Consider the following 144,179-nt stretch of genomic DNA (forward strand, 5'->3'; position numbering starts at 1 on the left):
TGATTCAGCCACTACTGCAGCAAAAGAGATCAGCAGGACTGCCAGGGAACTGGTATTGTTTAAAAGGAAGCATCCATATCCCTCTTAGTTAAGGTTCCCTTTAAAGAAAAAAAAAACAGTGCAAAGAGGCAAAGAGTAATAACATTGTAATAGTTGATGCAGTCGGTAAAAAACAAGCAATCCAGCCCCCCCCCCGCCCCCCCATAAAAAAAAAAAAATAGTTTGAGATGACATCTTTTTTGTGTTTCCTCACATTTACCAACTGTTCATTTCTAATGAGGTGAAGGAAACAAGAGCCACTTGTGTGTGCAGGTAATCAACTTTCATCAGCTAACAGCCAACTGATATTCAGCATGCAGATGTTAATCAACAAGACCACAATTTCTGGGCCATCTGAACATCACAGTTGCAATCAGAGATGGGTGAAGATGTAGTGGTAGGTGGGTTCCTGTATCAAATTCACTCTATCACCATCTTGAAAACGCAAATGCAAAACGAATACGATTTTTCTACGTTCTACTGCAATTTCTGGGAAAGGTGCTCCTAGGAGCACTTGTGATCTTCGAGCCCAGAACACGGCAGTGGTTAGAAGGGGAAAGGGCATGCATGTAAATAAGGCACCTGGAAATTTCAGCACAGGGCAAAGCCAAAAAATGGCTCACCCTGCTCCTGCAAAAATCTGCGTTAATTACTAATCCCCCTCCAGGCCGCCGTGAACTCGGGGGGAAAATGCAATTCGGCTTCCAGCTATTGCTGGCGGCCCAATTATGCTGTTTTTATAGTCATTTGGGCGCCGTCTTTTGACAGCGCCCAAGTTACTGTCTGAGCACCGCTATAGGCGTAATTCACATTACGGCCTATGGCAGCACATGGTGCGCCCGAATTTCCAGTGCCGTTTTTGCCTGTCTCGGAGGAGAGGTTACTTAACCTAAAAAGGTAATAGGAGGGGAAAACATTTTATGGGGGAAATGTATGCAAGGAAGCCATTAGTAATGCCCCCACATTTTATCTCGTATCCACTTTAAGAAACAATACTGTGCAAAATACATTCACCCAAAATATATCATCGGGCTTCAGTTTATAAGACACATGAGGCCCGATCCAATTCCCTTTTTGTCCTACATTTTCTCCCAGGTGATACTTCACATCTTATCATCAAAATGCCTTGTAAGCCGCCAGAAAGCAAGAAAATACTGAGCTGAGAGAAGTTAGGGTATCTTAAACGGAAGATGAAAGTTTTCTCCTAGGACATACTGTACATGTCAAACTCCGGCCCGTGGGCCAAATCTGGCCCTCAGAGCCATTCAATTTGGCCCTCAAGTGGTTTCCCCACTTTACATTATGTTTGGCCCACTAAATCACCAGGGAACCTATATTTTAGGTGAAGCCCTAGAATAGCAGTGGAGTCATATGGGGAGATAGGGGGAATGCACTAAACACTAAGGAACTGTATACAGGAGGGTGGGGGCCTCTAGACACCAGGGAACTGTACAGGGGCTTGGAGGGGGGCCATTAGACACCTAGGAACTTTATAATGGAGGATGGTGGCCAGTAGACATTGAGGTTGGCCCTCGACTTGGTCCCAGTGTACAATTTCAGCCCACTTTGTATTTGAGTTTGACACCCCTGTCCTAGGAGAAAACTTGGGAGAAAAGGTGAATTGGATCGGGCCCATGATAGAAAAAATAGCTATGACTTATTCTTTAAAGAACTTTGTGTACTATATTTTACATTGTTGAATAGGTCCAGTCGCGTTAAATATTCTTCAATATATCACACTAACTAAAAGGTTAAAATACAAAAAAGTACCATTTCCTGATGATGAATGTTGGATATGAGAAATGTTTAAGGTGATACTGAAATGTGATGGTAATGACTTTGCATAATGTTCCTTTGGGTTAAAGGTCTTTAAAGTGATTCAGTATTTCATCCGAGTCCATTCCGGTAAATGGGAGGAGTAAGTGGTCTTCACAGGTAGTCTCTGGTCATTTATGCTTGGCTAATGTCTATTCACTGAGAAAGCCAAGCATGGTGCGGAGTCCTTCACCTGGATTCAGAGGAGGTATTGCTGCCAGTACATTGGGTAACGTATTAGGGTGTCCCATAATTTGCAGAGACCGTGTTGGCATTTCTTTACCTTCTCAGGCCTTCTTTCATCTCGCCGTCTTCGTCTATTTCTGTTGTTCTGTAAGATGGATTATTCATTGTAACCATTATACTCAAACAGCCACAAATACATACATGAAAATAGACACCCATGTCCAGTCCTACTGAGTACACATTTTGCTCACGTTGCATTTGGGTGCAGGGAGAAGCTGAAAGACGGGTCTCCTGACACCAGGTAATCTCGAGAAATAAAACAAATATATTCCTCTACTGATTACCTAATTTTATCCATTGGGCACGTAGTTGGAGGTCCGGCTATTGCCGGCACCTGAATGAGGCTCCCTGCACACTGCAAATCTGTTTTGCGATTCCAATTCCGTTTCCGATTTCGGTTTGCAATTCTGATTTTCCCTGAATGCAATCAACAGAAAAACTGAGTCAAAAACGCAGCATGCAAAAAAAAATAAAAATCAGATTGTATTACAAATAAAAAAAAAATAAAAAAAAAAATCGGAATCGCATGTAGTGTGCAAGTAGCCTTAAGTGTATGGACATTTTCCAAGGTCTGATGCACATCTGCTCCCCTACTGCTACTACTTGTACCTATTAAATCTCGCACAGAGAATAATAAGGCACGAGTACCACTTTACAGACTCCAAAATGTTTGTTTTGGGCCTACTTCAACCTCCAAAGTTTGAATGCATATGATCGTAAACTTGCAATCTATATATATATATATATATATATATATATATATATATATATATATATATATATATATATATATATATATATATATACATATATATACACATATATATATATATATATATATATATATATATATATATATATATATATATATATATATATATATATATATATATATATATATATATATATATATATAAAATCGGATGTATCTGTGTGTGTGTGTGTGTGTGTATGTGTGTATGTGCCGCGATCACTCAATGGCAAAAACGGCTTGACCGATTTGAACGAAACTTACCTACTACCTGGGATGATAGGTTCTGGGGGTCTCGCGTCCCCCCTACACACGTGGGCGGAGCCACACACAGCAAATCAGATTTCACCTATTCAAGTCAATGGAAAAAATGGAAAAGGCTGCCATTCTCGCAGTATTCAAGCCAGAGTCCCCCACACTTGGCACAGTTGGTCACTTGGTGACCAGGGTTACAAATCCAGGAAAAGTGGGCGGAGCATAAAATAGCCAATCAAATTTCAGCCATTCATTTTAAGTATGAAAATGTAAACTGCAGCCATTCTTAGACTGTTAATCGCAGGGTTCTCAAACTTGCCACAGTTGGTCACTGGGTGAATGCGATGAAGATTCAAGAAAGGGTGGAGCCTACAACAGCCAATCAAAATTCACCTATTGATTTTCAAGGGGAATATTTAAACTGCTGCTATTCTTACACTTTTAATGGCAGAGGCTTCAAACTTGCTACAGTCGGTCATTGGGTGACTGGGGTTCAAATTCACTGAAGGGGCGGGGCCACAAACAGCCAATCAGATTTCCTTGCTGGATAAACTGCTTCCATTCACACATTTTTTGATGCCAGGAACCTGAAAGCTCACAAACTTGGTCATTGAGTGACTGTGTGTCCAGGTTACAAAAAGTGGGTGGAGCCAAAAAACATTTACTGGGAAAATATAAACTGCAGCCATTCTTACACCGTTAATGGCAGGGTTCTCAAACTTTGCACAGTTGGTCACTGGGTGAATGAGATTACGATTTTGGAAGGTGGGTGGAGCCTACAAAAGCCAATAAAAATTCACCAATTTTCAAAGGGAATATTTTATCTGCTACCATTCTCTTATACTGTTAATAGCAGATGCCTCAAACCTGGTACAGTTGGTCACTGGGTGACTGGGGTTCAAAATCAGAAAGGGGGCGGAGCCACAAACAGCCAGATTTGTTTATTTTTCAATGGGAATATACAAAGTATTGATACCAAGGACCCCAAAGCTGATAAACTTGATCATTGAGTGACTGTATGTCAAGGTTAGAAAAAGTGGGCGGTGCCAACAACTAAATTTTTAACATGGCAGGGTTCCCAAACTTGACACAACTGGCCACTGGGATGAATATTCAGAAATGTACGTGGAGCCTACAACAGCCAATCAAAATTTACCTATTGATTTTCAAGGGGAATATTCACATTGCTACCATTCTTACACAGTTAGTGGCAGAGGCCTCAAACCTGATACAGTCAGTCATTGGGTGACTGGGGTCCAAATTCACTAAAGGGGTGGAGCCACAAACAGCCAAACAGATTTGTTAGATTGATTTCAGCCATTATGTTATTGGCAGGGTTCTCAAACTGGGTGGGTGGGTGACACAGTTGGTCACTGGATGACTGGGACTAATATTCAGGAAAGTGGGTGGAGCCTACAGTAGCCAATAAAAATTCACCTTTTGATTTTCAAGGGGAATATTTACATTGCTGCCATTCTTACACTCTTAATGGCAGAGGCCTAAAATCTGCTACAGTCAGTCACTGGGAGACTGGGGTTTAAATTCTGAAGGGAGTGGGCCAAAAACAGCCAATCAGATTTAATTTCAATGGAAAAATGCAGCTTATTGATGCCAAGGACCCCAAAGCTCCTAAAATTGGTCATTGAGTGGCTGTATGTCAAGATTACAAATAGTGGGCGGAGCCAAAAACAACTAACTTTTTTCATGGGAAAATGTAAACTGCAGCTTTTCTTACACTGTTAATGGCAGGGTTCGCAAACTTTGCACAGTTGGTCACTGGGTGACTAGGATTAACCACTTCGGGACCACAGTCTTTTCGCCCCTTAAGGACCAGAGCCTTTTTCTCCATTCAGACCACTGCAGCTTTCACGGTTTATTGCTCGGTCATACAACCTACCACCTAAATGAATTTTACCTCCTTTTCTTGTCACTAATACAGCTTTCTTTTGATGCTATTTGATTGCTGCTGCGAGTTTTACTTTTTATTATATTCATCAAAAAAGACATGAATTTTGTCAAAAAAATGACTTTTTTAACTTTCTGTGCTGACATTTTTCAAATAAAGTAAAATTTCCTATACATTTGAGCGCGAAAGTTATTCTGCTACATGTCTTTGATAAAAAAAAAAACATTCAGTGTATATTTATTGGATTGGGTAAAAGTTATAGCGTTTACAAACTATGGTGCCAAAAGTGAATTTTCCCATTTTCAAGCATCTCTGACTTTTCTGCGCACCTGTCATGTTTCATGAGGGGCTAAAATTCCAGGATAGTACAAATACCCCCCAAATGACCCCATTTTGGAAAGAAGACATCCCAAAGTATTCAGTGAGAGGCATGGTGAGTTCATAGAAGATTTTATTTTTTGTCACAAGTTAGCGGAAAATGACAGTTTGTGACAAAAAAAAAAAAAAAAAAAAAGTTTCCATTTCTTCTAACTTGCGACAAAAAAAAATGAAATCTGCCACGGACTCACTATGCTCCTCTCTGAATACCTTGAAGTGTCTACTTTCCAGAATGGGGTCATTTGTGGGGTGTGTTTACTGTCCTGGCATTTGGGGGGTGCCTAATTGTAAGCACCCCTGTAAAGCCTAAAGATGCTCATTGGACTTTGGGCCCCTTAGCGCAGTTAGGCCGCAAAAAAGTGCCACACATGTGGTATTGCCGTACTCAGGAAAAGTAGTATAATGTGTTTTGGGGTGTATTTTTACACATACACATGCTGGGTGGGAGAAATATCTCCGTAAATGACAATTTTTTTATTTTTTTTACACACAATTGTCTATTTATAGAGATATTTCTCCCACTCAGCATGGGTATGTGGAAAAATACACCCCAAAACACATTATACTACTTCTCCTGAGTACGGCGATACCACATGTGTGGCACTTTTTTGCACCCTAACTGCGCTAAGGGGCCCAAAGTCCAATGAGTACCTTTAGGATTTCACAGGTCATTTTGAGAAATTTCGTTTCAAGACTACTCCTCACGGTTTAGGGCCCCTAAAATGCCAGGACAGTATAGGAACCCCACAAATTACCCCATTTTAGAAAGAAGACACCCCAAGGTATTCCGTTAGATGTATGGTGAGTTCATAGAAGATTTTTTTTTTTTGTCACAAGTTAGCGGAAATTGATTTTAATTGTTTTTTTTCACAAAGTGTCATTTTCCGCTAACTTGTGACAAAAAATAAAATCTTCTATGAACTCGCCATTCTCCTAACGGAATACCTTGGGGTGTCTTCTTTCTAAAATGGAGTCATTTGTGGGGTTCCTATACTGCCCTGGCATTTTAGGGGCCCTAAACCGTGAGGAGTAGTCTTGAAACCAAATGTGGCAAAATGACCTGTGAAATCCTAAAGGTACTCATTGGACTTTGGGCCCCTTAGCGCACTTAGGGTGCAAAAAAGTGCCACACATGTGGTACCGCCGTACTCAGGAGAAGTAGTATAATGTGTTTTGGGGTGTATTTTTACACATACCCATGCTGGGTGGGAGAAATATCTCTGTAAATGACAATTATTTGATTTTTTTTACACACAATTGTCCATTTACAGAGAGATTTCTCCCACCCAGCATGGGTATGTATAAAAATACACCCCAAAACACATTATACTACTTCTTCTGAGTACGGCGATACCACATGTGTGACACTTTTTTGCAACCTAGGTGCGCTAAGGGGCCTAACGTCCTATTCACAGGTCATTTTGAGGCATTTGGATTCTAGACTACTCCTCACGGTTTAGGGCCCCTAAAATGCCAGGGCAGTATAGGAACCCCACAAGTGACCCCATTTTAGAAAGAAGACACCCCAAGGTATTCTGTTAGGAGTATGGTGAGTTCATAGAAGATTTTTTTTTTGTCACAAGTTAGCGGAAAATGACACTTTGTGAAAAAAAAAACAATACATATCAATTTCCGCTAACTTGTGACAAAAAATAAAATCTTCTATGAACTCATCATACACCTAAAAGAATACCTTGGGGTGTCTTCTTTCTAAAATGGGGTCACTTGTGGGGTTCCTATACTGCCCTGGCATTTTAGGGGCCCTAAACCGTGAGGAGTAGTCTTGAACCCAAATGTCTCAAAATGACCTGTGAAATCCTAAAGGTACTCATTGGACTTTGGGCCCCTTAGCACAGTTAGGCTGCAAAAAAGTGTCACACATGTGGTATCGCCGTACTCAGAAGAAGTAGTATAATGTGTTTTGTGGTGTATTTTTACATATAACCATGCTGGGTGGGAGAAATATCTCTGTAAATGACACATTTTTTTATTTGTTTTACACACAATTGTCCATTTACAGAGAGATTTCTCCCACCCAGCATGGGTATGTGTAAAAATACACCACAAAACACATTATACTACTTCTCCTGAGTATGGCGATACCACATGTGTGACACTTTTTTGCAGCCTAGGTGCGCTAAGGGGCCCAACGTCCTATTCACAGGTCATTTTGAGGCATTTGTTTTCTAGACTACTCCTCACGGTTTAGGGCCCCTAAAATGCCAGGGCAGTATAGGAACCCCACAAGTGACCCCATTTTAGAAAGAAGACACCCCAAGGTATTCCGTTAGGGGTATGGTGAGTTCATAGAAGATTTTATTTTTTCTCACAAGTTAGTGAAAAATGACACTTTGTGAAAAAAACAATAACAATCCAATTTCCGCTAACTTTTGACAAAAAATAAAATATTCTATGAACTCATCATACACCTAACAGAATACCTTGGGGTGTCTTCTTTCTAAAATGGGGTCACTTGTGGGGTTCCTATACTGCCCTGGCATTTTACGGGCCCAAAACTGTGAGTAGTCTGGAAACCAAATTTCTCAAAATGACTGTTCAGGGGTATAAGCATCTGCAAATTTTGATGACAGGTGGTCTATGAGGGGGCAAATTTTGTGGAATCGGTCATAAGCAGGGTGGCCTCTTAGATGACAGGATGTATTGGGCCTGATCTGATGGATAGGAGTGCTAGGGGGGTGACAGGAGGTGATTGATGGGTGTCTCAGGGGGCGGTTAGAGGGGAAAATAGATGCAATCAATGCACTGGGGAGGTGATCGGAAGGGGGTCTGAGGGGGATCTGAGGGTTTGGCCGAGTGATCAGGAGCCCACACGGGGCAAATTAGGGCCTGATCTGATGGGTAGGTGTGCTAGGGGGTGACAGGAGGTGATTGATGGGTGTCTCAAGGTGTGATTAGAGGGGGGAAATAGATGCAAGCAATGCACTGGCGAGGTGATCAGGGCTGGGGTCTGAGGGCGTTCTGAGGTGTGGGCGGGTGATTGGGTGCCCGCAAGGGGCAGATTAGGGTCTAATCTGATGGGTAACAGTGACAGGTGGTGATGGGGGTGATTGATGGGTAATTAGTGGGTGTTTAGAGGAGAGAATAGATGTAAACAATGGATTTGGGAGGTGATCTGATGTCGGATCTGCGGGCGATCTATTGGTGTGGGTGGGTGATCAGATTGCCCGCAAGGGGCAGGTTAGGGGCTGATTGATGGGTGGCAGTGACAGGGGGTGATTGATGGGTGGCAGTGACAGGGGGTGATTGATGGGTGATTGACAGGTAATCAGTGGGTTATTACAGGGGAGAACAGATGTAAATATTGCACGGGCGAATTGATAAGGGGGGGGGGTCTGAGGGCAATCTGAGCGTGTGGGCAGGTGATTGGGTGCCCGCAAGGGGCAGATTAGGGTCTAATCTGATGGGTAACAGTGACAGGTGGTGATAGGGGGTGATTGATGGGTAATTAGTGGGTGTTTAGAGGAGAGAATAGATGTAAACAATGGATTTGGGAGGTGTTCTGATGTCGGATCTGCGGGCGATCTATTGGTGTGGGTGGGTGATCAGATTGCCCGCAAGGGGCAGGTTAGGGGCTGATTGATGGGTGGCAGTGACAGGGGGTGATTGATGGGTGGCAGTGACAGGGGGTGATTGATGGGTGATTGACAGGTAATCAGTGGGTTATTACAGGGGAGAACAGATGTAAATATTGCACGGGCGAATTGATAAGGGGGGGGGGTCTGAGGGCAATCTGAGCGTGTGGGCAGGTGATTGGGTGCCCGCAAGGGGCAGATTAGGGTCTAATCTGATGGGTAACAGTGACAGGTGGTGATGGGGGTTATTGATGGGTAATTAGTGGGTGTTTAGAGGAGAGAATAGATGTAAACAATGGATTTGGGAGGTGATCTGATGTCGGATCTGCGGGCGATCTATTGGTGTGGGGGGGTGATCAGATTGCCCGCAAGGGGCAGATCAGGGGCTGATTGATGGGTGGCAGTGACAGGGGGTGATTGACGGGTGATTGACAGGTGATTGACAGGTGATTGACAGGTGATTGACAGGTGATCAGGGGGGATAGATGCATACAGTACACGGGGGGGGGGGTCTGGGGGGGGGGTCTGGGGAGAATCTGAGGGGTGGGGGGGTGATCAGGAGGGAGTAGGGGGCAGATTAGGGACTTAAAAAAAAAATAGCGTTGACAGATAGTGACAGGGAGTGATTGATGGGTGATTAGGGGGGTGACTGGGTGCAAACAGTGGTCTGGGGGGTGGGCAGGGGGGGGTCTGAGGGGTGCTGTGGGCGATCAGGGGGCAGGGGGGGGGAAATCAGTGTGCTTGGGTGCAGACTAGGGTGGCTGCAGCCTGCCCTGGTGGTCCCTCGGACACTGGGACCACCAGGGCAGGAGGCAGCCAGTATAATAGGCTTTGTATACATTACAAAGCCTATTATACAATGTGTCAGCGGCGATCCGGATGCCAGTAACCCGCCGGCGCTTCCGAACGGCCGGCGGGTTACGGCGAACGGGGGGCGGAGCCAGTCCCCGGCGGCTGATCGCGTCACGAATGACGCGATCGCCGCATAGCCACTCCCGCAGCCGCCCCCGCCGATGGGCGTATTGCGGTCGTTTGGGACCGGTCTTTGCCGCCGCCCATCGGCTGGGGGCGGTCGTTAAGTGGTTAATATTCTGAAAAGTAGGTGGAGCCTACAAGAGCCTATCAAAATTCACCTATTGATTTTCAAGGGGAATATTGAAACTGCTGTCATTCTTACACTGTTAATGGCGGAGGCCTCAAACCTTCTACAGTGGGTCATTATGTGACTGGGGTTCAAATTCAGTAAAGTGGTGGAGCCACAAACAGCCAGATTTCTTTGCTCGATAAACTGCTTCCAGTCACACAATTTTGATGCCAGGAACCCGAAAGCTCACAAACTTGGTCATTGATGACTGTGTCAAGGTTACAAAAAGTAGGTGGAATTAAAAACAGATTTTTCAGGGAAATTGTAAACTGCAGCCTTTCTTCACTGTTAATGGCAGGGTTCTCAAACTTTGCACAGCTGGTTAATTGGTGACTGGGATTAATATGCAGAAAAGTGGGTGGAGCCTGAAAATGCCAATCAAAAATCACATGTCGCTTTTCAAGGAGAATATTACAATTACTGCCATTCTTGCACTGTTAATGGCACAAGCCTCAAACCTGGTAAAGTTGTTAATTGGGTCACTGGGGTTCAAATTCAGAAAAGGGAACAGAGCCACACACAGTGATTCAGATTTGTTTCATTTCATGGGAAAATACAAATTATTGATGCCAAGGACCCGAAAGCTCACAAACTTGGTCACTGAATGACTGTGTGTCCAGGTTACAAACAGTGGGGTGGAGCAAAAAACAAATTTCACTGGGAAAATGTAAACTGCAGCGATCCTTACACTGTTTATGGCAGGGTTCCCAAACTTTGCCCAGATTAATATTCAGGGAAGTGGGTGGAGCCTATAATAGCCAATCAAAATTCACCTGTTGATTTTCAAGTGGAATATTTAAATTGCTGCCATTTTTACACTGTTAATAGCAGAGGCCTCAAACCTGCTACAGTTGGTCATTGGGTGACTGGGGTTCAAATGCTGGAGAGGGGGTGAAGCCAATCTGATTTGTTTAATTTCCATTGGAATATACAAATTATTGATGCCAAGGACCCAGCTCATAAACTTGGTAATTGAGCGTTTGTGTGTTAGGGTTAGAAAGTGGGCGGAGCCAACACCAGTCAAATACATTCCCGGGCAACGCCGGGTCATCAGTGGAAGGAGACAAATACAAATTTCACTGGGAAAATGTAAACTGCAGCCACTACACTGCTTACACTGTTAATGGCAGGGTTCTTAAACTTTGCACAGTTGGTCACTGGGTGACTGGGATTAATATTCAGAAAAGTAAGTGGAGCCTACAAAAGTGAATCAAACTTCACCTATTGCTTTTCAAGGGGAATATTTAATTGCTGACATTCTTGCACTGTTAATGGCACAGGCCTCAAACCTGGTACAGTTGGTTATTGGGTGACTGGGGTTCAAATTCAGAAAAGGGGGTGGAGCCACAAACAGCCAATCAGATTTTTTTCATTTCAATGCAAATTATTGATACCAAAGACCGCAAAGCTCACAAACTTAGTCATTGAGTAATTGTGTGCTAGGGTTAGAAAAAGTATGCAGAGCCAACACCAGCCAAATACATACCCGGGCAACCAACTAGTCATTAATAATACACACAGTTTTGCATTGCACAACGTGTACTTCTTGAAATATTTTTTTTGTAATATATTCCCACTTCCACTTCTTGTAATTTTTGCATTTACACCTAATTTTTCCATGATAAAATGCCTGTAAAATGAAACAATTCTTAGAAAAAAAAATAACCAAAGAAAGCTAACATTAACCTGAAAAAACAACAACAATAAATGTATTACTTTGGTGACATAAGTAATAAAAAGTTATTGCTTTATCAATCGTGACAAAGCCAACATTGTCAGGAATCTTAAAAGGTTGCCATAGATCAGGCGACTTGGGGGTCGATCCACCATCCGATTCTATTATTATAATCAGAATTGGATGAAAATTGGGGCAGCCAAGTGCATGCCCGATTGACAATGCGACCAATTTCTGGGCCGAAATTGGGCGCATTAATGGGTCGGACATGCTGCAAGTTGTAGGGCCGACTTACTCCGGGCGGTTATCTTGAGCAATAATCGGGACGAGCGAAAAATGCAATGAAACCCCCACTAATGTGTAATGTGCCCCCCAGTGCCCAATACATTACCTGTCCGTGGCCGCCATTTATCCTCCGCCGTCCTCTGCTGGCTCCAGGTGCATTTCTTCATCCATACACGTGCGCCACGTGGTTGCCAGAGTAATGTGACTTCACACACACACCCCCACGTACCCAAACAACCACGTGGGGCGCGTGTATGGATGAAGGAATGTGCCAGCAGAGGACAGCGGAGGATAAATGGCCCGGTAATGTATTGGGCACATTACACATTAGGGGGACGGCGCCGGGTCAGCGGATGCTGCATCACAAGGCTGATTATGGATCGACTTCAGCATGAAATTGACCGGTAATCGGCCTGCGGTGAATCTGCCCATCATCGCTAGATGTATGGCTACCATTAGGGGTAAAAACCTAGGAATGCAAACTTGTTGAAGGACAATATTAATACCAGTTACCCAACATTCCTGCTGCTCTTTGGCTGCAGTAGTATCTGGATCACACACCAGAAACAAGAATGCTGATAATCTTGTCAGATCTGACAATAATGTCAGTAACACATGATCTGCTGCATGCTTGTTCAGGGTCTATGGCTAAAAGTATTAGAAGCAGAGGATCAGCAGGTTAGCCAAAGAACTGGTGCTGTTTTAAAGGAAATATATATGGCAGCCTCCATATCCCTTTTATTACAATTGTCCTTTAAAGAGAACCTGTACTGAGTAAAATTATTTAAAATAAACACATGAGGTAACTTCAAATGAACATTACATAGTTACCTTGCCATCAGTTCCTCTCAGGAACTCACCATTTTCTTCTGACAATGATCCCTTCCAGTTCTGACAACATTTTGTCAGAACTGAAATATATCAGTTGCTGTCAGTTACATATCAGTTGCTGTCAGTTACAGCTGAGAGGAGAACTGATGTGTCCATGTTTCTCTATAGCTCAAGTGGGCGTTGTTACAGTTTTACTGTGTGCTGACCAAGAAGCTGTTATGGGGTAATAGCCATTTTCAAAATGGAGGACGGAGAATTCCATTGATCACAGTGGACAAACAGGACGCAGGAGAGGAAAAATAGATTGAGGAGTAGACTACACAGGAGGTAAGTATGACTTGTGTATATTTATTTTGACTTTTAATTTTCAGTTCAGGTTTTCAGAGGCGCCAACAGGATAAAAAAACACTAAAAGAACTTAAAAACCCATCTTGGTAATAGAGGAGGTAGTGGTGGGCTTACCTCCAAGCAGAACACAACGACTGTGGATTTTCAGTCAAAACAATTTTATTGGATACTTCAAATAAAGTGCAACGCGTTTCGCAGGGTACACAGGGTTTCACAGAGGCGCTCAGCGTTGATGATACTGGCAGGTGCTGTTTACTCCTATCTGTTATTGCCTGTTGAAGCGGGTCTGTACCCTGCGAAACGCGTTGCACTTTATTTGGAGTATCCAATAAAATTGTTTTGACTGAAAATCCACAGTCGTATGCTCTGCTTGGAGGAGGTAAGCCCACCACTACCTCTTCTATTACCAAGATGGGTTTTTAAGTTCTTTTAGTGTTTTTTATCCTGTTGGCGCCTCTGTTATCCTATTATCTACATCAAGTCCACCCTTGGTGGAGGGTGGTACCCTTCCTTCTACTACAGAGAGCGACTTTTTAATCCTGAGTGGGGTCAGGACAATCTCCCCACCTGCTTTGACAGTGGTTGCCCAATTAGTAACCCTGGTTTGTGAGTATTAAATTAATATTATTACTCTTCCAATTATGCATTACCAGTACATACTACACTATATTGGGCTCCTGGTGTTCTCTCTTTTTCTCACATAGGGCCTGATGCTTAACCAGTTCGGCCTGTCTGGACGAGCTTCCTCGTCCAGATAGGCACTGCTGCTCCCGCCGCATGGTGCGCGCGATCGGGCTCGCACCCGCCGCCCGCCGCTAGCCCCCCGATCAGTGAATGGGAATATAATTCCCATTCACCGATCTAACTTCCCCGCAGAAATACCGACGCTTTCTATCCAGAGAGCGCAGTATTTCTGCCCCCAGGAAACTTCTCCTCTGCTTTTAAGTTCCTGGATGCAAGATCATTCGCATCCAGGACTTTTTTCACTGTGGCCATCTTGTGGCCAAATAGTAAACTGCACCCACATACATTTTAAATTAAACAATTATGTTATTTTACATTTAAATAAGCAGTTTCCCTCCCACACCAAAAATTACCCACATACATTTTTTATTAAAATTAAAAAAAAAAAAAAAAACAGTAAAAAACAAAAGTTGAAGAGAAATCGAGAGCCCAATATGGTGTAGTATGTCAAAATTGATTGGATAAATGAAACAGTGAGATGGTAATACTCACAAACACGGGTTACCACCTAGGTAACCACTCATTAGGCAGGTGAGGAGATTAGACCTGTCCTCACTCAGGATTAAGAAGTCGCTCTCTGTAGATAGGAAGAAAGGGGGTAGATCACCCCTCCACCTGGGGTGGACTCAAATATATTCGTAGGTGAACAGAGGCGCCAGAAGGATAAAAGTACATAAATTTTTTAAAAAATTGCTGGGAGGAAGTGGTGGACTCGCCTCCGTTAAAGCAGACACCAAGGACTGTAAATGTATAGATATACACATTTATTGAAAATACCCCAAAGATGCAACGCGTTTCGCGGGCACAGCCCACTTCTTCAGGCAATAAGCAGGGTATAAACAACAGCAATTTAGTTATAGCAAGCAGAGCACATTTTCAATAAATGTGTATATCTATACATTTACAGTCCTTGGTGTCTGCTTTAACGGAGGCGAGTCCACCACTTCCTCCCAGCAATTTTTTTAAAAATTTTATGTACTTTTATCCTTCTGGCGCCTCTGTTCACCTAACAGTAAAAAACAAAAACAACATAAATAGTTACCCAAGGGTCTAAACTTTTTAAACATGCATGTCAAGAGAGTATGTTATTATATTATTTAAAAGTATAAGCTTATAAATAGTGATGGACACAAATTGAAAAAATGCACCTTTATTTCTAAATGAAATATCGGCACCATAAATTGTGACAGGGACATCGTTTGAACGGTGTAATAACCGGGACAGATGGGCAAATAAAATACATGGGTTTTAATTACGGTAGCGTATATTAATTTCAAACTAGAATGGCCAAAAACTGAGAAATAATGCATTTTTTTCATTTCTTTCTTAATCTTCCTGTTAAAATGGATTTAGAAAAAAATAATTCTTAGCAAAATGTACCACCCAAAGAAAGCATAATTAGTGGTGGAAAAACAAGATATAGATCAATTAATTGTGATAAGTAGCAATAAAGTTATAGGCGAATGAATGGGAGGTAAACGTTGCTCGGATGCATGAGATTTTCGCCACTGCGGTGCTGAACCGGTTAAAAGGCTGTTTAAATGTTATTGTACTAACCCCAAGAGATCAATGCCCATTACCCTTTTAGCACCATGCATGTTACTGGGATAACACGCATCCTGCTATGGTAACACGTATTACCACAGTATTGTTTAAATTGCCATGCACTGCCTGCACACAACAATTTTACCAGCCTCTCTTGCATCAGGCCCATATACTTCATCGGTCCTGTCAACTTTCATCTGACTAGTTGTGTTTATTGATCAAAAATGTAATCAGACACGCTGGAAAACCTCTATGCGAGCGGGTGGGGTGGGGGAGGACCTATGGCTACTCTCCACTGCGTGCTACAGTGCTAGCGGTTCAATGCCAGATAGCTGTGCCATGTGGCTAGGGAATTGATGATCCAATTGATTTCTGGTCAGGGAGGTAACCATCAGCTTGCGGAAATACACAGACGCGTATTCTAAAAATACGCTTCCGTGCATGCGTGGCACGACACCAACTTCTTAAAAAAAGACTGTGTCGCCATAGACTAACATGACTTATTTGCTGACGCAGATCGCAGCAGGAGCTGCGCGGTAACGTAGGTAGGCCCTAGCGTTAATTCAGGCACTTCCGGCGCCACGTACCACAACGTGGGAAGTATGAGCTTCCCCATAGACTTTCATCAGGCTGCGGTAGCAGTGCGGCAATTTGCCGCAACTCACCACGCTAGTGTGCAGGGGCGTAGCAATAGGCCCTGCAGCGCCTGCGCCCGCGGGGGGGGCCCGCCCCCCCCCCCCCTGGGGCCCGCTCGGGGCCGTTTTTTGGGGGCTGGAGGGGTGGCAGCATGAGGGGAAAGCCTTGCCCACAGTCGGCGGGGAGAGGGGAAGTTCCCCCCTCTCCCTCACCTCGGGGCTCTCCCCTCTGCGCCCCCCTCCAGCTAGTGAATGTGTGTGGGCAGCGGGCAGCAGCGGCGGCGGGATACATACCTTCTTCCTTGCGTTCCATCGCCGCCTTCTCGCTCTAGCGGCTGACCTCACTTCCGGAAGCGGAAGTGACGTCAGCCGCTAGAGCGAGAAGGCGGCGATGGAACGCAAGGAAGAAGGTATGTATCCCGCCGCCGCTGACGTCACTGCAGGGGGATTTTCAGGTGTCTGCTGCCCACATTACGATTTTCAGGTGTCTGCTGCCCACATTACGATTTTCTGGTCACTGCTGCCCACATTATGATTTTCAGGTGTCTGCTGCCCACATTACGATTTTCAGGTGTCTGCTGCCCACATTACGATTTTCAGGTGTCTGCTGCCCACATTACGATTTTCAGGTGTCTGCTGCCCACATTACGATTTTCAGGTGTCTGCTGCCCACATTACGATTTTCAGGTGTCTGCTGCCCACATTACGATTTTCAGGTGTCTGCTGCCCATATTACGATTTTCTGGTGTCTGCTGCCCACATTACGATTTTCAGGTGTCTGCTGCCCACATTACGATTTTCAGGTGTCTGCTGCCCACATTGCGATTTTCTGGTGTCTGCTGCCCACATTACGATTTTCAGGTGTCTGCTGCCCACATTACGATTTTCAGGTGTCTGCTGCCCACATTGCGATTTTCAGGTGTCTGTTGCCCACATTACGATTTTCAGGTGCCTGCTGCCCACATTACGATTTTCTGGTGTATGCTGCCCACATTACGATTTTCTGGTGTATGCTGCCCACATTAGGATTTTCTGGTGACTGCTGCCCACATTAGGATTTTCTGGTGACTGTTGCCCACATTAGGATTTTCTGGTGACTGCTGCCCACATTGCGATTTTCTGGTGACTGCTGCCCACATAAGGATTTTCTGGTGACTGCTGCCCACATTAGGATTTTCTGGTGTCTGCTGCCCACATTAGGATTTTCTGGTGTCTGCTGCCCACATTAGGATTTTCTGGTAAATGCTGCCCACATTAGGATTTTCTGGTGACTGCTGCCCACATTGCGATTTTCTGGTGAACTCTGCCCACATTACGATTTTCTGTCCCACATTACGATATTCTGGTGAACGCTGCCCACATTACAATTGTCTGGTGAATGCTGTCCACGTTACAATTTTCTGGTGACTGGTGCCCACATTACGATTTTCTGGTGAACTCTGCCCACATTATGATTTTCTGGTGAACTCTGCCCACATTATGATTTTCTGGTGAACGCTGCCCACATTACGATTGTCTGGTGAATGCTGTCCACGTTACAATTTTCTGGTGACTGGTGCCCACATTACGATTTTCTGGTGAACTCTGCCCACATTACGATTTTCTAAAGGCCCACATTACGATTTTCTGGTGAACTCTGCCCACATTACGATTTTATGGCCCACATTACGATTGTCTGGTAAAATGCTGCCCACTTTACAATTAATTTACAGTGAAACGCTGCCCCATTACGATTATTTGGCATCTATGGGGGGGGGGCCCATCCAAATATTCGCAGGGGGGCCCAGTGATTTCTAGTTACGCCCCTGCTAGTGTGAAAGGGCCCTGAATCAATAATAAACGTATGAGATAATGATTTGTACGTGTAGTACAGGTAAGACATAGAACATTAGCAGCAAAGAAAAGAGTGTTATATTGTCTTCCAGTACAGGAAGAGTTAAAAAAAACTTCAGTTATCGATCTAAAAGAGCTTCTCTGAGCTATTAGACCCTCTAGGTCGAATACAATCCTGTTTTCTGAAGCACTTAAAGAACCATTCTAGAAGAAAAAGGAGCGCTCTATCGTGCATTACCCAAGGATATGTTTAATCGCAAATAAAAGATATACTCACAAGATGTGAATGATCAAATCGCTTATCAGCGGTACAGTCCACCGCTTCACTCTCAGACAGATAGGCAACAATGGACGAAGGCGCAGAGCGCCGAAACGCGTAATGACGCCATACGCATGCTAACCCACAGCCACGCCCACTCCCACAGCGAGATGGTTTCCCCGAGCTCCTGAGAACGCGCTGCTGGCCACAGCGCGTTGTTACCTATCTGTCTGAGAGTGAAGCGGTGGACTGTACCGCTGATAAGAGATTTGATCATTCACATCTTGTGAGTATATCTTTTATTTGCGATTAAACATATCCTTGGGTAATGCACGATAGAGCGCTCCTTTTGCTTCTAGAATAGTTCACCCTTGTCCATTGCATTTGGAGCGGCACAGTGCACAGAGACCAAGGAGCAAAAGGACTTTTTGGAAAGTACTGATATCTTCAGGACAGGAGCGCAAGGTTTTCGATTCACTTAAAGAAACATGAAACAGTGAGAGACAGCTTGAGATAAGGTTTAAAGGGTAATTATTTCTGCTTTGTTTTATAGATTAAAAGACAGAGAGAGTGGGGATTCTAAACGGCAGATATGACCAAATGATGCAATGTTTAAAAAAAAAAAAAAAAAAAAAAAAAAAAAGCTTCATAACTGAAAAAAATATGAGACTCTTTGCTAGTAAAAATGTTCTATACATTATCCATACTACACATACAATTCAATAAGTGTTTTTTCGCTTCAGGTTCCTTTTAAGTTGAAGCACTATAACTCACCGGACACTACTACAATTAGTACTTTTTTTAAATCAGATGAATTTTCTATATGAAAGATGTGTGAACCTTTGTATATGCCACAGTCCTGCTGAGCTGTCTTATGTCTATCAGTGGTGCTACTTCAGCAATAGACATCTTTTTAAATTATTATTTTACCTTTCTTGTGAGATTCCCACACAGATTACTATTGCTGACATTCACCAGTACTGTTAGCTTCTCTTTTAGATCATCCTTATCCGGTCTCTTCAAGTTTCTTAAGTGCAGAGAGAGTAGACAATCAAGATAAACCAAGTTCTGTAAATGTGGAAGGAGGGAGGAGATTAGTATGTATGACTGAAGATTTACTACAGTGCTTAGCCTGTAACAGAAACTTATAGAGCTTAAAGTACCTAAGATGGGGCCACAGGAATGAAATATACATACCTTCCCCCTTCAGCCTGATCGCTCTCACGCCGTCCTCTTCTGACTGCCCGTTTTCCCGCAGAAAACCTGTCAGTAAGGGTCAGTTGGTGCATGCGCAGTCCGGCCAGACACGCTCACCTGTCTCTCTCCCATTGCCAGGAGCGTTCTGCATGCATTTTCAAGCCTCAAACGAGTTTTTAGAAACGCAGCAGTGGGTTAAGGCCCTCAGAGTGCTGGTTCACATTGCAAGAGCTTTTCTAAGGGCCTGAGCCTACTGCTGCATTTGTAAAAACGCATGCATTTTTCAAGCATTTTTGAAATGCGTTGTCAGGCATTTGAATGTGTTTTAATACGTTAAAACACGTCAAACGGGTTTCAAAAACGCTTGAAAAATGCATGCGTTTTTTGAAAACACAGCAGTGGACTCAGAACCTAAGGCTAAGGTCACACTTGCAGAAAACTATCAGTTTTTGTGCTATTGGCAGAGTTTTTTTGCATTTTTTCCAGCGTTTGCGTTTTTACGTGTGCGTTTTCCATGTGTTTCCGTTTGCGTTTTTTCATTAATATTCATATTCAACAAGTAAAAATAAATAATTTTCAAATTAGTTTTTACCTTATTCGGGCAAAAACGCATAAAAAAATGTATGCAAAAAGCATGCTTTTTTTCACCTTAGAAAAGCATTGCATGCATTCTGCAAACAGTATGCAGAAAGAATAAACTTGTTGAGTATTTTAAAAACGCATCTAAAAATGCATTAGAAAACGCATAAAAAATACCAATGCGTTTTTTTATGCAGCCCATAAACATTATCAGTGGCGTAACAATAGGAGATGCAACCCCTGCACCCACGGGGAGGGCAGGAGGGGTCACAGCATGAGGGCAGAGCATGGCCACCTACATCGGCAGAGAGGGGGGCCACTCCCCCCCTTCCTCACCTCGGGCTCTCCTCTCAGCGTTCCCCCTCCAGCATTAATAGGTGGCAGCAGTGGTGGCAGGAGCAAAGGCATACCTCTATGTGTTCCACCGCTGCAGGTTCCGCTCTCTAAACTTCTGACACTACTTCCTGTTTATCAGGAAGTAGCATGTGCATACCTCCCAACTTTTTGAGATGAGAAAAAGGGACACTTAAGCCATGCCCCTGTCACACCCACTGATCACGCCCCACCACGCCCCTAGTCACGCATACCATAAAGATTTCATGAGAAAAATATGTTTTATAATTCAAACCACACAGGTCCTTTCTATCCTGGTTCATTTTCCTTCATAGTAACATTTTAAAATGAGTAAATATATCAATTTAAAGGATGGGAATAAAGTTTAGAGTCAAACACATTTTTTAGTATAGAACATAGAAAGAGAGACAAAGTCCTGAAAGAGGGACAAATGAGGGGGAAAGAGGGACAGTTGGGAGCTATGCCTTCCTCCCATGAATGCTACTGAGGGGAAAGGGAATACTACAAATAAATAATAATACTGGTTACATAAAAGACAGCCGAGTTCTCTCTCTTTCTGTGCCTGCAGCAGCACAGGAGGGAAGAGTTACATTCCCAGGTCTATCACTGTCTGTCCCAGTCACACTCACAGCCTCCACTGTATGGGAGTCAGGCTGCAGTGATCTGTGTGACTCAGAGATGTGACCTCCTCTATGTATCTGCAGCAGCACAGGAGAGTTACATTCCCAGGTCTATCACTGTCCCAGTCACACTCACAGTGCTGTACAGGACAGGCTGCTGTGATCTGTGTGACTGAGAGCTGTTATCTGCCCACCATTGATAACCATCAGTGCAAGGAGCCATGCTGATCTCTGCTCCCAGATGCAGGCTGAATCTCCTCTGTGCCTGAACGAGCTTGTGGGGGGCGGGGCGGGCAGGGCTGCCTCTGTGTTTCTATTGGCTGGAGGGAGGAAAAAGCTGTAAGAGCTACGAACAGAGGGGAGGGAAGGAGGAGAGGTCTGGGAGTTTTGTCTATGTTACGCAGGACATAACTGCTTGTAATTAGCACATTTAGACAGACCCCTGTCTTAAAAAGACAGGCTCCATAGACACCTGGTATGTGTCATCATATGAAAGGTTTGTAAAAACGGGACTTGTTAATGAGTGGGCGGGACCCGGGACAAGGGGGCGGGAACCGGGTAAGTCCCGCCCAAATCGGGACTGTTGGACGGTATGAGCATGTGGCACTTAGAGATTGGACCTCCGCAGTGGAACACATAGAGGTATGCCTGTGTTCCTGCCCACTGCTGTTGCCACCTATTTAATGTTGAAGGGGGAGCGCTGAGGGGAGAGCCCGAGGTGAGGAAGGGGGGGGGAATGGCCCCTCCCCCCCGGCCGATGTAGCTCTCCCCTCATGTTGCGACCCCTCCTGGCCCCCAAAACAAACCTGGGCCCGGGGGGGGGGGGCATCCAAATTGTCGCAGTGGCCCCCGTGATTTCTAGTAACGCCCCTAAACATTATGTGTGTTTCAAACAAGTGTGACCCTAGCCTAAGCACTTTGTGATTTTAAAAGCTCTTGCTAATGCAATGTTATGGGGGATTTTTAAAAAAGCCAGTGTGAACACACACAGGATAAAATTAGCAGGAGCTTTTAAAATCACAATGATGAATGATGTATCACACCTGATGAAGGGCTCCGCCCGAAACATGTAGTGTACTGTCTGCTTCAAATTAGCAGGAGCTTTTAAAATCACAATGATGAATGATGAATCACACCTGATGAAGGGCTCCGCCCGAAACATGTAGTGTACTGTCTGCTTCAATACAGCTTGTGGCTGCATACAGCTCCTGAGTGCCGTGTCTTCATTTCGTTGTAGTAAAATCACAATGGACTTGATTCACTAAGACAAATAGCACGCCTTATCAACGTTAACATGCCTTATCAGAGTAGCACAGCAAATTTATGCCTGCTAAGTGGCAATGACGAGAGCTCAACTCGTCCTGCCCTGAGCCCTTGTGGGTTTGTAGCTCTCTGTATGCTACTCTGATAAGGCATGTTAACTTTGATAAGGCGTGCCAACTTTGATAAGGCATGCCATTTGTCTTATGCTGGGTACACGCGGTAAGATTTTCCGTGCGATTTTGCGACCCGATCGTTTACTCCGCCTGATTTCGCACTCGATTCTGTGCTCCATTCTCTTATCTTCATTCGTTTTTCTTATCTTTTTCCATTCACTGCTATGATAAATTGAGTGCGAAAACGATCGGGAGCAATATCGGACATGACGGATTTTATCAATGGGATCCATCTATCGCATGGAAAATCGTAACGTGTGTATTAGGCATCAGTGAATAAAGCCCAATGTGTGCGTTCACACTGGAGTGATGTGATTTTGTAAATATCCCCTGTCACAGAGGCGCTGCACCTAACTGCACAACTTCTGAGCTGCTCCTGTTTGTATTTTTGCCTGAGGAAGCAGGCTTGAGACCCGTGAAACCCGTTGCACTTGTTCTGGAGTACGAATTAAAACTTGTCTTAACCATACATAGTGCATGTCTTGTTTTTTGGGGAGGTAAGTCCACCCTTGCCCCCCAAATTTTATTGGTTTTATATTTGATGCATTTTTATTCTGTTGGCGCCTCTGTTTCTTCTGGAAGTCTGAATAATGCTTGTTTTAGGAGTGAGATTCAGGCACTACTAATGACAGACAGTATGATAAAATAAAAAAGCAAGGCAAAGTTCAAAGCTGGGGAAGAAGATAAGCTAACAGTTTTGTTAAACATTTTGTAGCAAAACAACAACTACTGATGACTAGTGATGGGCCGAACCTCCGATTTTAGGTTCGCGCACTTCCGCGGAAGGTTCGGTTCGTGGAAAAGTTCGCGAACCGCAATAGACCTCACTGGGGAGGCGAACTTTGAAAAATAGAAAAAAATTATGCTGGCCCAAAAAGTGATGGAAAAGATGTTTCAAGGGGTCTAACACCTGGAGGGGGGCATGACGGAGTGGGATACACGCCAAAAGTCCCGGGGAAAAAATCTGGATGTGACGCAAAGCAGCGTTTTAAGGGCAGAAATCACATTGAATGCTAAATTGCAGGCCTAACGTGCTTTCAAACATCTTGCATGTGTATACATCAATCAGGTAGTGTAATTAGAGTACTGCTTCACACTGACGCACCAAACTAACTGTGTAACGCACCGCAAGTTACCAGCTGTTTGTGTAGTGACGGCCATGCTGGACTACTGCGCAACATGGCGAGATTGCTCTTCCTCACTCAGTGATGTCAGGTAATGTGTGACTGCCTTCTCAACTTTCCATGGCATTGTTAAAAAGCTTACGTTTTGTTTTTAAAATTACATTTTCTACTTGTAGCGGTACTTGTTCAGTACCGCTACAATGAGAATCCTATGGAGGCGTGCAAGTCTGGCATCGTGACCCCGGGTAATGGCCGGGGAATGAGGGATGGAATCCGGTGTGGAGCCTGAGCAACGGCTACCACTACACATCCAAGGAGGGCAGCAGTCAGGCATGCACGCCCGCCCCGAGGTAGTGACCAAAAATAACAATACAGGAGGACTATCGAGGGCTTGCTGTATTTGAAATGAATGTACTTTAAATCCTTTAACGAGAACCAGTTATGGCGGGCAAAGATGACACCACATTCCTTTCACGAGAATCATATGGAGGCGGGCAAGTCTGACATTGTCACCACGGGTAATGGGCGGGGAATGAAGGTTGGATTCCGGCCCGAAGTGGGAGCCTGCTGAGACCCATGCTGTAGCTGCCCTGACTGTGCTTTGCAGACCAGGCATCTGTGATCAGATGGACCCTTGACCCAGCGGAAGACAAACCAAGTCGAAAACATTTGCCAAGAATGTTTTACGGAGGGCAAGTTTTGTGCCTTTTTTTTCAATTGTTTGAAACTGTAGATTGTTGTATTTTTAAATTGTTTGAAAATGTAGATGGTTGTATTTTTCAATTGTTTAAAACTGTATCCATTCAAGTGCAAGTTATGCACTGACTGCCAGGTATAATGTGCAGTCACAGATGCAGTGAAAGGTATGCAGTGACTGCAAACAGCCGTTTGTGTAGTGACGGGCTTGCTGGACTGGTGCGCACCATGACAAGAGTGCAGGTGATGGTGGCTTTTAAGCCCATATGGTCGCCCAGCTGATGTAGCTGAATGACAGAACAGTGACTGTCCAGCTGATCAAATTTGGTCTGACCACAATGAAACAACTACCTTATTATCTTTGGTGTGCCACCCCCACCCGAGACACTCATATAGCCGGCGGTCATTGCTTCATTGTGATACGCAAGCCCCTTCACCGCGGCAAGGTAATGATCACGAAGGGGGATGGGCACATGTACATGCCTTTTGTTTTTTTCTGCAGCCGCCTGCAGTTCAGCCAAAAAAATTAGACAGGCATGTGCACGCCCCAGAAAAATTAGTATAGCGGCCGCTGCTAGCAGCGGCCTTAAAAATTCTGGAATCCGCCTAGAGTCCTGGACCCTGGTGGTGGTGGCGGAGAAGGCAGTCAAGCGGCCTGCAGGCAGAGATGCTGTGTGTGGGGACTGACTTAGTCTTCGGTCGTGCAATAGCCCTCAGGGATCCATGCCTCGTTCATTGTGATAAAGGTCAGGTACTGAACACTGTCATGACTTAGGCGACTTCTCTTCTCAGTGACAATGCCTCCAGCTGCACTGAAGGTCCTTTCTGACAGGACGCTTGCGGCAGGGCAAGAGAGAAGTTGTATGGCAAATTGGGACAGCTCTGGCCACAGGTCAAGCATGCGCAACCAGTAGTGCAAGGGTTCACCATCGCTGCTTGCAGTCGCAGGGTGTACATCCACACTTAAGGCCAGGTAGTCGGCTACCTGCTGGTCCAGGCGTTGGTGGAGGGTGGATCCCGAAGGGCTACTGCGAGGCGTTGGACTAAAGAATGTCCTCATGTCCGACATCACCCCGAGATCGCTGGAGCGTCCTGTCCTTGCCTGCGTGGACTGGTGAGGAGGAGGAGGAATACTGCCAGTGGTACCTTTATTGCGTTGTACTGTCACATCACCCTTAAATGCATTGTAAAGCATCATTGACAGCTTGTTCTGCAAGTGCTGCATCCTTTCCGCCTTGTGTTGAGTTGCTAACAGGTCTGCCACTTTGTGCCTGTACCGAGGGTCTAGTAGCGTGGCCACCCAGTAAAGGTCATTCGCCTTGAGTTTTTTGATACGGGGGTCCCTCAACAGGCTGGGCAACATGAAAGAGGCCATCTGCACAAAGTCGGATCCAGACGTACTCTCCATCTCCTCTTGCTCTTCCACAGTGACGTCACGCAACTCCTCTTCCTCCCCCCAGCCACGAACAATACCACGGGAACGTGGAGCAGCAGAAGCCCCCTGTGACGGCTGCTGCGGTTGTTCTTCTGCCGCTGCCGCCTCTTCCTCCTCCACAGAAACACCTTCCTCATAATCATCAGAGTCTGACGCCTCTCCTTCCCCACATGACTCCTCTTCTTCCTCCTCCTCCCCCCTCTGTGGTGCCGCAGGTGTTGAGGAAACCTGTGGTTCGGCTGAAAATTGGTCCCACGACTCCTCCTGCCGTAGCTGTTCCTGTTCCCGCTCCTCCACAGCTTCATCCACCACTCTACGCATGGCACGCTCCAGGAAGTAAGCGTAGGGGATCAAGTCGCTGATGGTGCCTTCAGCGCAACTCACCAGGTTGGTCACCTCCTCAAACGGCCGCATGGTCCTGCATGCATTTCGCATCAGTGTCCAGCTGTTGGGCCACAACATCCCCATCTTCCCAGATTGTGTCATTCTACTGTAGTTGTACAGGTACTGGGTGACGGCTTTCTCCTGGTCTAGCAGGCGAGAGAACATGAGCAGGGTGGAATTCCAGCGAGTCGGGCTATCGCATATCAAGCGTCTCACCGGCAAGTTGTTTTTCCGCTGAATGTCTGCAAAGCGTGCCATGGCCGTATAAGACCGCCTGAAATGCCCACATAACTTCCTGGTCTGCTTCAGGACGTCCTCTAAGCCTGGGTACTTTGAGACAAATCTTTGCACGACCAGATTCAGCACATGTGCCATGCAGGGTACATGTGTCAGCTTTCCCAAATTCAAAGCGGAAAGGAGATTGCTGCCGTTGTCACACACCACATTGTCAATCTCCAGCTGGTGCGGGGTCAGCCATTGCTCCACCTGTTTGTTAAGAGCAGCCAGGAGAGCTGCTCCAGTGTGACTCTCCGCTTTGAGGCAAGACATGTCTAAAATTGCGTGACACCGTCGTACCTGGCATGCAGCGTAGGCTCTGGGGAGATGGGGCTGTGTAGCTGGAGAGGAAGAGGAGATGGCAGCACCGCTAGAGTTCAACTGACACTCAGCTGAGGAGGAGGAGGTTGACAGCGAAGAGGATGTAGCTGGAGGTGAAGGAGAGGAGGTGGCAGGAGGCCTGCCTGAAAGCCGTGGAGGTGTGACAAGTCGGTCCGCTGAACAGCCACGTACTCCCTGCTTGCTGCCATCGGTCACCAGGTTGACCCAATAGGCTGTGTACGTAATGTAGCGGCCCTGCCCGTGCTTGGCAGACCAGGCATCCGTGGTCAGGTGGACCCTTGACCCAACACTGTTCGCAATAGATGACACCACTTGCCTCTGAACTGCACGGTACAGTTTGGGTATGGCCTTTCATGAAAAATAAGTGCGGCCTGGTATCTTCCACTGCAGTGTCCCAATGGCCACAAATTTACGGAAAGCCTCTGACTCCACCAGCTTGTATGGTAATAACTGGCGAGCTAATAGTTCCGCCACACCAGCTGTCAGACACCGGGCAAGAGGGTGACTGGCCGAAATTGGCTTCTTCCGCTCAAAGACTTCCTTCACGGACACCTGGCTACTGCTGTGGGCAGAGGAGCAGGAACCGCTCAAGGGCAGAGGCGGTGTGAAGGAGGGTGGCTGTGAAGGTTCAAGGGAGAAAGCGGATGAAGACGATGCACCTGAAGGAGGAAGAGGAGAAGGAGGGTGGCTTGTCTTTTGAGGGGTGCTGTTTTTCCTCAGGTGTTCTTCCCATAGCTGTTTGTGCCTTCTCTTCAGGTGCCTTCATAAGGCACTTGTCCCTACATGAGAGTTAGCCTTTCCACGGCTCAATTTTTGCTGGCAGAGACAACAGATGGCTTTGCTCCGATCTGAGACACACACGTTAAAAAAATTTCCAAACCGCTGAGCCCCCCTGGGGTGATGGCGCTACGGTGGCATCAGCAGCTGACGTTGAAGGGCATGTTGGCTGGCTGGCCATAGCTGGCGATACATGGCGCCGGACACTGCCCCCAGCTGTTTCTGAGGACGAGCTCCCTCTGCTTCTATCATGGAGTCGTCTCCTCCTACTCCTCTCTGGCTCCCCCTCTGAACTGTCCCCCTGGTCATCTCCTCTATTGGGAACATACGTGGCATCCGTATAATCGTCATCATAATCCTCCTGCCCAGCTTCGCTTTCCTCAGACAACTCCACAACTGCACCAACTTCAGGTGGTTCATCATGCCCCTCCTCACACATTACGTCCATACTATCGCCACCTAACTCAGACGTATGAGGTGGTGTACTTGCGCCTTCTTCTTGTTGTTGCAGTAGTGGCTGTGAATCAGTGATTTTACCACCACCACCACCAAATAACTCCTGCGAAGTGTCAAATGCAGCGGATGTGGTGCTTGTACTAGCGCTGGTAGCACTGGCTGCGGGAGATGAGGTCTTCTGAGTTAAATACTCAAGCACGTCCTCACAATTTTGGGAAGTGATGGCACGTGCCTTTTTCTGAGCACTGTACTTTGGTCCAGGTCCGCACGAAATCACAGCAACACCACCTCGCACAGACCTGCCAGTGCCAGGTGGCCTTCCTCTGGGTCTTCCTCTACCTCTTCCTCTATCTGGTTTGTCCATTTTGTCCATCTCGGGGGGAAGCTAGGTATATGCAGTGAGGTGAGTTCACTAAACACAAAAGGTAGCTATGTGCAGTGAGGTGAGTTCACTCAACCCAAAGGTAGTTATATATGCAGTGAGGTGAGTTTACTGAACACAAAAGGTAGCTATGTGCAGTGAGGTGAGTTCACTCTACAGAAAAGGTAGATATGCAGTGACGCAAGTTCACTCAACACAAAAGGTAGTTATGTGCAGCGAGGTGGGTTCACTCAACACAAACGTAGGTGTATGCAGTGATGAGGTGGGTTAACTAAACACAACAGGTACTAGTAGTAGGTAAATGCAGTACTGGGTAGGTAGTACAATGTGCAGCTCCCTGTCACACACACAGGTGTCACTGAATGTGCTGCTGAATGCTGGTGGGCTGCTGGCAGTGGGACACACTGTCTAAGCAACACAAGTGTCTCACACACACACACAAGTAGTCACTGAATGTGCTGCTGCTGCTGGCAGTGGGCTACACAGTATGAATTAGCAATGCTGTCTAAAAAACACAAGTGTCAGTTTCAAACACAGCAAAAAAAATTGATCACACGAGCAGGATGAGCTCTGAAAAGAGCTTTTCTGGGGCGCTATTATAGCAATAAGATTCAACTAAGCAAGCGCAAGCTGGCCAGTAACGGTCCAATTTCTAGCGAAAAATCGTTAGAGCGATCAGAAATTCTGATCGGCCGAAAAATCGTTCACTACACCATCAACTAACCAATCATTGCTTCCTATCTATCACGACCACCAAGAAAATCCAAATTTTTGTTCGATGAAAATTCATTCGGGCGACATTTTTTTCACTCGTTCATAATCGATTGTGTTTACCAATGGAGATTATTTGCAACCAATCCGATCAGAAATTCTGATCGCTCGAACGATTTTTCGCTAGAAATTGGACAGTTAGTGGCCAGCTTAAGAAGGCAAGAGCCTGACTAATCTGTCTCTAGGAGAACAAGTCTGCAGCAGCTGTCCCTATTCTGTCTCTAGCAGGCACACGAGTGAGGCTTATGGCCGCCTGATCCTGCCTTATATAAGGGGGTGGTGGGGCTCCAGGGCTTAGTATAGCCGGATTGGCTACAATGCGCCTGCTGACTGTGATGCAGAGGGTCAAAGTTGACCCTCATAGAGCATTATGGGGCAAATCGAACTTCCGGGAAAGTTCGCCTTCGCCGGCGAAGGCGAACCACCCGATGTTCGCCTGGAACCGTTCGCCGGCGAACCGTTCGGCCCATCTCTACCGATGACAGAAAGATCAGCTGGGGGCCAGGTAACTGGTATTGTTTAAAAGGAAATAAATATGGCAGCCACCATATCCTGCCACCAAGAAAACAAACAGATTTATTTACAGAAGGAGTGGTGTAGTGTAGCCTGACTTTGCTCAAATTAAACAGCCAATGAAATGCAGAGAAATTACTAAACCGTGCCTTCTATATATATATAAAATCGGATGTATGTATGTATGTATGTATGTATGTGTGTATGTGTGTATATGTGACGCGATCACTCGAAAACGGCTTGATCGTTTTGAACGAAACTTGGTACACAGATCCCTTACTACCTGGGATGATATGTTCTGGGGGTCTCGCGGCCCCCCTGCACACGTGGGCAGAGCTACAAACAGCAAATCAGATTTCACCCATTTCAAGTCAATGGAAAAAATGTAAAAGGCTGCCATTCTCACAGTAATCAAGCCAGAGTCCCCACACTTGGCACAGTTGGTCACTTGGTGACTGAGGTTACAAATCCAGGAGAAGTGGGCGCAGCATAAAACAGCCAATCAAATTTTAGCCATTAATTTTACATGGGAAAATGTAAACTGCAGCCATTCTTAGACTGTTAATTGCAGGGTTCTCAAACTTGCCACAGTTGGTCACTGGGTGAATGCGATTAAGATTCAAGAAAGTGGGTGGAGCCTACAACAGCCAATCAAAATTCACCTATTGATTTTCAAGGGGAATATTTAAACTGCTGCTATTCTTACACTTTTAATGGCAGAGGCTTCAAACTTGCTACAGTCGGTCATTGGGTGACTGGGGTCCAAATTCACTAAAGGGGCGGGGCCACAAACAGCCAATCAGATTTCCTTGGTGGATAAACTGCTTCTATTCACACATTTTTGATGCCAGGAACCTGAAAGCTCACAAACTTGGTCATTGGCCTCAATTCACTAAGCTTATCTCCTGTCTTTAATAACTCTTCTAGAGTTGTTACCATGGTGATAAGGCATGTAGTGTTCAGGAAACATTTTACCTCAGGCAAACCTAAAGTTAACTCTTCTATCTTTAAGTTAACTCTTTAATCTTTAAAATAACTCCAGAGTTAAAAGACAGGCTGTTCATTAACTGCGTGTGAAAATAACTACAGAGGAGGTAAATTAACTACAGAGGAGGTAACGTAAGGAATGAAGAGATAAGATAACTCTCTTACTGTGTGGAGGTAAGTTTTCTCTTGCCTTATTATCTCCAGCATGATCTTCGTGAATTGAGGCCATTGAGTGACTGTGTCAAGGTTACAAAAAGTGGGCGGAGCCAAATACACATTTCCCTGGGAAAATATAAACTGCAGCCAGAGCCGGGACAAGGTCCTCCAGCACCCAAGGCTGAGACACCAAAGTGCGCCCCTCCATCCCTGCCACCCCAGCAGTCACACACTGATTGCTATTAGACTAAGAGGCGCCATAGGGCCCACAACCTCCCCAACACCTTAATATCTAGTTATCTGGCTTGCAGTCACTGCCATGTATCCCCTTTTCTTATTTATTTCTGCTTCAAACACAATTAGGAATGACAGCTGAATGAATTCTGCGCCCCCTCCTACACTGCACCCTGAGGCTGGAGCCTCTCCAGCCTATGCCTCGGCCCGGCCCTGACTGCAGCCATTCTTACATCGTTAATGGCAGGGCTCTCAAACTTTGCACAGTTGATCACTGGGTGAATGAGATTAAGATTTTGGAAGGTGGGTGGAGCCTACAACAGCCAATCAAAATTCACCTTTTGATTTTCAAAGGGAATATTTAAGCTGCTACCATTCTCTTATACGGTTAATAGCAGATGCCTCAAACCTGGTACAATTGGTCACTGGGTGACTGGGGTTCAAATTCAGAAAGGGGGCGGAGCCTCAAACAGCCAGATTTGTTTATTTTTCAATGGGAATATACAAAGTATTGATACCAAGGACCCCAAAGCTGATAAACTTGATAATTGAGTGACTGTATGTCAAGGTTAGAAAAAGTGGGTGGTGCCAACAACTAAATTTTTAACATGGCAGGGTTCCCAGACTTGACACAATTGGCCACTGGGTGACTGGGATGAATATTCAGAAATGTACGTGGAGCCTACAACAGCCAATCAAAATGTACCTATTGATTTTCAAGGGGAATATTCACATTGCTACCATTCTTACACTGTTAATGGCAGAGGTCTCAAACCTGATACAGTCAGTCATTGGGTGACTGGGGCCAAAATTCACTAAAGGGGTGGAGCCACAAACAGCCAATCAGATTTGTTAGATTGATTTCAGCCAGTCTGTTATTGGCAGGGTTCTCAAACTGGGTGGGTGGGTGACACAGTTGGTCACTGGATGACTGGGACTAATATTCAGGAAAGTGGGTGGAGCATACAGTAGCCAATCAAAATTCACCTATTGATTTTCAAGGGGCATATTGAAACTGCAGTCATTCTTACACTGTTAATGGCAGAGGCCTCAAACCTGGTACAGTTGGTTGTTAAGTGACAGGGGTTCAAATTCAGTAAAGCGGTGGAACCACAAACATCCAGATTTCTTTGCTGGATAAACTGCTTCCAGTCACACAATTTTGATGCCAGGAACCCAAAAGCTCACAAAAACTTGGTCATTGAGTGACTGTGTGTCAAAGTAAAAAAAAAGTGGGTGGAGTTAAAAACAGATTTTTCTGGGAAATTGTAAACTGCAGCCTTTCTTCACTGTTAATGGCAGGGTTTTCAAACTTGGCACAGCTGGTTACTGGGTGACTGGGATTAATATTCAGAAAAGTGTCTGGAGCTTAAAAATGCCAATCCAAAATTACATGTCGCTTTTCAAGGAGAATATTAAAATTGCTGCCATTCTTGCACTGTTAATGGCACAAGCCTCAAACCTGGTACAGTTGGTAATTGGGTCACTGGGGTTCAAATTCAGAAAAGTGGACAGAGCCACAAACCGTGAATCAGATTTGTTTCATTTCATGGGAAAATACAAATTATTGATGCCAAGGACCCGAAAGCTCACAAACCTGGTCATTGAGTGTTTGTGCGTTTGGGTTAGAAAGTGTGCGGAGCCAACACCAGCCAAATACATACCCGGGCAACGCCGGGCAATCAGCTAGTTGTCTATAAATGACTGGATATTTGAAATGAGAGTGTACTAAAAGTTTATTTCATTTGTACTCTAGGAAGTCTCCTCCAGAATATTTACATGATACAATTATAAACGGCACACATGCCAAGCCACCGAATGACAGATGGCCAGGAGAACTGCATGTACGCAACCTTAGAATGTACAAGAGAACTGGGACCATGAGAACTGCACGTACATGAGCTCAGAATGTACAGGAGCACTGCAGCCATGAGAACTGCATGTACACAAGCTCAGAATGTACAGGAGCACTGCAGCCATGAGAACTGCATGTACACGAGCTCAGAATGTACAGGAGCACTGCAGCCATGAGAACTGCATGTACACGAGCTCAGAATGTACAGGAGCACTGCAGCCATGAGAACTGCATGTACACGAGCTCAGAATGTACAGGAGCACTGCAGCCATGAGAACTGCATGTACACAAGCTCAGAATGTACAGGAGCACTGCAGCCATGAGAACTGCATGTACACAAGCTCAGAATGTACAGGAGCACTGCAGCCATGAGAACTGCATGTACACGAGCTCAGAATGTACAGGAGAACTGCAGCCATGAGAACTGCATGTACACGAGCTCAGAATGTACAGGAGAACTGCAGCTATAAGAACTGCATGTACGCAAGCTCAGAATGTACAGGAGAACTGCAGCCATGAGAACTGCATGTACACGAGCTCAGAATGTACAGGAGAACTGCACCCATGAGTGAGAACTGCAAGTACACGACCTTAGAATGTACAGGAGAACTGCATGTACACGTGCTCAGAATGTACAGGAGAACTGCAGCCATGAGAACTGCATCACACGAGCTCAGAATGTACAAGAGAACTGCAGCCATGAGAACTGCATGTACACAACCTTAGAATGTACAGGAGAACTGCAGCCATGAGAACTGCATGTACATGAGCTCAGAATGTACAGGAGAACTGCAGCCATGAGAACTGCATATACACAACCTTAGAATGTACAGGAGAACTGCAGCCATGAGAACTGCATGTACATGAGCTCAGAATGTACAGGAGAACTGCAGCCATGAAAACTGCATGTACACGACCTTAAAATGTACAGAAGAACTGCAGCCATGAGAACTGCATGTACACGACACGACCTTAGAAAGTACAGGAGAACTGCAGCCATGGGAACTGCATGTACACAACCTTAGAATGTACAGGAGAACTGCAGCCTTGAGAACTGCATGTACACAACCTTAGAATGTACAGGAGAACTGCAGCCATGAGAACTGCATGTACACAACCTTAGAATGTACGGGAGAACTGCAGCCATGAGAACTGCACGTACATGAGCTCATAATGTACAGGAGAACTGCAGCCATGAGAACTGCATGTACATGACCTTAAAATATACAGAAGAACTGCAGCCATGAGAACTGCATGTACACGACCTTAGAATGTACAGAAAAACTGCAGCCATGAGAACTGCATGTACACGACCTTAAAATGTACAGGAGAACTGCAAGTACACAAGCTCAGAATGTACAGGAGCACTGCAGCCATGAGAACTGCATGTACACGAGCTCAGAATGTACAGGAGCACTGCAGCCATGAGAGCTGTATGTACACGACCTTAGAATGTACAGGAGAACTGCAGCCATGAGAACTGCATGTACACAACCTTAGAATGTACAGGAGAACTGCAGCCATGAAAACTGCATGTACACGACCTTAAAATGTACAGAAGAACTGCAGCCATGAGAACTGCATGTACACGACACGACCTTAGAAAGTACAGGAGAACTGCAGCCATGAGAACTGCATGTACACGACCTTAGAATGTACAGGAGAACTGCAGCCATGAGAACTGCATGTACACGAGCTCAGAATGTACAGGAGAACTGCAGCCATGAGAACTGCATGTACATGAGCTCAGAATGTATAGGAGAACTGCAGCCATGAGAACTGCATGTACACGAGCTCAGAATGTACAGGAGAACTGCAGCCATGAGAACTGCATGTACATGAGCTCAGAATGTACAGAACTGCAGCCATGGGAACTGCATGTACACAACCTTAGAATGTACAGGAGAACTGCAGCCATGAGAACTGCATGTACACAACCTTAGAATGTACAGGAGAACTGCAACCATGAGAACTGCATGTACACAACCTTAGAATGTACGGGAGAACTGCAGCCATGAGAACTGCACGTACATGAGCTCATAATGTACAGGAGAACTGCAGCCATGAGAACTGCATGTACATGACCTTAAAATATACAGAAGAACTGCAGCCATGAGAACTGCATGTACACGACCTTAGAATGTACAGAAAAACTGCAGCCATGAGAACTGCATGTACACGACCTTAAAATGTACAGGAGAACTGCAAGTACACAAGCTCAGAATGTACAGGAGCACTGCAGTCATGAGAACTGCATGTACACGAGCTCAGAATGTACAGGAGCACTGCAGCCATGAGAACTGTATGTACACGACCTTAGAATGTACAGGAGAACTGCAGCCATGAGAACTGCATGTACACAACCTTAGAATGTACAGGAGAACTGCAGCCATGAGAATTGCATGTACACGAGCGCAGAATGTACAGGAGCACTGCATGTACATGAGCTCAGGATGTACAGGAGAACTGCAGCCATGAGAGCTGCATGTACACGACCTTAGAATGTACAGAAGAACTGCAACCATGAGAACTGCATGTACACAACCTTAGAATGTACAGAAGAACTGCAGCCATGAGAACTGCATGTACACAACCTTAAAATGTACAGGAGAACTGCAAGTACACAAGCTCAGAATGCACAGGAGCACTGCAGCCATGAGAACTGCATGTACACGAGCTCAGAATGCACAAGAGAACTGCAGCCATGAGAACTGCATGTACACGGCCTTAGAATGTACAGGAGAACTGCAGCCATGAGAACTGCATGTACATGAGCTCTGAATGTACAGGAGAACTGCAGCCATGAGAACGGCATGTACACAACCTTAGAATGTACAGGAGAACTGCAGGCATGAGAACTGCATGTACACAACCTTAGAATGTACAGGAGAACTGCAGCCATGAGAACTGCATGTACACGAGCTCAGAATGTACAGGAGCACTGCAGCCATGAGAACTGCATGTACATGAGCTCAGGATGTACAGGAGAACTGCAGCCATGAGAACTGCATGTACACGACCTTAGAATGTACAGGAGAACTGCAGCCATGAGAACTGCAAGTACACAAGCTCAGAATGTACAGGAGCACTGCAGCCATGAAAACTGCATGTACACGAGCTCAGAATGTACAGGAGAACTGCAGCCATGAGAACTGCATGTACACAACCTTAGAATGTACAGGAGAACTGCAGCCATGAGAACTGCATGTACAAGAGCTCAGAATGTACAGGAGCACTGCAGCTATGAGAACTGCATGTACACGAGCTCAGAATGTACAGGAGAACTGCAGCCATGAGAACTGCATGTACACAAGCTTAGAATGTACAGGAGAACTGCAGCCATGAAAACTGCATGTACACAACCTTAGAATGTACAGGAGAACTGCAGCCATGAGAACTGCATGTACATGAGCTCAGAATGTACAGGAGAACTGCAGCCATGAGAACTGCATGTACACAACCTTAGAATGTACAGGAGAACTGCAGCCATGAGAACTGCATGTACATGAGCTCAGAATGTACAGGAGAACTGCAGCCATGAGAACTGCATGTACAGGAGAACTGCAGCCATGAGAACGGCATGTACACGACCTTAGAATGTACATGAGAACTGCATGTTAACGAGCTCAGAATGTACAGGAGAACTGGAACCATGAGAACTGCATGTGCACGACCTTATAATGTACAGGAGAACTGGTATCATGAGAACTGTGTGTACACGACCATATAAGTCAGCCGAAGGAAATCTGAAGACGGACAACAGAAAGTGAAGTACAATCCTGTAAATTATCCATCTGCATATATTCAGAAGGGGATATTCAACCCAACCCAATGGTGTTTGTGGCACACACAAAAATATATATCTACGCAACAAATTCAGAACTGAATGCTAAGGCTAGGTTCATAAAGGGTTGTTAAAGAGGAACTCCAGTGAAAATAATGGAATAACAAAAGTGCTTCATTTTTACAAAAATTATGTATACATGATTTAGTCAGTGTTTGCCCATTGTAAAATCTTTCCTCTCCGTGATTTACATTGTAACATTTATCACACGGTGACATTTTTACTGCTGGCAGGTGATGTCAGTGGAAGGAGATACTGCTTGCTTTTTTTTGGCAGTTGGAAACAGATGTTATTTCCCGCACTGCAACAAGTCTCCCACAGTGTGATGTCAGAACCATGGCCCTCACATCACACTGCGGGAGGGGTTTCACCACAGAATCAGCCATACAGAGCCCCCTGATGATCCGTTTGAGAAAAGGAATAGATTTCCCATGGGAAAGGGGGTATCAGCTACTGATTGGGATGAAGTTCAATTCTTGGTTACGGTTTCTCTTTAATGAGTGTTTTGTTTTCTGGATATCCCAAGTAATCCCAAATGATAGAAAAGTACTTCTGAAACCACTGTAGGAGAGGAGAGGAGAGGAAGGGGGGTAACGTTGGGTAATATGGTGTTGAGAGTGAAACTTAGGTAGCAGGCCCAATTCATTTTTTTTTTGCGGGGGGGAGGCATGGTTTGTAATCACAATACTGTAAGGAAGGAGTTCCATGGCTGCTAGAGACAAAGTGTACTCTTTAAATATAGATGGTGGATATCAAATCCACAATAATTACCTTGAGTTGGCAGGAGACTTCTTTATTTTTAGAATCATTGTAGCAGTTTTCTCTAGAAAGATGTCGCCTAGTTTTATTTTCCTGCTAGTGAAACAAATGAAACAGGTTATTCTTGGTATATTAACAATACATATAAGAAGAGGAAAATTACTAGACTTAATTTTTGTGTAATCTAAATTTTATTTGGTTCCAGCGGGGACACACGTATGCGAAAACCAAGATTTAAGAGACCCTCCCTGGAACGGTGAGATCCTTGCTGTCTATAAAGGGCCGATAGTGTATTTATGTAGCCTAGAGACTTGTGAGACCCTTCTGGAGGGATACACTTAAAGGGACTCCGAGCACCTCTCATGGGTATGCCTTTAAGCCAGACGACTTCCAATAAAGTCGCGCTATGACCCCTCTGGAGGGGCCTCTTGCAATGGCCATGCGTGTCACTTCCTCTTCCTGCTTCATTCAGTGATGCACTTGTCTACCAGAGAAGACAGGGGTGACCCGGAAGTTATAACATAGCCAAGATGGCAGCTGTAATTTTTTAAATTGAAATCGAATGAAAACTATTTGGTGTACAACGGCAATTCAGGCATCAAATGAAAGAGGTAAGCACAAGCTACAGAAAGGTATGCATCTTTAAGTATTTTGCAGTACTGGTCAGAGTCTCTAGGCATACCCATTAGAGGTGCTCGGAGTCCCTATAAAAAACACTCCTGGTAAAAAGGGTGTAAGGGTGATACCAATGGTAGAATATCTGCAAATTTACAGATATTCTACTATTACCGATCCCAGATAGTAGTATGTTGGTAATGCACCAATATTGTACTATCATTCACTCCACCGCCCACCACCCAGGGTGACTTGTGTTTGGCCCAGGCTGCCTGTCAGGGTGTGCTGCAAGTCACGGCAGAGAATGTAAGAACAAGCAGCTTCTGGAACTCGGGTGCTGCTATTGCCTATAATCACATAGCGGCTTATAGGGGCGCCCAAGTTCATTGGCGTGTCTCCGGTTTTTATGATATAGTAAACTTCTGATGTAGTACTTTACCATGTCCCTTGGAGTTTACTATAAAGAGATTATACTATATAACATAATGGAAAGACAAGCTGAATGCTGTTAGCAGCTGGGAGATGGAAATAGTGTGAAAGCACAATTTCTGCATATATAAATTAGTGTGATGATTTCCTAGAAAGATATGGACATTATAAAGTATCTCACAAATTAACCTCCCTGGCGGTAAGACTCCTTCTGATTTTAGGGTCTAAAAGCGGTACAATTTTTTTAATGCGCTTTTAGACTTTAAAATCATGAAACAGTGATACCAGCAGAAAGTCCGCAGCAGCCCCAGCAATCACTCACCTCCCTGGGCTCCAGCGCTGCAGGTTTCCCTCTGTGGCAATGCAGCCCTAAAGTGAAATTGCCGGCTGTCATGACGACAGATGACGATCTCACCACAGGGAAGCAGAGCCTCGGAGGTGCGGAAGAAGAATGGCGGCCAACGTCAGGATCCCCCGGGAGGTGAGTTTAAATGCCTGCTGCGCGCATTGCTCTGCATAGAGCCTCCGGTGGCTACCCAGAGTGCAGGTCGGGGTTTTTGCTCTGAGCTGCGGTTTTCTACCCCGACCGTAGCTCGGGGTTACCGCCACGGAGGTTAAATACACCTGTTACATTTTTGTAAATAATTTATTCATTGGATAACACTGAAGATATGATAGTTTCATACAATGTAAAATAGTCATTGTACAGCCAAGGTAGCAGCTTTAATTTTCTGTCCCATCAAAATAAGTCAAAAAACAACCATGAATGGCTAAACCCCTAGCAATAAAAGTGAAAACGCCACTAAGTGAAGAATGTCAAAATTGTGCCCAAAGTCGTCAGTATTTTGAGCGCCATCATGATCTACCTTAACTTTCTTGGGCATGGCGTTCACTATAACTTCACTCCTACATGATGAAGCTGGAGAATATTAGAGACCTTGTGCTCCTCCACCTTCTATTTGAGTACGCCCCACAGATGCTTGATAGAGTTTAGGTCTAGGAACAACCTTGGCCAGTCGCGCAACCTTTACCCTCAGGTTCTTTTGGTTCTTTAGCAAGGCAATGGTCATCTTGGATGTGTGTTTAGGGTTGTTATCAAGTTGCAATTATGTCCTGTGGCCTACTTTCCAAAGAGAGAGACTCATGCTCTGCTTCAGTATGTCACAGCACATGTTGGCATTCATGGCTCAACAAGCTGTAGCTCTTCAGTGCCAGCAGCACTCCTGCAGCCACAAACCATGACACTCCAAACACCATTATTGACTGTAGGAAAGACACACTTGTCTTTGTAAGCCTTACCTGGTTGATGCCACACATGCTTGACACCATCTGAACCAAAAAATATCCTGGTCTTATCAGACCATATGACATTATTCCAGTAAATAATGTCCTTAGACTGCTTGATTTTCTTGTGCATCATCTTTAGGAGAGGTTTCCTTCTGGGTTGACAGCCATGAAGACCAATTTGATGCAGTGTAAGGCATTTGGTCTGGGCACTGATAGGCTTACCCTCCACCCATTCAACTTCTGCAGTAATGCTGCCAGCACTCAAATGTCAATTTCCAAAAGACAACCTTTGGATATGATGCAGACACATTCACTCAACTACTTTGGCTGACTATGCCAAGGCCTGTTCTGAGTGGAGCCTGTCCTGTTAAACTGATGTATGGGCTTAGCCACCATGCTGTAGCTCCGTTTCAGGAAGTTAGCAATCTTCTTATTGCATAGGCCATAATTGGCCTAGGCCAATTATGTTTTTGAGAACCTCGAAGAGTTCTCTGCCATGAGGTGCCATGTTTAACTTCCAGTGACCAGTATGAGAGTGTGTGAGAATAATAACACCAAATTTAACATACCTGCTCCCCATTCACACCTGAGACCTTGTAACACAGGGGTGCCCATTAGGTAGATCACAATCTACTGGCGATGGCCTTCATGGTAGATCCTGACCCCACTACATTTTCCATTCTGTATATATGTTACGGCCAAAACCAGAAATCGGCCAATACTAGAACTGGCCGGCCGTTTCTAGAACTGGCCGATGTGACGTCGGCCAAAGTCCAAAATGCTGGGAATTTCTGACATTGGCCGGCCAGTTCTGAACCGGCCAAAGTCAGTCGGCCAAAGTCCAAAACGCAAAAATCCCAGAACATCCCGGGTCCTGTCCAGCACCATGAATTATACTCGGAACTTCTTTCTATTTGTTAGTTACAGCTGATACAAATCCTGCAATAAATCTGCAGTGTGTCTACATCCTGCTTTCTTGGGAGCAGACATATTGTTAACATCCTGTGCTTTTAAATTAGATGCTCTGCTGTGGCAGTCAGGTGACACAGGGGAGAGGGGAGATGCATGGCTGGGGAGTGCTTTGCTGGGCGCTATGCGTGGCTGGAGGGGGGGGGGGTGAGGCTTTGCTGAGGGGAGGGGGGCCTTTGCTGGGCGCTTTGCATGGCGGGGGAAATTTGCTGGGCGCTTTGCATGGCTGGGGGGAGGGATTTGCTGGGAGCTTTGCATGGCTGGGGGGGGGGGGGGGATTTGCTGGGTTTTTGCATGGCTGGGGTTTCATATGCTGGGCCCTTTGCATGGCCAGGGGGGCTTTGCTGGGCACTGTGCATTGCTGGGGTAGTTTTGCATGGCTGTGGGGGGTGGGGGCTTTTCTGGCTGCTTTGCATGGCTGGGGGGAGGGATTTGCTGGGCGCTTTGCATGGCTGGGGGGGGGGGGGATTTGCTGGGTTTTTGCATGGCTGGGGTTTGATATGCTGGGCTCTTTGCATGGCCAGGGGGGCTTTGCTGGGCACTGTATTGCTGGGGTAGTTTTGCATGGCTGTGGGGGGTGGGGGCTCTTCTGGCTGCTTTGCATGGCTGGGGGGAGGAATTTACTGGGCGCTTTGCATGACTAGGGGGGGGGGGGGGGTTGCTGGCCGTTTTGCATGGCTGGGGGGGGGGATATGCTGGGCACTGTGTATTGCTGGGGTAGTTTTGCATGACTGTGGGGGCTTTTCTGGCTGTTTTGCAAGTCTTTGCCGTGCGCTTTGCATGACTGGAGAGGCAGCCTGTGCTATTTCCAGACCCCAGATCAGGGCGTCCAGAGCGGCGGAGAGAAGTAGAGCAGCACGCAAACTACCCGCCCTGACCCATACACTTCACATGCGGCAGTGAGCAATGACGTCACTTCAGCATGGAAGTGTATGTGTCTAGCGGGTCGCGTGTGCACTGCTCTCTGCTCTGCCTCTCTTTGCCTCTCTGGTCCGGGTCGTCCTGATGTGAGGTTTGACTAGAGGCAGCAGAGCAGGAGAGGTGAGCGGCACTTTAGGACTTGGCCGGCCACACTTAGCCAGAACGCGTTCTGGCCGGCCAAAGTCCGGAGGAAAAGTTTATTTCTTACATTGGCCGCATCAGCCACTTCTAGATTTGACCGGCCAGAACCCAAAGTGGCCAGACTTCGGGTTCTGGCCGTAACATATACAAGTGTGCTCCTAAAATTGTACATAGGTAGATCATTTTGACTTGCTAATTTTCTAAAGTAGCTTACAAGGCGAAAAAGTGTGGGCACCTCTGTTGGTCTATAATGTCTATAATAGGCAGAATTTTTACATTCTTTACTTTGTGTGTACTCACTTTTGTTGCCAGAGGTTTAGACAACAATATTTTTCATTGTTATATTGGGGCGCCCTAACCCACTTGTATTAACCACACCCCTGTTGGACTGTGCTTTTTTATGCTTCCTGGTATTACTCTTGTCTTGTCATACTAAACTACTGAGGGCTCTTGGTTTCTACTGTACATTTTTAGATCCCCAAGATACTCCCTCACGCATATGTTGATTGTGTGCACTCATTGACTGTTTGCAATCGCAGGACCACAATTCTACTTCCTTTTTATAGAAGACGTTCGTAAAGAAAAGAGAAGCCAAAACGCCTATTTCAAGAAGGAGACTTATGCTTGAACTTGCTTAGTTGAACTTGCATGTCATTTGCTGCTGCACTGCTGCTTTTGTTGTGTGCTCTGCAACCAGACTGACCTTCCGATTCTGGTCACGTGTGGTAATTAAACCTGAAACTTTTACTGTAACAGCAGAAATTATTATTATATACCAATGTTAAGTTGTTGCACAAATCGGGAAACATCTCGGTTTGATTGTTAATGGTTTTGCAGCAGTCAGAGGAATTATTTTTCAAATATAGTTCCAAATGTTGCGTCTGAAAGTAAAAAAAAAAGGACAGTTTTATGGATTTGTCATCAGTATGATGATAAACAGATAATGGCAATTGAGGCACCTCATAAAGGCAACAAAATTATCCAGCTAAGAAAGAGGTTGCAATAGCATTCATGAATTTAAAAAAAATGATGTGGCATTCTGGAGGCTTCCCATAATCTTTGTGGCATCTTAGCCTCCACTACCCCCCCCCCCCCCCCCCCCAAACAATGAAAAGTGGTGAAAAGACTCAGTCATAGCTTTGGCGCATGCTCTGTCTTCTCCGCACGGTCTGTGCACCTTGTCAAATGGCTGAGCACAGCAGCCGTGGACAGGATCATCCTAGTCACACGTAGTTGTAATTGTTTTGAAACGGGCATGTCCAGGACACTCTCTCGCCAATGGCTGCTGCGCACAGTCAATTGGTAGCATGCCCAGGATTAGCGCACAGAGAGGAGTGAGCATGCACCATAGCTGTGACTGAGCCAAGCTCCAGCTTTTAACTGGTGGTAAAACACACCAACCAAGAGGCAGTTGGCAAAGATGAGCTGTCCCCAAGATTATGGGGGACTTGAAGAAGCCACAGATGAGGCCACATCAGGTTTGTTTTTTCAGTTCAGGTGTGCATTAATGCACATTGTATGAAAATGTTTCAAAATTTGCAATGCTCAATTTTGTGTACAGAGCACATAAACCTTTATACTATTATATTATTATTATTATTATGTGGTTGGCTAAGAGTGCAGTACAGACTTCATGCTTGATTCACTAAACCGCGATAACTGAAATATCACACCTTATCAAAGATATCACACCTTATCAAAACTAACACGCCTTATCAGAGTAGCATAGCGAGTGCTACAAACCCGCAGGTGCTCAGGGCAGGACGATTGCCATTGGCAATTAGCAGGCATAAGTTCGTAGCACTCGCTATGCTACTCTGATAAGGAGTGTTAACTTTGATAAGGTGTGATATCTTTGATAAGGTGTGATATTTTAGTTATCACGGTTTAGTAAATCAAGCCCCTGTGCTATGTAACATACAATGATTTGCACATTTGGAGGGGCCGAAATAGAACAGATTGACATAGACTTAGTATAAATTAATGAGGTACTCGTATTACTTACATGACAAAGGATGGGAGTCAGAGTAATAGGTCTAAAGGTTTTCATTGGCTCTTGAACAATGTGTTGTCGGTCAAACCCACTTCCTCAGGCTATGTGCCAAAATGGATAGAGCCTCATTCAATCTGAGCACCTCATATCATATCAACCTGCAACCCCCGGAGACACAGAGATGCGAGTAGATGGCGGGATTTCCCCACAAGTGAACACATTGGCCTCAGTTCACTAAGGACAGTTCAATAAAATAATTTTGGTCAGTAAAATACCGCATTCTGTATTGTACATTTTTTCTCCATATTCACTAAAGATTTTCCATATTAGGCAGAAGTTCAGTAGTTTACCAAACAAACAAGCTTCAATCCACTAAGCCCTGCTTGGTCAGTGTCATTTACTAGCTGTGGAGCATTTCAGCACTGAGGCAGGAAGCTCTGTGCAGGGTTGCACACCAGGTCTCTCGAATTCGAATGTACCCGAATTATCCTGTAGATTTTCATGGTTGCCGAATTCGAATAGCGATCCTGCTCCCAAATTCGAAGTCGAATTTTCCCGAATAGTGCCTCTCGAATTCAGCCATGATCAAGGATTTTAACCCGTTCGGATTCGGCTACTGTCGCTCAAAACCCGCCGAATTTAAGGGTTAATAACAAAGCCCTCTTAAATGCCAGAATCACCAAATTTGCAGGTTATGTTAAGAAGAAAAGTGGGAGCAAGGGGAATTTTTTTTTTCTTCAAAAAGACCTTATACTTTTTGAGAAAATCGATTTTAAATGTTCAAAGAAAAAAACGATACATTTAAATGCCGGTCAATGACCGTGGGAAATATTTCCCAGCAGTTAATAGCAAAGGCCCCTTACATCCTAGCAATACCAAATTTGCAGATTATGTTAAAAAGATAGTGGGAAACACTATTAAAGAATAAATAAAAAAATATGTTTATTTTTGGGGATGTTCTGAGTGTGGGAAATCTGAAAAAGAAAAATGACGTGGGGTCCCCCCTCCTGAGCCTCTGTAACCCCTTGTCCCCCATGCAGGCTGGGATAGCCAGAATGCGGAGCCCCAGCCAACTGGGGCTTTGCACCCTGAGCTATACCAGCCCGCATGGTCCATGGTATGGGGGGGCTCTGGGGGGAGGGGCAGCCAAGCCTCCCCCTCCCCAGAGCCCTTCTCCAATCCATGGACAAGGGGCTCTTCCCCACCTCTGGTGCCCCAGGAGGAGGTGGGGGCGACGGGGTTTCATGTTGACCCTCACCCAGCCTGGCACCTGGTACACCCATGGGTGCACCGGGTGCCACCCTAGGTGAGGGTGACAGGTGCAGGCAGGTGGGGAGAGATCGCAGGAGCCAGCAGCTATACGTCCGCACAGGACGCAGTCTAAGGTATAGTACCTTAGAATGTATTGTATTGTATTGAATAAAATGAATCGATTCAGAGCCGGTTCATTTGATTCAATACAAAAGGAACTATACCTTAGAATGCATCCTGTGCAGACCTATAGCTGCTGGCTCCCACGATCTCTCCCCACCTGCCTGCACCTGTCACCCTCACCTAAGGTGGCACCCGGTGCACCCATGGGTGCACCGGGTGCCAGGCTAGGTGAGGGTGACAAGTGAAGAGACGGGGAGGACAGCAGGAGCCGGTGCTATGCGTCCGCACGCAAGACGCATTGTAAGGTATAGTATTGCTAATTGCCATGGGAGATCTTCAATCAAGGTAATTGAAGATCGCAAGATAGAGGATATTTGGATCATTACCGAGGATATTATTGCCGTGGGAACATTGTTTTAAAAAAGGTACAGGTAAGTATTTCTGGTTAATTAAGATCATTAAAATATTTTTCTCATCATTGTGTTTTTATTTCATTTAACCCTTTGTGGAAATGGGTAAGGGGTATTTTGTACCCCTATACTCATTTCTCCTGGGAGGGGGGTTGGTATCTGGGGTCCCCATCTTAAAGGGGACTTCCAGATGCCACCATGAACCCCCCCTAGGGAGTAGTCGCCCCACCTCCTCCTGGGGCACCGGAGGTGGGGAAGAGCCCCTTGTCCATGGATTGGACAAGGCTCCGGGGGGGAGGCTTGGCTGCCCCTCCCCCCAGAGCCCCCCCCCATACCATGGACCATGCAGGCTGGTATAGCTCAGGGTGCGAAGCCCCAATCGGCTGGGGCTCCGCATTCTGGCTATCCCAGCCTGCATGGGGGACAAGGAGTTACAGAGGCTCAGGTGCATCATTTTTTTTCAGATTTCCCACACTCAGAACATCCCCAAAAATAAACATTTTTTTTTTTTTTTTTAAATATTGTTTCCCACTATCTTTTTAACATAACCTGCAAATTTGGTGTTGCTAGGGTGTAAGGTGCCTTTGCTATTAACTGCTGGGAAATATTTCCCACGATCTGTCATTGACCGGCATTTAAATGTATCGTTTTTTTTCTTTGAACTTTTCAAATCAATTTTCTCAAAAAGTGTAAGGTCTTGCTCCCACTTTTCTTCTTAACATAACCTGCAAATTTGGCGATTCTGGCATTTAAGGGGGCTTTGCAATTAACCCTTAAATTCGGCGGGTTTTGAATCACGAATTCACAGCCGAATTTCCCCTGACCCGGATCCGAATGAATGCACCCGAATCGAAATTAGAGTCCATTCGAATCGGGCGAATCCGAATTTGACCCAGACCCGAATTCGAATGTGCTCGAATCAAATTTGGGTACATACGAGCATGCCTGGCTCTGTGTAGGAGTCAGGGTTTTCTGTCCAGTGCATCTCCGACATACCTTTAGGTGTGCTGCAGCCATACAGATTTTTAGATCTAAAGGGATGCAGAAAAGCCTCATAAAATGTCACCTTCCCCTGCTCTGCTACAGTGAAGACCCGCCTTCCACCATGTCGGATCAAATCAGGATGAAAAGCAAAGCTGCGTGGCTTTCCCTATTGGCTGCCTGGCTCTCCCTATTGGCTGTCTGTCAAAGTTACCACATGGAGAACATGAGTTATCGGCTTGTCAGAGCTGGAGAAAAATATCAAACACTTTTACCCGGTTTACCGAATGCGTACATCTTTGTGAATTGAGGCCATTGTGCAGTAAAGTTTTACTGAATGATGAGTAGAGCAGAATGCAATACATTAAATGCAATGCATTATGCACTACTCATCTTGTATAAGACTTTACACATATAATTAATGTATTTGAGTGCATACACCCCTTTGTTATTAGGACTTACACAGTAAGAAAAATATATACAGGTAGTCCCCGGTTAACGAACGAGATAGGGACGTTAGGTTCATTCTTAACCTGAATCTGTTCTTAAGTCAAAACACTGTGCCATCTCTGCCCCATGTATCTCCTCTATGCCCCCCTGTGCCTCCAGTGTCCCCCTCTGTGTCAAGTTTAAAATCCATTTGATCAAATTTGAATTTTTTTACTTGTTCCCATGGAAACACTGTATACATGCGTTCGTATCAGTGGGTCATTCGTAAGTCGGGCGTTCGTAAGTCGGGGACTACCTGTATACATATGGTATATACTACTAGTGCTTAAAGAGGAGCTGTTAGGTATAGGGTCTCAGAGAAAATAAACACATATATCAGTAGCTAAATACTGGCTGTACTTACATTACATATGCATTTCACTGTCCACGTTTGGATGTCACAGAATCTTTATATAGTATTTGCAGAGAATGATGCTCCTGACAGCTCATGGCAGGTTCCATGTTTGTCTGTCTCCTATGAAGCCAAATGTGTCGTCATGTCCTGCCTGCTTCCTGATTATTCACTCACACAAAAGATCGGTAATGTAAAACACTACTGTGCAGTGAATATTAATTAGCCATGTGGCTAGGAACAATAGCGGACTCCTGCAGTGTACTCTGCTGGGAGTTTTTTCAGTGCTGTGGGCTGCTGCTTTTGTAACAGGAGCCCTGTAACTTCTCACTAGCAGCCGAGGGGAGGGCCCCAGAATGCTTTGCTGTATGGTATGCGGCTCTCAGCTTCTTAAGAGCTTGGGTCTAACATCCTTGCTGATAAGCACACATCAAAACTAAGAGAGATTTTTAACTTAAGTATTGCCTTTTTGGCTTCCTTCTAAACTGTTTAACACAGGAGAATAGAGGTTTAAATTAGCAAATTTTGCAGCCTGACAGTTACTCTTTAAAGACTATTTTTTTCTTCATTGACATGGTTAAAAACAATAGTGCTGGAATCTAGGTCAATAAAGTACCATAGTCAACCTGCAGTAGAATGCAAACTGAAAAGTAAACAGAAGCTAAAACTGAGTATCTGGCTGAACAAACGCAGCTGATGATAAGGTAGAGCTCACCAGCTCAAAGGCTAAACCTTTCTTTTTGTTTAGAGCCCTAGTGCCCTTTGACACTTTCTCTTGGCTTATACTTTTTTAGTAGGACTAACTCTTTATGAATATATGACACCCAGGCCCATATGCAATTCCCTTTTTCTCCTGAGTTTTCTCCTAGGTGATATTTTTAAACTTGTTAATAAAATGCCCTTCAAGTCACCAGAAAGCAAGGAAATACTCAAAACTAAATCGATATCACTTTTTCACCTACTTTTTTTTTGTTGAAAAGTGCTGGAAAGTTATGTAAATGGAAGATGAAAAATTATCTCCTAGGAGAAAACTCAGGTGAAAAAGTGAATTGCATATGGCCCCCAGTCTTTTCTTCAATGTTGGAGTGTCGCAGTTCTATTTTAAAAAACTATCGTTTTGCGTGCATATGCAACCAATGAGCGGAAAGCAACCATTTTATGTGTGGAGAGTAAGTCGTCACTTAAATTACCCAACAGTGTCACCTCAATTTTTTTTTTTTTTTTTAAATCACAGATTTTAAGATGAATAGACAAAACGATAGATAAATAGATAGAATGATAAATTTAGAAAAACACAAGTACATACCACATCCGTTACAAGGTTTATTAAGACATGTGTGTACTTTATCTGCAACGCTGTCTTGTTGTATTCACAAGATTGAGATATTTTCGTCAAGAATGTTATTAGAATTGCAATGGTGATACCATATTTGAGGAAAGCTGAAATACAAATATAAAAGGGAAACGTTCTTGTTAGGTTGTGACTAGGAAAAAGTAATTGCCATTTTTCAATGCATCCTATAAATAGCAATGCACAGCCTCCTTCTACCTAAAGCATCTGCCTGCCACATACTGTCCAAATCACATCTTTCTGCTTTCAGACATAACAGATGCTTGGAATATAGCGAATAAAACAGCTGTGCAGTCATCTCTTATTTCTCTCGCTATACATGAATCTCTGTATTACTCGTGTATTCTACAACACTGCTCTGTATCATGTAGGGGCACTTACATATTATCCCGTCTGCAGAGTTTCGCAGCTTCTTGTTAAAATTCTGTTTGCTCCCCTACCAAGATTTAACCATTTTTGGAAAGCTGAATGTCCTGGCTTTCCTTTGCACCAGGTCCCAAGTCCTCCATTCCCAAGTTAAAAGGTTTTGAAAGAGAGGTGTCCCCTGCACTTGGCTGGAGAAAGCGTGATTACAGAAGTACCGAACAAAGCCTACATTGATGATCAGCAGCACATCCAGGAGGTAGTCTTCTTTTGCAGGGTTCTCATTACAGAGGAAGAAGAAGCAGCCCAGCTATACACCCTCGTCTCCTCTCTCTCTGTGTTACTGGTCGGGCTGGAGACTCGATGCTCTCTGCAGCCAAGTGCAGGGGACACTCCTCTTTCAAACCCCCTAGCTTGCGAATGGGGCATTGCACTGACTCAGGACATTTTGAAACGGAAAGCCAGGACTTTCAGCTTTCCAAAAATAGTGGAGCAAACAGAACTTAAACAATAAGCTGCCAAACTCTGCAGACAGGATAATACGTAAGTACCCATGTAGATCCGCTAGGGATTTCCAAAGTAACAAGCTTCAGAAGTATCATTCAAGCACATGGTAAATAGAGCATGTTAGTACGGTGACCAGATTCTGACAATCAAATAGTATGAGAGGCAAACGTTACCGCCAACACATGAAATGCAGCAAATGTGAAATGCGGCAAATGTTACCTCCCACTCATGTTAAAATGCAGCAAACCTTACTTCCACACATAATGTGGAATGCGGCAAACATTACCTCCCACAAATGTTAAAATGCAGCAAACCTTACTTCTACACATGAAATGTGGCAAACATTACCTCCCACACATGTGAAAATGCAGCAAACGTTACCTCCCACACATGAAATGTGGCAAACATTACTTCCCACACATGTGAAAATGCAGCAAACGTTACCTCCCACACATGAAATGTGGCAAACAATACATCACACACTTGTTAAAATGCAGAAAAATGTTACCTCCAACACAGGGGCGTACCTAGAAATCCCCGGGCCCCCCTGCAAAAAAAAAAAAAGCTGACGCCCCCCCCCCCCCACACACACACTCAGGGGCAGGAGGGGTCGCAGCATAAGAGGAGAGTGTGGCAGATTGGTGGGGATGGGGGAAATTCCCCCCCTCACCTCGGGCTCTCCTCTCAGCGCTCCCCCTCCTGCAAACATTGGTGGCAGCAGGCAGCAGCAGGCAGCAGCAGCAGCGGTGGTGGCAGGATGAATACATTACCTCCTTCTCGCTGGAGGACTTCCGTTCTCTAAGAGCTTCTTGCAACTTCCTGTGTAAACAGGAAGTTGCTCTTAGAGAACGGGAATCCAACAAGAAAGAGCATCGTAGTCATGCACAGAGTATAGACCCCAGGAACACCAGAGAACCAGGTAAACATGAATAAATCAATATTCAGAGAGGAGAGGAAGGGGAAAAAATAAATCTAATAATCTAATCATGTTATGAGGTGACTACGCATATTGATATTATAACCGTTTCAGAAGCCAGTTATTACATTGTTTTATTAATTCATCAATGGGATTGAGAGACCCTGTTGGTCACATGGAATGACCCTTTTTAAGTGTTTTTATAATTGATTTTTTTTTGGAATACAATAAAGATTGATATATATTTTTGAAATTTATTAGTTTGGTGCTGTTTATGGGGACCTCCTTCTCTGGTTGTCATTATTATAGTTTTTTTTCCCCTAGCACACTCTAATTGATATATTGCTACAATAGTCTTATATAAATTATTATATCATCATCAGGCCCTCATCAGCTCCACCACACAACAACGCGGAATCAGCTGCAGCGATCCCAGGTCTTGGCCAGACCGAGGGAAGGAGAACAGATCGGCCTCTAACACACGCTGTAACTACAGTGTTCTCCCCAGGCTGTTTTAGTCGGGTGCTCCACCCGGCTAGTTTTGGCGAGCACCCGGCTGTTATCAGCTCACCTCCTCCTATTCTGTAAGCAGAGTTGTGCACAGAAGCACCTGCCCTGCATTCTCTCATCTTGCCCCACCCGGCTACTTTTTTAGGCCACCCGGTTACATTTTCATACCACCCGGCTGGAAAAAAATTCTGGGGAGAACACTGAACTACTTTTGAAATGTAAGTGCAATATATTGTGTTTGCAAAGATAAGGTTAATGCACCATAGGAGCGCTTTTTGTTTTTTCTTGTTTTACTCAGTGCCTGATACCACCCAGTTGAAGAGCAGCACCTAGTGCATATGACAAGAGGAATACCCCTCACATATATTAAAATCTGCTGTCAGTAGCGCAGGATATACATTTCTTCCAGCTATACTACCTATATTGAGGCAGCTATACTACAGTGTTCTCCCCAGACCCTTTTTAGCTGGGTGCTGCACCTGACTAGTTTTGGTAAGCACTCGGCTGTCATCGACTCACCTCCTCCAATGCTGTTAGCAGAATTGTGGAGAGAAGCGCCGGCCCAGCATGCTCTCATTTCACCCCACCCAGCTACTTTTTCATGCCACCCGGCTACTTTTTCATGCCACTCGTCTGGAAAAAAATTCTGTGGAAAACACTGTACTACCTATACTGGGAAACTATACTACCTATACTGGGGCAACCATATTAGCTACCTATACTGGGGCAACTATACTAGCTACCTACACTGGGGCAACTATACTAGCTACCTACCTATACTGGGGCATCTATACTACCTATACTGGGAGCAACTAAACAAGCTACCTATACTGGGGCAAGTATATTACCTATACTGGGGGCAACTATGCTAGCTACCTGTACTGGGGAAACTGTACTATCTATACTGGGTACAACTATACTAGCTGCCTATACTAAGGCAACTATACTACCTACATATACTGGGGGACTATACTGGCTTCCTATACTGGGGCAACTACACCGGGCTACCTACCCCTTCCTGCCTATACTGAGTCTGGGGGAGGTTTTTTTTTGGGGGGGGGCATTGACTATAACGCGGGAGATGCAAATTGTCGGTACTATGCTATCATTCCAAATTGGAGAGGGGCCCTAACTGTCCCCTGAAATGTTCTAGCCTTCATTTTTAAAGGGACACTTAAGTCAAACAAAAAAAATGAGTTTTACTCACCTAGGGGTTCCAATAGCCCCCTGCAGCTGTCCGGTGCCCTCGCCGTCTCCCTCTGATCCTCCTGGCCCCGCCGGCAGCCACTTCCTGTTTCGGTGACAGGAGCTGACAGGCTGGGGACGCGAGTGATTCTTCGCGTTCCTGGCCACAATAGCGCCATCTATGCTGCTATAGCATATATCATATACCATATAGCAGCATAGAGGGTGCTAATGTGTCTGGGAACGCGAAGAATCACTCGCGTCCCCAGCCTGTCAGCTCCTGTCACCGAAACAGGAAATGGTTGCCAGCGGGGCCAGGAGGATCGGAGGAAGACGGCGAGGGTACCGGACAGCTGTAGGGGGCTATTGGAAGCCCTAGGTGAGTAAAACTCATTTTTTTTGTTTGACTTAAGTGTCCCTTTAAGTGTATTCAGAATAATGTACTCTTTCCATCCATTTTGTGGTTATTAGCATTTATCTATTATACATATGTGATGTGTCACGGAGATCTGAGCGTTTGGCGTGATGTGTCACGACTTCAAAAAGGTTGGGAACCACGGTTTTAAACAATACCATTTGCTTGGAAGTTCTGCTGATCTCTTTGGCTGTAGTAATGGCTGAATCACACACCTGAAACAAGCATACAGCTAATCCAGTCTGACTTCAGTCAGAGCACCTGATCTGCATGCTTGTTGAGGGGCTGTGGCTGAAAGGACTAGAGATACAGGATCAGCAGGAGAGTCAGGTAACTGGTATTTTAAAAGGAAAAATCCACATCCTTCTCAGTTTAGGTTCCCTTTAAACTTTTGGGGACCGCGTAGGTATATCCTACGCCGCACTGGCTGTCTAAAGGTGCCTATATACGGTACAATAAAAACATTCAATTTTCCCGTTTATTCAACCAAAATGATTGAATCGAATGAAAGTTTAAAAACATTTTTTTTTATCAAGAAAAAATAATCAACTATCCTGTTTTTTCAATAAAAATCCAATCGGACATGCTGGAAAAATCTTCATATTCGATCTAACAGAATTAAACAAAATTATCTAATCGAAAAAAAAAAATTAAAATATTGTACTATGTCTGGGCATGATAAGTCTGATGCAGCGTAGGATTTACGCCGCCTGCAGTTTTCACTCCCGGCGCGATTGTATGCACCAGAGAGGGGAGATTAAGCGGTCATATGACAGATGGCATCTCCCCTCGGTGATCAGGAGCCATCGCGATTGGCTCCTTATCACGTGATCACTGCGATAGCTACAAGAGGGACACCATGCCCAGCTAGCTCTACCAGGGATCCGGCTGCCTGATCTCCACAAATGCGCCTCCCCCATGCAAAATCGCCTGGTCCTTAGGGGGGGTTTAAGCGGCCGGTCCCGAAAGGGTTAAGCGATATCAATTGCCTGGCTGTCCTGCTGTTCCTCTGCCTCTAATACTTTTAGCCATAGACCCTGAACAAGCATGCAGCAGATCAGGCGTTTCTAACATTATTGTCAGATCTGACAAGATTAGCTGCATGCTTGTTTCAGGTGTGTGATTAAGACACTACTGCAGCCAAATAGATCAGCGGGGCTGCCAGGTAGCCTGGTATTGTTTAAAAGGAAATAAATATGGCAGCTTCCATATCCCTCTCAGTTCAGTTGTCCTTTTACTCTAAACAGAAAAGTTACAAATGTGTCCCATGGATTTGCTATCGCCATGTTTCCACAGGAAGACATAACTCATAGCTCCCTCCACATCAGACTCTTGTCAGTTTAGCAATAAGTGAGTCAATATTTTCTGCATATAACTCATCTGAGATGGGTGAGTGCAGTGAGACAAGCCGAGGACAGTGAAAGTCCAGAAACCAGTAAAGATTTCCCATGAGCAAGACTACAAAGCTGTTTATTGTATCGCTATAAGAATGCATTCTAACTTTCCAGGGTGTGATCATCTCAGCAGCATATGGAATTTCACTTCAAGCCAAACGTTAAAGAGGAAATGTAGTGAAAATAACAATGACTAAAATTGCTCATTGATTACAATATTCATTTATAGATTAGTTAGTCAATGTTTGTCCGTTGTAAAATCTTTCCTCTCTCTGATTTACATTCTGAAATCTATCACTGGTGGTGACACTTTTAGTTCTGCCAGGTGACCTGTACAGAATGTTTGTTTACTGATAGTTCTATGCACAGAGGGAGATATTGCTTGCTTGGCAGTTGGAAAAAGCTGTTGCAACGAGGTTCACAGACAGCAAACTGCCAAGACCATGGTCATGACATCACACTGTGGGAGGGGTTTCATCACAATATCAGCCATACAGACCACCCTGATGATCTATTCGAGAAAAGGTAGAGATTTCTCGTTGGGAAGGGGGTATCAGCTACTAAATGGAATAAAGTTTAATCCTGGATTAAAGGTCCTCTTTAAAGACCTATTTAAGGCTTGTGCTTATTAACCAGTTCATCCATTCATCATACTATAGTCGTCCAGATAAGAGCCACTAAAGTCTATCTGGACGTGCTCGGTTCAGTTAGGGGCGTTTCTAGGGTCCTTGGAGATCGGGGGCACCTGTGGGCACTAGGTGGGGGGTACATGTGGCACGCGCAGCCACATGTACCACATGGGCGTGGCCATGCGGTGAGTGGGTGTGGCCATGGGTGGGGCCAAATGTACATGAACTTAGCAGCGGTGTAAGCTACAGATAACGGGCCTGCCCATCGAAATATTGGATGGAGCCCCCTGTCCTTTATTTAGATAATTTCCAATCAGTATAGGCATAGATCAAAGATGTATACGCACATACAATTTTGATTGGTCAATCACTGACCAATTTTACCACCACCGTGCAATAAGTGGGCCAACAGACAATGAATTTGATAAACAGAGCTAAAATTGGCTAATCAAAATTGTATGTGTGTACCAGGCTTTACAGCTAATACTGTACATACTGAAAGTAGCAGGGATCAGCATACAATACAGCTGGTTTACAATCAATAAATGCACAGAGTAACACCTTATACTGTACACACTGGAAGTAGATCAGCGCACAGTGCAGGCACTAGAGAATAGCTTATACTGTACATACTGTAGGCAGCAGAATTCAGCACACTGCAGCTAGCGTGCCAAAAATATTAGGATCACGTTGTGCACCGAGAAATGGGTGGGCCATGGACCAGAATGTGGGTGTGGTAATGGGTGGAGACAAATTTACATGAACCTAGCAATGGTGGGACATTAGATTAAGACAGTGGTGGTGAACCTTTTGGAGGCCGAGTGCCCAAACTGCAACCCAAAAGTCACTTATCTATCGCAAAGTGGCAACCGCAATTTAAACTAAATACTGTACCAACGTTTTAACTCATACATGAACATTATGGAAAATCCAAATTGAAAATAAATTGTGAAGATAAACAATTTCATCCATCCTACTCCTGAAAAATGTATTCAATTTTTTAGAACCTCCCAGTTTTATTTTCTGTTTTAAAAAGCTAAAAAAGTAGGTTTAATGCTATTGTCTCATATGATGAGGATTCACCTTTTCCCATAGTCTCGCAGTTAGCAATCATGAGGCCCCCAACAAGACAAATTCAGCAATCATGAGGCCCCCGACATGACAAATTCAGCAATCGTGAGGCCCCCGACATGACAAATTCAGCAATCGTGAGGCCCCCGACATGACAAATTAATATGGTAGACACCTCTCACCTGGCTTCTGAATTCTCCTCTACTGGCTGCTGTGCCTGGCAATACTGGTTTTGGCTGGATTAGGGATGATGTGTGGGCTGAAAGGTCTGGCAGTGATGCTGTGGCCGATGCTGTGGCTGGGATGGCTGGCGGTGATGCTGTGACCTGGCTGGCTGTAATGCTGGGCTGTTGAAGTAAATTCTGGCCTGACTGGTGGTGATGCTGTGGCCTTTTTGACAGTAATTCTGGGCTGGTTGGCTGGTGGTGATACTGGGCTGGTTGGCCTGGATAGTTTAGGTAGTGACAGGTGCCCCCTAGTTAAGGTAGCGCCAGTAGTCCCCCAGTTTAGGTAGCTACAGAAGTCCCCCAGGTTAGGTAGTGAGTAACAGGGACCCCCAGGTTAGGTAGTGAGTGACAGGGAACACCAGGTTAGATAGTGAGTGACAGGGACCACCAGGTTAAGTAGTGAGTGACAGGGACCCCCAGTTAGGTAGTGAGTGCCAGGGACCACCAGGTTAGGTAGTGCCAGGGACCACCAGGTTAGGTAGTGACAGGGACCACCAGGTTAGGTAATGAGTGACAGGGACACCAGTTAAGTAGTGAGCGACAGGCGCCTCCCATTAGATAGTGACAGGGACCCCTGTTAAGTAGTGAGTGACAGGGACCACCAGTTAGGTAGTGAGTGACAGGGTCCCCCATTAGATAGTGAGTGACAGGTGCCCCCCTCACCTCACAGTCAGAGCATCAGACCTCGATCAGCGGACGACCCAACCAGATAGAGCGGGCGCCGGGCGCACCACGCTGTATATGCGGAAGTGATGTCACTTCCTCATATCAGCGGTGTCCGCTAGGTCCTAGCGCCCGCTCTATCTGGTCACCCGCTGATCGAGGTCTGACGCTCTGGCCGCAGGGACAGCCGGGAGGGCAGCGGCGGCCAGGAGGGGACAGCAGGCATCCCTGGGAAAGAGATCCGTGGCACCCCAGGACAGATTGGGGGCACGGGCCCCCCAAAATAGGGCTAGCGACGCCCTTGGGTTCAGTGTTGTTGTATGCACACCTGACACACGTTCCCACGTTCCCTTTTACAGGGGATCAATTGGTGAAGGGGAGCAAGTGTTCCCCTGAGCCAACCAAAGCCCCTGTGAATTAATCAACAAGCCTCAATTCAAGAGGCATGTTGATTCATAAAACCAAAAGTTAAAAGTTGCAAAAAAAAAGGACCGAGCACTTCCTGGTAACTAGCAGGATGGTGCTTAGTGCCACCTAGTGGCCAAAAAGTAAAAATTAAAGTAAACAAAGAATGAAAATAAATTTTTAATAAAACCTTGTTATTCCTCCACCCTCCCCTGTAGCGACAAAAAAAAGTGACAGTGTAATAAAAAAGTTGCAGTTTAAAAAAAACATACATAGTTAACTTCGGGTCTGAGCATTTTTAATATGTACGCAATGATGGTATATTACTATTTGTTTAATAATAATGGGCTTGTAATTATTGATAAGGTAGAAACAGAAAAAATATACCATAATTTCCAAATAAAATATTGTCACCATACATTGTACTAGGAACATTATTTAAAGGAAACATCCAAGTAAAAAAAAAAAAAAAAAAAAAGATCCATTTACCTGGGGCTTTCTCCAGCCTGTGACAGCCATCCTGTGCCCTCGCCGCAGCACCGTAGGCTCCTGGTCTTCTCTGCTGCAGAATACCTTGCCAGGTCATGTTCCAGGTCGGCCTCTTCTGCGCTCCATGGCGTGGGTCACGTGGTCCGGCTGACATCTTCAGGACGGTACTGCACAGGCGCAGTAGTTCTGCTCCTGCGCAGTACCATCTTGATGACATCAGCTGGACCACGTGACCCGCGCAGAAGACGCCGACCCGGAACCCGACCTGGCGAGGTCGGGTTCTGCAGCGGAGAAGACTGGGATCCTCCGGAGCTGCGGCGAGGGAACAGGACGGCTGCCACGAACTGGAGGAAGACCCAGGTAAGTGGATCTTTTTTTTATTTTATTTGCTTGGCTACTTACTTTAAATGTTGCGATAGCCGGGGCTAACGGGCAAATAAAATGTGGGGCTTTTATTTACAGTAGCATTGTTTACAGTTTACTATTCTCAAGTAAACATATTATACATATATATTTTTTTCTTTAACCACTTCATTACCAGCGGTGTCTGGCCCCTTATAAACCAGAGACCGCTGGCTCTAAACACCAGGGCTCACTGACGTCATGCCGCAGTCACTGTTCACCGATCGTAGGGCGAGTGGGCTGTGGCAAGGGAGAGAGCGGCATGGTCGGTGGTAGCAGCAAGAGTGCGTGGCGGCAGTGAGCGAAATCTATGCCATGGCAAAGCTCCCAAACAGGGCGTAGATTTCAATAAGCGTCATCCAAAAGCAGTTAAACAACAACACAGTTCTTTTTACAGATGGTACTGACAGACGCTGGGCATATGACAAATTATTCACCTCACTAGACAAATGGGCAGAAGAGGAAATCTGCATTTTTTTTTTAAGCGTACCTGAATTGACATGATTAGATAAACATATAAACCAGAGGCGTAGCTAGAGATCATGGGGCCCGATAGCAAAACTTTCATGGGGCCCTCAGATGGAGGGACTCTTAAGCAATGCCACCTGCCCCTACCTTATGGATATGACTTAATTTACATTCTCATGCAATCAACACTGCACATAGTTAATGGGCACTGAGACAAAGTCAGTGGGTGAAGAAACACAAGACAGTTAATGGTGAATACATTAAGTACCCACTGGGCCCCATTTGCTCCAGGGCCCCATAGCATCTTCTATGGCTGCTATGGCTATCGCTGCGCCCCTGATATGCACATATAGTACTAGCCCTAGTAAAATATCTGAAGTCCCTTTTTATTTTCCTGTACCACAAGATTTAACCATTTTACCCCCAGCCGTACGGATATCTCCGTCCCTTTTTCCATCCTTTCACCCCCAGGGACGGCGATATCCGCACCTCCCGTACTCCCGCTCGCTTGTGCGCGCGCTGCCGCTCTCGTGCAAGCCGCCGCCCGCTCGCCCGGAGATCAATGAACGGGAAAAACCGTTCCCGTTCGCTGATCTAAGCCCCTGCAATGATCAGCTGCTTCTATAAGAAGCAGCGATCATTGTGAAAAAAAAAAAAAACAGTTTCCCAGCCTCATAACACTTCCTGCAAGCGTACTTCCTGTACGCTTGCAGGTCGCATAAACAAAAAGTTACTGTGGCCATCTTGTGGCCAAATAGTAAAACTACACCCTTAAGCATTTTTCATATACAAACACATTCGTTTTACACTAAAAATTAACTCATTACCTCCCACACTCCCCAATTTTTTTTATTTTTTTTTGTAATTAAAAAAAAAAAAGTTACAATAAAAAAAAATAAAAAATACATAAATAGTTACCTTGAACTTTTTAAATATTTATGTCAAGAGGGTATAACACTGTTACTTTATAAACTATGGGCTTGTAATTAGGGATGGACGCAAAACTGAAAAAAATGCATTTATTTCCAAATAAAATATTGGCGCCAAACATTGTGATAGGGACATCATTTAAACAGTTTTATATCCGGGACAAATGGGCAAATACATTTCATGGGTTTTAATTACAGTAGCATGCATTATTTAAAAACTATTTAAAAACTATAATGGCCGAAAACTGAAAAATTATGCATTTTTTCCCACATTTTTTCTTATTTTCCCATTAAAACATATTTAGAATAAAATAATTCTTGGCATAATGTCCCACCAAAAGAAAGCCTAATTGGTGGCAAAAAAACAAGATATAGTTCATTTCATTGTGATAAGTAATGATAAAGTTATAGACAAATGAATGGAAGGAGCGCTGAAAGGTGAAAATTGCTCTGGTGCTGAAGGGGTAAAACCCCTCAGTGGTGAAGTGGTTAAAGAGCTTTAGCTGTTTTCTAAGCAAAAGAGCTTGTTGACAGCTTTTTGAATTCTGTCTGGTTTCCCGAAAAATATATCAAGGCTAAAACAGCTGAGAAACAGTGAGTTAAATAGAGCCTGTAACAAAAAAAACATCCCCTGGGGGGTACTCACCTCGGTAGGGGGAAGCCTCAGGGTCCCAGTGAGGCTTCCCCCTCCGCTGTAGCTGCCGGCAATCCAGCGCTGGCTCCCCCGAAGTCTCCTGAAAATCAAGCTCGACAAGCCTGACAAGGCTTGCTATATTTACCTTTCCTGGCTGCAGCGGGGGCGCTGATGAGGTACTCAGTATGGAGATAGGCAGAAATAGCCGATCTCTGTCGGGGCCGCTCCACTATGCAGGCGCAGGAGACCTGCGCCTGCGCAGTAGAGCGGCCCAACAGCGATCAGCTATTTCCGCCTATCTCCGAGCGGAGAGCCGATACTGAACCTGCGCTGGAGTCAGAAACTAAATATTTACATCCCCGCCGTTCCAGGGGGCTTTTTTGCCGCCACCGTGGGACACAGGAGGACGGGGGGGGAAGCTTCGATCGGATCCGGAGGCTTCTCCCACCCGAGGTGAATACACCCCAGGGGAACTTTTTCTCATTACAGGTTTTCTTTAAAGGAGTCATCAGGGAAAGTACAGGTAGTCCCCGGGTTACGAACGCCCGACATATGAACGACCCGCTGATACGAACGCCATGACCGTAGCTTCGCCCCGCCGCGATGACGTCACGCCGCCGGGGACTACCACTTCCCTATAGCAGAGTATGCGCAGCGGAATGGGGGAACAAGTCTCACCTGCTTCCACGGCGCCTCCGGGCCAATCAACGGCGTCCTCTAATCCCTCAATGGTCCTCCCGGCGGCTTTTGTAGCGTCGCGTAATGACGCAATCAGAAGGAGATCCCACGGCTCCTTCCGATTGCGTCATTACGCGACTCTACGGAAGCCGCCGGGAGGACTATTGAGGGGTGAGAAGACGCTGCTGACTGGCCCGGAGCCGCATGGAAGCAGGTGAGACTTATTGCGCCGGCTGCACATACTCTGCATTGGGGGCACCAGAGACACAGGGGGGCACCAGAGACACAGAGGGGGGCACCAGAGACCCAGAGGGGGGCACAGACGAGGTACAGAGGACAAAAAAGGCACAGTGTCCCGACTTAAGAACAGATTCAGGTTAAGAACGAGCCTACAGTCCCCATCTCGTTCGTTAACCGGGGACTACCTGTATAGTAAAATGAGTGGTACTTACCGGGGGCCTCCTCCAGCTCCAAGCTCCCAGGATGTCAACCGCCGCACCTCTGCCCGCAGCCGTTCGCCGCAGGTCCGTCCCGGTCCCCTGCGATGACGTCAGAGCGACCTCCGCCACGTGGGCCGGAGCGGACTGCACAAGCGCAGAACTACTGAACCTGCGCAGTCCGCACCGGCCCATGTGGCGTTGATTGGCAGCACCGCTCACGCAGGTGCAATACAGAGCGTCCTGGAGGTCGCTCTGACGTCATTGCCGGAGACCGGGTCGGACCTGCGGCGAACGGCTACGGGCAGAGGTGCGGCGAAGGTCATCCTGGGAGCTTGGAGCTGGAGGAAGCCCCCGGTAAGTACCACTCATTTTACTATAACTTTCCCTAATGACTCCTTTAAGTATTCTGATGACGCTTAATTGCAGGAAAGTTTAAAGGGTCATTACCTATCTTCCTCTTCAGCTTAACAAGGCAGCTTGTGGATTCTAAACAGCAACTGTTACAGTCTGGTGCAATATTAAAAATTAAGCCATTAAATAGAAAATAAAAATGTGAGACTCATTTCCATGTTACGAATGTTCTATTTAACATCTGTACTACATATCGTATTAGTTATCTCATAAGTTTATTTGCACTTCTGGTTCACTTTAAAGTGAATGGGAACCGCATTTAAAAAAAAATAAAAATGAAGCAAATACTTACCTAAGGAGAGGGAAGGCTCTGGGTCGTATAGAGCCTTCCGTCTCCTCTCTCGGTGCCCTCTATCCTGTGCTGGCTCCCCCGTTTCAATCCCCCACCGAAAGGGTATTTGGAAGTCTTCGGGAGCCGTGTCCTCCTGAAGACGTGCGGCTCCATACTGCAGAGGCGTGAGCGTGCAAGAGAGCATGCTTGCGCAGGCGCAGTACAGGGCCGCCCTTCTTCAGGAACACTCGGGCTCCCTGAAGACTTCTGAAGCCTCCTTTGCGGATAAAGCAGTATTTGACTAATTTAGTCAAATACTGCTACCGGGCGAGCCAGCACCGGAACAACGGGACCAGGAGAGGAGCCAGAAGGCTCTATAGGACCCAGAGCCTTCCCTCTCCTTGGGTAAGGATCTGTCTAATTTTTTTTAATTGCGGTTCCCATTCACTTTAACCACTTCGCATCCAGACCTTGTTTCCCCCTTATGGACCAGAGCAGTTTTGACATTTTAGCTACACATTATTTCTCAGTTTTACCAATTCCAGTTTAAAAATAAAAAGTGTTACTGTAGATAAAAAAACAAAAACAAATTTTGTTTGGCTATTTTTACCATTTATGACAACTTAAATTATGTTCCTGTCCCAATTTATGGTCAGGATATTTGATTCTGAAATAATACTACAGAGTGTATTTTTCACTATGAACTGAGAATATACAAGCTACATCCTCGTGGCTTAGATGAAGTCACAGAGGACGTAGATATACTGGAGTGGTGGAAAAAGTGGTTAAAAACACCATTATGATTTTGACTTGGATGAAAACATCACATTTTTGGGGCTATTTTATTAGAAATCCAGAAAATCTCTACAAGTGCAAAAAAATGTGTCCTTCCACATTGGATTGCACATGCATTAATGAAATTCCTGGTGCTGCCCTCTGGTCTGCTCTAAATTCAGTGGGCGATGACAGGAGCATCAGTGATTTTGGCAGTTATAATCTGCTGAATCTGTGTCTGATGCCAGTAAATGAAGTTTAACAATAACTAATCCACAGTACAGTAAACATGCCTTAAAAAACTTCTTGGAATGTCTGATATGACTTAAAATTAGCTTAGCAGTTACTGTAAAAAGTGAAACTGAACATTTCTACACTTGCCTAGCAACAATATTTTGAAAGCATGAACATATATAAACAAGATCCAAAGTCCTTAAGAATGGCTGTGTTTATACAGGAATTAAACGGATTAAGAAAATGAATGTTTTTGACCCTTGGTACTATGTTAGTTGAGCATTCATTGGCACTTCCAGGTGCCCTTTGGCCCACTTTAAAGGATACCACAACTGAAATGTGACATAATGAGATAGACATGTGTATGTACAGTGCCTAGCACACAGATAACTATGCTGTGTTCCTTTTTTTCTTTCTCTGCCTGAAAGAGTTAAATATCAGATATGCAAGTGGCTGACTCAGTCCTGACTCAGACAGGAAGTGACTACAGTGTGACCCTCACTGATAAGAAATTCCCCCTTTTTACCTCTTTCTTGCTCTCAGAAGCCATTTTCTGCTAGGAAAGTGTTTTATAGTTGGAATTTCTTATCAGTGAGGGTCACACTGTAGTCACTTCCCGTCTGAGTCAGGACTGAGTCAGCCACTTACATACCTGATATTTAACTCTTTCAGGCAGAGAAAGAAAAAAAGGAACACAGCATAGTTATCTGTGTGCTAGGCACTGTACATACACATGTCTATCTCATTGTGTCACATTTCAGTTGTGGTATCCTTTAAATCCTGATTGCTGGTTCTTAGGGCTGGGGCACACCGAGCGGCTTTTTGAGCGTTTCTGCAGCCACTTGCGGCTGCGGATACGCTTGGTCAATGTATCTCAATGGGGTGGTTCACACCAGAGCGGGAGGCGTTTTGCTGAAACGCATACTCCCGGGGTGAGGCATTTTTTGATTGCGGAGGCGTTTCTGCCTCCAATGTAAAGTATAGGAAAAACGTAAACCGCTCTAAAAAACGTCACTTCAGAGCGGTTTGCCAGGCGTTTTTGTTACAGAAGCTGTTCAGTAACAGCTTTACTGTAACAATATATGAAATCTACTACACCAAAAATGCTTCACAAAACCGCAAAACGCTAGCTGAAACACTACAGAAAAATAAGAAAAAGCGTTTCAAAATCTGCTAGCATTTTGCGGATCTGCTAGCGGGTTTTGGTGTGCACCAGGCCTTAGTGTATTTTCGGAAGTATGTTGTTGAACTGTTTGTTCACAATGCATTCTGGGAAAAACGCTGTTGAAATAAAAGTCAAAAGACTAGTCAAGTTTACCTCTGCGTAGTCTATTTCTTTAAGTGGACCTGAACTCCGAACTTTTTCTCTGCTCTAAAAGATAAGCAACAGCAAAATAACCTTTACAGACAAAACATTTGTTGGGTCACCCTGAGCTGCTTGGTTACTCTGTTGCAACTGATAGAAACCCTGCAATAAATCCGCAGTGTGTCTACTTCCTGCTTTCATGGAAGCAGACATAGGGTTAACATATCCTGTGTTTGGCTAGGTTCACATATAGCATAGGTTGAAAATCCTGCGTTTTCCGCAGGTGCGTTTGGGTAATGCATTTTTACTGCGCTTTTGATGCGTTTGCATTTCTTTTTTTTCATGCATTTTGCGTGTGTTTTAATGCGTTTGCGGTTAGAGCATGTAAAGCAAATATATGCATTCGGTATGGATTTTTTTTTTAATAGTTAAACACATCATTAGGAAGACAAGAGGAAGCGGAAACACATCAAAGATCTTTACTTTTTAATTAAAACCGCATTAAAAAAAACGCATTGGTAACGCATATGCATTGCGTTTTTATAGACTTTCATTATGTGCGTTTTGGCAGCCAGCCTGCATATTATGCAACACTACAAGCATCTGCAGAACGCTTACTGTAAATTGCAAGTGCAATGCTGGTACTTCTGCATCCCATAGACTAACATTGCTGCATAAAACGCAGCGTTTCCCGCTCCGCAAGCGTTTCTGCCATGCGTGCACCCGGCCTTTACAAATTAGCTGCTCTGTGAGGACTGCCGAGTTTCCTGAGCTGACACAGCTGCGAGATCAAATTACAGTTGTGATTAGTCACAGGTGAGGGGGAATTAGACACGCTAAACTCTGTAAATACATACAGGGTGGATTCATCTGTGTTTTCCTTCTGTCCTGTGGATGAGTTCAGGTCCACTGTAATGGAAGCTGAACTGCTCATTTGTTGGGCAGTTCATTCCTCCCAGCTGCCAACCACAAGTGTGGTCCGGCTGCAGTTACACGCTGAATTGCAGTGTTTTCTAACACCACGTCTCCCATTTGACACGTGGTGGTGTAACCTGGTGGTGAAAATACCTTCTCATGTCGCATGTGAGGACAGCAACCACCGTAATCAGATGTAACTCCACATTCCTCTAGTGGCCTGCATGCCTCTCCTCTCTCTCCCCTCAGAGTTGTGTGCATTGCAATATGATAGGTATAACTCACCCAGTCACATCTTCCAGCAGTGATCTCCATGGACACAGCAGTGTCATGTGACACACTGATGACGGGTCACATGACGTTGCTGTGGCCATGGAGATCACCGCTGGAAAATGCGATTTGGTGAGTTATACCTATCATGATGCACCGCACGCAATGTTGCAGGGAGAGATGGAGGAGAGGAATCCGGCCCTGTATCTACAGTTTATTTGTTTTTAATTATTTGATTTTATAAAAAGAAAAAAAAAATATTTCTTTTTGTGAAAAAGATTTCCCTAGTGTTTGCCATGTCAGTATACTAATGGGCAAAGCCCCACCTCCCTTTGCCCTAACAGGACGTCCTTTTTAAATCCTCGCCTCCAGCAGGACTCCTATTCCTTACCTCCGCAATTGCGGTTCCAGCAAGTTGGCTCCCTTGCTGTAGTCCATATCTTAGGTAGCTAAATGCTCCTATAAGATATGGAGTCCCCTCTGGTACTCTCCGGGACATTTATTTTTTTCTTATTAAAACCTGCGTCCACTCTGGACTCCTAAATGGAGTTGTGGCTTCCCAGCAGCTTAAAATATTGTATTTACCTTACAGGTGTTCTTCTTATCGAGCTCTTACGCAGCAGCAGTAGCTGCGTGTGCCTGGCTGGGCTTAATTCTAGCGCGGGCGCGCGAGACTTTCCCATCCTTATTGAGAAGCGGAAGTTCGCCGCAAATGGGCGGAAGTGCAGCGGCGGCCATCTTTCTTTGGGGCAAGGCGCCGTTTTGTGGCCACTCTTCCGCTGGGTATATTTAAATGAGCAGGAAGAGGAAGCGGCGTCCTGGAAAGGCTGTTCAGCTTGTTTGGACGCTGCTCCTCGTTGGTGTGGATGCCGGTGGGCTTCTAGATTGGCAGACCTGACGCTCAGCTGGACAAGGTAATGATATTTAACATGCAATGGATTTCTTTCTGTCTTTCATTCAGGATCATCTTATTGTAGGCATTTGATGTAGAGGTAGTTACCCCTGGTGTTAAAACTTTCTGGGTATGCATGTACATTATATATATATATATATGTGTGTGTGTGCATATATATCTTGAATGTGTGTAGGTGTAGAGAGGTATATAGGCTAGATTTGTATTATAGGTTGTACCATTTAGTTTAGAAGTACCAATTTTGGTCCTTCTTATTTTACAGCTGCTATCATGGGAAAACGTTCGGGAGAGTACCCCACATACAAAATCTAAATCAAAAACAAATAGGTAAGGAGGCTAAGTATTTGTTGTATGTGAGCTGAAGATTGCCATTCAAAACTCTGACGATTTTTCGTCATGTGTTTCACAGGCCCCATTCTGATTCTGAGCGGAAGAGTTCCCAACGGGAAAGTTCAAGGGATATCCATGGGACTCAGGTTACAGATAAAGCAAGGGATTCTATTCCTGGCACAAGTTCTGAGCATAGAAGTCATGCAAAGGAAAGGGACAAGGATGTCCGTCCAAAATCCCGATCCAAGAGTCCCCAAAAGGAGAAGATTACGATAAGATCTTCAAGTGAACAATCTTTTCAAGGGGCTTACCAAGAGATACCAAATACTCCAGATCGACATACAACGCGTCTACCCCCTACAGAGACCTGTTGGATCTGTGGCAGGGTTTCTTTGCCAAAGAAGAAAGTCTGTGAATTATGTCATCTAGACATTGCAAGGGAAGACAGGGAGGTGTCGTCACTTATTAGACAAGTTGTTAAGGACACTGTTTCAGAACTTTCTGTACAAAAAAAAAAAAAAAAAAAAAAAAAAAAAAAAAAAAAAAAAAAAAAAATCGCCTCCATCAAGATCTGATAGGAGGTCGCCACAGCCGGGTTTTTCCAAAGAATCCTCCCAACCACGATCTTCTTCTTATTATTCCTCTCCAGAAAGAGTTTCATCTAACTCAGATACTGAAGAAGAAGATATAGCATTTGACTTTTCATTAATTCCCCCGTTTGTATCCCGGGTCAGGCAGGCTATTAACTGGGAGGAAGATATATCTTCTCCGAAATCCAAAAAAATAAGATATTATAAATACCTGAACAAGGATAGAGTAGCATTTCCTCTAATGGAAGAAATTAAAGATCTCATTAAGGAGGAATGGCAAAAAAAACGTTAAAAAACCTTCATTAAGGAATCGTTTCCAGAAAATGTATCCTCTTTCAGAAAAAGATGAATCTTTACTTGAGTCTAATCCGGTTGTGGATGCGTCATTAATGAGAATAATTAGGAATGTTACACTTCCAATTGAAGACTAATTTATTTAAAGATGTTTTAGATCGTCAGATCGATCAAGACCTCAAAAGATCTTATCTTGCCTCCGGTGAGTCAGCCAGAATTGCAGTCTCTTTAACTTCAGTGGAAAAAGCTGCCAAAGTGTGGATTAAAGATTTGCAAAAGTCTATCAAAAGGAGGGATGATGGGGATAAAATCTCATTTGCCTTTTCAGAGTTGTCGTTGGTGGCAGAATTTGTAGGAGCCGCAAGTGTAGATTTAGTTAGGTCTATTAGTAGGTCCATGCTGTACGCAATAATGGCAAGAAGATGTCTATATTTGAAGCCATGGTCGGCAGATCCCACGTCTAAGCAAACATGGGCAAGAATTCCATTTGATGGCAAATACTTGTTTGGCTCCAAGATGGACGCAGCAATTTCAAGGGTAACGGGGGGCAAATCTGGCCTTCTCCCCCAAGATAGGAAATTTAGAAAGCAACGATTTCCTCAGTATAGAAAACAAGTATTTAATAAATTCTCCGAGTCAAAATCCTATAGGCCAGGAAGAGAATACAGAAGGAACTGGAAGTCATCACAAACTTTCCCAAAGAATAATAGACCGAGAACCGCAAATACCACCTCGGAGTCTGTCAAGCCTTTTTGAAAGGAGGCCCGTCCAGGATATTCCGGTAGGGGCAAGATTGTTACATTTCAGAAGTATCTGGGCGGGAAACATAAAAAACAACTGGATAGTAAGAACAGTTTCTCTGGGTCACAAGTGGGCTTTCAAGGGTCACCCACCAAGAGACAACTTTATAAGGACAAAAATTCCAAGAAGGAAGGAGAAAACACTAATATTAGTAAACTATGTTTCCCAATTGCTCAAACAAAAAGCCGTTTGTTTAGTACCTACGTCAGAAGAAAATACAGGCTTTTACTCTCCAATATTCCTAGTAAAAAAAAGAAAAATCGGGAGATCTCAGACCGGTCCTAGATTTGAAGAAATTAAACAGACATATACGCATTCCGAAATTCAAGATGGAAACCCTTTCATCAGTGACCATGTTGATGCGGCCGGGAGATTGGATGTCGTCCATAGATCTGAAGGATGCGTACTTCCACGTTCCGGTGCACCAAAACTTCCAAAAATTCCTTCGTTTCGTGGTAGGCCATCTCCATTTGCAGTTCGTCTGCTTGCCGTTCGGGCTCGCTACTTCTCTGCGAACCTTTTCAAAAGTTTTGCTTGCGGTGATTGCGTTCATAAGACTACAGGGAGTGCGCGTCCTGCATTATCTGGACGACATCATTCTCCTGGCCGCATCAAAGCAATTACTATTACAGCACCAGACAATTCTGATAAAGACTCTAGCAGATTTCGGCTGGATTATAAATTACACAAAGAGTCAGCTTCAACCTACTCAGAGAATTACTTTTCTAGGTGCAATTCTAGACACGGTGGATCGAACAATTTCTCTGCCACAAGAAAAGGTGCTTATCGTTCAACGGATGATTCACACTGTAAAGCAGATGGACAAGATTCCAGCCAGAAAGTGCTTAAGACTGATAGGCCTAATGTCATCAACAATCCAAATGGTACCATGGAGTCATTGGCACCTCAGACCATTTCAATTAAATTTTCTGGGCCAATGGGACAAGATAAGCATGAACCAGCTTATAAAAATTCCAGTGGCAGTAAAGCACTTTCTAGCATGGTGGCTAGAAACTCACAATCTAAAAAATTGCAAGAGTCTGTTTCCTTTACCATTGAAAATATTAACGACAGATGCCAGTCATATAGGTTGGGGAGCAGTCCTAGAGGATTATTCAGCTCAAGGCTCATGGAATCTTCAAGGTCAAGAAATAGTCTCGAATGCATTAGAACTCAGAGCGGCATATCGAGCCCTATGTCATTTTCTGCCAATGTTGAAGGGGGAAGCAATACTGTTGAGGATGGACAACGTGGTCGCAGTGTCCTACGTAAAGAAACAAGGTGGGACACACAGCAAGTCCTTGATGAGAGAAGTTCATCCAATCATGACACTAGCAGAGGAGCATTTCAAGGATATTTCAGCAATATATCTTCCAGGAGTCCAGAACTATCAGGCGGATTAGCTGTCCCGGTACCGGCTCAACAACAACGAGTGGTCGTTACATCCGGCAGTATTTCAACAGCTAGTCAAGAAATGGGGCATGCCTCAAATAGACTTATTTGCGTCAGAGGGAAATCACAAAACTCCCCTATACTTTTCCAGGTTACCGGATCGTCACTCTCTAGCAACAGATGCATTCTCCCAAAAATGGTGGTTCAGGACAGCATACGCGTTTGCACCAATACCACTAATCTTCAGGTTCCTGCAGAAGCTCAGTTATCACAGGACATCAGCGATAGCGGTTCTCCCATTTTGGCCAGCCAGACCATGGTTTTCTCTGATTCTGCAGATGGCAGTGGAGGAACCTATATTGCTCCCGATGTTCAAAGGTCTGTTGACCCAGGGCCCTGTGTCACACAGAAATCTCGAGCATTTACATCTGATGGCTTGAAATTTGAAAGGGCTAGGTTAAGATCGTCTGGGTGCTCGGAAGAAGTAGTTAATACTCTACTAAAAGCAAAAAAACCAACAACTACAGCATCTTACAATAGAGTCTGGAAGGCGTTCTGTGATTTCGCCTTAGAAAATGATTTTCCAGTGGATAATTTTAAAGCATGTAATTTATTAGCTTTCTTGCAAAGAGGACTAAATCTCAGTTTATCCTACTCAACTTTGCGGAGGCATATATCTGCAATATCTTCAATATCTGGTGTATTATGGTCCTCTCACCCATTAATAAAGCAATTCTTCAGGGCAGCAATCAAGCTAAAGCCACCAATTAGCCCTAGGTTCCCTAAATAGGAACTGCCATTGGTGTTAAACTTTCTGGCATCATCTAAAGATTTCCAAAATGATTCAGCAACACTTCAATACCTGTCCTGGAAAGCAGTGTTTCTAGTCGCCATAACCTCAGGGAGAAGGATTTCAGAGCTACAGACATTATCTTACAAGGAACCTTATCTTGTTTTTTATCAAGATAGAGTAGTCTTGTTTCCAGTCCAATCATTTCTCCCGAAATGTTCTTCATTTGTTCATTTCAAACAGGAATGGACACTTCCAAGTCTTAAATCTCTGAATGATCCGGCTATTCTTCACAGTTTGGATATTCCATCCACAATTAAAGCCTATGTGGAAGCAACTAAAGACCTAAGGGATTCAGATCGCCTATTTGTTATCCCAACAGGCTATAGAAAAGAGAAGTCTGCATCATCAAGAACTTTGGCTTCTTGGATTGTGAATTTAATACAAAAGGCTTACAAGTCAAGTAACTTAGAGCCTCCGCAGGATATTAGTGCCCACTCGACTAGAAGCATATCTTCTTCATGGGCAGCGATGAGTAAAGTTTCCTTATCCACTGTATGCAAGGCCGCTAATTGGGCCTCAGATCACACTTTCTTAAAACATTATTGTGTAGAGCCAGCCTCACTTTCAACGGTAGAATTTGGAAAGAAAGTTATTTCCTCTGCCATGAATAATGCATTATAACTACTGTTTGGAATATACCTTTATTTTGATTAAAATGTGTGTTTATGCAGCATTCCCACCTTGTGTTGTTGTCTGTCTAGTTAGTGCCCATTAGTATACTGACATGGCAAACACTAGGGAAACTGGAAAACTGTATACTCACCTTGGGTAGTTTTCCTTTCCTAGTGTTTGTCCATGTCAGTATACGGGCCCACCCTATGCTGTCGGCTCGTTCTACTTACATGGAATGATGGTATGGGTCACTGTGCACCTTTTATCTCTTTAGGATGTCCTGTTAGGGCAAAGGGAGGCGGGGCTTTGCCCATTAGTATACTGACATGGACAAACACTAGGAAAGGAAAACTACCCAAGGTGAGTATACAGTTTTCCAGTTTCTATGGGTTAGAAAAATATTTATTCAGTGTTACTGCAGCATAGAAAACACATGCTAAGCAAGCATGTGCAATCTATAGAACACAGACACTCGTGTGACATATTGCACATTTGTCAAATCTGGAGAAATATACTCACGTTCAACAGCAGTTTAAACTAATAGTAATCACCAATTGTTACACAATGCAACTTTCTCACCAAATCAGATCTCTATGAGACACTGCTTCAGGCACAGTGGCAGCTGCTAATCACTTTCTACTGCCAGGGCCGGATTTCTGGAAAGGCCACCAGAACCCGGGCCTTGGGCAGCAGCTGGACATGGAAGAGGGATTGCTGCTTATGGAAGAAGAAACTGCAAATAGAATACAGGGGTTGCAAATAAGAAGCAACACATGGAAATAGGGAGCTGCTGCCCAGGGAACCTGTATAGAACTTAAAGGGGTTCTTTTGCTAATGAGGAAAAAAATAAAAAGTGGTTTATGCATAAACTATTAAACATCCTTCTAAAATAGTGTAAAAAGTTTTATTAAAAAAATGAATGGTTTCATCAATACAACATGTAATGTAAACAGTGACGGATGACCGACTGGGAGGCTAATCCATTTGTTAGGGGTGGGATTTATTTTTTACTTTTTCACAACCATAACTACTGCCCAAGTAGTTTTCAGTGGTATAATCCACTTCTAGCAGGAAATCGCCATTATAGCCCTAACAGCTGAGCTCTGCTGAGCTGCTCAATATGTGTTTACATTGTTGCTAAGCAACCTGAGGCCGCAGAGACACGTTTGTGAAAAAAAGAGTCATAAGCTGCTGGGAGAATCAGTCCCATCTACACCATACGATTCTTTTCTCAGATTCGATTCAATTTGATTCGATTCATTGATTTGATTTGATTCAATCTGACATGTCCGATTCATGATTCAATTCGATTCAAATTGAATCGAATCATGAATCGGACATGTCAGATGGAACCAAATCAAAATCAATGAATCAAATCAAATTGAATCGAATCTGACAAAGAATCATATGGTGTCGATGGGACTGATTCCCCCAGCAGCTTATGACTCTTTTCACAAAGGAGTCTCTGCTCCTGCCCTCTGATTGCTTAGCAACAATGTAAACACATATTGAGCAGCTCAGCAGAGCTCAGCTGTTAGGGCTATAACGGCGATTCCTGCTAGCAGTGGATTATACCACTGAAAACTACTTAGGCAGGAGTTATGGTTGTGAAAAGAAAGTTAAAAAAAAAATCCCACCCCTAACAAATGGATTAGCCTCCCAGTCGGTCATCCGTCACTGTTTACATTACATGTTGTATTGATGAAACCATTCATTTAAAAAAAAAAAAAAAAAAAAAAAAAAAAAAAGTCTTTTCACTATTTTAGAAGGATGTTTAATAGTTTATGCATAAACCACTTTTTATTTTTTTCCTCATTCGCGAAAGAACCCCTTTAAGGAGGTTGCTGTACAAGAATGTTATGCATGGAAGAGTGGGCTGCACAAGGAACAGGAGGGGGTGCTGCACATGGAAGAGAAGGTGCAAGAAAGTTGACCTAGGGGTGGAAAAAGTATAAATCCGGCCTTGGCTGCTGCAAGCTAGCGCCAGGGCTGAGGAGTTGGTACAAAAGTCCTCCAACTCCTCAGTGTATGATTACACCGACTCCACAGCGCCGGCCAGCACAGCGGCTTTCTATGCACGGTCTCTCTGCACCCATACTTCTGCCAGTATGTCTATACTGCATATGTTGTAATTGACACCTGCAATGTATATATAAAATGACCCGCTTGTTGCTCAATTTTGCAGCAGTGTCAAATTCTGTTATTTAGCCAGAGCAGTTTCTAGGCTAAATTGCACCCAGGGCGAGGATGTAAAATTTCAGCAAATGTGAACTCCGGTAGACATTTTTTTTTGCAGTACTATAGTGAATACACAGGACTACAGAGAATGGGGAGGGGGGAGGCAGAGCAATGACTTAAGGGTGAGGGAGAGTGACATCTTCCTGAAGACGAACTCATGTGCACTGCAGCAATGACCTATGGGTCGAAAGCAATTAAATTAAAGAGAGCTTTGGGGGCCACTTGAAAAGGCTCGGCAGGGTGCAGATGGTCCACGAGCCGTGCTTTGGACACCTCTTCTTATATCAAACAAAACTAGTATGAGCTATGTTATTCACATGCTTTTTCATCACTTTTATTTTAATCTATTCCTGTCTTGTCTACACTAAATTGGACAGGAAATGTTATGCAACTTCCATTTGATCATAGAATGACATAGTTCATACTAGTTTTGTTTGATATAAGAAGGGGTGTCCAAAGTCCAGCCCGCGGGCCTTTTCTAGAGGCCCCCAAAACTCTTTAGTTTGAACTGCTTTTTGCCCACAGGCCATTGCTGCAGCACACATGACTTGCTTTACAGGAAGTTGACGCTCTCCCTCACCCAAATTCATCATTTGGACAAAGCACACAAAGTCATGAATTGAGCAAAGCACATGACTTGCTTTACAGGAAGTTGCCGCTTTCCCTCACCCAAAGTCATGAATTAGACAAAGCAATTTCCAGTAACAATAGGACAGATCATAACTGTTTTATTTTGTCATTCTTATTGACAAATGTTTAGGATGCATTGCATGCTTTTTCATCAGTTTTATTTTAATCTATTCCTCTTTTGTCTATACTAAATTGGAAAGGAAATTAGTGAAATGTTATGTAACTTCTAAGCCTTGTCAGAAAAAAAACAAGAAGTTGCGTCATAGAAATCTATCAACAAGAATGACAGAAGACAAAATAAAACACCAGGTGACCTATCCTGTTACTGGAAATAGCATGCTTTGTCCAATTCATACTAATACAAGCTAAAAAATACACTTCAGCAGCGTGAACTGAATTGAATAACTGTAGAGTTATTGAACTTTTGCCCAAGGAGCCAGAGTTGAGTCAGCTTGGCAAAATGTGTACTCATTGGGCGTAAAGCCTAGCGTTTTATCATAGTCTGTTTGCACAGACGTATGTTTTACGCAAGCAAGAGAAAAACGAGCAAGGCACAAATACGTTATGGTTTGAAGAGTAAAGAGAAAAGGGACTATCACTAACCGAGAGGAAAAGATTGATTCCGGTTTGTCTGTGGGCAAGTGGTAGTACTGTCTGAAAGGGATGAAAGGTCTCGGCCCCCAGAAAAGACTTGTAGATGTCTCCTCCCTACTCAATACTGAAACTAGGATAAAACTATCTCTGGCCAAGAGTGAAATTACTATATAAAACGCAGTATTTGTTTTCAGGCACAGAATTGGTACATCTGGACTGAAAATCTTGGAGGTTTGAGCTTTAAGCAGAACCGGGGAACGTAATCATTGTGGTCTGGCTGGAGATATTTCCAGCCTTGCCAACTGCACTTTCAATGAAATAAATAGTTAAAAAAAGCAGACCTGAACTTAGAACTTCCTCTCTAAAAGATAAGCAACAACACAATAATAACTTAACCAGTTCGCATTCAGTCGTTTTTCGCTTCATGCATCCGAACAATGTTCACCTCCCATTCATTAGCCTATAACTTTATTACTACTTATCACAATGAACTGATCTATATCTTGTTTTTTCCGCCACCAATTAGGCTTTCTTTGGGGGATACATTCAACTAAGAGCCACTTTACTGTAAATGCATTTTAAAAGGAAGAATAAGAAGAAAACGGAAACAAATCATTATTTCTCACTTTTCGGCAATTATAGTTTTAAAATAATACATGCCTCCATAATTAAAACCCACGTATTGTATATGCCCATTTGTCCCGTTTATTACACCATTTAAATTATGTCCCTATCACAATGTATGGCGACAATATTTTATTTGGAAATAAAAGTGCATTTTTTCCGTTTTGCATTCATCACTATTTACAAGCTTATAATAAAAAAAAAAAAAATTATTTCATCTTTACATAGATATTTAAAAAGTTTAGACCCTTAGGTAAATATTTGTGTTTTTGTTTTTTTTTTTTTAATTGTAATGTTTTTTTTTTTTTTTAATTAAACATTTTATGTGGGTATTTTTGGGAGGGTGGGATTGAAATTGTATTTTTTTTTGTAAATATATGTGTATTTTTATTTTTATTTAACATTTAGATGTAGTTTACTTTTTGGCCACAAGATGGCAGCCATGAGTTGTTTACAGTGACGTCACTCTAAGCGTACCACGTACGCTTAGAGCGACATAGGAAGCAGAAAAAGCGTAGCTTCCGAGAGAAGCTGTCGCTTTTTCTGCGGGGGAGAGAAATCAGTGATCGGGCACCGTTGCCCGATTCACTGATTCACTGGCTAACAAACCGCCGGCCGGGAGCGCGCGCGCGATCGGCCGCGTGGACGCGCAGGAGCGCACATGGCTTCCTGGACGTGAGTTTCACGTCCAGGAATGTCAAATAGTTAAAGAAAAACATTTCTTTTTTTACAGCTGATACAAATCCTGCAATAAATCTTCAGTTTGTCTACTTCCTGCTTTCATGGAAGCAGACATATTGTTAACATCCCGTGTTTAGAAATGAGATCTCTGCTGTGGCAGTCATGTGACACAGCTAAGGGATCAAATTACAACTTGTGATTAGTCACAGGTAAGGGGGAATTAGACAGGCTAAACTCTCTAAATACACACAGAGTGCATTTCTCTATGTATTCCTTCTGTCCGGTGTAAGAGTTCAGGTCCAGTTTAACTACTTTCAGAGGCGTATCTAGAGGGGTGCAGGCATGGCTTGTGCCATGGGCGCCACAACACCATGGGCGCCGTTCCTACCCTTGTGATGCACCACCATGCCTGCCCACTGTGCTTTGCCGCCATGCCTGCCTTCATGCCTCCCTGTCATTCAGACCGTGTTAGCATTAGAAAAGAGGACAGAGAGGGAATAAGAAGAGCCATTTCCCACCAAAAAAACCTCAGCAAAATCCAGAGCCCAAAAAATAAAGGCCACCATGATACATGGATGGAGCGAGAAAAGATGCTGTTTTTAGAGGGGAAGGGGACTCTGACTGAAAGGGGGGGGGGGCGCAATTTCAGTGTTTGCCATAGGTGCTATATTACCCAGTTACGCCCTGACTACTTTAGGACCTTAGTGATTGAAATCTATGCCCTGTTTTGATGGTTACCAGGCTGCCAGGGCATAGATTTTGTCGCTCCCGACGTTTCTCGCCGCTTTTGTTGCTCCCGACGATCTCGCCGCTGTCTCTCCACCGCAGCTCACTTGCTCTGCCGTCTCTATAAAGGCAGAGCCCTGTGAGTGGGTCAGGAGCCAATATTATTGGCTCCTGACCATGTCTATCAACATAAGCAGCTCCCATTGGCTTACATTGATAGGCAGGGTCAGGAGCCAATGAAAGCGGCTTCTGACCGGCTCAGTCACAGGAACTCTGCCGTCATAGAGACAGCAGAGTGGGTGGCCCAGCTTCCCGACGTTCAGCTGTGACAACGATTGCGGCAGGTATGTGCGGCGATTTGTTGTTATTCGTCAGTGTTCCGCCGTTTCTGATACCAGCGGTCTCTGGTCCTTAAGGGGGCAGAGACTGCTGGTACTTAAGTGGTTAAGCTGTAAAAAAAACAATACAACCAAACTAATGCATTATTTGTGCTTAGAGCACAGGTGTTGTACTCCAGTCCTTGAGGACAGGCGTTTAGGATGGATTGAGAAATGAAGTGATGTGTTCCACTTGATGGACCACACCTTTCCTAATTCAGTCCCATCAGTTCATATTAAGCTGTGACATGTGTGAGGACTTCGGTCCTTGGGGACTGGAGTTTGATATCCCTGGTCTAGAGGGTCTGAAAGTCAGGTTCTTGCCCGACAGGTGTGAGCCAGTGTGCTGCAAGGGAGTGTGACATGGGTCCAGCAGTGGAATTTAGACGCATTGGTAGGACTATGTGGCTGTAAAGGAACTATTGTGAAAAGTGTGGCCCATGTAAGAGAAATGGAGAGTATGTTGCTGAAGAGTAATGAGAGGATATTCGGTATTCCATGGACAGTGAAGGAGTCCAGGCAAACAAAGATGGGGATTAAGTCTATGGTCAAAAACTTACGATATACAGTGGGATGCGAAAGTTTGGGCAAAGTTAATCGTCATGATTTTCCTGCATAAATCTTTGGTTGTTAGGATAAAAAAATGTCAGTTAAGTATATCATATAGGGGACACACACAGTGATATTTGAGAAGTGAAATGAAGTTTATTGGATTCACAGAAAGTGCACAATATTTGTTTAAATAAAATTAGGCAGGTGCATTCATTTGGGCACTGTTGTCATTTTATTGATTCCAAAACCTTTAGAATTACATATTGGAACTCAAATTGGCTTGGTAAGCTCAGTGACCCCTCACCTACATACACAGGTGAATACAATTATAAGAAAGGGTATTTAAGGGGGTCAATTGAAAGTTTCCCTCCGGTTTTAAATTTCTCTGAAGAGTAGAAACACGGGGGTCTTAAAACAACTCTCAAATGACCTGAAGACAAAGGATTGTTCACCATCATGGTTTAGGGAAAGGATACAGAAAGTTTTCTCAGAGATTTCAGCTGTCTGTTTCCACAGTTAGGAACACATTGAGGAAATGGAAGACCACAGGCTCAGTTCCAGTTAAGACTCGAAGTGGCAGACCAAGAAAAATCTCGGATAAACAGAAGCGACGAATGCTAAGAACAGTCAGAGTCAACCCACAGACCAACACCAAAGACCTACAACATAATCTTGCTGCAGATCGAGTTACTGTGCATTGTTCAACCATTTGGCGCACTTTACACAAGGAGATGCTGTATGCAGAGGAAGACTTTTCTCCTCCTACAGCACAAACAGAGCCGCTTGACATATGCTAAAGCACATTTGGACAAGCCAGCTTCATTTTGGAATAAGGTACTGTGGACTGATAAAACTAAAATGGAGTTATTTGGGCATAATATGGGGCATTATGCATGGAGAAAAAAAACACCACAACATTTCAAGAAAAACACCTGCTACCTACAGTAAAATATGGTGGGGGTTCCATCATGCTGTGGGGCTGTGTGGTCAGTGCAGGGACTGGGAATCTTGTCAAAGTTAGGGACGCATAGATTCCACTCAGTATTAGCATATTCTGGAGAGCAATGTCCAGGAATCAGTGACAAAGCTGAAGCTACGCCGGCGCTGGATCTTTCAACAAAACAACGACCCTAAGCACTGCTCAAAATCCACTAAGGCAATCATGCAGAGAAACAAGTATAAAGTTCTTGAATGGCCATCTAAGTCTCCAGACCTGAAGATAATTGAAAATCTGTGGTGTGCGTTAAAGAGAGCTGTCAATGCTCGGAAGCCATCAAACCCGAAGGAACTAGAGATGTTTTGTAAAGAGGAATGGTCCAAAATACCTTCAACCAGACTCTCATTGGAACCTACAGGAAGCGTTTAGAGGTTGTAATTTCTGCAAAAGGAGGATCTACTAAATATTGATTTAATTTCTTTTTTGTGGTGCCCAAATTTATGCACCTGCCTAATTGTATTTAAACAATTATTGCACACTTTCTGTAAATCCAATAAACTTAATTTCACTTCTTAAATATCACTGTGTGTTTCTCCTATATGATATATTTAACTGACATTTTTTATTGTAACAACCAACGATTTATACAGGAAAATCATGACGGTTAACAACGCTGCCCAAACTTTTGCATCTAACTGTATGCAAGCCAGCTTCAACAGATTTCAGAAACATGGTACAGTAGAATCTTGTTACAGTAAACCCTGATATAATAAACCTCTGGCTATAGTAAACTCTGTCCTCAGGTCCCAGCAAATGTGTCTGTATAAATATACAATGTACCAATTCTGATATAGTAAACTTCCGATATAGAAAACTACATTTTCCGGTCCCTTGGAGTTTACTATACAGGGATTCTACTATAGTACTCTGTCTTTGGTTTATGGCACTTATGACTGTATTACTTCATGGGGTCTGTCATCTGTATAATGTTCTTTCCTGACTCAACATTGTCATGGCACATTTGCATTCACATTCGATTAACTTGGGTGATAAAATTGTAGTGTGTGTTGTGTGAGACTTGTCTGATCTCTGCTGACATTTGCTTTATCCAGCCACTTCAATCAGAATTCCTGTTCTCTCCTGCAGACCTTTCAAATTTCAAAAAGTATATGCCTTTCTAAAATCTAAAGCTAAGTACACACATGCAATCCCGAGTGCGCTCACACACAACCACTACTCTTTCTGCTCAGACACTGAATGGTAAATGGGAACATGTGCTCCCAAAGCCAATCAAAGTTCCTTCTGAATGAAGGATTACTGCCAGCCAATAGCAGTGATAATTCTTATAAAGTTTAACCACTTAAGGACCGGGCTTGTTTTATCTGATCTGTGCTGCATGGGCTCTCCAGCCCACAGAACAGATCAGCAGGCAGCCAGGGCGACCAGACTTCCCCCCCTTTTTTCCCCACTAGGGAGATGTCCTGCTGGGGGGGGTCTGATCGCCCCCGGCTATTTTCATTTAGTGGGGGGGGGCTCCTCAAAGCCCCCCTCCGCATCCATTTTCCGCCTCCCTGTCTATCCCTCCCTCCCCTCCTCACTATGGGCGGCACAGGACGACGATCCGTCCTGCGCCGCCTCTGATAGGCTTCAGCCTATCAGGTGCCTGCGATCCCCGGCCAATCAGAGGTACGAGGTAAATGTCGGGGATTTCTTCCCCGCGTGTTTACATTTAGCCTGCGAGCTGCGATCGGAGGCTTGCAGGCTGTTCACGGAGACACCCTCCGTGAACTGACATGGAAAGTTCCTATGTAAAACCACTTACGACCTGTCGCCGTTAGGCAGTCATTAAGTGGTTAAGACAGTGTTTATAAAGTTCTCTTGACAGCAGCTCAGTCACCTCAGAACAATATCATTCTGTCTTCTGAGGTGATTCTGAGGCGACAGGAGCTGTTGCTGTATTGTGAGATAAAAGCATTTACATTTTATTAAAAAAATAAAAAGGATATCTTGTATACCCCATACCAAGCCAATTAACCCCTTATCTCTCATACCTAGCTGGCTTATCCCTCAACCAAGCCTTCCCCACACTTCCCATTTTTGCATAACATTTATAGTGTTTTCTTTCCCATTTTCTCAAATGCATACTTGCTTGATGTATACAGTAGGTACTAGTAGTCCTACCTACTTAAACCTACCTACCTGACAGTGACTGTACTTCTGTGTCTGCAGAGCAACTAGCTTAAACCGTCACAAGGGTGCTGTTTATGGTGGCTGTACCTGCCACCATTGGACAATGTGGCTGCAACTACCGGTAGTAGTCAGGGTGGTCAAAGAGCAGCTGGGAATAGGACAGATTACAAGACCAAGAGTACCTCGAAGAGAGGACATACCTTGTGAATTTCTAATTCAGTGTGTTGTTCACCTCCAAATATGGAAGCACCCAAAATTCCCCCATTCACAAGAAGCCGAATATTAGTAGAAACTGCAAACATACACAACTTCATTTTTCTGCAGTTTCATTACAGACCAATTCCTGGAATGTATTGTCAAGCAGACCAACCTTTATTCTCAAAAATGTTTAGCTGCTAATCCTTCATCCTATAATAAAACAAAAAATTGAAGCCCACAAACATTTCTGAACTTAAAGTTTTTCTTGGCACTTGTTTTAACATGGGCCTTACTTGGAAAGCTACAACTAAATCTGTACTGGTCCAGAAAACCAATATACTTTGACTATTTACCGAGCAAAGATGACCAGGTAGCGTTATCAAATGCTCCTGAGAGTTCTATGTTGTATTGATAATGCAAATAATCTCCCTTATGTCTCAGCCCGTGACTGGTTACTTCAATTAAAACCTCTTCTCACTGACCTCAATAACAAACTTTGTGAGGTGTATATGCTTGAGCAAAAAAAAGGCAGTAGACAGGTCCCTTGTTCCTTTCCATGGCAGGCTAGCCAAAAAAATTACAGTACATTCCCAGCAAATGTGTAAGGTATGGGGTTAAGCTATACAAGAGCAGGAATGGATATACATATTCTTTTCATGTATATGAAGGTAAAGACAAGCCTAAGCCTATAGCCTGAGCTCACAGGGTACCCGTCTTCCATGAGTCCCAGCAGAAACATTTTTGTGGACCTGCTAAATCCGATATTACACAAAGCTTACATCTTGTATGTCAATCATTTTTAATCAAGGTGTTCCACTTTTTAAAGTTTCTCTATGCAGCTAAAACTGCAGCCTGTTGTACTGTTAGGCCAAATAGAAAAGGGTTGTCTCAGTAGGTCATAAACAAAAAATTGATATTGGAAGAATTGAAGTCCTTCAGTCTTGGAAGTAATGATTTCTTGGTCATAACATACAGGGACAAAAGGGGACGTACTGATTTTGTCAACAATACATGCGGAGAATACAGTGCTAGCAACGTCTCAGCAAGAAGGAAGGCAAAAGCCATAAGATTTCAACTTCCAGAAACAGGTGATATCAGCACTGATTCAAGGATCTGCCTGTACTACCCATATCACCCACCCTCTGGATTGTAAGGACAGCATAAGAATCTGTGATGTGCATTTTCCAACACCACTCACCCCAATCCATTCAAACATTATGATTATCATTTAAAAAGATGTAAAGTTTTTACCAAACACCACATCGGACGGGACACCAGATACCACTGCCCAAAATGTCCCTCAAAACCAGACCTCTGCAGTAACAACTGTATTGAGGTGTACCGCACAGTTCTCTATTATTTTCAGACTGACTGTGCACACTATTTACATTTTGCTCTCTGGCTTCAGACCCCTGGATGACAAGCAGTCTCCAGCTTCTGACCTCTGGATTGGCTGATGACCATTCTCCGGTTTCTGACCCCAGGCTTGGCTGACAACCAATTTCTGGTTTCTGACCCATGGCTTAGCTGATGACCATTCTACTACTTCTGACATCTGGCTTGGCTGACAACCATTCTCTGACGTCTGAACCGGGGCTTGGCTGACAACCAGTCACCGGTTTCTGACCCCTATTTTGGCTTTATATCATCCTCCAGCTTACTCCTGGATTGGCTTGATTTGCCCTACCCATCTAGAGCTGCCTGCTAGGCATCCAGTAGTGAGGGTGAAATAACCCTCCTGGCGGTCTATTAGAAACTGCCAGGGGGCAGCGCGGTAGTTTTTTTTTTTAATTTATTTATTAAAATCATGTAACGAGCCTAGGGCTCGCTACATGATAGCCGCTGTGCAGCGGCATCCCCCCACCCGCTTCGATCGCCTCCGGCGATCTTTGATCAGGAAATCCCATTCAAAGAACAGGATTTCCTGGAGGGCTTCCCCGTCACCATGGCGACGGGCGGGATGACGTGACGTCAAAGGGAGTCCCGATCCACCCCTCAGCACTTCCTGGCACTGATTGGCCAGGCAGCGCACGGGGTCTATGGAGGGGGGCACGGCGATCGGCGGCTAATCGGCATGGAGCGGCAGCGGTCGGAATGCACACGCAGCTAGCAAAGTGCTAGCTGCGTGTTGGCAAAAAAAATTATGCAAATCGGCCCAGCAGGGCCTGAGAAATCCTCCTGTGCGGCATAGCCCGAGCTCAGCTCGGGCTTACCGCCAGGAAGGTTAAAATGTATTTGTCAACTGGGAATCATATACAACAAGAAGTACTTTGGGGATATATCACTGAATGGGCTTAGCCTTCTTTGCCCAGTGAGGCCTAATGTTAACAGATTGGCCTCAATTCACTAAGCTTTACCAAACACTTTATCAAACGTTTGATAATTTACTTCATGGGTAAAATCTAATTTTGAATTCACCGAGGTGTTATAGATTTATTGAACGTTATATCGATAAAACATTTGATGTGGCCTCTCTGTCCGTGTGTTCCTGTCGGGATGTGTAGAGCGGGGATGTGCGCATTTCACTTGACAGTCCCCGCACTGAATCCCCTGCTTGGCAGTCGCAGGCTCCTTGTTATGACGCCCTCTAGTGGTGCCTCGTATTACTGGAGGGAGTCACAACAGCAGGGAAATCAGTGCGCGGACTGTCAAGTGAAATGCGCACATCCCCGCTCTGCACATCCCGACAGAAACACCCGGGGACAAAGAGGCCACATCAAAGGTAAGGCTGCGGGCCAAATTCCGATCTGGCGGTGCGCGGGGTAATCTTACAGGTAGCAGGTTTTCCGGAAGAACTTTAAACACTGTTCACGTGGCAAAGGCAGTGGGGGGCGGGGCTTAAGTGGCTGCTTGTACTGAAATGTTTTGTGCACATTGCGGTGCAAGTTGCACGGGGAACCCCAACTTACTCTTGACTCAAGTATAAGCCGAGACCCCCACTTTTGGGCCATTTTTGGGGCCTTAAAAATTTGGCTTATACACGAGTATATACGGTAGATAAAATGTAGTGGAGCTGTTTATTTTCAAACTGTAATGGATGCAACCTGAAAAATAAGTGTATTTTCTTATTTTTATTTTTTTGTTTTTGTTTTCCACTTTAAAATGCATACAAAATAAAATTATTCTTGGGGAAAAAAAAGGTCACCCAAATAAAAAGTCTAGTTTGTCCCCAAAAAGACAATGTATATATCACTAAGGTGTTATAAGCAGTGATAAAGTTATTGCTGATTAAAAAGGAGCATAAATAAAATGTCCAAACTGCTCTAGTACATAAAGGGAACACATTTCTAGATGCAAAGTGGTTTAACCACACTCTACACCTGGTCTCCATCTTCTTTGTTTTTTATTCACTGGCCTTTAAGGTCAGTGGGATCAAAAGTATGCTTCTTGTTTAATATTTGCTGCTTCATAGTTGCACTTCACTGATAACATGATCATCAGTTTCTCTCAGGCCTACATACATGTCTGCTCTGGATCCATTCATTAGTTATCATCACTATTAAGCCAATGTTTACACCTGGTCTCCCAATTCTTCCCGACATTCACTAGCCTGTATGGTCAAGGTGATCAGAAGTCTGTTTATCATTTTATAGTAGTCACAATGTTCCATATTTGCTGCTTCATAGTTGCACCTTACTGATAAAATTATCATCAGATTCTCTGAGGCAAAGTTCACACGGGTAGCTATACCATGCAGTTCAGCTTCCAGGTAGCAAGAAATGGAAAGCTATTTGTTTTCTGTATGTGTAGCCTAATGAGGAAATCACATTCCACTAATTAAAATGCAGGCAGCCTGTTGTATACAGGCTAGCAGGTCAGCTATGGCATCACAATTTAAAGGCAGTTGGCATAGAACTTTACTTATCTGCAACAAGGTTTCAGATATTTCACTCCTCCCTAACCTCCGGTTTATTGGAATGTTTTATCTCCTCTTTGCTATCAGCTTGCTTTCCATAGTTGGCCTCAAATCATTTAACACATTTCTCCTGTTGGCAACTCACTTTACATTTTTACTTTTCTGCTGATCTCTTCTCAGATTTCTTCTCATGAACTTTACTTATTTTGTGAAATCACACTCTCCAGCCTTTGCCATTTCTAAGCTTAACTCTATAAACTACTGCAAACCTCATTCTAACCTATCGCTTGCTCCCACTTCCTCCTTGCAGCCAAAAGGCATTTTACCAAACGCTGTCCCCACTCTGATCACACTGTAAAGATTAGTGAATAGTGGCACAGTGCACATGAAGATTAGCGGAAAATTGTGCAAATAGCATTACTCACGTTATGCACACTACGTATTTGCCGTGAATGGTTAACAGATCCGGGGGAAAAAAACTGAATGGAGAGTGTGGATTTGCCGGGACTTCACAGACCCAGGATACATGGAGGGGAAGTGAAAAGCAATGCAAAAACGGATCTCGCTCTTCACATGCTATTTTGCACACAAAACGGATGCGAAAATGGATGGCCTGAACTTCCTTCTCCTCCCCTCAACGTCATCTGTGCGGACCTCTTTCACCCCCATAGGTTGCCCCCAGGTACCCCGAGGGGGTAGAAACCAGGAAGGAGGGCAGCGGGCATAGCGGCGGGGAGGGGGGGGTCAGACAGTACAGAGGGAGGCATTGCAGGAAGTCACGCGGCGAGCAGTGGAATGCAAGGAAGTGAGCGATTTCCCCACTCGCCACAAGCTGATTGATGATTTTAACGAAACTAGCTGGAGGCGGGAGCATGGAAGGGGAGGCCCAGGTGAGGGAGGGTGGTCTGAACCCCCTCCCCACCACTGTACCCACTGCCCCCCTTCCTGGAGAAGGATCCAGGGGATCTACTAAATATGGATTTCATTTCTTTTTTTTAAGCACCTGCCTAATTTTATTTAAACAATTATTGCACACTTTTTGTAAATGCAATAAACTTAATTTCACTTCTCAAATATCACTGTGTGTCTCCTACAGTATATGATACATTTAACTGACATTTTCTATTGTAACAACCAATGATTTATACATTAAAATCATGATGATTTACAACGTTTCCCAAACTTTCTGATCCCACTGTAATACTTCAGCTCCATCCATAGCCTTCCTCTTGGCTGCTCTCTAACAAGCATCACTTACCTTTCTGAATAAACTCTCCTCACAAATCTCCAGATCCTACCTGTGCCTTGGACCCTTTTTCCTCCCACCTGATTCCTTGGTTCTCCATATTCTTCATCCCAGCACCGACATATCGTTAAACCTATTGCTTTCTACTGCCATTTTCCAATCTTCCATCAAAAAGGCTGTCCTAACACAAATATTTGAAATTGTCTCTAGATCCCACAGGCTTCTTCAGTACCAGTTTTACTGGAATTCCAGTCGTAGTAAATTCCAAAGAAACAGACCTTCTAAAGTAGCCAGTGACCAAACAATGGACATAACTTCACACCAATTCTTTTTCATCTGTCCTCCACATTTGATATTTTTGTATACTTTTTTCTCCTCCAGACACACTCATCCTTAAGTATAAATACCCTCTTTTCTTTCTTTCTACACCTCTGGAGGGTTTTTCACTTATTTAAACCACACGTCCTCCACTGGAGTACCTCAGGGCGCTGTCATTGCCCCTTACTCTTTTCCATCTATATGTATGGCCTTTATTTATTTTGTATTCACCAACCCATCTCTTCATCTTCACCTCAAAACACATCTTGCATGTATTGTGTAACAAATATGGACGGCAGCGGCGGCGAACAGCGCTGCCACCGTCACTGCCTCCATCCCCCTGCCTGACCAGTTACCCGTGCCTCGGGCGTCTAGCACGCCGAGGATGGGTTTGTCAGTTGCCCATAGGGTTGTGTTGACGCGTGCACACGCGCACCGTCACAACCTTTATGCGGCGAAGAGGCAGCTCAGCTGACCTGTGGGTCGGCTGACGTCACGCCATGCGCCCGCCGCCGCTGATTGGCTGGGCGCAGGGGGGCGTGCTTCAAGGTCTCCTCGGGCTCTTAAGCCCGGAGGATTCAGTGGATCCTTGTCTGCTGTTGCGATCACTTCGTGTTAGCGCTCAGACCTTAGTTAGGTCCGGTGTGCTTTGATCCGGGAGTAAACCGGGGATTTCACACAGTGATAGGATTTGTGCATTATATTGTTGATTATCTGTTTATGACTCTGTCTCGTTTCTGACTATTCTTACTCTCTAGTGATTCTGTTTCTCTGCTCATCTGATCTTGTTGCCGACTCTGCCTGAAAATAGTTATCTCTCTCTGCTCAGTGATTCTGTACTTTCGCCCATCTGATATTGCTGCCAACTCTGCCTGTTAACCGTTACTTCTCTGCCTTCTGATTGTGTACTGTATCTGCCAGTCTGTTATCGACTCGATTAGCCTGACCTTTCTACTCACCAGTGAGCCCTTGTCACTGGTGAGGTGTTCGCCGTACTGACAGTGCCCACCAGCTCCTCTGGTGAGGTATAGTCAAATCTGCCAATACTTACTGTTTGCACCAATCACTACACTCAGTACAATAAAGTGTGACTAAGGTCTCGATATTCTCTGTGTTGCTATATTTGTATTATTGGCGATGCTGCAGATCACCATATAATCAGATATAGTATCTGCATTATTGGTGATACTGCAGATCACCAAATAATCGGAACTTTGTTATTGCTGACACAAATCGTTACATATTGCAAGCAGGATACTACAAATACACCAGTACACATTATAATCATATTCCTCCTTCTTTATGGTAGCATCCTCTTCTGTAGCTACAAACTAGCAGTCTAGCATCTCTCCAGTCCATACCTAGCTTGCTGTTATACTCATCTCTCACTCTCTTCCGACTCTTTAACTGCTGCTCGTGGCTGCCAATTGCTTCTCTGGATGACCATTTCCTAGAGAATCCACTGTGAAAAACTCTTCACACTAGCCTACAGAGCTTTCCAAAGTATTTTTCCTCCATACATCACCTCACTAATGTCCAAATACCATCTCAACTACAACCTCCCCTCTACTCATAACCTGCTTCTGCCCTGCACCAGAATCACCTCCTTATATTATACACTAAGGGCTTGATTCACTAACCGGCGCTAAGTAAAAAAGAGTTTTCCGGCGCTAAGCCGGTTAGTGTACCTTATCTGAGTTAGTGTGCCTTATCCGAGTTAGTGTGCATTATCTGAGGTTAGTGTGCCTTATCTGAACTTAGTGCCCCTTAAGTAGCTTTGTGCACACTAAAAGATGCATAAAGCTACATGGCGCACTGCACCGCGCAGTGTAATGCGCCGATCTTTGCGCACGGTGCAACGCGATGCGACGGTGCAGTGCGCGATGTAGCTTTGTGCATCTTTTAGTGTGCACAAAGCTACTTAAGTGGCACTAAGTTCAGATAAGGCACACTAACCTTAGATAAGGCACACTAACCTCAGATAAGGTTAGCGCTGTAGTTTGTGCCCACTAAGTGATAAGGCACACTAACCGGCTGAGTGCCGGTTAGTGAATCAAGGCCAAAGTATACAGGGCTTCTCATAAGTTTCTTTCTTCCTCTGGAACTGCCTTCCAAAACATCTTTCCCACTCTCCAACCCTGAAAACTCTTAAAAAAAAAACTTACTTTTCCAGACAAGCATACAATCCAACCTTGGTCAATCTTTACTGATATTGATAGCTCTACTTCTTGAAGAATCTGATTTAGGCATTCTCCACATCCAGATACACGACTTACTCATTGCCTTGCCTCTCCTTTTCCTCCCTATTCCTTTGGATTTCCAAGCTTACAGTGCCAGGGTTCTCTACCTTTTGATTCTCGTAATTTCTGTATAGATATGTTTTATGTAGTTTATTATATTTTATCGGTTGCTGTGGCATTCATATTGTTTATCACCTTTGTACCTATGTCTCTATTATGTACCCTTGTCTGTTGCTTATTTCATACAGCACCAAGAAAGATTATGGTGTAATATAAATTAATCATAATTATAGGTGGCTGGGGCTAGCAATTGACAGACGATAATACATCACTGCCAGTTGGGAAAACATCACATACCACCTCTGGTGGGCTATTGCTACCCACTAAGATAATGCTAAATAACCCCTCCCCACCATAATGCCTCCTGGCCAGACAGAATCCTCTTTATTAAAATCGCAAAAGCATTATTAAAAATCACATTGTTGTTGTGATTGAAATTCTAACAAATGCAAACAAATTTTTTTTTATAAAAACGTCACTATGAAATTGCTTCAAACTCATTAATCACTAGCGCTTTTAGGTGTGAAACAGCCCTGATGACAGCTGTCCACATGAGCATAGTTTCACTCCTATCCCCAACAGTGCACATCTGATTGAAAACAATAGGCTTTATACGACATGGCCTGACGTACCACTGCTACGCCGATGACACACAGCTATACCTGTCCTTCAAACCTGGTGGAACAGACCCTACCCCAAAAATAAACTCTTGCTTAGCTGAGCTTCAGGCATGGATGAATGATAACTGGTTGAAACTGAATGCTGACAAAACTGAGGTCCTGTTTGTCCAAAGCCAGTGCTCGCCATCAAAACAGCTCTATCCTAAAGCAACACCAATCAGGATTGGGAATTCAGACATAAACAGCTCCAACCTTGTGCGCAGCCTTGGCGTACTAATCGATGGGGAATTGAGTTTCAGAAACCAAATTTCATCTGCAGTTAAATCTTCCTTCTTTCATCTGAAGAACATTGCAAAGATTAAACATCTGATTCCCCCAGAGGATCTTCAAACCCTAGTCCACGCCTTCATCACATCACGGCTGGACTACTGCAATGCCCTTTATGCTGGCCTCCCCAAAAAAGACCTGCGTCGCCTGCAATTAGTGCAGAATGCTGCTGCCAGATTGCTAACAAACCAGCCTCGCCACTGTCACATTACACCGATCCTACGCTCACTGCACTGGCTACCAGTAGAATGGAGAATACTCTTCAAGATTGGACTGCTGACATTCAAATCCCTGCACAATCTGGGCCCTGGATACATGAAGGACTTGCTGAAGCTGCATCACACCTCTCACAACCTCAGATCAGCAAGTTCTATAAACTTGGTCACTCCCAGAGTGCACCTCAAAAAATCTGGAGACAGAGCCTTCTGTCATGCTGCCCCTACTCTTTGGAACTCCCTACCACACCCAGTAAAGACAGCACCATCCCTGGAGCTATTCAAATCCAGACTGAAAAGCCACCTGTTTAGCCTGGCATTTCCAGATTTATAAAATTCTTCCTCTGTACCACGATGGTCGGAGCCATGCTCATGTGCTTTGAGTCCCACGGGAGAAAAGCGCTTTACAAATGTTATTTGTTGTTGTTGTTATTTGTTTTGCCTGCAATCTCCTATCACTTAAAGAGACACTGAAGCAAAAAAAAAAAAAAATATGATATAGTGAATTGGTTGTGTACTATGAATAATTACTAGAAGATTAGCAGCAAAGAAAATATTCTCACACTTTTATTTTCAGGTATATAGTGTTTTTTCTAACATTGCATTATTCTATAATATGTGCAGATTACACAACACTCAGCATTCAAAATGATTCTTTCAGAGCAGTCTGTGAAGTAATGACCTCTCCTCTAGCAGAGAAAAAGTAAACAGTTCACTTACAGTTGAGATAATAAAAGTCAGATAACAGCCCTCTCCACGACTAACTTAGTCGGAGAGCTTAATGGCTTGTTTGCATAGAGATAACAACTGGAGTTTCTCAACTCTTCCTGTACTGGAAACAATTAGACTGATGTATCTGATCTTAATGTTTTATTTCTTAGCTGTACTACACATACAAATCATAATATCATTTTTTTTCCGCTTCAGTGTCTCTTTAAAGGGAACCCGAAGCGAGAGCTGCATGGAGGCTGCCATATTTGTTTGCTTTAAAACAATACCAGTTGCATGGCTGCCCTGGTGATTCCTTTGGCCCCATTCAGAGTCAAATTGCATTTTGGGATGTTCAGCAATTTGTCGTTGATTGCCCTTTGTGATTCTCATTCAAGTGAATGAGAATCATGACGCAATTGCTGGGAAAATGCTACATGCATAACGTTTGCGATCGTTGGAAATTACAAACATGCCTCAATTGCTGCAGTGTGAGCGATCCCACAGATTATTTTTGCAACAGCGCTTTGTTGATCTCAGCGATTAGCAAAGCACAAATCGCAGGCAGAAAGTACTCGGGGGTGAATCTGAACACAACACCTCAAACATTTAATATTAATATATTATCAAAAATGATGAAGCCAATGTTGTCAGATTTGTCAGAAACATCTGATCTGCATGCTCGTTCAAGGTCTATGGCTAATAGGATTAAAGGCAGGGGATCAGCAGGACTGCCAGGCAACTGGTAGTGTTTAAAGAAAATAAATAAATATGGCTGTGTCCATATCCCTTTCACTTCAGGTTCCCTTTAAGATCCTGATTTTACTTTTAGGAATGTTGTTTATTCATGGTTACAGGTCGACAGTGGTTGCTTTGTTTTACTATTTAGCAATCCTGACCCATGCCTATTGACTGTGTGTGCAATTTTACAGATAGATTTGCACTTTTGCAGATTCGCTTTGCACTTCCATTCTATTTTAGCCATAGTAGAGGACCTCAGGGTTAGGTCAATAGTTGCTGCTGCTGACTCATAAGTGACCTTGTAACTCCAATATTTGTAAGACCAGATCCCTGCAATGTAAAACCACAGATCTGACTTCTATGAAGAGAAAGGGACATGGTAGGGTGGAAATTGTGAAAATCTTCACTACCTTAAAGAGAATCTGTATTGTTAAAATCGCACAAAAGTAAACATACCAGTGCGTTAGGCGACATCTCCTATTACCCTCTGTCACAATTTCGCCGCTCCCCGCCGCATTAAAAGTAGTCAAAAACTGTTTTAAAAAGTTTGTTTATAAACAAACAAAATGGCCACCAAAACAGGAAGTAGGTTGATGTACAGCATGTCCACACATAGAAAATACATCCATACACAAGCAGGCTGTATACAGCCTTACTTCTGAATCTCAAGAGATCACTTGTGTGTGTTTACCTTCTGTCCCCAGCTTCTCTCATGCACTGAACATTACAGGCTTCCTGCAGACAGCTCTGCCTATGTCGTTAATTCCTTAGTATGTGACAGACCAGCTCCTTTCACAGCCTCCAGAGGAGGATTTTTATCCAGCTCTCTTCTATCACTGATAAGATAGCAGAGAAGCTGCTGGCTTATGTAAATAAAACACACACTGGAGTGTGCATAGAGGAACAGTTCAACACTGAAGAACTTGGCAGCCTTCCAGACACAGGCCGACAAGTCTGACAGGGGAAAGATACATTGATTTATTACAGAGATGGTTATAGTAGAAAGAGCTGCAGCAAGCCAGATCACATTAGAATAGGTTTAGGAACTTGTAGGATGGTAGAAAAAACGTTGTAATTTTTGTTACAGAGTCACTTTAAGGGACAACAACTGAAGCAAGAAGAATATGGAGGCTGATATATTTATTTCCTTTAAAACAATACCAGTTGCCCGCCAGTCTTGCTGATCTATTTGGCTGCAGTAGTATCTGAATAACATCAGAAACAAGCATGCAGATAATCTTGTCAGATCTGACTCACCCTACCGTTAATTACCCCCATTCAAACATTCACTCATTCCAGATCCAGCCAATCCCACCTACCAAATAAACCAATTTATACCGACTTCTCCCATATACTGCTACAAGCTGACTTTGGTTAGTCATGCCGGGCAATGCTGGCCTCAATCCCGTTCACACTAAATCACATACATTCATCCAGCATACCATGCATGTGCGTGTGGGGGGCTGCCATCTCATCAAAAGGCTAGGTATATCAGTTTATAACTAGGGTGATTTGAAATGAGAAAGGTGGTATTACAGTTAAGTTGCCAGTTAAGTGTTGCATCCATAACTTTCTTACTTCCGGCCACTTTTGCTGGAGGTTCTCCTCACCTCTTCAATCCCGATCATTGGACATCACCCATCAGACCCAATAAGTCAGTAATGAGGCTTAGGGTCAGCTGACAAAGCAATTAACACCCCCCCCCCCCCCCCCCGCATACCTACGTGACTGTAGGGGGGAGAGTTTTAGGCTAATTGGGTGTAAGCAGACTGTAATCATTATCTATCAATTGGTGCAGTAGATAAACTCCTTACTTAATTTGAAAATACTGTACACAAGGTATTTCACTAAGCTCATCGCCCGTCTTTAATAACAGCAAACCTAAAAATAAGGATTCTGGCTCATATCCAATTCACTTTTTCTCCTGAGTTTTCTCCTAGGAGATAATTTTTCATCTTGTATTTAAAATAACTTTTCAGGATTTTGGAATTGAAAAAAGGTACCAAAAAGTAGTTGAAAAACTACTATCAAAATTTTGAGTAATTTCTTGCTTGCCACTGATTAAAAATGCACTTTATTTACAAGAAAACTCAGGTGAAAAAGTGAATTGCACATGGGCCTCGGTCTTTAAAGGGAACCAGAGACAATCTAAAGAAAATATTTTATAGATACCTGGGGTTTCCTCCAGCCCCATACGCACGGATCGCTCCCACGCCGCCATCCTCCGCTGCCCGCATCTACGAGAACCTGGTCCCATCACTGACATCATTGGAGCCAGGCTACACAGGAGAAGTGCGCCCTCTACGTATCTCTCCAGCGGCTGCTGGAGAGATACGCAAAGAGCGAACTTCTCCTACGCTAGACTGGTTCCGACTGGCTGAAGTGCGGGGACCCGGTTCTTGTAGCTGTGGGCAGCGGAGGATGGCGGCGTGGGAGCGATCCGTGCACATGTGGCTGGAGGAAGCCCCAGGTATGTATAAAATCTTTTCTTTAGATTGGCTTCAATTCGTCAAGCATTACCGCATTCGGTAATGCTGAAAACAGCTGACTTTACGGAGCACTTAGTAAAATGTTAATTCATCAAAGCAGTTACCGCATGAGAAGCAGACATTCCTGTGCAGAGAGATAAATTACCGACTTGTTAAGTGATTACCTCAACACATGTCAGTAAAATGTCAGCAAATGTTAATTCATCAAGCTCACAGCATTCGATAACATGTGTGGTGTTTATCTCCAGCTCTCCCCTGTCAATAAGGAGCTTGGAATGCCTTCTCCGTGTGTGACAGGACCATAGAAACCTCCCCTGTCCCCTGCAAGTGCTGCTGATAGGTTGGCCAGGCTTCTCGGGTGGAACAGACCCCCCCAGGCAGCCAGGGGGAGAGAAAATAATTAAAGTTATTTTCCAGGCACCCTTCTTTTCTAGGCACCCTTCGGTAGTGTAACCCCTTGAGTACCTGTTTAAATATGCAGGGATGCAAGTGGGAGCTCGTGGCAAAATGACCTAAGCAGGGAATGTGTAATGTTTCTCAGCAGTTCATCTAAGCTGTGGCAAGTAAATAGAAACTTAAGACTAATGAGACAGATTCAGCAAGAGCAGAGGCAGCACAACAAATATAAAAGGCACATGTATAGGGATGTCGGTGCTGCCTCTTTCCTATTGTAATGCCCTCACTGCACGGACCTCTTCGGTAACTTACCGAACATCTATCACATGTGTGAAAATATTGATGAATTAGCACAGTGAAGTGTAAAATACCGAATGCGGTATTTTAAGGACTGGGATTTTGTTATCGAACACCCTTTGATGAATTGAAGCCAATCGTCTCTGGTTCTCTTTAAGTTAAGGAGTGATTTCTATAGTTAAGGTTTCAATCCTTAAAATAATGACAGAATTCTAAAGTTAAACACAGGGACCTATATGTAATTCCCTTTTTCTCTTGTTTTCTCCTTGCCTCCTTACTGCATGTGAGAATAAATACAGAGGTGATAAGTTAAAGAATGGAGTAATAAGACAACACTCTCACTGTGAAAGCTTATCACTACATGTTAAAGTCAATAAGAACGTTAAAAAAAAAAAAAAAAAAAAAAAAAAAGCCAGATACTTACCTAGGGAGAGGGAGGACTCTGGTTACTATAGAGCCTTCCCTCTCCTGTCCCGGTGCCCGTTCCAGTGCTGGCTCCCCCATGGCAGTATTTGATGAAATACTGCGAAGGAAGGCGTCGGAGAGAGGGCGCGTGCGCAGTGTGTTGCTGTCTGTCTTCGGGAGGACTCGGCTCCCGAAGAATTCCGAAGTCCCCCATGGTGGGTGATAGACGGAGAAGCTGCCGTCGCAACAAGGGCACCGGGAGAGGATAGGGAAGGCTCATTAGGACACAGAGCCTTGTCTCTCCTTAGCTAAGTATCTGGTTTGTTTGTTGTTGTTTTTTTTTTTTTATTTACACCAACTCCCATAAGCTTTAATAAGGCAAGCTTCTTTAGGGCCCATTCACACTTGCAAAGGTTACAGCTAGTTTTGAGCAGGTGATTTTACTGCAATTAGCGATTAACACTCTCGCAATCCAGATCGATCGGCGCTTTTTTAAGTACTGTATCGCAATCACTCCAGTATAGCAGTAAAATGCTGCAGGGAACACATTTTGTGATTGCCGTTAAAACACCCGCGATTGCAGCAGTGAGATCACTGCCATAGGATAATATTGCACTACCACTTTAAAACGCGCTAGTGCCTCGGTGATTAGAGGGAATTAACCGCTAATCGCCAAGTGAGATGACTGCACCCTTAGTGAATAAACACTTAAAATACTGATCCATGTGTGGTGATAAGTTTTCACTTGCCTTATTATCACCAGTATGATCTTAGTGAATTGTGGCCAAATTGTTACTGAGGATGCAAAGAAGATTAGCTTGAGCTTGCTTCCATTTTTAGAAATTGCTTTGTGACATAAAAAGGTGACCTGTGCAGCACCTACCTATAGTAATGCACCAGCTTCTATAAAAATCAACCCAGCAGCTCTAGAGGCTGAAATCAAATAATCTTTCACATTGTGCTCACAGACGGAATCTCCTCTTTGCCAAACCCAGCCGCAAGTCACCAGCAACAAGCCTAGAAGTCATCCAGAACAAGGTGTCCACATACTCACTCATGTACTACTCAGCCCTGTGGCAACAGTAATACTGCCTGTCCTTACATAGCAACAGTCTCTTCACGGATATCAAATAAACAAAGTGTCACTGCACTCTGTATGTGTCATGAGAACACGACACAAGAGTTTTTCCTTCTCTGGAGGCAATTGAGTCTTCTGAAAATAAAGTATATTGTTATCCACTTTTTAAATCTATTTTTTTTAACCACTTCAGGACGAAAGCAATTTTCACTTACACCGGCTTGCAAAAGTATTCGGCCCCCTTGAAGTTTTCCACATTTTGTCATATTACTGCCACAAACATGAATCAATTTTATTGGAATTCCACATGAAAGACCAATACAAAGTGGTGTACACATGAGAAGTGGAACGAAAATCATACATGATTCCAAAATTTTTTTACAAATAAATAACTGCAAAGTGGTGTGTGCATAATTATTTGGCCCCCTTTGAACTGAGTACAGTCAGTTGCCTATAGACATTGCCTGATGAGTGCTAATGGCTAAATAGAGTGCACCTGTGTGTAATCTAATGTCAGTACAAATACAGCTGCTATGTGAGGGCCTCGGAGGTTGTCTAAGAGAATATTGGGAACAACAACACCGTGAAGTCCAAAGAACACACAAGACAGGTCAGGGATCAAGTTATTGAGAAATTTAAAGCAGGCTTAGGCTACAAAAAGATTTCCAAAGCCTTGAACATCCCACGGAGCACTGTTCAAGCGATCATTCAGAAATGGAAGGAGTATGGCACAACTGTAAACCTACCAAGACAAGGCCATCCACCTAAACTCACAGGCCGAACAAGGAGAGCGCTGATCAGAAATGCAGTCAAGAGGCCCATGGTGACCCTGGAAGAGCTGCAGAGATCTACAGCTCAGGTGGGAAACTCTGTCCATAGGACAACTATTAGTCATGCACTGTACAAAGTTGGCCTTTATGGAAGAGTGGCAAGAAGAAAGGCATTGTTAACAGAAAGCATAAGATGTCCTGTTTGCAGTTTGCCACAAGCCATGTGGGGGACACATCTGACCAGAGCACCTTCTTCCACATGGTTGCTGAGACCAAAATTGAACTTTTTGGCCAAAATGCAAAACAGTATGTGTGGTGGAAAACAAACATTGCACATCACTCTGAATACACCATCCCCCACTGTCAAATATGGTGGTGGCAGCATCATGCTCTGGGGGTGCATCTCTTCAGCAGGGACAGGGAAGCTGGTCAGAGTTGATGGGAAGATGGATGGAGGCAAATACAGGGCAAACTTGGAAGAAAACCTCTTGGAGACTGCAAACGACTTGAGACTGGGGCGGAGGTTCACCTTCCAGCAGGACAACGACCCTAAACATAAAGCCAGGGCAACAATGGAATGGTTTAAAACAAAACATATCTATGTGTTAGAATGGCCCAGTCAAAGTCCAGATCTAAATCCAATCGAGAATCTGTGGCAAGATCTGAAAACTGCTGTTCACAAACGCTGTCCATCTAATCTGACTGAGCTGGAGCTGTTTAGCAAAGAAGAATGGGCAAGGATTTCAGTCTCTAGATGTGCAAAGCTGGTAGAGACATACCCTAAAAGACTGGCAGCTGTAATTGCAGCAAAAGGTGGTTCTACAAAGTATTGACTCAGGGGGCCGAATAATTACACACACCCCACTTTGCAGTTATTTATTTGTAAAAAAATGTTTGGAATGATGTATGATTTTTAATCCACTTCTCACATGTACACCACCTTGTATTGGTCTTTCACCTGTAATTCCAATAAAATTGATGCATATTTGTGACAAAATGTGGAAAACTTCAAATACTTTTGCAACCCACTGTATGGGCTCGATTCACAAAGCGGTGCTAACCCAGTTAGAGACTTTAGGCATGATAACCATTGCACCACTCTGGTGAAAAGCCAGTTTAGGTGTAATAAGTTTAGGCATGATAAGTTTAGGTGTGATAAGTTTAGGCATGCTAAGTTTAGATAAGTTTAGATCGCTTGCAAAGTCCCGCACGCAAAGCAGCACCATTAAACTTTATACGAATTGCACCAGTCTTTGCTAGCGTAAAACTTTTGATCAGCTGTGCACTGCGGTGCTAACGCAGTTGGCGCTTAAACTTATCACACCTAAACTTATCACACCTAAACTGAGTTTAGGCATGATAAAGGGCTTTTCACCAGGGTGCTAACTGTTAGCACCGCTTTGTGAATCAGGCCCAATCTGTGCTGCTCCCATTCATTCACCAATAACTTTATTACTAATCACACCGAAATGATCTATATATTGTTTTTTTTCAGGACAGATTAGGCTTCTAGTGAGTGATAAATTCTGTTTAGCAAATTACCTTATTTTCTATGCATCTTAAAGGAAAAATAAGGAACAAAATAGAAAAAACACACTATTTTTCCATTTACATCCAATATATCTTTACAATAAACAGTGCTAACTATAAATTAAATCCACCAATGTTATTTGGTTATCCATCCTGGATATTACAACATTTAGATTATGTTCCTAGTACAATGTATGGTGACAATATTATATTTGGAAATTAAGGTCTTTTTTTTGTTTTTTGCTTTCTTATTGTACACTATTTGTGATTACAAGACCTTACAAAAATAATAGTAATATACCCTCATGGACTATATATTTAAAAAGCCATGTTCCTAAGATAACAATATGTTTTTATCTTTTATATTCTGTCACTTTGTTTTCATTTTACAAGTCTTTTATTTTGGCACAGAATATGCAAAAATTTAATTTATTTTGATTCAGTTTGTGACTAAAGAGAATACAAGACAAGTGCCTCAACCCTAAAACTCTCTCAACTCTATTCTACTACTTATCATGGTTAAAAACTGGTACCACACAGTATGTCACTTGTAGTTTTGCTCAAGTTTGATCATAATTTTGAAAATGTACCTTTTATGCAGGATTGAGTTTGTCCCTACCAGGGCCGGTTTTAGGTTTCACTGCACCCTGAGTGAAACCGAATTTTGGTGCCCCCCCCATCCTCTTTGCACGTGTACACACATACGCACGCAAACACACACACACACACACACACACACACAAACACACACACACACACACGCCCATATATAGCACCTACAATTTGCAACGCTCGTTATAGCTGTAGTGCGTCCCTCCCCAAAAAATGCCCTCAGACTCAGTATAGGTAGGTAGGTAGCCAGGTATAGGTGCCCTCAGTATAGGATCTCATGTGTAGGTGCCCTCAGTGTAGGTAGCCAAGCATAGGTAGTATAGTTGCCACAGTAAAGGTAGCTAGTATAGTAGCCCTCAGTATAGGTAGTATAGTTGTCCCAGTATAGGTAGCTAGTATACAGTAGTTGCCTCCAGTGTAAGTAGCATAGTTGTCCCCATATAGGTAGCATAGCTGCCCCCAATTTAGGTAGTATGCCCCAGTGTAGTAGCATAGCTGCCCCCAGTGTAGGTGGTACGCCCCCAGTGTAGGTAGTATGCCCCCAGTCAATCCCCCCCTTCTTCGGCAGTGGGCCGAGCAGAGACTGACTCACCTGACATCCACGCTCCAGCGCCGACGTCACTCTTCTCTCCCTGCCTCCGCTCCATCTGTAGTTAGAGCAGGGCTACAAGAAAATGGCCGCCGATTGTCCGCATTTGTGGACATCGGCGACCATGTTCTTGTAGTCCTGCTCTAATTACAGATAGAGAGGATGTAGGGAGAGACAGCGGGGCGGCAAGGTGCATGCGCCCTTGAGAGCTGGCGCCCTGAGCGACCGCTCCGGTCGATCATATCAAAGGCCGGCCCTGGTCCCTACCCATTTTTATGTGACGTGGGCCCATGCTTTCAGACACACCAAAATGTATTCTACAACTTGCCATGGTTAAAATCATACCACATGTGCTTCATTTAGTAATAGACTGGTGGTGCACTTTCCATGACTACACTTGTCCAGTTTGCATTAAGTGGTTAAAAAAAAATCCTATACAATACAAGTACAATATACAATACAAGTGTCTCTGCGTCCCATGTCCCTGTGTCCGTGCGTTTGTGCTGCTGCGCATGTGCAGCACAGACAGCAGTTGGAACAGGAGGAGGACAGGGCCAGGGGAGGGGCGCCTATGTGCGCCGGCGGACGTGCGAACGTGGATGCACGCGTGCTAGTATGCGACGGTGGTCACAGGAGCGGAAGGGGAGGGGGGTTGTGAAACAGACCTAGAGCCTGTTATATTAACGGGCTTAGGTCTACTAGTGATATATATCTCAATATCTCAACTGCCACATATTAAACTGCCATTCAGGAAGATGCCACTTAATTGGCAGCCATGGCCACAGGATTCTGGCTTTTTCCTATCAATTCACCTTGTTTTCCCCCCTGAAGGTGTGCAGTATGGTCCAATGTAGCCTGGGATGCTGGTGTGGGTCGTGGGGAGTCTGGGACCTAGAGTTTTTTCCCACTGCCACTGCCTGGGTCCGTTGTCTGTGCAGGTACAAGCCTTGTGGAGTCTACCCCTGCTACTCAGGAGGACGAGGCTCCACTGAGGTAGGAAGACACCGCGCTTATCGGGACACCTTTGGCCTTGCTGGATGCCGGCTCCATCCATCCATCCATCCATCCATCGGCTGCTGCTCCACCACAGCAGGGACACCTCTGGTTCAACCCCTCTATGAAGCCAGCCACTAAACCGGAAGGGCCACCGCAGCTGGAGGCCTCTGTGACAGCCACATTATCTTGACCAGCCCTGCTGAATGCTGCCCAGGAGTCGGGACCCACCACAGAAATGAACACTACTGCACCTTCTGAACTGGAACACCTTGGCCAGCACTGCCAGATGTCAGCAATCGGGATGCTCAGCAGTGTCAACCATCACTGCAGGTTTCTTTCATGAAGAACTGGGTCATCACTGCTGAACCTTTGCCTCCCTCTGTCCCCCTCCCCCATGTCTCCTTAGGGATGACAGATGATTGCCAAGTGCGACTGGTGGCGCCGTAGTATGGCAGCCTCGGCTATTGACTTTTGGACATTATACCCCTCCCCCCCCCCCCTCACATCCTTTCAGAACCTGTATGAGCCAAAACCAATCCCGGGTACATACCCCCATTTGTACTTGGCGAAATAAATGATTCCGATTAGGAATAAAAGAAAAGAATAACTACTATACTGTACTTTACTTTTACTTCCTCAGAATAGGTTTTGTATTAAGCAGCGTTTCCCACACTCCCTAACATCAGCTGCTGAAAGATGTATTTTGGCCCGTCGCCCGCTGTAAATATGTACTTTGCATCACTGGAAGCAGATGCAAAGATAACGCTGTCTGCTTTGCATTCTACAGACTGATGTCTTGTGATCGCCACCCACGTGATCAAATGTCTGTGCCCAACCCTCCGTCCTTCTCTACAGCAATCATGATCTATTTGAGAAAAGGTAAAGATTTCTCATGGGAAAGGGGGTATCGGCTACTGATTGGGATGAAATTAATCCTTGGTTTAAGTTCCTTTTTAAGTCCCTCAAGTTATTACTCTCACCCTCTACTTTGAGCTCATGGAGATGTAAAAGAGCCTATTGCAGTGAAAGGGATTTTCCATACTGCCTTTCAAGTACTGTAGTATCCAGCAATGAATAAGGAAGCATGCCTGCTTCCATATATGTTTCACTGAAGCCAGATGTCAGTTCCTAGTGCCTAGGCCAGGCATGCATTCCTAGTGCGCACAAAGTAACAATGACCTGCACACAAAGCCACAATGACCTGCAGTTTCTACACATCGCGGCAGCTCACTGCCGAGGCAAAATATCATCGCACCTTGATTCACTAAACCGTGATAAATCATAGCATGGCCGCACTAGCGTTTTTGCACGCACTATCACAGGCAAGCGCAAATTTTCGCACACAATTGCACATGAAAATTCACAATTGCGCTTGAAAATATGCGATTGTGCACAAAAACGCTAGCGCGGCCATGCTATGAGTTATCACAGTTTAGTGAATCAAGCCCCTTATGAGAATAGATGTAATAAACCCAAATATTAGCAGTTTCCAATCCTTTGGCTCACTATTTTATACCAAGTGTACAAGACCACAATTGTCCCTAAAGCACAGTGTACATATAATGCATACATGCATGATATAGTGTATGTATTGATGATGCTGCCACATAACATCAGTAAACATGCTGTAATGATCAGTGACGTATATGATGATCAGAACAAGCTCTATCAGTTCAGTAGTCAGTATTTCATTCAGAGTGTGATCACACGTGATTACTGTGCACAGTAAATAACACAGGAGTACTCCTAAGTGATAGCCCTTGGCTGTAGGGACTATCACTGGATAGAGTGGACATTCAGGCAATGTCGGTAACAGATCGGTCAGGCAGTGGTACAATATCGTCAGGCAAATACGTAGTCAGTAAACAAGCCGAGGTCGGTAACAGATCAGATGAGTAAAGGTACAGAATCAGAAGGCTTAAATCAGAGAGGAGGTCGGGCCGAGGTCGGCAGCAGATCACATTGGCAAGGTACAGAATCGAGAGGCAGTAAGTAATCAAAGGTTTAGGCAAAGAGTCATACACATAAATAAATATACAATGATATTTTTTTTTAGTCTAAATGTGAATCCCCGGGGTCCTGCGGGATCAAACACACATGGATCTGACTAAGGTCTGAGAGCTTTCACTGCAAAGTTTCAGCAACAGCAGACAATGAGCCACTGATCGCTCAGGCCTTAAATACAAGAGGACATTCAAAAGGTTCCGCCCCGCGGACTACAGCCAATCGGCGGCGAGAGCCAACCCATTGCTGTCAGCTGACCGACAGGTCAGCTGACCCGCCTCCTCAAAGCATAAAGGTCCTGTCACCTGGTGCACGCGTGTGCTGCTCTGCTTTGATGCACCCTGTAGAGACCTGTTCTACCGGAAGGGAATGCCTGAGATGATGCGGCGAGATCCGCGGTGACGTCAGACGTGGGAGCGGCGGCCGCACCACTCCCCGCTGCAGAGGTAACCACATCAATCCTGACACATGCTCCATCACAGCAAATATCTGAACCTGTATATACTGCTGCTGGTGTTATGATATAACCAGGTTTATAACAAGTGACACAAGAACTGATGGCATGACATTGATTAATGACATTATACTCATGCAATCACAGCCTGAATAGGAAGAACTATATAACATAAACAGGCAAGGTGGAGCACAAAACACCATCATGCTCCAATGTGCAGCTTTACGAAACCACTTTCATCTGCCTCTGCTTAATAGTCATATGCAGGGCCGGAATTCTGCAAAGGCCACAAAGGCCAGGGCCTTGGACGCTAAAACAGCAGATTTGGGAGACATAAGAGGCCACCGGTCAAAGTAAATCACTTCTTCTGGTTCGAATTGCTATACACAGCCTGAATTTCAGAGCTCCGTGCATCTTCCTTCCATTCAACATATTCACTCAAATTACTCTTATAGTTCATAGATTTGGTAAAATTGGATTAAAATAAAAGATTGGCTCATTAGTGGCCACTTTAAGTTAACCAATAATTGGCATCATCCTGATTCAGAGCTTCCTGCTTTAACTGATGGTGAACGCGGTACAACATTCTACTGCTACTACTTCCTTTAAACACATTACATACGCTGTCTGTGCACATAAACGTTATGCATGCTTTCTCACACGTAAAGTTTAAAGAGGAACTCCAGTGAAAATAATGTAATAAAAATAATGCTTCATTTTTACAATAATTATGTATAAATGATTTAGTCAGCGTTTGCCCATTGTAAAATCTTTCCTCTCCCTGATTTACATTCTGACATTTATCACATGGTGATATTTGTACTGCTGGCAGGTGATGTCAGTGGAAAGAGATGCTGCTTGCTTTTTTAGCAGATGGAAACAGCTGTAAACAACTGTTATTTCCCACAATGCAACAACATGCAACATCTGCTGATGATCCATTTACGAAAAGGAAAAGATTTCTTATGGGAAAGGGGGTATCAGCTACTGATTAGGATGAAGTTCAATTCTTGGTTATGGTTTCTCTTTAACGTAACATATTGATTACACCCAATTCTGCGAAGACCCATGGAAAGGGGGGGGGGGGGGGGTAGGGGTAACCTAAGCAGCAGTCCCTGCCGTCATTAGCACTATCTGCTATCCTTCTACTGAGCCCTGGAGTGTGTTCGGAAACTCTGACACAAGTTTTCTATGCCAGCTTGCCCCCAACCACGTGTGAGTACTGCCTGTGAAGAGGTCAGTGTAAGATCCACTGGAATTAGTCAAGAACCTCTTAGCACTCCAAATGTGCCTGAAGAACAAATTACTGTAACAGAGAACAGGTGACCGTAAGACTCTCAAAAAGTGCACTTGAGATGGAAATTAAACAGAAAATATACTACAATGACCAATCACGAAGGAAGAAAAGAGCACATGTCAACAATGCCTACAGAACAAGTTGGGACTTCATTCTCTCAGTTGTCTCAGTCCAAAATGATCTGGATCCAGATGTGATTTGTGGCTAGAAGACTGCTCTGCACATTCATCTGGTAAAAACAGCAGCATTAAAAAAAAAAAAAAAAAAAAAAAAAAAAGATGATTTTTATTCTCATCACTAAACAACGTTTAGCTAACGTTTTCCCCCTCTCCATACGGACAGGGGTGCCAGCAGGATGTCAGCTGAAACTATCGCTTAACCACCCTGGCGTTCTATTAGAACGGCCAGGGTGGCGGCGCAGCACTTTTTTTTTTTTTTTTTTTTTTTTTAATCATGCAGCTAGCCTAGCGCTAGCTACATGATAGCCTCTGTGCAGCGGCATCCCCCCACCCCTTCCGATCCGGATCAGTGAATAATGGCGCACAGTGCCTATGCATAAAAATGGCGCCGCATTAAAAAAAGATACTCTTATCGCTATTTATCGTTAGTACTGCATAATGGCGCACAGGGGAGAAAAGAAGAAAAACGGCACACACTAACATTATTTATCAATAGTGGCACATACTAACGTTATTTATCAATAGTGCCGTTCATTTGCCAAACAGCAGACGTTATTGCCCACAGTAACGTTATTTATCAATAGCGCCCTACATAAGCCAAACTGCAGAAGTTATTTAACTGCAAAATGGTGAATGGATTTAATGTATCACTGTCAAGGTTCGGGTTAGGCACCACTGGGGGGGTCTTAGGGTTAGGCACCACCAGGAGGGGGGGGGGGTCTTAGGGCTAGGCACCACCAGGGGGGGGGTCTTAGGGTTATGCACCACCAGGAGGGGTGTTTGTCGGGATTACAGCAAGAGCACAAATCCGTTTGAACATACTCCGCAGAGTATTAGAGGTGGGAACTCCAGGAACAGGTACTGTGACCACCCTGCTATATGCGGATAAATTGGTATCCATTGCGCTGAGGTATCTTAGACATACAGGTTACTGAACATCAACTGAAACAAAAACGCCTGGAAAACCGCTCTGATGTAGCGTTTTTCAGAGCGGTTTGAGCCTTTCCTATACTTTACATTGAGGCAGAAATGCATCTGCAAACCGCAAAAATGCTGCAGGAGCCACGTTTACGTTTTGCTAAAATCCTCAAACCGCTGATGTGCACCATCCCATTGAGATACATTAGCCAAGCGTTTTCAAAGGCGGCAGCGGTTTTGAAAACGCTACCAAAAACGCTTGGTGTGCACCAGTCCTGAGAGAGTTTCCTCACTTCTGGTTTGCTTTGCAAAGCGCTCCCTTTTTCTGACCTTTGCAGATATCTGGAGATATGTAAACTAGAGTTTTGATAACGCATTCGTCACCCTCATCATCACGGAAATGTTGCAGGGGATGAGTTCTTTACCTGCATACCTTTTCACAGGAAAGTCTCCCTCTTTCCCATCTTGTATAGTTGACAGGTATGCTGTACCTCGTGCCATCATCTGCCTTCATCTTTCCACCACAGGAGTATATGCTGCTCAGTCCAGCTACAACAGCTCCACATGACTGCTCCGGCCTAATGATCAGACTGTCTATCCCTTCTACTCACAGCAAACCCTCTGCCTACTTAACTGCACTGTCCGTGGCAAAGAGCCATCATTGGGGTCCAAAGGTAACATGCATAGCTGAGATTAGTGTAGGTGCCACTCCTCTGCCAGCTTACTTGCATCAGCATTTCTCCAAAACATCACATTTATCAAGGACGTGTGGCCCATATCTAACAACAAGCGTACAAGTGTTTGCATTGGCAGTTGTGTCAATGTTGTAGAAAAACGTCCTTTACGCCTCTTCACGTTCTGTCCTGTCCTGCTACCACCAGTCATTGGAACAGCACAAATTCTGAAAGTAAACACAAGGTGAGAGTGATATGGAGGCTGTCATATTTCTTTTTAAACAATGCCAGTTGCCTGGCAGCCCTGCTGATCTATTTGGCTGCAGTAGTGTCTGAATCACACCAGAAACATGCATGCAGCTAATCTTGTCAGATCTGACAATGATGTCAGAAACACCTGATATGCTGCATGCTTGCGCAGGGTCTATGGCTGAAAGTATTAGAGGCAGAGGATCAGCAGGATAGCCAGGCAACTAGTACTGCTTAAAGGGAAATAAACATGGCAGCCTCCATATCACTTTTACTTCGGGTTCACTTTAAAGAGACTCTGTAATGAAAAAAAGTTCCCCTGGGGGGTACTCACCTCAGTAGGGGGAAGCCTCTGGACCCTATCGAGGCTTCCCCCGGTCTCCTCTGTCACACGGTGGTCTCAATGCAGCCCACTGAATGCACAGCCGACAATATGTCAGGCTGTGCAATATTTACCTTTCCCTGTTCCAGCGGGGGCGCTGTTGCGACTCTGCGCTCGGAAATAGCCGATCTCAGTCAGGTCTGCTGCGCAGGTGCAGGAGACTTGCGCTTGCACAGTAGAGCAGACCCGACTGAGATTGGCTATTTCTGCCTTCCGCTGCGTTGGGGCCGGGAAGGTAAATATTTACATGGCCGCTGTTCAGTGGGCTGCTGCGAGACCACCGTGGGACACAGGAGGAAGCCTTGATAGAACCCAGAGGCTTCCCCCTCCCGAGGCGAGTACCCCCCCAGGAGAATTTTTTTTACTTTACAGATCCTCTTTAAAGAACACAACATTTTCCATGGTCGTAAAGTAGAAGTGTTATTTCTACTGAATGGTCAATCCAATGAATCTTCAAGTTCAAGGCGTTTTCCTTTAGGCCTTGTACACACTTTCACACTGCTGTGCTGATTTCAGCAAGAGTATTTATGTGCCATAGGCAAGGACATAAGATGTGCATAGACAGCACTGTCTGTTGTGCTCACTTATACGCTGCGCAATGGTACGTTACGATAACACACAACGCTGCACACATCCTTTGTATGCAGTGCAGGACTTTCCCATTCAGTCGTATTAAACTGAGAGCAAGGGCTGGTGCACACTACAATAGCTTTTCTAAGCACTTTGTGATTTTAAAAGCTCTTGCTAATGTTATCCTATGTGTGTGTCCACACTGGAGCAATGTGATTTTGTAAAAATCCCTCATAGCATTGTATTAGCAAGAGCTTTTAAAATATCCAGTGTTTAAAAAGCTCTTGTATGGCTTGTTCACACTAAGAGCAATTTAGCTCTTTTTTTTTTTTTAAGTGCTGGTGATTTAAAGAAAAAAACCCTTAAAAAGGAGAACTGTAGTGTAGGTATATGGAGGCTGCCATATTGATTTCCTTTTGAACAATACCAGTTGCCTGGCAGTCCTCTAATACTTTTAGCCCTAGACCCTGGCCTGAACAAGCATGCAGCAGATCAGGTGTTTGACATTTTTGACAGATCTGACAAGATTAGCTGCATGCTTGTTTCTGGTGTGATTCACACTACTGCAGGCAAATCGCTCAGCAGGACTGCCAGGCAACTGGTATTGCTTAAAAGTAAATCAATATGGCAGCCTCCATATCCCTCTCACTACAGTTCTCCTTTAAAGCGCCAGTGCAATGGTCGCTTATTTGAGAGTGTTCTCACATAAGCTATCCGCTTTCTATTGAATCGCAAACGTGGCTCCTGCATCATTTTCTGAGCGTTATGTGTTCAATAGAAAGTATAGGGAAATCACAAAGCGCTTGAAAAAATGCTTTTAATTGCAACTTCCCAAGCGCTTTAATGAATACATACATTGTATTTATTCATTTCCGGGTCAAAGAATTCACTTCCTGACAGATGTCAGGTAGGGAAAAATGAATCGCTGCGCAAAAGGGCTTAAAAAAAACAAAACACTTTTCTACACGAAAAGCACAGGGAAAAGTGCTTTGAAAAGCGCTCACCAAGATGCCAGCGCTTGCAATAGCGCTGGCAATTTGTAATGGGAACAAGGCCGTAGTGTGCACCAGCCCCAACACAGATGCTGTGTGCTTCTGTAACAGGCCTAGCCATCTGCTATGCAGAGCAACACAAATGTGTGCACAAGCTCTTAGGCAGGGGCCACACTTGCTCTAAATCCACATAATCGCAGGTCAGTGGGAGCAATGCTTTTTTCCCCACACACAGAGTGATTCCCCATTGCCGACAGTCAGTTGCTCTCAGCTGGCTGTCAGCCAACAACTTCCGAATAAAAAGGTTGACGTTTTTTCTGCTAACTCACATGTGACCTCTGCCTGAGAGTGGAAATCAAGTTAACATTCCCAAAAGGAAGGGCAGTTCCCACTCCACAGCTGTTACCAGAACAGGTGCCACATTGCACGTTATAACCAATATTGCTAGTGGGCACACTGCCACTTTTCTGGTGACATCAACACTGTGCACAGAAAAGGGTTAATTCACAGGACTGCTAGCCAGCTCTGCAGTCACATCAACAGTCAATTATCAGAAAGATTCCGTTTCTTGACAATCTTTTTTTTTCTAATACAAGGGAGGCTTAAATGGATTTTGTGTACCCACAGTTGCCATATAAGGTTAATAACTAATAATTTCAGAGCAGGAAGTAGCCCGTTGTAAATATGGACTTCTGTTTATCTTGTTTGTTGTGGCAGCATGTTAATTGAAAGAAAAACTCCTTTAGTTTACCACCCTTGTAATAAGGATTACAAGAATATTAAGACATAAAAAGGGTGTGGTGTTTGAAAATGGAATGTTGCCAAAAGTGCTCGCGTTTCTCAGCTACATCCCTGACTTGTGTGTGACTTTCAGCTGGCCAGATAAAGGGCATGCACTGACTGTTAGCAGTAGAACGCCTGGAAAGCGCACAAGCATCTGAGGACCTGTCAGAGCCGCTGGCAGCAGCCCTGGAACACTCGCACACCGTGTACACTCAGCTACTATAGCACATGGCTGCATCCAAATCTCCAGCAGCCTGTTAATGTGTAACTCTTGTACTATGGAACTCTCACACTTAACTCCTGAAACAGACAACTACAGCTTTTCGAAGCACAATTACTATGTAGATGGCTCTGATCAGCAATAAATCATTGCACTGTGATCTCTAAATATCACATTATTATACAGGGGAGGGCAGGGTTAGTGTTAGGCAGATAGGCTAGTGTTAGGCAAAAGAGAGGAGAGGTTAGTGTTAGGCAAAAGAGAGGAGAGGTTAGTGTTAGGCAGAGGAGAGGAGAGGTTAGTGTTAGGCAGAGGAGAGGAGAGGTTAGTGTTAGGCAGAGGAGAGGAGAGGTTAGTGTTAGGCAGAGGAGAGGAGAGGTTAGTGTTAGGCAGAGGAGAGGAGAGGTTAGTGTTAGGCAGAGGAGAGGAGAGGTTAGTGTTAGACAGAGAAGAGGTTAGTGTTAGACAGAGGAAATCCGTGTTAGGCAGATAAGAGGGTGAGGTTAATGTTAGGCAGGGGGGAAGAGGAGGCTAGTGTTAGGCAGAGGAGAGGTTAGTGTTAGGCAGAGGAGAGGAGAGGTTAGTGTTAGGCAGAGGAGAGAAGAGGTTAGTGTTAGGCAGAGGAGAGAAGAGGTTAGTGTTATGCAGAGTGGAGGAGGTAGGTTAATGTTGGGCAAAGGGGGAAGATAGTGTTAGGCACATGATTGGGGAGATAAGTGTAAGGCATGAGAGAGGGGGCCTTTAGAAGCCGTGCATGCTCATAGCGGCCTTGGCAATGGCATCCATAAATTACAAATGTCACGCTGCGCAGTTAGACTGCGTAGTGCAGCACTAGCTGTCATCACACTGCCACCAAAAGTACCAGCTTGAGCTTCATTGTTCTGCCTTTTTGCCGTGTAACAAATTACTATTACAGCATGGGTATCAACAAGCTTGCATTTCTCAAAGACAGAACCCACCAGCTATTGTCTGTCTCTGTAAAAACAATGATCACCCGATGCAGCTCTCTTGTGACCTCTGTGACTCCTATTCCTGAAGCACGAGTCAGACAGCACGCCAGAGACATTAAACACCGCTGCCTCCCTGCTACACTGCGCATTCAATGTTCCATCGGAAAGCCTTGTCATTTCCTCCTATCCTTGCCCTGTGTATGATTCACTAGAGACATGTCAAGCCATGGAGTGGAGCCAAACTCTGGAATAAATATGTCTCTACAGGGCACCATTATTACATAATGAGGTCACACCGCCACTAATAACAGTGCAGAAAATGTAATTCAGTACTATGTGGAGACAGAGAGATATGACTTTTTCAATTAAAGCCTGGTGCACACACATATCCAATTTTGATTGGCCAATCACTGATGGATATTACCAGCTACATGTAGTATAAGGGTCAACAGATTGTATGGGTAACGTTTTGGCCTCATAGGGCCAGTGCACACCAAAAAGCACTGGCGATTTTTCAAGATGATTCTAGGCATGTGCCTAGCGATTTTTTTTTTATCTATACCTAGCGATTTTTGGAATGTTTTTGTGTAGCATTTTTTTATTTATTTTTTTAGATACAGTACAGCTGCTAGTGTACTGGTTTTGACACAAAAACACTTGGAAAATTGCGCTGATTTTGTGCTTTCCAGAGCGATTTTCCACTTTCCTATACTTAACCCTCCTGGCGGTTTGTCAAAATCCGCCAGGGGGGCAGCAAATACGTTTAAAAAAAAAATTTTCTTCATGTAGCGAGACGAGGTCTCGCTACATGATAGCCGCTGCTCAGCGGCATCCCCCCAACCCCTCCGATCGCCGCCGTTCAAAGAACGGGATCTCCTGGAGGGCTTCCCCCGTCGCCATGACGTCAAAGGGGACTCCGATCCACCCCACGGCACTGATTGGCCAGGCAGCACACGGGGTCTGGGGGGGGGGGGGGCGGCTGCGGCGACGCGTATAGTGGCGGATCGGCGGGTAGTGGCGGCGATCGGGCACTGCACGCAGCTAGCAAAGTGCTAGCTGCGTGCAGCAAAAAAAAAAAAAAACAATTATGCAAATCGGCCCAGCGGGGCCTGAGCGGTGCCTCCCGGCGGCATAGCCCGTGCTCAGCACGGGCTTACCGCCAGGGAGGTTAATATGGAGACTGTATCGCCTCAGAAATCAGCAGAAATGCTGCAGGACCTGCATTTGAGAAAAATCACTTCGCTCTGGTGTGATCCATCCCAGTCAAATACATTAGCCAAGCACTTTTTAAAATCGCTCAGAAGCGATCTTGAAGTCCACCAGGCCGAACTACACAGAAGTGGTAAAATCGGCCAATCCAAATTGGATGTGTGTGCCAGGCTAACTTTTTCTCCTAAGTTTTCTCCTAGAATGTGTTCTTGTAATTAATTTTTTTAATTCTTTTCAAGTGAAAAAGTACTATCAAAATTATTTTGAGTATTTTCTTGCTGAGGCTTTGTTTACAGCAAATCCAGTGGCTGTATAGTGTAATGGTTAAGGGCTCTGCCTCTGACACAGGAGACCAGGGTTCGAACCTTGGCTTTTGTTCAGTAAGCCAGCACCTATTCAACAGGAAACCTTAGGCAAGTCTCCATAACACTGCTACTGCATGCTAGTGGCTGCAGCTCTGGGTCTGCTAGGAGAAAAGCGCTATGTAAGTTCTTTTTTGCGATCATGTGCACAATTTTTTTTTCTGCTCCCGGTGCTTACCTGCATGCTATGATTTTGTGTAAAGCGCTTTTTCAAAGCGTTTTGCAGAGGGATTTCTTTTTTCCCTTCCTGAATCAAGTCAGGAAGGGAACTCTTTGACCAGGAAAAGAATAAACAATGTATTTATTCTTAAAAGCGCAAATGCAATCGCTTCATACAGCGATTTGAGCGTTCTGCCCTTTTCTTATACCTTCCATTGTTGAAAAATCCCCCACCGAAAACGGTACAGGCAGCACTTTGGTCAGTAAAGCAGACACATTGCGCTGATATGAACTGCCCCATAAGGAATCATTGCACAAGCGCTTTTAAGGCGATTTTGAAAATCGCCTGCGCTGAAAAAAAAACGGCAAAAACACCCTAGGTGGTGGTGGTTTAAACTGCATTTTACTAATTGTAAAAATATCACCTAGCAGAAAACTGAGGAGTAAAGTGCCCCATGGCCCAGAGTGTGCAGAATCAAGTGTCTCCTGTACCCATCCCTGGCCTCCAGCTCTGTCCTCTCCATACTTCCTTCTACCAGCCTGATTTCCCAGCAATGCAGGCGGGTTTCTGTATTTGCTGTGTAGGTGTTGAGTTTCGTTATGAAAATGTGGGAAAATCCCCGATTTACAGGGAAATAAAAGCGAGGAGGAAACAGACTTTGCTTTCACTTGATCGGCTGGAGCTCGGCGGAGCAGCAGAGAGCAGAGCAGCAGCAGCCCGGCCAGAAGCAGCGGAGAGCAGAGCAGCAGCAGCCCGGCCAGAAGCAGCGGAGAGCAGAGCAGCAGCAGCCCGGCCAGAAGCAGCGGAGAGCAGAGCAGCAGCAGCCCGGCCAGAAGCAGCGGAGAGCAGAGCAGCAGCAGCCCGGCCAGAAGCAGCGGAGAGCAGAGCAGCAGCAGCCCGGCCAGAAGCAGCGGAGAGCAGAGCAGCAGCAGCCCGGCCAGAAGCAGCGGAGAGCAGAGCAGCACCGCGCTAGGGAAAAACGCCGACCACAAGCGCTGAGGAAGCGTCTATCCTGCGCTGCACTGGAGTGACAGAGGAGAGTCTGTGCAAGATTCCGTATAGAGCGCTGGGAATGAGAAGAACCATTCCAGGACCACAGGTTCCAGGAGAGACCAGGACCGCTGGGAGAGAGGTGGAGACGGTCCCGCACAGCACAGAGCGCAGGTGACCGCAGTGCAAGGGGGAGTGTTGGGGACAATCCCGCAGGAGACGGGGGGGGGGGGGGGGGGAGAGTTGAGGACAGTCCCGCAGGAGACCGCAGGGCCGGGGAGATGGGGACAGTCCTGCAGCTGACCGCAGTGGCGGGGAAAGATATGGGGACAGTCCCGCAGGAGACCGCAGGGGGGGGGGGGGGAAGAGAGAGAGTTAGGACCAGTCCCGCAGGAGACCGCAGGGCCGGGGAGATGGGGACAGTCCTGCAGCTGACCGCAGTGGCGGGGAAAGATATGGGGAGACAGTCCCGCAGGAGACCGCAGGGGGGGGGGGGGGAGAGAGAGAGAGTTGGGGACAGTCCCGCAGGAGACCGCAGGGCCGGGGAGATGGGGACAGTCCTGCAGCTGACCGCAGTGGTGGGGGAAGATGGGGACAGTCCCGCAGGAGACCGCCTGCTGACCGCAGTGCAGGGGGGAGAGTTGGGGACAGTCCCGCGGGGGGGGGGGGGGACAGTCCCGCAGGAGACCGCCAGCTGACCGCAGTCATGGTGGTGGTGGGGGGGGAAGATGGGGACAGTCCCGCACAGCGCTGGCATCCAGGTGCGCAAGAGAGGAGCGCAGGTTTGAGTACCGCACAGAGCGCTGTAGAGGAACCGAGGCTGGAGAAGTGCAGCAGAACTCCTGCTATAGGAAATACAGAGGATGATTAGTAGCACGCAGGACGCTGGAGGTCCAGTACACCGGGCTCCGGAGGAGAACGCCTTCCCAGCGCCCGCTACCGCAGAGAGGAGCGTCCGTCCACCGCCCGCAACCGCAGAGAGGAGCGTCCGTCCAGCGCCCGTTGCCGCTCAGAGCAAACAGAAGCGTCCAGCGCGGGTTTGAGCGCCGCATACATCGCTGTGGAGGAGGCAGTCTGCAGGTAGGAGCTGTGCAGGAGGACACCGCCTGCTAATCGTTACAGGTGCCTGGCATCCGCGCGGGACCTCCTGTCTACTCCAAAGTCCCCCCTGGCACCGTCCATGCCCACAGCGCTGCTTACCATTTACCATTGTCTGGAAGGAGGTTTCATGAGTCGGTGAGTTGCAGTCATGTTGATGCGTTGCTGAGAAGCTGCCCCCTTCTTGCAGGGTCCATGTTACTGCAGGGAGTCCCGGTGGTCTGGCAGTGCTGCTGAGCTGCACTGACTCTGCTCACATGCCATGAGCGAATGGCTTCATCAGACACTCAGCCTGACCCTCCTATGGGCTTTTCTAGTCCTTGGGAACTTCCGTTTGCTCGCAGTACTTTCAGTTTCAGGCATTGGAATGAATGGTGGCTGCCAGAGCAGGGCTCGCTGGCTGGCTGGGCGCGGGGGACGCTGCTCTTAACCCCTTGTGCACTGTGACAGATGATCCCACCTGTTGTGTGGTCAGTGTAGAGTAGCAGTCACTTGTCCCAGCATGCTGGCCTTTCACCCCCCTCAGTCTGGCTGTCTTGTGTTGGGAGCTGACACATCATCGCTGCACTGTGGACCCAAGCAGGACTGCCCCTAAATAATTCATTGGTTGGTGCTAAAGAGCAAACCACACAAGGCTATACAGTATTTGCCAAGGCTTTGCAAGCTTGTCCTTGGAAATGATGCCTCTGAAGATGTCCTTAGTTTTATTGTTAAAACCATATACCACATCACAGACAGGCTAAATGACAACTGTAGTTAGAAGAATATGGAGGCTGCCATACTTTTTTCCTTTTAAGCAATACCAGTTGCCTGGCAGCCCTGCTGATCCTCTGCCTCTAATACTTTTACCCTCAGACCCTAAACAAGCATGCATCAGATCAGGTGTTTCTGACATTATTATTAGATTAGTTGCATGCTGGTGTTATGCAGACACTACTGCAGCCAAATAGACCAGCAGGGCTGCCAGGCAACTGATATTGTTTAAAAGGAAACAAATATGGCAGCCTCCATATTCTTCTAACTTCAGTTGCCCCTTATTAAATCACTTTGAATTGCATAGGGACTTTTGGTGAGAGAAGAGCAAAGTAGGACTGAATTACTAAATATCTATAGGCTGTAAAATACAGGTGATCCCAAATACCTGTCCAGCGATTGGTAAAATAAAACCGTTGCAGCATTTTTAGGCCTCCTTTCCACGAACTGTTGAGCTGTGTACTCAGCAAGCAGTTACCAGGCAGAAGTAAGCAGTTATCATGCAGCAATAAGCAGTTACCAGGCAGAAGTAAGCAGTTATCATGCAGCAATAAGCAGTTACCAGGCAGCAGTGAGCAGTTGAGAGTGCAGTCTATGCACTGTCCGATGTCGTGCGTGTCGGCCTCCTGCATGCGTTCCGAAACGCGGCTGGAAACACGTGCAGTGTGAACGGGGCCTAACTGCAGCTGGTCTTTGGGAAAGAGCATGCTGTCTTCTGCACAAACTGCACTTGAACCGCAACACAAATGCAGCACAACTGTAGTGTAGTGTTCATTTCTGCACTGCCGTTCATTTACACAGTGCTTTGTGTACAAAAGCCCTTGCCTTTCACCAACCCTCATTATCATCTGTTGCTCGCCAAGTTGTTTGCACGCGTACACATGCCTGATCATCGTCCAACAGTCTAAAGTCAGAGGATAATCAGGCTGCAGGTTGGTCCATGTGTACATCGCTTTATACATTAAGCCACAGACCCTGGACAAGCATGCAGCAGATCAGGTGCTTCTGACATTGTTGTAAGATAAGATAAGATTAGCTGCATGCTTGTTTCTGGTGTGATTCAGACAGTACTGCAACCAAATAGACTAACAGGACAGCCAGAAAAACTGGTATTGTTTAAAAGGAAATAAATATGGCAGCCTACACATTCTTCTCACTTCATTTGTCCTTTAGGGCCCTTCTCCACGAGCAGTTGATAGGCAGTGAAAAGACTCTCAAACTCTCTTAACTGCTCGCTGCTGCCTGGTAACTGCTCGCTGCTGCCTGGTAACTGCTCGCTGCTGCCGGGTAACTGCTCGCTGCTGCCGGGTAACTGCTCGCTGCTGCCGGGTAACTGCTCGCTGCTGCCGGGTAACTGCTCACTGCTGCCGGGTAACTGCTCACTGCTGCTTTGTAACTGCCCACTGAGTGCTTAGTTCAGCCACCTGTACCTGTAGGGGCCTGATTAGCGCCAGCAATTTGCAAAATCGCCCTTAAAACGCTTGTACAATGATTCCCTATGAGAGAGTTTACATCTGAGTGGTTTGTGTCCAATCCGCTCAGCAAAGCGTTGCCTGTACCATTTTTAGGGCAATTTTGTTACAATGGCTCACAAAATCGTTTTGTGCGGCGATTGTGTTCGCGCTTTGATGAATAAATACATGGTATTTATTCATTTCCAGGTCAAAGACCTGGAAAAACAAATTGATCTGCAAAAGTGCTTTGAAAAGCGCTTTACACAAAGTGCCAGGAGGAGAAAAAAAAAGACATGAACAAAGCCTTAGGCTGGTTTCACAGTGGGACGTTACAGGCACACGTTAGAGCAGCCTGTAACGCACTCCACCGCACAGCAATGAAAAATCAATGGGCTGTTCAGTGCCCACATTTCGTTACTTAGTAACGCTGTGCCATAACAGAACGTACTGCATGCAGTACTTTATAAGTTAGACTGTTTGCACATGTGCTGTAATGTTGGGGAGGAGCGGAGAGCGGCCAGGCACATGGCTAATTAATATTCACTGCACTCAGTGACGTGCAGTGTTTACTTCCAGGAGCGGCTGCTCTGTGCGGCGATTGGCCGGGCGGGACTACGTGATGCCGCATGCGTCCAAGAGTGCGCATCACGGACGCCAGAGTGAGCTGCACAACGCGGCTCACTCTGACGTCCACATCAGAGAGATCCAGGCGTTGCGTTAGTGGCACGTTATGCGACCATAACGTCCCCTAAAACGCAACGTCCCACTGTGAAACCAGCCTAAAAGTCCATTTAAAGGCAGCAACAAAAAGGCAAACAGCGTAGCTAATGAGTATAAAATTATGCTGTATTTTAATAAGGCTCAGATTTTGCCGTGACTGGTTAGCACACTGCATGATTCTTGTTTGCCCCAATTTGTTTTTCATGAGGAACAAACGTTTCAGTTTTGTGCTAAACACAGCTTACTAGTTCACAACTGCCCTGCATGTTTTTGCTGCCCCCTATCTACCAGGGTGTATGGTGTGTGCAGCCCCTTCCCAGGCCGGGCGGATCGCTAAAAACCAGTCTATCACCTGAACCATAGTCTGTACACACGCCGGATTTGACGTGTGAACGACGGAACGTTCAAACGACGGGTCGTTTGCAAAAATCCGACGTGTGTATGGGCCTTAAGGTTCCAATTACTAATGTTATGTGGCACACAGACCCACTGTGTGTTCAAGTGTCCCCCCAATGTCAGCAATCCCCTCTTCAGTAATCCTCTGAGGCGGGAAATGCTTGCCCGATTTCTGTTATATTTCAACAGTCCCAACTAAAGCAGGGGGCCCTTGTTTTCTACATAGTTCAGAATGTGCTGCTCAGCAGTGTATCTGTGCTGTGATTGTTGGGAAACTGAAATGATCAGAAGCTGTTTCAGGCATCATCTATCCTTGATCTGTGTGTAGGTTTCAATCTCAGCTTCTCTTTGTGGGTTAAGTTGTCACCATTCCTAGGGAAACGCAAGGCTTGCAAAATTTTCTTTTTTTAATAATTTCAACATGACTAATATTGCTGGCTTTGGCAATAAATAACAATCAGGGAGCAACTTTATTGTGTAGAGCATGTGTAGCATGTGTAGAGCACACACAGACAGCCAAGCCAAGAGCGCAGTGTGGCGCTGGCATAGCACAGTGCAGCATGTGTAGAGCACACACAGACAGCCAAGCTAAGAGTGCAGTGTGGTGCTGGCATAACATAGTGCAGCATGTGTAGAGCACACACAGACAGCCAAGCTAAAAGTGCAGTATGGAGTTGGCATAGCACAGTGCAGCATGGAGAGCACACACAGACAGCCAAGCTAAGAGTGCAGTGTGGTGTTGGCATAGCACAGTGCAGCAGGGAGAGCATACAGACAGCCAAGCTAAGAGTGCAGTGTGGTGCTGGCATAGCACAGTACAGCATGGAGAGCACACACAGAAATCCAAGCTGAGAGCATAGTGTGGTGTTAGCATAGCACAGTGCAGCATGTGTAGAACACACACAGACAGCCAAGCTAAAAGCGCAGTGTGGTGCTGGCATAGCACAGTGCAGCATGTGTAGAGCACCCAGACAGCAAAGCTAAGAGCGCAGTGTGGTGTTAGCATAGCTCAGTGCAGCATGGAAAGCACACACAGACAGCCAAGCTAAGAGCGTAGTGTGGTGCTGGTATAGCACAGTGCAGCATGGGGAGCACACACAGACAGCCAAGCTAAGAATGCAGTGTGGTGTTGGCATAGCACAGTGCAGCATGTGTAGAGCACATACAGACAGCCAAGCTAAGAGTGCAGTGTGGTGCTGACATAGCACAGTGCAGCATGTGTAGAGCACACACAGACAGCCAAGCTAAGAGCGCAGTGTGGTGCTGGCATAGCACAGTGCAGCATGTGTAGAGCACACACAGACAGCCAAGCTAAGAGCGCAGTGTGGTGCTGGCATAGCACAGTGCAGCAGGGAGAGCACACAGACAGCCAAGCTAAGAGCGCAGTGTGGTGCTGGCATAGCACAGTACAGCATGGAGAGCACACACAGACAGCCAAGCTAAGAGCGTAGTGTGGTGTTAGCATAGCACAGTGCAGCATGTGTAGAGAACCCAGACAGCAAAGCTAAGAGTGCAGTGTGGTGTTAGCATAGCTCAGTGCAGCATGGAGAGCACACACAGACAGCCAAGCTAAGAGCGTAGTGTGGTGCTGGCATAGCACAGTGCAGCATGTGTAGAGCACACACAGACAGCCAAGCTAAGAGCGCAGTGTGGTGCTGGTATAGCTCAGTGCAGCATGGAAAGCACACACAGACAGCCAAGCTAAGAGTGCAGTGTGGTGTTGGCATAGCACAGTGCAGCATGGGGAGCACATACAGGCAGCCAAGCTAAGAGCGCAGTGTGGTGCTGGTATAGCACAGTGCAGCATGGAGAGCACACACAGACAGCCAAGCTAAGAGCGCATTGTGGTGTTGGTATAGCACAGTGCAGCATGTGTAGAGCACACACAGACAGCCAAGCTAAGAGCAAAGTGTGGTGCTGACATAGCACAGTGCAGCATGTGTAGAGCACACACAGACAGCCAAGCTAAGTGCGCAGTGTGGTGCTGGCATAGCACAGTGCAGCAGGGAGAGCACACAGACAGCCAAGCTAAGAGCGGAGTGTGGTGCTGGCATAGCACAGTGCAGCATGTGTAGAGCACACACAGACAGCCAAGCCAAGAGCGCAGTGTGGTGCTGGCATAGCACAGTGCAGCATGTGTAGAGCACACACAGACAGCCAAGCTAAGAGCGTCGTGTGGTGCTGGTATAGCACAGTGCAGCATGGAGAGCACACACAGACAGCCAAGCTAAGAGTGCAGTGTGGTGTTGGCATAGCACAGTGCAGCATGGGGAGCACATACAGGCAGCCAAGCTAAGACCGCAGTGTGGTGCTGGTATAGCACAGGGCAGCATGGAGAGCACACACAGACAGCCAAGCTAAGAGTGCATTGTGGTGTTGGCATAGCACAGTGCAGCATGGGGAGCACATACAGGCAGTCAAGCTAAGAGCGCAGTGTGGTGCTGGCATAGCACAGTGCAGCAGGGAGAGCACACAGACAGCCAAGCTAAGAGCGCTGTGTGGTGCTGGCATAGCACAGTACAGCAGGGAGAGCACACAGACAGCCAAGCCAAGAGCGCAGTGTGGTGCTGGCATAGCACAATGCAGCAGGGAGAGCGCACAGATAGCCAAGCCAAGAGCGCAGTGTGGTGCTGGCATAGCACAGTGCAGCATGTGTAGAGCACACACAGACAGCCAAGCTAAGAGCGCAGTGTGGTGCTGGCATAGCACAGTACAGCAGGGAGAGCACACAGACAGCCAAGCCAAGAGCGCAGTGTGGTGCTGGCATAGCACAGTGCAGCATGTGTAGAGCACAGACAGCCAAGCTAAGAGCAAAGTGTGGTGCTGTGCTGACATAGCACAGTGCAGCAGGGAGAGCACACAGACAGCCAAGCTAAGAACGCAGTGTGGTGCTGGCATAACATAGTGCAGCATGTGTAGAGCACACACAGACAGCCAAGCTAAGAGTGCAGTGTGGTGCTGGCATAGCACAGTGCAGCATGTGTAGAGCACACACAGACAGCCAAGCTAAGAGCGCCGTGTGGTGCTGGTATAGCACAGTGCAGCATGGAGAGCACACACAGACAGCCAAGCTAAGAGCGCAGTGTGGTGTTGGCATAGCACAGTGCAGCATGGGGAGCACATACAGGCAGCGAAGCTAAGAGCGCAGTGTGGTGCTGGTATAGCACAGTGCAGCAGGGAGAGCACACAGACAGCCAAGCTAAGAGCGCAGTGTGGCGCTGGCATAGCACAGTGCAGCATGTGTAGAGCACACACAGACAGCCAAGCTAAGAGCGCAGTGTGGTGTTGGCATAGCACAGTGTAGCATGTGTAGAGCACATACAGACAGTCAAGCTAAGAGTGCAGTGTGGTGTTGGCATAGCACAGTGCAGCATGGGGAGCACACACAGACAGCCAAGCTAAGAGTGCAGTGTGGTGTTGGCATAGCACAGTGCAGCAGGGAGAGCACACAGACAGCCAAGCTAAGAGCGCAGTGTGGTGCTGGCATAGCACAGTGCAGCATGTGTAGAGCACACACAGACAGCCAAGCTAAGAGTGCAGTGTGGTGCTGGCATAGCACAGTGCAGCATGTGTAGAGCACAGACAGCCAAGCTAAGAGCGCAGTGTGGTGCTGGCATAGCACAGTGCAGCAGGGAGAGCACACAGACAGCCAAGCTAAGAGCGCAGTGTGGTGCTGGCATAGCACAGTGCAGCAGGGAGAGCACACAGACAGCCAAGCTAAGAGCGTAGTGTGGTGTTAGCATAGCACAGTGCAGCATGTGTAGAGAACCCAGACAGCAAAGCTAAGAGTGCAGTGTGGTGTTAGCATAGCTCAGTGCAGCATGGAGAGCACACACAGACAGCCAAGCTAAGAGCGTAGTGTGGTGCTGGCATAGCACAGTGCAGCATGTGTAGAGCACACACAGACAGCCAAGCTAAGAGCGCAGTGTGGTGCTGGTATAGCTCAGTACAGCATGGAAAGCACACACAGACAGCCAAGCTAAGAGTGCAGTGTGGTGTTGGCATAGCACAGTGCAGCATGGGGAGCACATACAGGCAGCCAAGCTAAGAGCGCAGTGTGGTGCTGGTATAGCACAGTGCAGCATGGAGAGCACACACAGACAGCCAAGCTAAGAGCGCATTGTGGTGTTGGCATAGCACAGTGTAGCATGTGTAGAGCGCATACAGACAGTCAAGCTAAGAGTGCAGAGTGGTGTTGGTATAGCACAGTGCAGCATGTGTAGAGCACACACAGACAGCCAAGCTAAGAGCAAAGTGTGGTGCTGACATAGCACAGTGCAGCATGTGTAGAGCACACACAGACAGCCAAGCTAAGAGCGCAGTGTGGTGCTGGCATAGCACAGTGCAGCATGGAGAGCACACACAGACAGCCAAGCTAAGAGCGCAGTGTGGTGCTGGCATAGCACAGTGCAGCATGTGTAGAGCACACACAGACAGCCAAGCTAAAAGTGCAGTGTGGTGCTGGCATAGCACAGTGCAGCATGTGTAGAGCACACACAGACAGCCAAGCTAAGAGCGTCGTGTGGTGCTGGTATAGCACAGTGCAGCATGGAGAGCACACACAGACAGCCAAGCTAAGAGTGCAGTGTGGTGTTGGCATAGCACAGTGCAGCATGGGGAGCACATACAGGCAGCCAAGCTAAGAGCGCAGTGTGGTGCTGGTATAGCACAGGGCAGCATGGAGAGCACACACAGACAGCCAAGCTAAGAGTGCATTGTGGTGTTGGCATAGCACAGTGCAGCATGTGTAGAGCACATACAGACAGTCAAGCTAAGAGCGCAGTGTGGTGCTGGCATAGCACAGTGCAGCAGGGAGAGCACACAGACAGCCAAGCTAAGAGCGCTGTGTGGTGCTGGCATAGCACAGTACAGCAGGGAGAGCACACAGACAGCCAAGCTAAGAGCGCAGTGTGGTGCTGGCATAGCACAGTACAGCAGGGAGAGCACACAGACAGCCAAGCCAAGAGCGCAGTGTGGTGCTGGCATAGCACAGTGCAGCATGTGTAGAGCACAGACAGCCAAGCTAAGAGCAAAGTGTGGTGCTGTGCTGACATAGCACAGTGCAGCAGGGAGAGCACACAGACAGCCAAGCTAAGAACGCAGTGTGGTGCTGGCATAACATAGTGCAGCATGTGTAGAGCACACACAGACAGCCAAGCTAAGAGTGCAGTGTGGTGCTGGCATAGCACAGTGCAGCATGTCTAGAGCACAGACAGCCAAGCTAAGAGCAAAGTGTGGTGCTGTGCTGACATAGCACAGTGCAGCAGGGAGAGCACACAGACAGCCAAGCTAAGAACGCAGTGTGGTGCTGGCATAACATAGTGCAGCATGTGTAGAGCACACACAGACAGCCAAGCTAAGAGTGCAGTGTGGTGCTGGCATAGCACAGTGCAGCATGTGTAGAGCACACACAGACAGCCAAGCTAAGAGCGCCGTGTGGTGCTGGTATAGCACAGTGCAGCATGGAGAGCACACACAGACAGCCAAGCTAAGAGTGCAGTGTGGTGTTGGCATAGCACAGTGCAGCATGGGGAGCACACACAGACAGCCAAGCTAAGAGTGCAGTGTGGTGCTGGCATAGCACAGTGCAGCATGTGTAGAGCACACACAGACAGCCAAGCTAAGAGCGCCGTGTGGTGCTGGTATAGCACAGTGCAGCATGGAGAGCACACACAGACAGCCAAGCTAAGAGTGCAGTGTGGTGTTGGCATAGCACAGTGCAGCATGGGGAGCACATACAGGCAGCCAAGCTAAGAGCGCAGTGTGGTGCTGGTATAGCACAGTGCAGCAGGGAGAGCACACAGACAGCCAAGCTAAGAGCGCAGTGTGGCGCTGGCATAGCACAGTGCAGCATGTGTAGAGCACACACAGACAGCCAAGCTAAGAGCGCAGTGTGGTGTTGGCATAGCACAGTGTAGCATGTGTAGAGCACATACAGACAGTCAAGCTAAGAGTGCAGTGTGGTGTTGGCATAGCACAGTGCAGCATGTGTAGAGCACACACAGACAACCAAGCTAAGAGCGCAGTGTGGTGTTGGCATAGCACAGTGTAGCATGTGTAGAGCACATACAGGCAGCCAAGCTAAGAGTGCAGTGTGGTGTTGGCATAGCACAGTGCAGCAGGGAGAGCACACAGACAGCCAAGCTAAGAGCGTAGTGTGGTGCTGGCATAGCACAGTGCAGCATGTGTAGAGCACACACAGACAGCCAAGCTAAGAGTGCAGTGTGGTGCTGGCATAGCACAGTGCAGCATGTGTAGAGCACACACAGACAGCCAAGCTAAGAGCGCTGTGTGGTGCTGGCATAGCACAATGCAGCAGGGAGAGCACACAGACAGCCAAGCCAAGAGCGCAGTGTGGTGCTGGCATAGCACAGTACAGCATGTGTAGAGCACACACAGACAGCCAAGCTAAGAGTGCAGTGTGGTGCTGGCATAGCACAGTGCAGCATGTGTAGAGCACAGACAGCCAAGCTAAGAGCAAAGTGTGGTGCTGTGCTGACATAGCACAGTGCAGCAGGGAGAGCACACAGACAGCCAAGCTAAGAACGCAGTGTGGTGCTGGCATAACATAGTGCAGCATGGAGAGCAAACAGACAGCCAAGCTAAGAGCGCAGTGTGGTGTTGGCATAGCACAGTGCAGCATGTGTAGAGCACACAGACAGCCAAGCTAAGAGCGCAGTGTGGTGTTAGCATAGCACAGTGCAGCATGTGTAGAGCACAGACAGCCAAGCTAGGAGCGTGCCTAGAGCACACACAGACAGCCAAGCATAGCACAGTGCAAACATGTTTTTCTATAAAGGTTATTATGCTGTTACGCATCTTTTCAAGCAGAGAGGAAGTTCTGAGTTCAAGTCCACTTCAAAACGCGGGGTTTATAGGGAAGAAGATACATTTTACCTGTGATTGATTACCAGTTCAATAACAGCCAATGGCCAATGTGCAATTACCTTTTTCTCCTACATTTTCTTCAAGGTGAATTTTTCATACCTATGCAGTATGATGTTTTTTTTACACCACCAGTTAGCAACAAAATACTGAAAATAATTGTGATAGTACTTTTTCACCAACTTTCTTGTACCTTTTCAATTGCAAAAGTTAAGAAAAGTTATTATAAAGAGAATATGAAAAATTATACCCTAGGAGAAAACTCAGGAGAAAAAGGTAATTGCATATGGACCATTATTATGTCATCTGCAGTTTTTAAAACTGGTTGTACTTGCTGACACCGGTTTTACTCTATTAAGATTGTGCCAGCCTCTGTATACGGCGTAATGACAGGTATTCTTTAAGGCATGATTCTTCTTGTAGCTGTTGAAGGTTTCTGGGTAAAAGCACATAATCTTTAATAAGGCCAGACCCTTATCTAATGAATTGCCCTCATTGGCCTCAATTCACTAAGTTCATGCTGGAGATAATAAGGCAAGAGAAAACTTACCTCCACGCAGTGAGAGAGTTATCTTATCTCTTCATTCCTTAAGTTACCTCCTCTGTAGTTAATTTACTGCCTCTGTAGTTAATTTACCTCCTCTGTAGTTATTTTCACATGCAGTTAATTAACAGCCTGTCTTTAACTCTGGAGTTATTTTAAGGATTGGAGAGTTAACTTAACCTGCTGGGCGGTCTGGACGAGCTCAGCTCGTCCAGTACCGCCGGAGCCTGCCGCTCAGGCCCTGCTGGGCCGATTTGGCTCAAGTAAAAAGCAGCACACGCAGCCGGCACTTTGCCAGCCGCGTGTGCTGCCTGATCGCCGCCGCTCTGCGGCGATCCGCCGCGAGCAGCGGCGAAAGAGGGTCCCCCCAGCCGCCTGAGCCCAGCGTAGCCGGAACAAAAAGTTCCGGCCAGCGCTAAGGGCTGGATCGGAGGCGGCTGACGTCAGGACGTCGGCTGACGTCCATGACGTCACTCCGCTCGTCGTTATGGCGACGAGGGAAGCAAAACAAGGAAGGCCGCTCATTGCGGCCTTCCTTGTTTATTCTGGGCGCCGGAGGCGATCGGAAGAACGCCTCCGGAGCGCCCTCTAGTGGGCTTTCATGCAGCCAACTTTCAGTTGGCTGCATGAAATAGTTTTTTTTTATTAAAAAAAAACCCTCCCGCAGCCTCCCTGGCGATCTTATCAGAACGCCAGGCAGGTTAAAGACAGAAGAGTTAACTTTAGGCTTGCCTGAAGTAAAATGTTTCCTGAATACTACATGCCTTATCACCATGGTAACAACTCTAGAAGAGTTATTAAAGACAGGAGATAAGCTTAGTAAATTGAGGCCATTGTTTGTGGAGCTTGTTTTAGCATCTCCCTATTTTCTGATTTCCGCATTAAACGTCTGTGTTCACGGTGTGTAACTTAGACACATGCCTCCTAGTAATTCTTATAAATAATAAGAAAGGCGCAGTTTAGTGCCAACCTTGAAAGTAGTTTGAAAGTGCATAGATTGCAGTGTTATATGAAGAAAATAAACAGTTTTTGTTTGTTTTTCATTTCTAACAGCCTGCTAGCCGCAGTTGCGGGTCAGCAGGCTGATGTCGAAACTCCGCTCCATCACTCAGTGGTAATGAGCAATCCCCGCTAATCTCCACCCCCAGGACTTGACGCTGATTGGCGTTAGGCGGTCCTGGAGGGAGTTGAGATTAACTTTTGATGAGATCTAATAATTCTTATTTGCATGCAAATGTAATGCAGATTGCATGCAGATTGGAATTGGGTTAATCAAGTGCACTTCCTGCTGATTTGGACTGGCCCAATTCCATGCTGCATGCAGTTTGCATTACATTTGCATGCAAGCCAGAATTATTAGCACTTCTAGTGAGCAATAAAGGACCTCCGTTGTGTAATAACATATTTGACCCTTTACATACACCAGCTCCTCCCCCCCCCACCCACATGGATTATGGATGCCTTACTTACCTTTTAGGCCTCTTTTCCACGAACTGTTGATAGGCAGTTAAATACCTCTCAAACTCTCACAAATGCTTGCTGCTGCCTGGTAACTGCTCACTGCTGCCTGGTAACTGCTCACTGCTGCCTGGTAACTGCTTGCTGAGCACTCAGTTCAACAGTCCATGGAAAAGAGGCCTTATTGCCTATAGTAAAAAAATATTTCTAACACTCTGCAGGAACATGGAGATACATAATTGCTGCTCATCTGTAGGGTTGGCCGCGGAATCTTTCTGTACCGAGAGGATGTGAGCTTTGTCAGATTACTTGTAGCACCTAGCTATTCAAATGGTCTGCAGGGTAAAGCCAGACTGCAAATTTGAAGGCACAGTGTATGCACCTGGACCTGTTTCCTGCTCTCCTTCACTATGGCTCCAGCCTTCTATTTCACTTGCTAGCTGTGGAAGACAGATTAGGCTCTGTTCCCACTTGAGCTGAGAACGGATCTTCTCTGCTCATCACTAAACTGAGAGCGAACAGCTCTTACTTTATATACAGGAGCTGTTCACACTTCTCAGCCTGCAACAGACCCATGGGATCCATTGCGGTAAGTGGGCTACACTTCTGTGCAGTCCGTGATTATCCTGGGCAGGCAGATGCGTTCCCCCTTATAGCCTATGGTGGTAATACATCTGCCCTGGGCTCCAGCCAGACGAGCGGAGTGGAACCGGTGCAAGGAGGAACACAGCCTACCAGATTATACAGTGTGGCTTGGTGCACACCAAAAACCGCTAGCAGATCCGCAAAATGCTAGCAGATTTTGAAACGCTTTTTCTTCTTTTTCTGTAGCGTTTCAGCTAGCATTTTGCGGTTTTGTGTAGCGGTTTTGGTGTAGTAGATTTCATGTATTGTTACAGTAAAGCTGTTACTGAACAGCTACTGCAACAAAAAACGCCGGAAAAAACGCTCTGAAGTGCCGTTTTTCAGAGCGGTTTGCGTTTTTCCTATACTTAACATTGAGGCAGAATCGCATCCGCAATCCAAAATCTGCAGCAGCCCGGGAGTATGCGTTTCTGCAAAATGCCTCCCGCTCTGGTGTGCACCGGCCCATTGAAATACATTACCCTAGCGGATCCTCACCCGCAAGCGGATCGCAAACCGCAGCAGAACCGCTCTGGTGTGCACTAGGCCTAAGTCAGTATTATAAAAATGGAATTAAACTCCGTAATAAAAGTAGACTTTTTTTTCCTGATCAGGGCTCACATTTGAGACATTTAGGCAAATATAAGTGTAACTATAATTAAAACTATAGAAGGGCCTCCAACAAATAGTCACTAAAGCATTCAGAGTTCCAACAGAGACCACTTGTTAGGAGTTCTGGATGAGGACCACAATGCCATAGCATTAGCCTAACTTGCTATAGTTCTTTCTGGGGAAGGACCAGCATCCCTATCCCAGGAAGCCATTCTGGTGTAAGGGGAAAGTCGCAGGACTCCTGCAAGTGAGGACCCATGTTTTAGGGGTTTCTGGGGTTCGCTGACCCACATGCCTGTATCCTACACTGAGCTTTAAAGCCAATAGGGAGCTGCTGATGATCATGTGACTTCTTCCTTAAAGTGGATCCGATATAAACTAAACATGCCTCGCTCACAGCTCCTAAAGTGCCTAGATATTCTGAATCCCATGTAGCAAGTGCTCATGGGAGCTCAGTCTGGGGAGGAGGAGGAGGCATTACCAGCCAGAGATTTCAGAGGCAGAGGGGAGGAGGAGAGGGGAGTGGAAGTTTTCACAGACTGAGGGCTGGAGATGTAGAGCAGCTTGCCTGTGTGTAATGATGACAAGCAGAATATGGCTGCTCTCATTGTATCACAGGAAGAAATAATCATATACTGTTGAAGCTGTTTGCAGCTAGATTTGCTGTGTAAACTATCCAAACTTTAGATAAGATATATAGACAAGTTACTTCTTATCGTTAGTTTTTCATCTTGGATCCATTTTAAAGGTAATCTAAAGTCCATTTTAAAAAAGTTGAACTTACGGTAACCTGGGGCTTCTTGAAGCCCCCTGGAGTTCTCCTGTGCCCACGATGCTGAACCAAGCCCCTCTGGCCAGCAGCAGTGACTCCTGCTAAGCTGGCTTGCCACGCGCCCCCTCGTCGCACTCCCGCATTTGCATGTGCGGAGTGCTCCTATCCGCAGGAGCACAATCATAGTGCGTTCGGCTCGGTACTGTGCATGTGCAGTAGCTGCCGACCAGACAGCTTAGCGGGGGTCGCCGCTGCTAAACGGATTGACTTGGAATGGCATTGTGGACACAGGAGGACTCCAGGGGCTGCAAGAAGCCCCATGTAAGTTCAACTCATTTTATTTTTAGGCTTAAGTCTCCCTTTAAAAATTAATTTGTGGATATCTTTTTAAATTTCACACAGTAATGGCTGGTTTACACTGAATATGTGGCATCGGTGTACAGTGATGTAGGTGAACAGCTCACCTGCATAGGAGAACAGCTTGCTTATGAACAGCTATGGCCCTGTACTACTTCTGGATCGCTGTCTCTCAGTAGTATGCATGCCCTAGCCTGGACGCGTTCAGTAGTACGCAAGCCCTGGCCCAGGTGGTGCATGTCCTTTATTGCGCGCCGGGCGCACTTTGCGCATGTGTGTAACATCACGAAGCGTGAGGCCAATCAAGGACAAGCACCGCCAGGCCAGGGCATGCGTACTACTGAGAGACAGTGACCCGGAAGTAGTACAGAGCCATAGCTGTTCGCAGGCGAGCTGTTCGCCTACATCACTATCAGCTTAAAGCGGACTATAACCCTGCATTTCAACTTTGCTCTAAAACATTATTTACAGCATATTATCTGCAAAAAGCATTTTTTTTTTTTACTAGACCAGCATTGGAAGGGTTAAACACAGAGGTTTAAAGTTCAGTGGAGAGATATGCAGAAGTTCAGATTGTTACATTCTATTTAGTTATATGTATCTATTGAGAAATGTTACACACTCTTTGGCTGCCCTCCAACTCCTTCTCAGTGAGAGAGATGAGTCACATTCAACACTTAGATACATTTATGTAAACAAAATGTATCTATGTCAGCTTCAGATGCCTCTGCAGAAATCTCCAGGAACTGTAAAGCACTGTGTAACCCTTCCAATGCTGGTCTAGTAAAAAAAAAATGCTGGTTGCATATAATATACTGTAAATAATGTTTAGAGCAAAGTTGAAATGCAGGGTTATATTCCACTTTAATGACAAAGCTTCCATTACAGTGCACTGCTGCGAACAATTTTAGTGCACAACAGATGCATTGCCATTCCACTGAAAAAGGCATGGAATCTGCATGGCAGCAGGTGTGCTGATGCAGTGCATTCAGTATAAACCAGATAGATAAGAACCAAGCCATTCTGCCAGTTGAATGCCAGGCTGTGCACTGAGCCATTCTGCTTTTTCAATTCTTCTACATTTGGGTCTATTCATAAAGCAATACCACATTCAGTAATGCAGAAAACAGCTGACTTTACCGAGCACTTAAGAAAATGTCAATTCATAAAGGCTGCCTGTTACCACATGAAATGCTGAAATTACTGAGCAGTGAGGTAAATTAACTCACTTGTGCGGTAAATACCTCAACACATGTCAGTAAATGTCAATTCATAAAGCCTACAACATGCGGTAAAGCCACAAAACAATACTGTCTGCTTTGAAGTGGTGAAAAGTGCGGAGACAGACGTGACTCACAAGCAGAAGCAGTGAGAGTTGTGACTGACAGGAGCAGGGAGCCAATAGATACATGATGGATGGAATCTAATAGGACCTGCAGCCTTCTCAGGCGAGACATGCTTTTAAATCCCCAGGCAGCAGCAGAACGAGATCGAAACAAAACAGGCTTCCCCTGAATACCTTTGGCTGTTTAACCTCTTAGGTTCCTGTTTGAAGATGTCTAGGAGCTAGTGGGGAAAATCACCTAAGCATGGCATATGTAAAGTTTCTTGAAGTTATTTTAAGCTGTGGCAATTAAACTGAATGTTAAGAAAGACTAATAGACAGAGGAGCAAGCAAGCAGAGGCAGTATTACAAAACATGTACATCTAAAGGGATGTCGGGAAGCCTCTTACTATTGCAATGCCCTCACTGCGCAGAACAGCTTGTAACAATGCAGAGACACTCCACTCTCTTCTGCTGTTTTACAAACAGGTTTTTGTCAATGGGCTTCGGTAATTTACCGAACTTCTACCACACCTTTTATTTTTTAGGCAGACCCACATCAGGTTAATATTCCTGATCTTCATTTCCTGTCTGCGAGATCACTAATGCTAGTGGAAGCCCAGAAGACAGGAAGGAAAATTGTACCCTATGGTCTTCCTGACCCCTTTTCACACTTCCAAACTCAAGCCGCTTTTATTCATTCAATTGAGATTTAGTTTACAAAGTACAGTACATATGTACATACAGACATGGTGATATATATAGACACACACATAGAGACAAACAGATCCCTACTTACAAAGACTGAAACAATGTTTCAGAGATACAAATAAAGCTGTCTTCATATACAGTACAATACTGTTTTGTCATTACATATTTTTGTTGTTAAATGTTACAGAATTGTATAGACTGTAAAGGCTGGGACCCACTAAGGTGTTTTTGTCAGTGTTTTGGGATCTCTTTCAATCTCTAGTGATTTTCCTAAATGCTTTACCAATGTAAGTGAATAGAGCAGATCCCACTGGAGCAATTACAGGACAGGCAGCATTTTGGAAGTGTTTGCACTCCAATGTTTTGTATAGGAGCAGGGAAATCGCATATAAAATCTCTTGCAAAGCGCTACCACAAATCTCTGGCAAATGCAGTAGCACTTTGCACTTTGTAGTGGGGCCCAGGCCTTATAAGTAGTTGCACATTGAAAACCATTAAAAAAAACATAGTTTATACCATATGGTCAAATCCAGAGTTATCTGAATGTAAATAACCAGGGCCTGCCTTAGGTTTCACTGCACCCTGAGCGAAACCGGATTTTGGTGCCCCCCCCCCCCCCCCCCCATCCTCTTTGCATGCGTACACACATACGCATGCACACACACAGGCCCATATATAGCACCAACAATTTGCAACGCTCGTTATTGCTGTAGTGCGTCCCTCCCCCCAAAAAATGCCCTCAGACTCAGTATACAGGGGCAAACGCAGGATTTTTAAGGGGGGGGGGGGTTCCTGAAAGGTCCAGAAGCACGTATGTCCCGAGTGCTTCCGAATACAGGTGGCTCCATACTGCCCATGCACAAAAGTGCGCTGGCGTATTATTACGGAGCTGCCTATCTTTGGAAGTACTCAAGGACACTAGTGTTTCTGAGGGCTTCTGGTAGCAGCAAATGTGAACGGGGTACAGCGCTGGAACAACTCCCCAAGAGAGGAACGGGAGATAGACTTAGTTTGGACAATTCAGTGGAATATGCTACATAGTGTCACATAGCGCAAGCGATACCCATATGATGCAGGGATATATGCATCTGCGGAAGATGTCAGCGCTACATAAATACTAAATAATAATATTTTGCCTCACCAGGATTGCACTTTTATTTAGCTTTCCTGTAAGACAAGAACACACAGTCAGCTCTAGGGGAAGAGGGAAACAAAGGTGAATGAAGGAGGCTGGTGCACACCAAGAGTGCTTCTGAGCGTTTTTCAAATCAACAGTGATTTGAAAAGCGCTTGGCTAATGTTACCCTATGTGGGTGTTCCCACAGCAGCGTTGTGATTTTTTCAAAATCGCAGGTATACTGCATGTAGCATGTTTTTGAGCAATTCATTCAAAAATCGCTCTGAAACTCACTTCACAAAATCACACTCACAAATTGCTAGCGATTGCTATTGTCATTTTGGCGTTGCACTAGCCCAGAGAGAGGCGTGGAGAAATTAAGAATAGCCTGAGATGGAGCAGAGAACTTATCTGTATTGAAGTCCCACATCACACAGGCTACTTGCCTGTAATCGGACTCCTGTCCCTGTCAGTCTCTCACACAAGTCAGAAAGAAGCCCTCCTGGAGTCTAGGGACTGTCAAAAACTTTTCAGCTTGTTATCCACACCTTATCCACACATGCAGTCATTATAACAATGGGGAGAGACCAGACAGATGTTTGCCCACAGACCCTGAGTCCAGGCAAGCTCTGCATCATGCTGTGCATATTTACCAGCTTGCCTGCACTCTAATTTCATCATGTATGACACTTCTGTGCTGTGGAGAGTCCAGGACTCCATAATCAACATTCTCTCACTGCAGGCTGCATCTTCTTGTGAGGGAAGCTCGGCTGCCTCTCTCATTCTATTAGCTGGAGGGAGGCACCAGAAGTAAGAAGGGAGGGAGAATGAGGCTGTTTATATTATGCGGGCTTCCCTGGCTGAATACACAGCTCAGTGCAGGGGGGAGGTTCCAGACACCCGGAATAGCCCCCTGAGTTCGCCAGTGGTATAGGTACTAGATATTAGATAAAATCATTTTACATACTTCATAAACTTTATGAATTAAAGACATTCATAATGGCATACCATTTCAGTATATAACAGGCCAAATGCATGCTGTACATGATGTATTACATTTACCTAGTTTGGTATTACTTTTTCTAAATTATTTTTTTACAACTTTTCACATTCTCGGTTCTGAAAAGATATTGTACAGATAAGTGGAGAAAATTCAGGTCAGATAATTCATGAGAAATGTTGGAGTGTGTCCTATGATAAGATAATCCATACAAATTTATATCTATTGTCCTAGCCCATGCTTACAGATATGACTACGGTCACCAACAGATTTTATTTCCCGATGATGATGTAATAGTGCTTTCATAATGATGTCCTGCCCTTTGCTTTCCAGGTAGTCCATAAACCATTTTATTTGTTGATGAACAGGAAGGAATGCTGTACATGTTTATTATTTGCTATTTTGTAATATTCAGTATAGTATTCATCATGTTACCTGCCCCTCTAGATTTATTCATAAAAAACGCTTTGAAAAGCGCTTTACACAAAATAGCAACGTGCAAATAAGCGCCGGGAGGGGAAAACCTCATGGAAAAAAATCTAAAATCGCTGGATTTCGATTTTTAGATGTGAACAAAGCCTCAAAAATCATTTTTTTCCACATCTGTGTATCCATGTTCTTACTGGTTAAATCACCTGTCCACAAGTTTTGGGTGCATGGGGACCCCGGGCGCTCTGCTCTACCTTTGCTTTACAGCTAACACTGGGTTGCAGTTTATATCTTTTCATGAGCCCTGACTTGCCATACCTTAAAGCGATAGTATTTATTATTCAGAGGTTCATTTGATTACTTTGTAATGTTGAGATTGGTGTTGCTGTTTTCACTTTGTGCTTATCATGGCAGTTACTTTGTGCAGTGTTAACATATGATCTGTAATGCTAAGCAAATTTGCTGTTTACATTTTTATATAGCCTACTTGTGTGGTCCCCCATGTATTGTTTTGTTATAAGTGTTTTTATATATTGTGTCCCTAATAACGCATTGATTACTATTTCTAATTGCTGACTTCTACTGTTTGATTGCATTTTTCTCCAACATGGATGTTTTTTTCTTAGTTATTCATCTGTCTACAAGTCAGTTCACACTTGTAGCCGGTGTTCACTTCAAATGTCAAATCAAATGCATTAAAATTCAAAGGATCTTTTTCTGTATATGATGGATATTTGAAAGAAACGCATTAAAGCAAACCCTCAGCAATATTATTGATAGAGGCATACAATTAGAAACCCTGTCAATGTTTTATTACTGTCTGCACTCCCACTGTAATCATTTCCTTACTTCCTATCCGCAAAATTATCCAGTAAGAAAATCTTCTAAAAGACCCAACCTCCTTTTTTTTTTTTTTTTTTTTTTTTTACTGATCTAGCTAATAATTTTTATTTCTGACTGTTGTTAGTGACAATGGTCCATGAGACAGGAAGACAGAGAAAATTTCTCTAATGAGAACATTATTAAAAAAAAAAAAAAAAAGTAATTCCTCTTGCTATTTAAAGTTGGAGTTCCACTGTAAATCTTGAAGCCAAGATATTATTATTATATTACTTCCTTAATACTGAACCAGTATTACACATTTGTAAGCCAAGGAATGCTTGATATGGGGGGAGGGGCACTGGATTTGTCGGAGTTTCCTGTAATATTATTCTGTAGTTTGAGACGTGATTAACACTTTCTTATTGCATAAAATAAAGATAGTTGACAGAAGTTAGTCCATCTTAAGTTGCTTGCAGATATTGTACACCTTGTACACCTGTGGTCAGAGAAGACTCGAGAATAGTAGAATAATTACAATAATTATGTTATAATTATAACAAAATAAGGGGATAAAAGCAGTTGTTGTGTCACAGCAGTGGCGTAGCTAAGGAGCTGTGGGCCCCGATGCAAGTTTTACAATGGGGCCTCCCAAGCACTCTATACAGAACAATTGATACAGCGCACCAAAACCTGCCAATGGCAACTACAGTGTCAGAGGTGCAAGAAGGGGATGGGGAACAGTGTGTTAATGATTACTACTATTCAAAGTATCTATAGAAGTGATAATTATGAGCACAGGACCAACAGAGAGCTAATAATGTAGTTGAGGGAGGGCCCTTCGGGGCCCCTCTGGCCCAAGGGCCCCGATGCGGTCGCAACCTCTGCAACCCCTATTGCTACGCCCCTGTGTCACAGTGAGTCTTAAGTATTTAGTTGTATACAATAGTCATTCACTTAACATTCCCCTGTTCTTTTTATTGTTTTATTTTAACATGGTTTTAGCATTTCATAACAAGATTTCATTTTTCTGAGGATTGTTTCTTTGAGCATTTCATCATATATACATTACTAATATTTTTTTAAGTGCAATTAGCTACTTTTTTCTGCTAAATTAATTGTTTTTATCTTAATACTCCGTGAAAGAGAAACCAACACCTACATACACTAGACAATCTATTTTTTTTTATTTGAAAATCATTTCAGTTAAGAGACATCAGCCCCAGATTTATTTCACTTTTTTCTCCAAAGCTTTCTCCTGGGATATATCATTTTCATATTCGGCCTCAGTACTGTGCAATTGAAAAAGTACCAAAAAGTAGGTGAAAATGTACTTTCAAAATTATTCTGAGTAATTTTTTTACTTGCTGGTGGCCTAAATGGCATTTTTTTGTTTGTTTCAATCATTTTTTATTACATTTGCATGAAACTGAAAACAAGGAAAGAATCTTATAACATAAGTATACAACGATATACAACCAAACATGAGCTACAATCAGTAGTACAGAATACAATAAAGTGTGGAAATATCACTTTGCAGAAAACTTATGAGAATAAAGTGAATTGAATAAGGGCCCTCATATCATAATTTTATGTAAAGACATTTAAAATCGTATACATTTCTTTTCAGGTTTGATTTTTGTGAACACCCGCCTGTGTAAAATGCATTATTATTTATATACCTACCGGTAATTTATAAAGCATTGTGTTATTAGGCTTTGGTTAAAATGACTTCGTTATTTAAAAACTCTGTTAACTAGTATGTGAAGTAATATAATCAAATGTGGTTTCGTTTTTAAAATATCATATCTTTCTGTTTAATTTCTTGGAAAATTCTACGTAGCAATGGACATCTAGAAACTTTTGAGGGCCTTTTGTTTGCCAACGACTCCTGCAAAGAATTTTCATTTAAAAGAATAAAAAAAATGTGTTTATGCAGAACAGTTGGCAGTTGTCATTTGTAATATTAGTATTATATTCCATTATGATTAGAATAGTTTTATTCACTTTGTAACATTTAATAACTTAACTCTGTAATTAAATATGATATTTAGAAATTATCTACAAGTTTGTAGTTTGTATTGCTTAAAAAAAATAGTATTACTTTTTTCCCCTTAGTATTACTTTTTATGTTCCTTATTTAAAGTGGACCCAAATTAAAAATACATTTTTCTAAATTATAATAATAAATAGCAGTTTTTTTTCAGCTGCATGATGACAAATATAAAATACTTTACATTTATTGGAGGAACCCCTCCCTTCCTTTCATATTGCCGGGACAGACGTCGGCAAACTGGTGGAGTAGATGGTGTCCGGCAATGGAGGAATTGCTAATGGCTGCCCCCAGTATAACCCTAGCTATGAAAAGAGAAGGGTGAAAAGCATGCACTGAAATACCCATAGGATTGAAGGAGTGTTTATTTATCTTTGTATGTGTCAGAGTGGTGCAACTAAATATTTTGAATTAAAAAAATGTTTGTTTTGGGTTCGCTTTAAATACAATTTTGTTTTTAATATCAAGAGATGAGGTAGTGAAGGAAAAATAAAAAAAATATTTATTTTTCTCTGTAGAAAAAATTTAATTAAGATAAGTGAAATAGCCATTTCGATTACCTGAATTTTATTTGTGTTTTAAATATCCTTAATTATTTATTTTACCTTGTTTTTGTGTTTATAAAACCGACATATTGCAGTGGCTGTTTAATATAAACATGAGCTCTGTTATGATTATTCCAGTGTTAGCAGCTATATTTTTGTCACTAACTGTGCTTACATATATATCACTATTTGCATGTAATGTTTTTAGTTTTACACTGGGTTTTGCATATACATGTGATAATATCATCTTGAACTGAAAATAAACTTTAGATGACGTTTTGGAAAAGTTTTGCATTTGTCAATTTATCTGTTGTGCTTTCCTTGAACTATGGCTTGCGAACAGCTGGAGGAGTACAGTCATGTGCAAGGCAGGGCTGTGTGTGGAGTCGGTACAACAATCATCTGACTCCAACTCTGACTCCTCAGTTTATGAAACCTCTGACTCCAGGTACCCCACTGTACTTTTAGGGCTATGGAGTAGGTACAAAACTCATCCGACTCCAGGTAGCCCAAAAATTGTTCCGACTCACCAACTCTAGCACAGCCCTGGTGCTAGGTGGTCTTCAGCAATAAGCTGTGACATAGCACACTGTTTAAAATGTACTTTTTAATTTCCGAAGAAAATAAGTTATCTTAGCCATTGTTTAGAAGTAAGGCCACATCTACATTAGCTAACTCGGACGGCCGTACGTTTAGAATGCAACGCATATGAACACACGCCATCCGCATTTGTATGCGTTGCATGGCTGATCCCATTCACAAAAGTGAATAGGTCAGCCGCGTGTTTCTGCAAAAAAAATGCGTACAGCATGCGTTCCCGGACCGCACTGGACCAGAACGCATGCAGTGTGAACATCAGACAATGCAGTCTATGCACTGTCTGATGTTGTGCATGTCTGTCTCCTGCACCTGTTGTTCCCGAAATGCGGATGGGAACGCAAGCAGTGTGAACGGGGCCTAAATCTGCAATTTTATCTGAAAAACTGTGAGTGCATATAGAGAAAAAAATTTACCTTTAGGTTAGGTTTACAGTGGGACGTTGTGTTGTGTTCCCTGTGTATCGCATTGTGTTCCCTGTATAACAGGAACACAACACAATGGAACGAATGGAAGCGACCTTTAGGAGGCATATGGTGAATCAGTTAATGAAAAGTATGCTTCACTGCCTCTGTTAATGCCCGCATTATGCAGTAATGCTCTGTATGCCCTGTGAACATTATATAAACTTACTATTGCAGTGCGACTTTCTGTGTTAAGATGCCCCCATAAAGTCGCACTGCAAAATTCCAACTGTGAACCTATCCTGCGTATTATGCTTACTTAAAGGAGTACTATCGATTGAAACGACTTTTTTTTTTAATACTGTATATTAGTGTACACATTACCACTAGTGCTAGGGGCACTTTATTTATTCACCCAGGTCTCTCTCTCACTATCCCTGCTTAAAAATTCATTTCTCACACAGCTCATAGTAGTTTGGGTCACCCTGAGCTGCTTGGTTACTCTGCCACACAGCTCACAAATATATTTCACTGTGTCACTCACAGCATGCAGCAGACATGAGGAGAAATAGGCTGATCTGAGGTGGTAACAGGTAACTAAATGAGCTGTAATATTGCTGGAATATAACTAGCTATAAACAATAGTCTGTGTTTACACTCAGTCTGGCTGCTGCTTGAGGTGATTCACTCCAGGCTGCATCCACTTTACAAGCTGCTGAGAGGGGCAGACCACTGTTTACAATTAGCATTATTAGTATCTTTATCAGTCAAGAGAAGCAAAGATAATAAACACACATTGCTAGAATCTTTAACCCCTTACCACCATATCAATAAGTTTCTTTCAGCAAGGTGATAATTAAACTAGAAACTGAGGAGTTGATAGCAACTCCCCTGTGCAGACATGGGCTTAGCCCTCTGGGAGCAGTCAGCATATAGATACATTTGTATCAAACACTGACGGCCAAAACTGACGGAGGATTTTACAGCTGAGAGGAACAGCTGTGTGAGGAATCAAATTGCTCCTAGTACTTGTCCTAATGTGTGCTACAACATACAGCATTTAAAAATAAATGCATACATCGATAGTATTCCTTTAAATGTAGATGTAGTATTAGTTTCTTCACGGAGGATGTACCTGTTCCTTAAAGGGGAACTGAAGAGAGAGGTATATGGAGGCTGTCATGTTTATTTCCTTTTAGACCATACCAGTTGCCTGGCAGCCCTGCTGATCCTCTGCCTCTAATACTATTAGCCATAGACCCTGAACAAGCATGCAGCAGATCAGGTGTTTCAGTGGTTCAGACTTATAAGTCTGATCTGACAAGACTAGCTGCATGCTTGTTTCTGGTTTTAATCAGATACTACTGCAGAGAAATGGACCAGCAGGGCTGCCAGGCAACTGGTATTGATTAAAAGGAAATAAACATGACAGCCTCCCTATACCTCTCTCTTCAGTTCCCCTTAACACGTGAGTTGGTTTAAAGTGTCTGCAGATCACAGAATAGAGTGTAAGGCCTCAGCCACACTATAAGCGCTTTTATGAGCGATTTGCGGTTTTTAAAAATCGCTTCCATTCACTTTCATTAAAATCGTGGTAAAAATCACAGCGATTGTGTACGCAAAAAATCGCGTAGATTTTTACAGCAATTTTAATGAAAGTGAATGGGAGCGATTTTTAATCAATCACAAGTGCTCAGAAAAGCACTTATAGTGTGGCTGAGCCCTAAAGCCTTGTTCACATCATAAATCACAATCGCTGATGCCAGCGTTTTGCGATTTTGTGTGATTTTTTTTTTTTTGCGCCTCCCCGCGTGTACCTGTGCTTTGCAATTTTTATAAAGATTCTGTTTTTTCACTTCTTGAAAGTGAACTCTTTCACCCGCAAATGGATAAACACAATGGGCTTGATTCACAAAGCGGTGATGACCCAGTTATCACGCCTAAAAGACTTTAGGCGTGTTAACCAATGCACCACGCTGGTGAAAAGCCCCTCATCACACCTAAACTCAGTTTTAGGCGTGATAAGTTTAGATCACGCGCAAAGTCCTGCGCGCAAAGCAGTGCCATTAAACTCTATGCGACGTTTCGCGCGCACCAGATTTTGCTAGCACAAAGCTTTTGATCAGCTGCGCACTGCGGTGCTAACCCGGTTGGTGCTATAGTGATCACGCCTAAACCTATCACGCCTAAACTGAGTTTTCACCAGCGTGCTAACTGTTAGCACACTTTTGTGAATCAAGCCCAATGTATTTATTCATGAAAGCACGTAAAAATTGCTATACCAAACGCTTTCTAAAGCGCTTTGCGATTTCCCTATACCTGCCATTGAGGCAAATCGTCCCGAAAATGGTAAGGCAGCGCTTTGGTGAGCGGATTGGAATTGAACCGCTCATATGTGAACACTCTCATAGGGAATCATTGCACAAGCGCTTTTAGGGTGATTTTGAAAAGCCAAAAGCACCCTTAGTGTAAGGGGAGCAGCAGCCCCGCTGTTAAATGGATAACACATCAGTTTTTACTCAATACATTTTTTATTCTGTTATATGTAAATGCACAGCTACTATGAAGGAACAATACCTTCTTGTTACCTTCCATACTTATAGCCTCTTTTTTCTCCCCATTAGCACAGATTTAAATAAATTCTGTCTAAGACGTTCAGAATGTGACTGATGCAAAAAGCTGCACGTGATCAGAAGCTCTGGACACTAATGTGAGCCTCTTGCTAAATTTCCAGATTAGCTTCATTCTTACTGAATGGGGGATTAACTACAAGTTGCAATATGTGTACATTCCCTTTCTTTACTACAAATTGTAACTCTTGGGTCCATATGTAATTAACTGTTTTTCCTGTGTTTACTAAGTGATATTTTCAAACTTGTCAATAAAATGCCTTTTAAATCCTCAGAAAGCAAGAAAACACTTAAAGGACAACTGAAGGCTATGGAGGCTATTTGTTTCCTTTCAAACCATACCAGTTGCCTGGCAACTGTGCTGATCCACTGTCTCTAATACTTTTATCCTTACACCCTGAACAAGCATGCAGCAGATCAGCTGTTGACATTTTTGTCAAATCTGACATTAGCTGCATGCTTGTTTCTGATTTGATTCAGGCACTACTACAGCCAAGTAGATCAGCAGGGCTGCCAGGCAATTTGCATTGTTTAAAAAGGATATAAATACGGCAGCCTCCCTATACCTCTCACTTCCGTTGGGAAGGCTCTGGGTCATATAGAGCCTTCTGTCTCCTCTCTCGGTGCTCCCTATCCTGTGCTGGCCTCCCCGTTTCAATCCTCCGTCGAAAGGGTATTTGGAAGTCTTCGGGAGCCGTGTCCTCCCGAAGACGTGCGGCTCCATACTGCAGAGGCGTGAGCGTGCAAGAGAGCGTGCTTGCGCAGGTGCAGTACAGGGCCGCCCTTCTTCAGGAGCACTCGGGCTCCCTGAAGACTTCTGAAGCCTCCTTCAGCCGTGTAAAGCAGTACTGCTACCGGGCGAGCCGGCACCGGAACGAGGGGACCAGGAGAGGAGCGGGATGGCTCTATACGACCCAAAACCTTCCCTCTCCTTGGGCAAGTATCTGTCTCATTTTTTTAAATGCGTTTCCCATTCACTTTAAATAGTTTTGACAGTACTTTTCTACCTGCGTTTTGGTACTTTTTCAATTGAAAAGTTATTGTAAATAGAAATGAAAAATTATCTCCTAGAAAAAAACTCAGGAGAAAAAAAGTAAATTTGCATATGGGCCTTTGTGTGATAAGGTTGTCCTGTTATAAAGGGAGAAGTTTATTTTTGCAACTAAACATCTCCTGTGATATGCAGAGGAATGTTCTTTCAAGCTGCTTCTTTAAAGGAGAACTGTAGTGAGGGGTATATGGAGGCTGCCATATTTATTTCCTTTTAAGCAATACTAGTTGCCTGGCTATTCAGCTAATCCTCTGCCTCTAATACTTTCAGCCATAGGCCCTGAACAAGCATGCAGCAGATCAGGTGTTTCTGACAAATTTAGACAGATATGACAAGATTAGCTGCATGCTGGTTTCTGGTGTGATTCAGACACTTCTTTAGGCAAATAGACCATCAGGGCTGCCAGGCAACTGGTATTGCTTAAAAAGAACTAAATATGGCAGCCTCCATATCCCTCTCACTACAGTTCTCCTTTAAGGCCTATTTTACACAAGGAGCTGTAGTTGGTGCATTCACCACCTTTCTATCTACCCATTAGAGGTGCTCGGAGTCCCTTTAAGCATTGACACACGTGGGGCTACAAACTGTATTAAACTGCAGCTAGACATGCTCTCTCTGACCAGTAGACTGGAGGAAAAACTGCCCAATAAGTATAGAGATCAGCCTTTTGAGAAAGGAGCCTAACCTACAGTTTTCACAATTATTTGCTGGCTTATATCATGTGGTATTGGCTGTCCTTTTTATAGGCTGTTGGTGTAGCATGGACTTAACCTTGCTTGTCATTGGACAGTGATTAGTGGTCCAGGTTACTGATAAGTGGACCAGGTTTTACTGTATGTGATAGCTGCTAATATCACTGAATTGAAAAAATAAATGAACATTATTTTTGCTGACACTACACTCACCTAAAGGATTATTAGGAACACCTGTTTATTATCTCATTAATGTTATTATCTAATCAATCAATCCATCACATGGCAGTTGCTTCGATGCATTTAGGGGTGTGGTCCTGGTCAAGACAATCTCCTGAACTCCAAATTGACTGTCAGAATGGGAAAGAAAGGTGATTTAAGCAATTTTGAGAGTGGCATGGTTGTTGGTGCCAGGCGGGCCGGTCTGAGTATTTCACAATCTGCTCAGTTACTGGGATTTTCACGCACAACCATTTCTAGGGTTTACAAAGAATGGTGTGAAAAGGTAAAAACATCCAGTATGCAGAGAATGGGCTGACTGATTCTAGCTGATAGAAGAGCAACGTTGACTGAAATAACCACTTGTTACAACCAAGGTATGCAGCAAATAATTTGTGAAGCCACAACACGCACAACCTTGAGGCGGATGGGCTACAACAGCACAAGACTCCACCGGGTACCACTCATCTCCACTGCAAATAGGAAAAAGAACCTACAATTTGCACAAGCTCACCAAAATTGGACAGTTGAAGACTGTAAAAATGTTGCCTGGTTTGATGAGTCTCAATAGAGTCAGAATTTGGCGTAAACAGAATGAGAACATGGATCCATCATGCCTTGTTACCACTGTGCAGGCTGGTGGTGGTGGTGTAATGGTGTGAGGGATGTTTTCTTGGCACACTTTAGGCCCCTTAGTGCCAATTGGGCATCGTTTAAATGCCACGGGCTACCTGAGCATTGTTTCTGACCATGTCCATCCCTTCATGACCACCATGTACCCATCCTCTGGTGGCTACTTACAGCAGGATAATGCACCATGTCACAAAGCTTGAATCATTTCAAATTGGTTTCTTGAACATGACAATGAGTTCACTGTACTAAAATGGCCCCCACAGTCACCAGATCTCAACCCAATAGAGCATCTTTGGGATGTGATGGAACGGGAGCTTCGTGCCCTGGATGTGCATCCTACAAATCTCCATCAACTGCAAGATGCTATTCTATCAATATGGGCCAACATTTCTAAAGAATGCTTTCAGCTCCTTGTTGAATCAATGCTACGTAGGATTAAGGCAGTTCTGAAGGTGAAAGGGGGTCAAACACCGTATTAGTATGGTGTTCCTAATAATCCTTTAGGTGAGTGTATATTACTGATATTTAGATAAAATCTGATTTTATTTTTCTTGAACAGGAACACTAGTTATTGCTAGAGTTTGGCTGTTGATTGATGACAGCATTAAAACTGATAGGCATTGATGTAAAGATAAAAAGCAGCTGAAGGTAAATAAGGTTAGATTTCAGCATTGATAAGGAAGACAAAGGGGAGGATAGTTTTAACAGGGTTTAGACATCGTTTGGTGGAATGGTTAGGGATGTGTCTCATTTGAAAAGAAAAGGTTTCGGTTAGGTGTTGTAAATGGATACGAGAGAACATTTTAAGTGGGAGATTAGGATTAATTTTAAGAGAAAGCTAAGGATTAAAAATCCGGAAATAAAATGGTTATGATCAGGTGAATGCGGGGGGGGGGGGGGGGGATTTAATAAGTGCTCAAACTGCTGATACAAGAGCATCATGTAGCTGACCATTGCTGTGGTGCTGCAAAGCACGATGGTTTTTGGCTTTATTCACAGATCTTTTCCAGGCAGTAGATACATACCTCAATCTTCCGATTCTGAGTTCTTTAACCACTTGCCGACCGCCTTAAGCCGATGGGCGGCAGCAAGGGCTGGGCCCAAACGGCCGCAATACGCCCAACGGCGTATCAGCCGCTGGTGATCAGCCGCCGGTGACTGGCTCCGCCCCCCCTCGCGCTGTAACCCGCCGGCCATTCGGAAGCGCCGGCGGGTTACTAGCACCCAGATCGCAGCACACAATACGTATAATAGGCTTTGTAATGTATACAAAGCCTATTATACAGGCTGCCTCCTGCCCTGGTGGTCCCAGTGTCCGAGCGACCACCAGGGCAGGCTGCAGCCACCCTAGTCTGCATCCAAGCACACTGATCCCCCGCCCCCTGATCGCCCACAGCACCCCTCAGACCCCCCCTGCCCACCCCCCAGACCACTGTTTGCACCCAGTCACCCCCCTAATCACCCATCAATCACTCCCTATCACTATCTGTCAACGCTATTTTTTTTTAACCCTAAACTGCCCCCTGCTCCCTCATGATTCTCCCCAGACCCCCACCCCCCCTGTGTACTGTATGCCTCTATCCCCCC

General features: G+C 44.8%; 1 protein-coding gene across 3 annotated transcripts; it reads right to left on the reverse strand.

Annotated features, from left to right (window-relative positions):
- Positions 1-226: 226 nt before the first annotated feature.
- Positions 227-114,304, reverse strand: LOC137517798 (uncharacterized). 3 transcript variants are annotated; one of them, XM_068234845.1, is made up of 6 exons: positions 113,896-114,304; positions 48,727-48,860; positions 42,598-42,702; positions 37,472-37,552; positions 19,213-19,350; positions 227-2,185 (listed from the first exon to the last, which is right to left on the reverse strand). In XM_068234845.1, the coding sequence occupies exons 1-6, from the start codon at positions 113,903-113,905 to the stop codon at positions 2,054-2,056; spliced, it is 600 nt and encodes a 199-aa protein (XP_068090946.1). In that variant the 5' UTR covers positions 113,906-114,304; the 3' UTR covers positions 227-2,053. The 3 variants fall into 3 exon arrangements, with proteins under 3 accessions (XP_068090946.1, XP_068090945.1, XP_068090947.1); XM_068234844.1 differs by having other exon boundaries at positions 37,472-37,555; positions 113,896-114,303; XM_068234846.1 differs by lacking the exon at positions 37,472-37,552.
- Between the last annotated feature and the right edge of the window lie 29,875 nt (positions 114,305-144,179).

Source organism: Hyperolius riggenbachi, chromosome 5, assembly GCF_040937935.1.
Source record: "Hyperolius riggenbachi isolate aHypRig1 chromosome 5, aHypRig1.pri, whole genome shotgun sequence".
In the NCBI taxonomy this organism is placed as follows: Eukaryota; Metazoa; Chordata; class Amphibia; order Anura; family Hyperoliidae; genus Hyperolius; species Hyperolius riggenbachi.

Excerpts from the sequence above, each read along its gene's own strand:
- LOC137517798 (XM_068234844.1), bottom strand. Across the intron at positions 37,556-42,597 it reads TGTGCAACAACTTAACATTG|CAGGAAAATAAAACTAGGCG; the intron begins GTATATAATAAT and ends TTGTTTCACTAG. Across the intron at positions 2,186-19,212 it reads GTGGGAATCTCACAAGAAAG|AACAACAGAAATAGACGAAG; the intron begins GTAAAATAATAA and ends TCCATCTTACAG.